At 36.9% G+C, this 144,179-nt stretch overlaps 4 protein-coding genes across 14 annotated transcripts in view; all 4 read right to left on the reverse strand.

Annotated features, from left to right (window-relative positions):
* Window positions 1–4,557: 4,557 nt before the first annotated feature.
* Window positions 4,558–39,193, reverse strand: atp1b3b (ATPase Na+/K+ transporting subunit beta 3b). Its single transcript, XM_051862177.1, has 7 exons — window positions 38,861–39,193; window positions 20,504–20,632; window positions 15,916–16,014; window positions 12,422–12,609; window positions 12,054–12,104; window positions 7,042–7,128; window positions 4,558–5,583 (listed from the first exon to the last, which is right to left on the reverse strand). The coding sequence occupies exons 1-7, from the start codon at window positions 38,964–38,966 to the stop codon at window positions 5,416–5,418; spliced, it is 828 nt and encodes a 275-aa protein (XP_051718137.1). The 5' UTR covers window positions 38,967–39,193; the 3' UTR covers window positions 4,558–5,415.
* A 2,097-nt stretch (window positions 39,194–41,290) lies between these two features.
* tfdp2 (transcription factor Dp-2) lies at window positions 41,291–96,556 on the reverse strand. 6 transcript variants are annotated; one of them, XM_051862143.1, is made up of 15 exons: window positions 96,330–96,449; window positions 90,291–90,348; window positions 77,668–77,742; window positions 75,946–76,006; window positions 67,966–68,054; window positions 62,547–62,677; window positions 61,076–61,123; window positions 60,929–60,961; window positions 53,413–53,575; window positions 52,422–52,568; window positions 51,003–51,071; window positions 48,901–49,052; window positions 44,814–44,980; window positions 42,283–42,322; window positions 41,291–42,202 (listed from the first exon to the last, which is right to left on the reverse strand). In XM_051862143.1, the coding sequence occupies exons 3-15, from the start codon at window positions 77,680–77,682 to the stop codon at window positions 42,085–42,087; spliced, it is 1,233 nt and encodes a 410-aa protein (XP_051718103.1). In that variant the 5' UTR covers window positions 77,683–77,742; window positions 90,291–90,348; window positions 96,330–96,449; the 3' UTR covers window positions 41,291–42,084. The 6 variants fall into 6 exon arrangements, 5 of the variants coding, with proteins under 5 accessions (XP_051718103.1, XP_051718102.1, XP_051718104.1 ...); XR_007925108.1 differs by lacking the exon at window positions 90,291–90,348 and adding an exon at window positions 43,505–43,602 and having other exon boundaries at window positions 42,108–42,202; window positions 96,330–96,556; XM_051862142.1 differs by lacking the exon at window positions 90,291–90,348 and having other exon boundaries at window positions 96,330–96,556.
* A 15,245-nt stretch (window positions 96,557–111,801) lies between these two features.
* Window positions 111,802–139,129, reverse strand: rffl (ring finger and FYVE-like domain containing E3 ubiquitin protein ligase). Of its 5 annotated transcripts, none has more exons than XM_051862159.1 (8): window positions 138,886–139,115; window positions 138,251–138,316; window positions 128,246–128,431; window positions 123,204–123,587; window positions 122,289–122,354; window positions 118,408–118,618; window positions 118,199–118,222; window positions 111,802–115,774 (listed from the first exon to the last, which is right to left on the reverse strand). In XM_051862159.1, exons 3-8 carry the CDS (start codon window positions 128,420–128,422, stop codon window positions 115,593–115,595), a joined length of 1,044 nt encoding a protein of 347 aa, XP_051718119.1. In that variant the 5' UTR covers window positions 128,423–128,431; window positions 138,251–138,316; window positions 138,886–139,115; the 3' UTR covers window positions 111,802–115,592. The 5 variants fall into 5 exon arrangements, with proteins under 5 accessions (XP_051718119.1, XP_051718118.1, XP_051718116.1 ...); XM_051862158.1 differs by having other exon boundaries at window positions 128,246–128,434; XM_051862156.1 differs by lacking the exon at window positions 138,251–138,316 and having other exon boundaries at window positions 128,246–128,434; window positions 138,886–139,129.
* A 3,453-nt stretch (window positions 139,130–142,582) lies between these two features.
* Window positions 142,583–144,179, reverse strand: part of eif4h (eukaryotic translation initiation factor 4h) — a 15,973-nt gene continuing 14,376 nt past the window's right edge. For both annotated transcript variants that reach the window (XM_051862176.1, XM_051862175.1), the window contains one exon: window positions 142,583–143,066. In XM_051862176.1, the coding sequence (XP_051718136.1) occupies window positions 143,061–143,066 (6 nt within the window). In that variant the 3' untranslated portion in view covers window positions 142,583–143,060. The remainder of the gene's footprint in view (window positions 143,067–144,179) is intronic.

Consider the following 144,179-nt stretch of genomic DNA (forward strand, 5'->3'; position numbering starts at 1 on the left):
GTATATTGAATTATCAACTAAGATGTTATGATAGTATTTGGTTCAATGTATATTCAAACTAATGAATCCTTAACTTTGAAATCAGTATGATAAACTTTATGCCTTTTACAAAGAAATACTGGATTCAAAATACAACAAATCTCATAAATTACACTTGAAATATTGTTAAAATTGTAATTTTTATTGATTTACCTGTGAAAACTTAAAAAAAAAAAAAATAGCAGAAAATATATTTACAAGGTAGATGTAAACAAAATCTTAATAGGTCACCCTCTTAGTAACCCTTCTTATTAAATTATTTATCGTTGTGTTTCGGTAGTGACACATTTGGGGAGAGGAAAAATATTCCAAAACTTTTTGAAAATACAATAAGAGAATTAACTGCACAATTACTAGAAATGTGTACCTTGGATATTATACAATTTACAAACACACAAAATTTGTGGAAAAAGGACTTTTTTTCAAGACGTTTCCAACTCTGACTTTGAACCAATTCTGTAGAATGGCCCTCACACTTCCACGTATATGTATGAAACTCGGCACACATATAGATCTCATCAAGCCGAACAACTTCTGCACTCATAGTCATAAGCTCCGCCCAACGGGAAGTCGGCTATTATGGCTTGTTTGAAAAAGGCATGCTCTGGATTTTGATACACTCCTCCTATAGGGAACTCATCCAATCGCCACAAATTCAGTCAACATGAAGCCAAGACATCTAAATTGCGGATGGATTTTAGATATCTTGAATGGTTTGGCCGTGGCGAGGCAATGAATTCATGGCGAAAAAAGGGAAATATGAAGTGTGTTATAACTTCTTCATACATTGACTGATTCTGATGAAATATTCAAATATTTCTATAGTTCTGACGAGTTATATAGAATAATCAATTGATATCATCATTCTGTATAACTATTATTTACATTATATACTATGATTAGTCTCTAGTTATCAAACTCTTCATTAAGATTAGTTTGTGAATCAGTTCAGATGATCCCTGCCACTGCAAACAACTGTTTGTTCAGATGTTTTTCTAATGGTCTGTAAAGGTGTAAAGCTCTGTTCCATCTGATCACACTGACTCCATTGTGCTGTGTGTGCTTCTTATCTGGCTACAACCTTCTTAACCAGAGTTTGCTGATGCTTTAATATCAGTCATAAAGCTTTCTGAGTCATGATGAATGTTTGTCACATCATATGCGGTCCAGAACTCGAAGAATTCACATGATGGTCCTACATCCGTGATGAGCAGCACCAGCTTTCTCATACCAGTACAATCTGTGAGTGGCTCCAGATCAGAGACAGGTCAGAGGTCACCTGCAGTGGAAAAGCTGGTTTATCAACACACTCTCCAGACACTTGGTCATGCTGCCGCTTTTTCTCTCAAGCCCTGATTTCTGCTCTTGACCCTGAATGTTAATGCTTCTGTTATCCAGAGCTGTGCAGATTATAGGCCTGAAAGCAAATGAAGAGGCACAAGGAATTCAGAAATTAACTCTGAATGAGACAAGATGTTTTCTTGTGCTCCTTGAGTGTCGACAAGTTTGTACCATGTAGATAGTGACATAAGTGTCGGGTCAGGTCACAAAGTGAGGTCAGGAAAAACAATTGCAGCATGAAGCTTTTGTTGTGGTGCGTAGCCTAGCCTTTTCTCATGACTTTTCTCATGATGTTACCAGCAGTAAAATCTTGCTTATGTCACTATGGTTTTTAATTCTTTTATAGTTATATTCATTCAATATTTCATGCATTTTTGCCTGTGTGTGAAGCTTTGATCTAAATATTGTACAGATCTTTGTCTTGGGACCAAGTGGTGTTGGTGTTTCCACTAATGGTCTCAGACAAGACCACAGTCTACTTTCAGCATATGTTCAAAGTGAGCTTATAAGGGGGTAGGATAGTCTTCAATGTATTTAGAAATCCAGAGAAATCCCGATTCCCGCTTTGTATTGAGAAAAACCTTCTCTCAGGCATTGTTTCCACCTGGTATTAAGATGCGTTTTGGTCGATCGGATCACAAGTGGATGACGCTAAATACAGGTGTAAATGGGGTGTGAAACGTTTTGAGCTTGTCCACTTTCGACCACTTCCAGAGGTAGTTGGAAACGCATTCGACCGGATTGCTTTCGTAGCTTTCGATGCTCATGTGTTCAAACAGCCACAAAAGACGCCTACTCTCAGTCTACTGACCTAATGCGTAAATATTAAAGCGCGCTAGCCAGATGAGATTTAAACTTTGTCAGCTGAAGACCCAAATTTGGTTTGATGAAAGAGATGAAAAACGTACCAAGCACAATGATCCGATCGACCAAAACTTAATACCAGGTGGAAACAGGGCCTAAGATGCATTTTGATCAATAGCAATAGGTGTAAACGGGGTTTAAAACATTTCGAGCTTGTCCACTTTCGACCACTTCCTGAGGTAGCTGAAAACGTATTCAACCAGATTGCTTTTGTAGTGGAAACGATAATGTGGTTGAATGTGTTCAAACGGTGCAAAAGACCGCCTGCTCTCCGCCCACTGAACACCTAAACATTAGCCTATGGGAAGCGCGCTAGCCAAACAGGATTTAAACTTTGTCAGCTGAAGACCCAAGTTTGATTTGAAGATGAAAAACTTGCCAAGCACAATGTTTTCTCACTATTCCTGATTTCTAACACATACACACAGTGTTCGGTGTGGTCTTGTGGCTGAAATGAAAGCTGATGCTCTCCGTGTTTTCCCGTCATCTCTGGGCGTTCATATGTAAATTGTGTAAACTTATTTTGTCCATTAGATTGAAAGATCGGGAAAAAAACCCATACATTTACCCACTCATAGACCCCCTCCTCGAAGAAATCAGGACAGAATTGGATGAAAGTAAACAAAAGAGACGGATTTATATACCAGGTGTAAACGAGTATGTGTCTGCCTTGTCAACTTTTGATCCGATCGACCAAAACGCATCTTATGGAAACAGGGCCTCACAGAATCATGTAATGCGTCTAACAGCCGCTAGAGGGCAGAATCGGAACATGTTTCTGTCACTATCATTTTTAAGCAGGTGACAGGAAGAATTTTCGTAACTGTTTCACGTTTTGGAAGGCAATTCGTATGATTTTAAGCAGGACAGGCAGACAGACAGGGCTTAGATTAAGCCAGGATTAGGCCTTAGTTCAATTAGGTCATTTAAGTAGCTTTTTATAAACGTGCCTTAGAAAAAGAAAAACATTACTGGTGTGAATCTTGAGACAAAACAATGACACTCACATATTTTAAGATACATACATTTCAGTGTGGGACTATGCTTAAGCCTTGTCTGTGAAACCGGGGGTCAGTGTGATAAACGGCACAGTAATAAAACTCTTCATTGAATATCATATGATGCACACATCAGACTATACATATATATGACAATTTTAAACAATTAAACTAAGGGTGTAACAATATCCTCACGTCACAATTCAATACATATCATGATACAATATTATTGCTATATTTCAAGACATATGGTGAAAGGATAACAAAAAATGTACTGTTGATTAAAATGCTAAATTTGGTATTACATTGGGGGTGGAAATGAATTTGCTTGGACTTGGTGCTGGTAACCCAATGCACAGGACAATGGTGACCCCAGAATAAAAATATTATGATTCTGAAGCTGAAAATACAGATTTATTTTAGATGAATATGTTTTCACTCGGTCACTGACTAGAATAATGTAGGCCACTTTTTACTGGTAACATAAGACATTTGGCATTATCAGGACCCACAAATATTCCTGCATTGCATTATTATACATTATATTCAACATTATATATAGTAGTTTAATGTAGTACTGACACCAGAACTCTGTTAATTTGGATTTTTTTCTCAGTAATTTTCATTTTGGGTGAACTATGCACGAATACATATTGTCACTATCCATCATATGATATTGTTGTATTTTTGTATTGCGATATTTTGTGACACGATATACTGTTACACCCCTAATTTATACAGTAAATATTTTTTCTATTTATTTTTAAGAGTAGGCTACGTATTGACAAACTGTAATCTTATTGGTAGCAGGATTATTTTCAAAAGTTTGACATCTCATGTTGCATTTTGACATTTCATTCATGAATTATAAGCTGTTATACACTACCGGTCAAAAGTTTAGGGTCAGTAATATTTTTTTTAAAGAAATTAATACTTATTCAGCAAGGATGCATTAACTTGATCAAAAGTGACAGTAAAGATTTGTTACAAAAAAAAAAAAAAAAAAAAAAAAAAAAAAATGTATATATATATATATATATAATTTTTTTTTTTTTTTTTTTTTACTTTCTATTTAATCAAAGAATCCTAAAAAGTCAAAAATTGCTATTTTTTATTGCCAGGCATTCACAAAGCAATTATGTATTTTTTCACTCAACGATAGCAGGATTTTACAACTTCTACCATATTGACTTAAATAATTTGAAACAACTTGAAATATTAAAATGCAAGTTAATACACTTAAGTATTTCAATAACTTCCGCACATATTCAGCAGCTCTATGATGAAAACACACTCTACACGCCCAAAGCAAACCTTTGTTTAAAATCACTTTTATTTCAAGATTTTTAAACTCATACAGATCGTAAGGCATCTGCACAAAGAAGAGTTTCTGCAGAGGTTAAAAAAAAAAAAAAAAAATCACTTCCCTCAGATGGTGGACGGGTTTGATATAGATGGGTTTTTTTTGGTGTTTTCCCTTTCCCTCCCCTCCTTATTTTTTCATTTCTCAATAATCTTAAATTACAGCTATTATATAATTTCATACTCTTGATTTCTTACAGCAGTCAGACGAAGTGAGAGCAATGACAGAGAAAAGAGTGTTTAAAATCCATTAAATATGTACATATAGGCTTCACATCACACACACACACACAGCAGGCTAAACAGTACTATGGGGGAGCAGAGCACATCCACGTCATGTGTCGATGCATCTATTTACAGGTCCCTAAACTTACTACACGACGACACTAGGTTCTCTCTTACGGGGAGACATCGGAGGAGAATCGATGTGTCTTGTTTTTAACCTTTGAATTTCATTTTCAGTGGGGTGTTTTTGGATAAAAGGGAGGTAATCAATGAATTATGATAAGAAATAATTCCTAAAACCTTAATTAACCGTCACGCATACGCACACTTTTCCAACCCTGACCCATCCATAGCGCAGGGCCAGTGAAGGTCTGCATGCATCAAACTACACTGTAATCCAGGACGAGTTTTAAACTTGACCCTAGATGAGCATTCATACTGTGCTTGATACGTAACGGCCCTGATTAAACTCACAGGACGCCACACAGGGGACGAGGTGTACGTGATATGGACGTGATAAACGTGAGAAGGGACGGGGTTTGAGTGAGAGGAACTGACATCGTGCGTCTCCGGTAAATGATCCAGGCTACTTCAACACTTTCACCCGGAAGGTGACACGGCCCAAGAACTTGTCGCGTTCATCGTTGTTGAGCAGGTCCGTTCCCTCCACCTTACACTCGATGACGAGCTCAGAATTGTAGTCGTCCTCAGCCAGCAGCAGCTTCACGGCTACAACGGGCTGGACGTAGTTCGCCTGAAGGAGAGAAGAGGGAATGGCAAGTGTGAATGGCAAAAATGATAAACTCAGTAATAATTAAATATGGACACAGCAATATAAGAATTTTGTCTGATACCTGTGGGAAAACTGGTTTCTTTTTTTATTTTTGGGTTTAATACTTAAAAATGAGCCCTGGTTTTATCACAATCAGACAATACCAATCATTAAAAAAAATATTGTATTTTAATTTTTTATTTTATATATTTTTTACACATTGAATATGTATATTAAATATTACAATTTAAATACTTTTAAATATGCATTTCCTATTATAGATTATACATTTTCTACATATATCAAATATATAAAGAATGAATTTTTAATGTAATAATAAAATAAATGTTTGTGTGTATATATATATATATATGCATATATGCACATGCATGCACACACACATTTCTATACATAAAATATACATATAATACTTATTTTAAAATTATTGTGTTTAATACTTAAAAATTTACGTCTCCCATTAATGCCGCCATCAGACTAATACCAGTCATTTAAAAAATATATTTTAATTATTTGATTTATATTACACATTTTCTATACATATATTTTACACTTTAAAATACATTTTAAATATTTATTTTATAATAAAGATTTATTATATATTTTCTATACATCAAATAATTCATTTTTATTCATAATAAAATTCATAATAAAAATTAATTTGGAACATAATATTTATATTTTATATAAATATTAAATATATTTTATATAATATATTTTATTTAAAATATTTTTAAATATTTAGATATGTAAAATATTTATACTTTATACATATAATATTTATATTAAAATATAATTTATATATTATACATTTATATACTATTAAAATAGTGTATACACAGTACTGTGCAAAAGTCTTAGGCCACCACCAGCTTTGTTTTATAAATGTTTTAATAACCATCCATATTTATTTTTCGGTCTCAAACAAACAGAAAATACAGGATTTTTTTTTTTTTTTTTTCTTCTCCAGAACAAAATTGCTGCTTTAAGCAAAAATCAGTTTTAGTGTGACCTCCTGGACTTCTTCCAATTTCATAAAGAAGAAACTCTCAGAAACTCAGATTTTGAAATATTTTGATTTTCTCCTTTTCTGTTCCATTTAATTTTAAGAGAGCCGGTTCCTGCTATTGCTCAAGTGTAAGGGGAGGTCAATAAATACTTGCCACTTTAGCCTATAGAAGCCGTTTTTTCTTTTTCTTTTTTCTGTGTTTTTAAAACTGCATACAAATTTCCTGTATTTTCTGGTTATTTCCTAATAAACAGACTGAGAAATAATTATACCGTATATGGTCATTATACCATTGCTAAAACAACAACATCTAATGGTGGAATACATACATAATTTATTTTTTTTTTTTTTTCACACAAATTATTCTGACAGTGGTGACTAATATATTGTGAATCTCAACAGTTTGTACTCACATGCAATTTCTTGCCATAATAGGGAAAGTAACTCTTGTCGAGTTTGCCCTCAGTGGGGAAATACTGCATCTGCAGGGGAGTTTCTCTCTGTATCAGGAGAGACGACGACAAGGGATGAGATCACACTGGTGCACTTTATGGACAACATGTGTCATGTGACTCATGTGCAGTTGCCAGTAGCAACAGACTGCCCTCACATCACTCAAACTGATGACACAAAGAAAAATAAGACCCCCTTCAAATGCACACAGACATCAGCTATTTCAATAAAGCATGTTACAAAAAAAAAAAAAAAAAAAAAAAAAGATCTGATCATCATATAATAACAGACAGGATTTTGCATCATGTACTGTATATGAGCGAATGAATCCATAACTCTCTGCTCGCAGTCCATCACAGTCTATATCCAGCAGCAGCAGGAAGCAACAAACTGTTTCCACAATTCAGGAACAGTTACAAGGTTCTAATCCTAATGTGCATTCAATAACTGGTTCATCTTTCATTAAGTGAACCCAATGAGATGATCTGCCAGAAGCTTTTGAAATGGCTGTGTGTCTTGGGAAAGGTCAAAGTGATGCATGCTTGCAGACAGTGTAGTCCAATGAAAAAGAAGATCATAAAAATAATAAGAGAAAGTATTTTAGTCAGTCATTTTAAAGCATCAATATGTCAAATGATTCATCATTTAATAATCAAATTCAAATAAAGAATGTAATTATTAAGAATCAGCACAGAAGCTCAAAAAGTGCAGTGTTTCATTAGCTGCTTTCACACAAACTGATTTTGCTGTAAATATACAGCATTCAGTCATTACAATTTTGTAATTAAACGCGAACTAGCAATATGCTCAGGTTCAATTCAACGCAATAATTTACACAAGCATGGTTTTGCGTAAAATTTACACAAATGTGTTTTGCTAGTGTACGCAACAATTCGCACAAGAATGGTTTTATGAATGATTTACGCAAAAATGACTGTCACCGAAATTCTCTTTGCTGCTGTTCAATACAACAATTTACATAAGAATAATCTGTTTACAATTTACGAATGAGCACTACTGAGCATTCATTATACTTTCATCATAGCTGTTAAAATGCAATTTCTGGCAAACAAAATCAGTTTTATGCCATTTTGATGTTGGGGTGGTATCAAAATGTGTAAACACCAAACGCTGTTGCTTATGTCAATAACAGATGTGGTAATATCACTGGAAGAGTTCATATGACATCTGAATCGGTTTCATGTGTGAAAGTCCCACTGAAACATTGCAAGGACTCTATTAGTGCAAAGTTTTAGTAAGAAACAGCAAGATTAAAACAGCAGGATCCATCAGCATAATTTGCAAAAGCATTAAAGTTCAGAGGACACAGAGTTCCTAAGGAGCAGAGAGCACTTCCTTGTGTCCGCTGTATACCTTCAAGGGTCACACGGGTGAAAGTTCTCAGAGAAGTCACGAAGTGCAAAAATGATTAAATGATAAGGGCAGTAAAGAAGTTCTCATGGGACAAGTGAAAAACAACGCAGGTCTGATAGGAACGTCTCACATCTGCAGCACTAAACTACTTGAAGGAAGCAAACAAGTGTTTGAAACGGGTCCAACATTGCATAACTTGCGCCTGATATCGGTTAGATGGTTGTGGACATGTTCGTAAGAATTCATAAGAGTTTCTGAGGTCAAAAGGCAATGTTTTGCAAGAAAAAAAATATTTTTACTGTCAATAAAATCAATTGGAATACCTGAAAAACCATGAATTTGACCCAAACACGTTTCACTTATGTGTGGCAGATTCCCAACAGCAATGGGCCCTGTTTACACCCTATATAGTGATCCAAAAATAAGTGCTAAACAAGCACTTGTAGCGTAAACATTAATGTGACCTGAACAACCCTAAAGAGCTGTCATGTTTACAAGGTACACGGCTGCTACAATGAGTATTGATGAGCTAAATCACAGGATTTTGCCAGGTTCGTGGCATCAAATCTTAAGATATTTTGAGTTTGTGTGAGCACTTGGTAGCAAGTAAACAGGATATTGTAGATGTAAAACAAACTGTTCATTTACATGTCGTTGGTTGGTCTCGTCTTATATAAGTGGGCTCTTTTTGATCAGAATACGATGTGAAGTGGAACAAGTGTGAAGTGTGATCTTATGCTCATTGCGTAGCCATACCTTTGTTCCAGGCGTATATTAATTCTACTCCTGGAGGACCTTTCAGTAGAGTAGGGCTGCTCGATTATGGCAAAAATCATAATCATGATTATTTTGGTCAATACTGAAATCAAAATTGTTGGTGGCCAATATGATCAAAGTCTTATTTCGTGATATGAGAAATGTTAAATAGTGAAATTTCAGTTTCAGTTCAAAGTAATAGCCTACAACACAAATGGAATAAATGTAAAATAACTTTTTTTTTTTTTTACTGTGTAATTGAATATTGATTAAGTCTTACTGAAGCTTCTTAGGCCCGGTTTCACAGATAGGGCTTAACCTAAGCCAGGATTAGGCCTTAGTTCAATTAGGGCATTTAAATAGCTTTTATAAACTTTCACTAGAAAAAAAAACATTACTGGTCTGCATCTTGAGACAAAACAATGACACTGACATATTTTAAGGTATGTCAGTACAAGTTACTTTCAGTTAGAACTGCTCAAACATGCATTTTAATCTAGGACTAGTTTAAGCCTTGTCTGTGAAACCGGGGGTTAATTTATTTAGTTAAGATTAGTGAATGATTTTCCTTTGTCTTTTGTTGTTTGATTATCTGCAGTTTTTTTAGGCTGCTGTCACTTTAAGACCAAATGTCTTAAATACAGTTACACATGTGTTTTGTTTCCTAACTGTGTGTTTACTTAAGAAAAAAACAACTGTGTTTATGAGAATACTTCACAAAACGACGTTTTGAGCATTGAGGCGTGTATCACAGAAAGCCGCCTGGTGAACAGTGTCTCTTTTGTGCCTTAATGTGCTTTTAATAACACGGTTAGGGTCTAATATCAAGCACGTCTTCAGGTTTAGCGACAGTAGATTGCATTTTAAAACACTCTCTTATTTGGCTGATTTGGATGTTTGAAAAGTTCAGGCTTTTAGGGAGGAACAAAAGCGCACCGCTGTGAAGGAAATAAAGGTGCGTGAAGGAAATAAAGGTGTGTTTTACCTCGATCATCTTGTTTTCATAATCTTTGGAAGCCATAATTGGGAAAAAAAAAAGAAAAAAAAAAAAAAAAAAAAAAAAAAAAAAATCGATTACAATTAAAGGATTAGTTCACTTCAGAATTCAAATCTGAAGGTCCAAATTGCGGTTTCAGTGCAGCTTCAAAGGGCTCTACACGATCCCAGACGAGGTATAAGGGTCTTATCTAGAGAAACGATCTGTCATTTTCTGAAAATAAATAAAAATGTATATACTTTTTAACCACAAAGGCTTGTCTTGCACTGCTCTGTGATGCGCATCCACAACTTTACGCATTGTGTAGTCACGTTGGAAAGGTCATGGTTGACGTAGGCAGAAGTACCGATCAAGTGTCTACAAAGAGAACATGCAAACGGCCTCTGCAAAAAAAGGGAAAACAACGATGTTGGACGATTTGGAAGTTAGGGTTATAAAATGAGATTGAGTTTTTCGCCGTACTGCGATAAATCTGCCTACGTCACGCGTGACCTTTCCAACGTGATTACATAATGCGTGGCGCATCGCAGTGCAAGATGAGCATTTGTAGTTAAGTATATAAATTATTTTTTTTTTTTAGAAAATGACCGATCATTTCGCTAGATAAGACCCTTATTCTTTGGTTGGGATCATGTAGAGCCCTTTGAAGCTGCACTGAAACTGAAATTTGGACCTTCAACCCATTGGTAACTGTTGAACTCTACTATATGGAGAAAAATCCTGGAATGTTTTCCTCAAAAACCTTAATTTCTTTTCGACTGAAGAAAGAAAGACAAATCTTGGATGACATGGGGGTGAGAAAATTATCAAGAAAATTGAATTCTGAAGTGAACTAATCCTTTAATTGCACAGCCCTACAGTAGAGTTGATCTCTAGCTCAAATAAACATTTGAACCATCTAATCAAGGGCTTCAGGATCTGTGCTGGAGCTGAACTCTGCAGGAAAGCGGCCCTCCAGGAGCACGACTGGACACCCCTGGTTCAAAGTATGGCTACGCAAGACCAGCTAACATGCTACCCTTCCACCAAAAAATGGTTATAAAATGGATGTATATGGGAATCTTGTGACTGAATTATTCGAATCAGATGTTAATATCAGGAGCAAACAGGCCTTAGGGGTGCCTATGGTGTGGAAGGACCCACTGCTATGGTTGTTTTACCAAGACGCTATGCGTTACATTCTCAATGGCTGGGGATCTGAAGGTATACATCATTTCTAGAGTGAGGGCAGTTAAAAGCACCATAGACAAAGCAGTACAGGAGAGAGGCAGCAAAGAGATGGAAAAGGCCCAGGGCAAAGATCCTGGGGAAACAATGGGGTAGGGGGGCTGGGGCCCGACATCTTACCCACCATTAATACTGCTGGCCCTATAGGCAGCGTGGAGAGAGACCAGATACAAACAGATGTGTGAAAACGCAAGATGGAAACATGCACATTAATTCAGACTTGCACCATCATGTCGCACTAATCGTGGTCACCGTGATTTTGCCAAGTAAGACATGTTCCTGGATCAACTTATTTTGTGGATCATGGAACAACATTCCTCTCTGAAAAATTAAGCCTTATCCATATCCCTACACCTAAACCTAACCCTACCCACAACTTATCCCTAAAATCAAAGGGAAATGATAGGTGAATAACACTGATGCAGAAGCACCTAACCCTGGTTGTAAGCCTAAACTTGACAAACTGTAAACTTGTCCCCAAATCTGATTGGTTGATTGGAATGTTGTTCAAGGATCAACAACGATGTTGATCCAGAAGCATGTTGCACTTGGTGAAATCAGGTTCACCTAACATCGTACACACTTAAGTTTGTATACAATGTGTGATGTGGGAATTACCTTAGCTACACAGTTGATATGTGGGTCTCCTCGTGGCCTAAGTCCAATAACCTGCAAAGGATAAGAACAAATACACTGAACAAACATCCCTTAGACAATGATCCAACTAATTCTACAACAGCATAACATTTCAGTTGATGAAAAAGTAAAACGCAGAAATTTATAAATAAGCCTGATATAAACATCCTTCAAATGTGAAGTGTTGAATTTCTGAGATGCAATTACAACACAGTGAAGGCCGATTTGGAAGTTTTTGTCCTTGCATGAGCACCATGTCTCAATTTGTCTGGAGAACATATGCTAACAGCTAGCCTGCAGTTTCAACAGTAGGTGCCTTTCACTGGAGAGAGCGTAAAAACGTGACTCACTCGATTCATCTTGACTAGGATGCATGGCTGGCCCTCTGAATAACCAAAAGTGCTATCAGCCAGTCCAGAGCACTGTCGTAGCACACTTCTCTTGAACTGGCACACCTCCTTCTCCTCAGCTTTATCTTGCTCAAAGTACTCCCCCTCAACACAGAGCTTGTTTGAGTCCTGCAGGGAGTCATTGTACTCTGAAGTAACAAAAGAGAGAGAACAGATAGTGAAATAAAGGTGCTGAGCTGAAAATCACCAGCAGTAGTTTGTGACAGTTGGGAGATGTTTTTCTTGTCTACAAGTGTGGCCATTTTGGAAGTCCTGCGTTGGAATTTTCCTATTGAAAATCTTCTGTTTGATATGTCCAGTTGAGGCAGGACATATGAAAAGTTTGTACTGCTCTTTAAATAGCTGTTTTAGTTTAAAATCACGGTCAGAATTGGGACATTTCTACTTGAGATCGACTCCAACAGGAGGGAAAAAGAAAAGAATCGCACTTGTCTGTTCTTCCGTATTTGATGAGGAAAGAACTTTACGACTGTTAAAGTCCCCCTGTGGTGAAAATTAAGTTTTTAAATGTTGTTTATATGTCTATGTGGTATTTTTAATATGCTTTAAGACAAACCATGTGCAAAATTATGTCAGCACCATTGCTGAGTATTTTCTTCTTAAAACTGCAGTGAAAAAAAGACAGTCTCAAACCCGTGGTTTTAAATCGCTGGTGTTTGTGACGTCAGAAACTACCTTGTAACCAATCACGTCAACGTGCCGGTGGGCTTTAGCATATCATTAACAGCAAACTAGCAGGGGAGTCTCGGGAGAAGCTAGGTTATCCCGGTATATTTTTCTGTTGATATGAAAAATTGGGTAGATTTAGCAATATAGTGGGTGTATGATGTTTATTAAAATGTTATGATGAACTTTATGCCTTTCTCCACTGACTGTTCTGAGTTGTTCAAAGCATTTCTAAGGATGCTGATTGTTAGAAGGCAGCTGTCTGACTCTGAGATGGCGACCAGGAACATGGTTTTTGTAACATTAGCAACACATTATTAGCTGTTTGATAATGTAGTCAAGCAAAAGGCTAATCACATTAATTACCGTTATGTGTCTGATGTCGTAAAGAGCGATACCATTGTGCAGCGTTTACATCAGTAAGTTGACCAAGTGGATCTCTGAGCTGGCGTGAGCGAGTGGAGAGGGGGCTAATTTGCATATTTATTGATCCGCATATATTAAATGAGGCAAGAGTGTAGAGTTATATTCAAGCTATTTTAAGGCATGAAGAACGTTTTTTTTTTTTTTTTACACAGGAAAAAACGTTTAAATGTGTCATTTTGGTGATCAAAGATGAGTTTTAAGGGATAAAATTATTGACTACAGGGGGACTTTAAAAGTACATTCTATATGGTAATAAAATCTAGACATACTACATCTGCCATGTTGGCTTCGTCATATGACCTACACTGTCAGTTTCGCTGCACTTCACAACTCCTCTCTTGTAGCCTCATGGGATAGTAAAGTGTCCATCAGATGCACTTTACGGAAGTAGGAGGTCGTCCGGGTAATTTTACCAACAGTTTTATGAATACTACAAACTTTTATGAATACTTGAAATACTCATTTCATATACTGTTTATCACCTACTATATAGTATGGAAGTAGGCATATTCGAAACAGGTTTTAACATCATGTAATGGAGGAACTTGACTTTTGACTTTTAGTAAATAAAATTAATATCATGTTTATCATTAACCACGTACCTGATTGCTAGATCTCTAAAATTAAAGTTTTGGATTTCCAAAAGAGTATACAAGTCAGAGTTGTGACTTCAAGAGGTGATCTTTGCACTTTTCCAAGCTGCAAGCAAGTGAATTGAACGCAGCATCAGACAAACCACTGGACTATGATTTGCTATTGCTAATCAGTGGTAGGTGTAATTAGGGATGGACAAGTGTTTTATTAGACAAGAATGTATATATGCCTCTGAGCAGCAGATGATGTCATTTATATTTCTGGTCCATTTTCTCAGAGAAGAAACACTTTAAATGTGTGTATCTGCTAAAACTAACCTATAGATGACCTTAAAACCAACAGACAAGGACTAAAAGCCACAAGACTCCAATTTCGATTGTATGGGGTCCTTAAATGAGTCACTCATGACTGCTGTATCTGATCTTTAGTGATCTAGTCAAGAAAGTCTTTGGCTGCATCTGAAAGCTGAAAAATGCATTCACATTCCAAGGTAGGACGGCGTCAAGGCACGTCCAAATCCAATGTTAGTTCACTTCATGTCTCCTGAGATACCTTCATCTGATCGATTTTTGAAGGCAACACAGATGTATCCTTCACTTCCTTTGATATCCCACAATCCTGTGCTTTCCATTCTGTGACATTTAAGCTAAAAAATAAAGATGGCATCTGAAAGTTGCGATTGGTGGTAAGTTTGTGTGTAAAGTTTTTTACCAACGCTTTTCACTTTTAATGTCATTTCTAGCTAGAAATGACTATTTTAGTAATTAAATATTTGCCTAGTTATCATCAAAACTTACGAAAATCAGTTTTGTAAGGTACTTTTGTGTGCAAACGCTGCCTGCAAAGTCACTGCCCGATAAGGCAGCGAGGCAACAAGTCACAGGCGCAGCATTTAAGTTCTACATTCTCAGGTGAGATGGTGATACCATACAGCTGAGAACAATTTGTGTGGCTAAAAAAAAAAAACAAGCAAACTAGAGTACATTCAACCATCAGCAGTGGGAGATATAAATACGGAGATCACATTCAAAGCATCCAACCAGAGGATACACAAGGGGGACATTAGTTGAGATGAAAACATTTTACCATTTAGGCCACTACCTAATATATAATTTTGATAATGGTGGATTTTAAGTCCTCTTATTGTTTTGCAAAATATCTGACTACACCACCTCCTCCAGACTAAAGTGTAGTGGTTGCTTGCCCCAAATATGACCTTGATGAGCAATAGAGTTACAAAAACACCCATGTTAGCAAAGATATGTCATTATTTTATCTAAAATCTTACTGTATTAAGAATATTCGCCAAATATGATTTGTTTCAATCACTTATTTTATCTACCCATTGTCTGCCATATATGGATAATGTTTGCTGGTTCTGAACAGAGTTGGAGTCTTGATCTTGTGCCCTCTTTTCAACTTCACAAGAGTTCTGGCTCTCTATGTCAAAACCATTACAATGGACAACCTGGTTCTTGGACCATCAGCTCATGGTCTGGATCTGGGCCTCAAAAGGTCTAGGTATTGGGGAGGCCTGATATTGGTCACTGTCTTGGAAAGTCTGGTACTGGTTTGGGTTTTAGGCAGTCTGGTACTGATCTGATTCTCAGAGGATCTGGTCTTGACTCCAATTCTGGTTCTGGTTGTATTATCTGGTTAGGTTCAGGTAGTGCTATATTTATTATGACTTTATACTTTTACAAGTCAAATATATAGAGAGGAAAGATACTTAAAGCGTTGAGACTCACGCTGCAGGAACGACTCCAGGTGCTGCACATACTTGTTGTATTGCTGGGGAATGGATCGGTTAAATCCAATGTCCAAGTACTTCGGCCTGATCATCAGCCCTGAGGACAAAATATACCATGCAGATATACATGATACAATACATTGATTCAATGTGTGCATTTTATGTCAATTTTAGAATGTTCAAAATGATCCTTAAGGGGAGAATCCCTCCCCTTTTCACCTCCAAGACTTTTCAAATACATTTTCCAATTAATTCCAATTTCTAGCCAACAATTACAAATAATGATATATTCACCAAGAAGTTTTAGAAGGGAATTTAAAGCCTTTGGTTTTATTAATTTCCACTACTCCTTGAAATATCATTTTTAAAATTCCATGTGGGAATTTAAGACATTTATCAGATGTCTTAAAAACATGCCCTGATGATGCACTCCTTCAACAGACATCTGACTGTATGTGTGTTCATTGGGAACATATTATGGTATCAGAACACTTTCGGGTCGTAATCAATGTGCATTTGTGCACATTAACACTTGCCTCAAAAATCTTGCTTGGAACATTCAATGCGCTGATAATTGGAAACACTAAACTGCAACTTGTCTGAAATGATGTCCAACTGTGTCTGTACTGAGAACATTCTGTTACTAAAAGATCTCGAGAAAGGTGGGGCGAGCTGAGGGAAGAAAAAAAAAAAGATCAGTGGGAGGAATAAATTGACACTTGGGGAAGGATGAATGATAGCGAGAGAGAGAGAGAGAGAGAGAGAGAGAGAGCTGTGTCTCACTTGCCGGGTTTAACAGCACTCATAATCGAGCAAGAGGATGGAATTGAAGCGCTCTCATCGCAACGACTGTACATAAGTGTGTGGGAGCTGCATAGTGTACGACTGTATGTGTGTGAGAGAGAGTGTGGGAGGCTAATGGATGATGTGTAACACTGCTGAGACTAGTGTTATGTGTTCTGATTGCAATGGAGGTAATGGTAAAAATAGCACTGAATAAATCACACCAGCTGAACGGCGCCTCTACCACAAATTCTGTCTGTTCTGTTACTCTCAATGTCAAAAACTGTGTATATAGAAGGATTTATAAATCACAAAAGACATTTCAGAACCAATAACTACGTGAGCAGATCAGTACGTCTTATCCATTCTGAAACATTTCAAGTATGATCATGCTTATTAGCATGCATATTACTAGGATACTGGCTTTTTATTAGTACTTATAAAGCACATACTTATTAATGCCTTATTCTGCATGACCATATTCTACATCCCTTAATCCTACCCAATACCTACCTTATTAACTATTAATAAGCAGTAATTAGGAGGAATTTACACATGCATAATAGTAAATCTTAGTGTACACACACGCAGAAACCATAAAGACAAAAGGAAACAAGGAAGTGTTGGAAAAAAAAAAAAAAAAAAAAAAAAAAAAAAAAAAAGGAATTTGAGGACTTTTTTTAAACCAACAGTGGTTTCACAGAGATCAGCTTTGCTAAATTATCAAATATGGTGTGACTGGGCGTTTCACATGTGGGGCTTGCTGTGAAAAAACAAAAGGCCACCAAGTCATTTTTCTGTGCATGGTGATGTTCAGAAAAGCAACTACAGTACTGCTTTTATTTCTGCAGTATATAGTATGTGCAGTAGGGCTGGGTATTGACACAAATTTCACAATTTGCTTTTGATTCACAAGCTTGCGATTCAATTCTGAAGTTGATTCGATTCAATATCGATTATTTTGGATAAATACATGTACAGTACACAGCAAATGTAGCAGCTAAAGCTCAAGGCTAAAACTAAAGCTGTAAACTATAGGACTACAGGGAGTCAGTTGGTACTACATTACTATAATATTGGAGGTTAAAATTAACTGATTTGTATACAAACACTTAAATTACACACAAGGAAGTTTTATAATAATATTATTTATAATACTAACTTTATAATTACGTCATTATTTCTACTCCAATTCATTTTTTGAAACATAAACATGTAAATGGCGGCTGTCATAAAAAAAAGAAAAGAAAAAAAAAAAAAAGACAGATTTATTCAAACATACAGTCTCTCACAAAAGTGAGTACACCCCTCACATTTCAGCAACCATTTTATTATATGTTCTCAAGGGACAATACTATAGAAATGAAAATTGTATATACTTTAGAGTAGTCAATGTGCAGCTTGTATAGCAGTACAGATTTACTGTTCTCTGAAAATAACTCAACATACAGCCATTATTGTCTAAATAACTGGCAACAAAAGTGAGTACACCCTAAGTGAACATGTCAAAACTGTGTCCAAAGCGTCAATATTTTGTGTGAGCACCATTGTTATTTAGCACTGCTTTAATCCTCCTGGGCATTCAGAATGTCACAGTACATGTTGGAATCCATGTTTCCCCTCAATGAAGCGCAGCTCCCCAGTACCAGCAGCAATCATGCAGCCCCAGACCATGATGCTACCACCACCATGCTTGACGGTAGGCAAGACACAATTTTCTTGGTACTCCTCACCAGGGCGTCGCCTCACATGCTGGACACCATCTGAGCCAAACAAGTTTATCTTAGTCTCATCAGACCACAGGACATGGTTCCAGTAATTCATGCTCTTGGACAGGTTGCCTTCAGCAAACTGTTTGCGGGCTTTCTTGTGAACCAGCTTCAGAAGAGGCTTCCTTCTGGGACGACAGTCTTGTTGCTGTGTGTGGCGTATGGTCTGAGCGCTGACAAGCTGACCTTCCGCTTCTGTAACCTCTGAAGCAATGCTGGCAGCACTCATGCATCTGTTTTTTGAAGCCAGCTTCTGCACCTGACGCACAGCACAAGGTCTCAACTTCTTTGATTCAACTTCTTTGACCTGTTCCGAGTGGAACCCATCTTGGAAAACCTCTCTCTATGACCCTGGCCACTGTGCTGTAACTCAGTTTCATGGTGTTACCGATCTTCTTATAGCCTAGGCCATCTTTGTGGAGAGCAACAATTCTAATTCTCAAATCCAAAGAGTTCTTTGCCATGAGGTGCCATGTTGAACATCATGTTGAACAGTAGTCAGTATGAGAGAATTGTACTCACAGCACCAAATTTTAACTGCTCTAATACAAGATCCACACATTTGTGTGGTACTGTCATGCAGACAAAAACCTGAACATGATGAATAGGACATGTGGCTTTGCATGGTTAAACAACATACAACTGTTATCACTTAGGGTGTACTCACTTTTGTTGCCATTTTGACAATAATGGCTATATGTTAAGTTATTTTCAGAGGACAGTAAATCTATACTGCTATACAAGCAGCACATGAACTACTCTAAAATATATACAAGTTTCATTTCTATAGTATTGTCCCTTGAGAAGATATACTAAAACGGTTGCTGAAATGTGAGGGGTGTACTCACTTTTTTATGAGATATTGTACATTAAATATTGAAGAACAGTAAAATAGTGAATATATATAGCCTAATATAGTGCATAGTATATTTAGCAAAATGCTCCTCTCAGGAGAATTTTCTAGCAGACTAACGAGTTTTGTCACTGAATGGCTTTTCTGAGGTAAATGCAATGTTACATGACAAGCAATTTCTGCTATCTTTCTGCAGTTGTTCTGTATCTTTCAACATACCTTATGATGTTCATTTATGTTTACTTCGCGCTGAAACTAGTAGTAAAGTGGAAGAGATGACCAGTTCACTTGCCGCTTGAACTGACGTGATACAGCGATCTGTCATGCCACATTAAAGAGCCAAAACGGTATTTATTGTTTGAATTTTGTAATAAAATAGACAGAATTTGAAATCTGAGACTTTGTTTAAAGGGATAGTTCACCCAAAAATGAAAACTATCCCATGATTTACTCACCTTCAAGCCATCCTAGGTGTATATAACTATCTTCTTTCAGACGAGCACAATCTGATATATATTTAAGCATTCTGCGTACGGTCGTCTGCCGGAAGCTAGTTATTTTAATTTATAAAGTTTTAAATATGGATATTTTTCTTACAAAAATGCATTGCTTAGCTTCAGAAGGCCTTTATTAACCCCCTGGAGTCGTATGGATTACTTTTTTTATGGATGGGTGGAGCAAGGATATTTTTAAATGCATCTCAGATTGTGTTCGTCTGAAAGAAGAGGATGCATTGAGGGTGAAGCATTAGGTGAACTATCCCTTTAATATCAAAAGTAACAAAGAAAAAAGCTTATTGTTTAAATGAAAACAGCACAGACTAAAAGATTGATTCTTGGTGTTTAAGAATCAATATTGGTTCATCAAAATGAGAATCGATTAAAATCGAGAAATCAATATACAGCCCTAATGTGCGTTATGTGGATTTTCTGTATGTAAAACATCTAAATGACTCAATTCACTGGACAGCCAAGAAACAAAATTAAATGTACAAAGTGTAAATTAAACATAAAACATTCAATGTGGCATACTACTGTTTGAAAAATGTATTGTTGCATCATGTAGCATTTTGTTAAATTTTAGTTTACAATTTCAATGTATTCATTTACCGCTTTTCATAATACATATTGTTCCAAAGGGGCTTAACAAGGAATAGTACCTTAATATTCTGGGATTGTTACCTGGATTGGCCACTCGGTCCCTGTATCTGGGAGTGTGATCATCCAGAGTCTGTAGCATCACCCACATGGTGAGACTGAACATTCCAGCCAGGAATCCATAGAAGACCAGGTAAAAGAGGAATATAAGAGCTGCAGAGAGAAGATAGACACACTCAGTCATGGCAGAATGGTCACATTTGTTTTTTAAAAAACCTACAAAGTATTGGCAATTTGTTTCCATAACGTTGAAATGTAACGCTACAGAAAAAGCCCATGTGGATCAACTGATGGTTAGTACAAATATAGAACATTTAAGAGTGCATCATCTGGAAAGCATCACGTTTTATTTATGAACGTCTGATAAACGACGTAAAAACAGTGGGTTCACAAACATTCTGAATCATAAACTGCACAAAACATCAGTTACTCTAGCATCCAACCGGAGCTGAGGTATAAGCAGGAAAGAGCCTGTGTGTTTCAGAAGTTCAGAGGTTCACACGTTCATATGGTGGCTTGGGGGTCTGAAACTAGTAGTACAACAGTGTGGATTAAACTAGTTCTGGCGGTTTGCACTTCCATGCAGTGTGACAAGTCAGAACAGAAGGGAGGATGGGGGGGGGAGGTGTAATTGTAAAATGAGGAATGTAACAGCTGAATGCCTTGGAGAAAGGCCAAACATATCTGCTCATTCCCAACAGGTGGAAATGTAAAAAATAATGAATCTGAGAGAATCATGTAAAGGGTGATTGACACCAAGAAATGGTCAGGTCATATTTGACCTCAAAAAAGCATAATTTTTGCACAATTATGGATTTTGCCAGTATGGCTTTTTTCACGACAATAGACTGGAGTGGCTGTCTGGACCAGATGTTGGCTCAGCCACTGGTGTGGCTTTGGGGTGGAAATATTTGCTAAATATGCATTATAAATATTATACAATACATAAAATGTAATGAATTATGATTTATTTACAATTTAAAAAGAGATTACTGGACACTAAAAACAATTCACAATTCAAGTGATATAGCTGCAAGCAGCAATTATCGGGGTCCAAGCACATGCATAAAAAGGTATAATGTTTTAATTAGTAAGCCTGTAACCATCTCAATCATAGATGGAAAAGACCATTTACAGCCAATAGAGGCAATTTACCATATAAAATACGTATGGTTTATAAAGCTTTATACCAGTTAGAGGTAGGACTAGTTTGCCAAAGTTGCCAAAAAGTTTGAAATGATCTCCAATATTTAACAAACGATTCGATGGACAGCAGTGGTCCTAGAGGCAAAGTTGCTCAGAATGAGGAATTCTACCATGTGGTATAATGTTGTGAGCATGTGCGGAAAAAAACAAAAACAAAAACAAACAAAAAAAAAAAAAAAAGTGCATGATACACGATCCTTTACGCACGTGAAAAAAGCAAAGGCACCCCCCAGTGGCCAATATCTTTTGAATTTCTCACAGGCCTCTAGGGCCGTGAGTCAAACATGCCCGGCGAGTTTTGTTCCGATCGGCCTCCATTAACCTTGTCTGATAGCTGCTCAAAAGTCATTGGCCGCTGCTGGCCATGTTTTTCAAGATAGGCGGATGCCCACAAAGGCAGTCTTGGCACCATGGACAAAGACACCATGTCAATTTTCAAGTCAATCAGACTTTGGGTTGCGTAGTTATAGCCATTTTATTTATTTTAAGTTTTTATTATTTATATTAAGTTTTTCCAACGAGATAAGACATTTGAGCCTAATGGTTTAGGAGTTATGAGCAATTTCGTACTTTTGACTGCTGTAGCGCCCCCCTCAGGCCGATCGGGGTGAGCCTTGGTGACGTTGTAGACTGTGTGAGTACTACCAGCTCTCAAAGTTTCAAGTCTCTACGACTTACGGTTTGGTATGCCCGATCACTTTTAGGGGAGAATGCTGATACTTGGAAATTTTAACAATTACAACAGAGATTCAGCGCTATATACTTGAACCAATCTCGATTCAAACACCCACACAATCTTATTCCTAAATGACAACAATTCGGCTCTGTCTATTAAGCCTTTGACAAGTACGATCACAGCGGACATTCAGATTTGTGTTGGTGCTGCCGCTGATCCAAAGATAGCAGTTTCAGCAGATAACATCTTTCACAAACAGTCTTTTCAACCAGTATCATTATTTCTGTATTACAATATTTCAAACTATCACAGAAGTACTTGGATAAATGTTTATAGTTCAGATATGAACACTGATTCTATGTTATTGATCAAAATAAGGTAAAATCACCTTTTGAAAGTAACTTGACGCTTCAAATAAAAACTGTATCAATTACATCGTTACACCAGTAGCTGGTGACAAGTGACTGTTAAAAATTTATTTGTCATTGAATCATTCATTTAACAGATTTGTTCAAAAAATTAATTCATGCAGTTATGATACAAGTAAAGTCTTTGAATAAGTCATTGGAACCATTTTTTTTTCAATTCAATTTAAATATATTTTTAGATAGACTGCAATTAACATTGTCAGAACCAAGCAAATTATATGTTATATCAGTGTTTCAACCGCTGAAAGACAATGAAACAGTTTGTAAACACTGCGTCATGTAGCATTTACCTCAGAAATGCTATTCAGTGTCCACAGCTTGTTAGTTTGCTTGAGAAATAAACTCTCTTGCTACATTTAAGCACTATATTAGCCTATATATTGATTATATTTTACTTAACCTGTCTTTATTATTTAATGTATATGTTTAATGTATGTTTAAATAAATCTGTCATTAAAACAAGTTATGACGGCCAATGAGTAAATGAATATATTTTAACATCAAATTGGAGTAGAAACAGATTTAGAAGCTAATGCAAAAACTGCCTTATATGCAATTTACATGTTCGCATAAAATTATGTGAGTGTTGATTATTATATCTAAATAAAACAAATAACAATTAAATATTAAATTAAGTTGCTAATTGTAATCTTTAATATTATAGTAATGTGCAAAAAAGTGCTCCCTGTAGTTTACAGCATTAGCAGAGAAAGATTTTTATCCTTAAGAAAATTTATTATAATTGAATTTATTTATAGACAGACACAATGTTCAGTAAACCACTGATTAATAAAAAAAAACAAAACAAAAAAAAACCAATTTTGTTTAGTTTTCTCCCACCTGCTGTACTGAATCTGTACTGAACCGTGACTTCAATACCGTCATTTTTGTGTACCGTTACACCCCTACAATCTCTATTTAAAAAAAAAAAAAAAAAAAAAACACGATTCTCAATTTATCCAGAATTGTGCAGCACTTATGAGTTCAAGAAGTGAATTGTTGCACACCTACTAATTGCTTTGATGCAAAAAAGTCTGTATAATTATTTTAATGAGAACCATGATGTGCAGAAACAAGTAGAAGCAGTAAAATTTGAAAGAGCTACAATAAATATAATTAAAATTACATTTTATTTTGCATTAAAATAGTCTAATATCTCTGAAAACATGGGAGTGATATTAAAGAATGTCATGAAACGTTGCTCTTTTAAATCTGGGATGACATTTAATTTTTGTGAAATTCGCCAAGATATTAAAACAGATTTGACTGAATGGATTGTTGAATTATTGAAAAAGTATTTTTTTTTTTTTTTTTTGGCCAGCACTCCATTTGTGACAAATTAAACAACAACTGTAGGGACCTGATGACTCCATCTCTCCCACGTTCAGAGAGAAACATAGAAATGACTAAACTACAGCCTTGAGGGACACAGCAGAGAGACTTCAGAGGCCACTGAAACAAGGATTAAAGACTTAAGAGAAATCAACATGTTCACCTAGATGTTAATGCTAAAAAAGAAGAAAAGAAAAACAGTACACAATTTATATAGACAGGCCAAGACAAAATTATGACTTTTTGTTGCATTTTCTGGGCTGATTTTTTCAAGGAAAATCTGCATAATCCTGCTAAATGGATTTAAACATGTTCAAATTTGTTTAATAGAGCTAAACACTTGCTGATAGCATTATTAAATTTGCCAAAATCTATAATAAAATGTACACAACGAGTCAGAGGATCCGTAGTGTTCTAATCCTGTGGAAATATTTGCAAACTTTTTGCCACATTTTGTGGCTTCAGATTCCATGTGGACATGCATATAGAATTACATAAAAGAAAGAGTTGAAAATGGAAGACAAAAATAAATCACTTGAGAAACATTAAAAAGTGGGACAGACCAGTGTTGTTTTAGTATTACTGAGATACTATTATAATTTATTAATATTCTGAATTAATATTTTTATATTTTCCATTTTCCTTTTAAATAAATTTTTTCCCGTTTTCTGCATTTTTTTGTGCATTTTTGTAAATTTGATTAGTTTTGTTTACCATTTTTAATCATTTTATTTAAATTTTCCTTTAGTTAGTTTAGCACATCAAAAAAAAAAAAAAAAAAAAAAAAAAAAACCCCGAGATGTTTCTTGGCAACTAGTTGAAATAAAATAAATACATTATATTATTCCAATTATTGTTTATTTTACTTGTACTAAATACTATCCTTACAAAAGAGTACTGTGGTGATAGTATGGTACAATATCAATGGTATTTTAATATAAACAACAGTACCGTTTAAATACCATATTTATACACTGTGGTATTTCAAATGTACTCAAAGGCACTTAAAGGAATGCCATGCTTTTACCATGTGAAATGCCCAAAATTCCATAGTGGTGCCCTGTCCAAACGACCCCATGGAAACACTATGGTATTTGTAGGTGTATGTATCGGGGAGGGGCATGGACAGAGAATAACACAATGTCTTAGGTAAGGGAACATAAATACCATTTGAAGGAAAGGAAAGCAATATAAATAGCAAGAGAAAAATGATAAAAGAGGGGAAGAAAAGGACAGTGTGTATAAGAGCATGAGAGAGAGGCTCAGTTTAATTATAGATGCATTTCTTCTTTGCCGATGTCTCTGAGGTAGACTCTTACTATAAATAGCATCTGGGGGAGGACAGTTTAGTGATGGCACAGCACTGGCCTAAGGAGATGAACACACACACACAGCTTCTGCTGCCTGTCATAATATACACGCCAGACATGCAAATGAACAACCTTTTTTATAATTATATATATATATATATATATATATATATATATATATATATATATAAAATATTTATAGACAGGGAAAAAAAAAAAAAAAAAATGCTTCTCTGCTTATTCATATCTGAAAAAATTCTCTCTGCCAAATCAAACCATCAAGCAGAAACATTTCTAAGTCTCTTAAAATATCAGATAATTTGACAGTTTTATGACAGGAAAGGTTAGTTTCCTGTCACACACACACGCACGCACGCACGCGCGCGCGCGCGCGTTTAAACTAGATTTAAAAAAAAAACGATTTTTCTCTTTATTATGGACACTTGTGTCATTAATAAAAAAAAATATAGGATGCTTCAAATACTTGTCAATGAATAGTTCATCCAAAAATGAAAAGTGTGAAATCATTCAATCATTCAAAATATAACAAAAGATCATGAATAAGACCCACCGCAATAAAAACAGCCACTCAGAGATTTTTCAAAATCATTTTAGGCTCCATGAAAGAAAGAAATCAGACAGATTTGGAATGGAATAAGAGGTAAAGGGAAATAAAGACAGAACTGTCATTTTCATTACTCTTATAACAAGCCAACTATAAATGTGCATGAATCCAAACAGAATGCAGAATCTCAAACAGGCTGTTTATTTTGGAAAAGGTGCCAAACAAAACAATACACAATGCAAATTTTGGAACAATGCAAAAAACTGTTTGTCACCTAAACAGACTTCCTCTGTGATAAAACACCTGTACACTGTTACTATATTTTGGCTAGTTTAAGGAATGGGCGTTATAACAGATATTAATTGGCCTTGGCTCTAATTAGATTTCTATTCGCCAGACATCTCACCAACAGACGGCTGGGAAGCTGTATGCTTCTTAACTTCGACGCAATGGCTGAGGAGGAGAAATAAGCACTCGCACTAAAGACAAAGAGAGACGACTCCTCAGTCAGTCAGATGGGATATCAATACGGGAGCAGGAAGACTGAACAGTAGCCGGTCATTGCTGTCAGGAAGCCATTCAGCTCCTCACCACCTCTCAATCTCACTCTTCAATCGAACTTGCTGCATCTCTGTCTATGCTCTCGCTAATGCTCACTGGGTCGATACTGGCACAACCTTCAACAACATATCCACTACTTGTGTGTCTATGAGATTCTGTGGGCAGGATCTAAAATAAACCCAGAAATTCTGAGTTTAAAATCTATACTTTCAGCTAACTAAATAACAAAAATTGATGAAAATGTTTGCATTTTGACTGAATGATCAGCCACAACATTAAAACCACCTGCCTAATATCATGTAGGTCCCCCTCATGCTGCCAAAACAGCTCTGATGCGTCGTGGCATGGACTCCACAAGACCTCTGAACATGTCATGTGGTTTCAGGCACCAAGATATTAGCAGAAGATCCTTTAAATCCTGCAAGTTGTAATGTAGGGCCTCCATGGATTGGACTTGTTTGTTCAGCATATCCCACAGATGCTCAATTAGACTGAGATCTGGGGAATTTGGAGGCCAAGGCAACACCTTGAACTCTTTGTCATGTTCCTCAAACCATTCCTGAACAATTTCTGCAGTGGTAGGGTGCATTATCTTGCTGAAAGAAGCCAATGCCATCAAGAAACACCATTGCCATGAAGGGGTGTACGTTATCTGCCACAATCTTTAGCTAGGCCAGGGGTGTCCAATCCTGGTCCTGGGGGGCCGCTGTTAAGAGTTCAGCTCCAACCCCAATTACACACACCTGAAGCAGCTAATCAAGGTCTTACGAGGGCTGCATCCAAAAACTTGTTGACTCACTGCTTTAAAGGCAATGACTCTGCAGGCAGCGTTTGCGCATGAGGGTACCTCACAAACTGATTTCGGACAGATTTCTGAGGCAGTTAATGATCTACAGCAAAATAGAGTGAGATTCAGTGATAACTAAAATATTTAATTACTACAGTAGTAATTTCTAGCTAGAAACAACATCAGAAGTGGAAAATGTTGGTCAGAAACTTACATTTACACACAAACTGACAAGCAACCGCAACCTTCAGACGCCATCTTTCTTTTTTTTAGCTCAACTGTCACAGAATGGAAAGCACAGGATTGTGTGAGATCAAGGACTGCGAAGGATACATCTATGCTGATGACTTCAAAAATCGATCAGATGAAGGTACTAACTCAGGAAACAGGAAGTGAAGCTAACATTGGATTTGGATGTGCCTTGATGCCTTCCTACCTTGAAATGCGTCCTCCGAAGGCAGAATGTTTAGGTTTTCGGATGCAGCCGAGGCATACTAAAAACTTTGGGGCAGGTGTGTTGAGGCGCGTTGGAAGTAAACTGCAGGACAATGGCCCTTTGGACACCCCGAGGTAGGCAATACATGTCAAAGTAACATCAACATGAATGCCAGTACTCATGGTTTTCCAGCAGAACATTATCCAGAGCCTAACACCTCTGCCAGCCTGCCTTCTTCCCATAATGCATCCTGCTGCCATCTCTTCCCCAGGTAAACAACACACATACACCCAGCCATCCACCTGATCTAAAAGAAAACTTGATTAATTACACCAGGCAACCTTCTTCTATTGCTCCATGGTACAGTTCTGATGTTCACGCTCCCAATTGTTGATGGAGGACGTGGTCATCATGGGCACTCTGACCGGTCTGCGGCTACACAGTGTTCTGACACCTTTCTATCATGGGCAGCATTACGTTTTTCAGCTACAGTAGCTCCTCTGCATGATCAGACCAGACAAGTAACTCTTTTCTTCCAACGTACATCAATGAGCCTTGGGCACACATGACCCTGACGCCGGTTCACTGGTTGTCCTTCCTTGCACCACTTTGGTTGGGACTAACCACTGCACACCAGAATCACCCCAAAAGACCTGTCATTTTGGAGAAGCTCTAACCTAGTCATCTAGTCATCACTATTTGGCCTTTGTCTATTCTAGATCAGTTCAGTGCTTTTGTGGCTGATCAGCATTACCACTAGGGGTGCGAGGAGATCTTGTGCCACAAGATCTCGCAAGATTAAATTGTGATTACATTTTAATTTTGAATTGAGATTTCTCGTCGAGGTGAAAAGCTGATGGAGTGTGAGGGTGAAATTAGCATGCCAACGCTATGTTTACATTACGCCTCCACTGTTTTGCTTTTTATAGAAATAAAAACCATTTAATTCAGTTGGATAACAGTCGCTTCAATCCCATCCAGCTCATCCAACGTGAGCTGCAGCACTGTATGTAGTGCAGCAGGAGTTTACGGATCACATGATGAGAGTAAGTGACGAGATGACTGACAAGACCATGGCGGAGGATACGATGCACAACAGAGCCTATGAGTGTGAAAAATTATTAACTTGTAGAATTCGTGCTCAGCACTGCCGCTCCCCATTCACAGAGTACGTGCGATCACGAAAGTAAACGCGAGCGCGCATTCAAACGCAATTTCAATACCCCGCATTTTGAAAGTGGCTCCCTGATGCATTCAAATATCTCCCAATATGAAAGCCATTTTAGGCTGGGCTGTGTAGTTGTAACCATCTCTTAGCTCTGTATCATGCTTGAAGAAAAATTTGGTCTCTATTTGCACTTTGAATACTGAGAGAGTACTCTGATTATGGTTGCATTGTTTGCACTTAAAAAAAAATATATATATATATATATTTTTATTTATACTGTTTTTATTTCTATGATCAATTTGTGGAAATAAGTTCAGTTAGAAGGTCAAAAGTTCTCATATGAAATCATACAGGAGAGAAGCAAGTTTGTGGCAAAACCTTTTACAATGCAAGAGTATTGTTGTCTTTTACTGCATATGATAATTCATACTCAGAAAGTAGAACTGAAATGACATTCAATACATGATGATTAGTTTACTTTACAAAATGCACCTGCAGACTATTTTACTAGTCATGTACTTCGTCATTGAGGATTTATTAAAAATACTGTGTGAAAATCTTTTTCGTTCTCATGAACTCAATCTCGTGTCTCATCTCGTGAGCTACCCGTCTTGTCACACCCCTAATTACCACTGAAAAAAAAGTCAACCATTTTGTTATTGTCATACAAGTGTTCACAAGAGACACTTATGGCCAACATAAATATACAACATAAATTACAAGTATTTCCATTGTATTGTAGATGTTCTATCGGTGACATAATTTTCCTCTGATGAATTGGAATGATACTGGATAACATTTTTCAATTGTTATAAAATTCCTTGATCAGCAAGCTAAATATATCTTTAAAACTAACTACACAAATATCTAAAAATGTAGGCAAAATTGCCACAAAATCTAGTCAATAGTAATCAACTGTCTGTAATTTGGGGTGGGACTGAAACAGCTTGTCACAGGAAATAAAAGAAAGAGATGGAGGTACGGAGAGAAGAGAAGAGAAGTACAGAATGAATGAATGAATGAATAAGACACAGTTAGACCCACAATGAAATACAGGAGACAATAAAAACCCACAGGACAAGTCTTTATCAGCGGCTCCTCTCAGCTGTTGAGAAACTCAAGCCTCTGAAGAACCAGATACTTGTCCTCCTCCTGTGCCCAGGAATGCTGGGATAAAAATACTTCTTTGCAGCCGGTCAGGGGGGTGAGGGTGTGTGCCGTCACAGCAGGGTGCAGACCGGTGGTGTCGTGGGGGTAATTTAGGGTACCGTACTGAGACTGTGGCTCACAAAGTGAGCACCACCCATAAGCGTCTGTTTTTCTGTAAGTGGATATGCTTGAGCTGCATATTACACCATTAACTATGGCACGGGCCAACGATCAAATAAACCAGCACTGTAAGGAAAAGACAACCTGTGCCCAGATTTAAAAACATTACAGGACAGAAGAGCCTAGTTGAGCTGTGGGATTATATCATGAACTTTTTAGCACTTTTTAGCAAAGATCCATTCACACCTCAGATTTGAAAAAGATTCAAGAAATAGGAGTGTAAATGCTAAGATATATTCATGGAGAAGTAGTCTATTTTTTTGTTTTTCACTTAGGGGTAAAAAGAAGTGTTAGGGTGCGTTCACACTTGTCATGTTTGGTTCGATTAAAACGAACCCTGGTGCGATTGCTCTGTTAGTGCGGTTCATTTGAACATATGTGAACGCTGCCATCCAAACCCTGCTGCACACCAAACAAGCGGACCGAGACCGCTGAAAAGATGGGTCTCGGTCTGCTTCCAAATGAACTCTGGTGCGGTTCGAATGATATATGAACGCAATATGGACCAAAGACATGTAAACAAACCAAAAACAGGAAGATGAGACCCTAAAAAGGACAGAATCATCACTCATCGCTTTTTTCGTCATAGTCGCAGGTTTGCCCATCACAGGCGGAGGGATTCCCGCCCCTGTTTTGAATCCTTTACACATTTTATAAGTGCTTCACGAGTTCCCAGCTGGCCAAAAATATCATCATATGCAGGCTACACACACACACACACACACACACACACACACACACACAAAGCGCATTTATCTCAGCACACAGCATTGTTTTGGATATTCGGTAAGTCCCGTCTCAAAATAGGCAATACATCATAAAATCAGACCAATCAGGTTGTGAACATATCCCTATGCCTTTAGGTTCGGTAATAAAATTGCCAATCTGAACGCTAATCAGACCAGGACTAAATGGTTTTTTTTTTTTCCCTTCTTTGGTCCGGACCAAACGAACCAAACAAAGTGTGAACGCACCCTTAAAAATCCTGATATAAAACAGCAGTGAATAAAGCATGTGGATATGTTTGCACAAGCTCTAAAATTGAGTACTCCAGTCAAGTCACATCACGTTTATTTTTTATTGCATTTTATACAATAGATTTTTGGAAATTTCACTTTAGCAAAAAGTTTTGAACTCCTGAAACAAACTCCAAACTAACTTAATTTTGGCCTGATTTTGTTTGAAATTATGTGCCACCAGTTCTTTGATTTCGCTTGAAGTATATCAGAGCCTTGTGGAAAAGTGGTAATGCAGAGTGTGGGAAAAGCAGTGTTTATATACACTGAACAAAATTATAAACGCAACACTTTTGTTTTTGCCCCCATTTTTCATGAGATGAACTCAAAGATCTAAGACTTTTTCTATGTACACAAAAGGCCTATTTCTCTCAAATATTGTTCACAAATCTGTCTAAATCTGTGTTAGTGAGCACTTCTCCTTTGCCGAGATAATCCATGCACCACACAGGTGTGGCATATCAGGATGCTGATTAGACAGCATGATTATTGCACAGGTGTGCCTTAGGCTGGCCACAATAAAAGGCCACTCTAAAATGTGCAGTTTTATCACACAGCACAATGCCACAGATGTCGCAAGTTTTGAGGGAGCGTGCAATTGACATAGAAAAAGTCTTAGATCTTTGAGTTCAGCTCATGAAAAATGGGGTCAAAAACAAAAGTGTTGCGTTTATCGTTTTGTTCAGTGTATGTATAGGGGTTACCAACTCAGTCACACTGTCAGAATATTTTAATTTAACCCAATAAAAATCTGTTACATACTTCATAGATTTTACTGTTGTTAATATCAGTACATTTTACTGCTGAATATGCATTTGATTAGAATTTCTCATTTTATAGGCCTCCAGAAAGCGATCGGGACAACCCTCCACCCCCTTGGCCCACCTCAAATTTTCATTCTACAATTTATTTTGATAATCCGGCCCTCAAATGAAGCTAATTGATAGCCCTGCAATAGGAAATACATCAACACAAGACATTAAACTGTGCTCAAACCATTTCATAGAAATTTCTCGCACTACCCACCCATCGTCAACCGCATTTCGCCATAAAGCACATTTTACTCCAGCGTACGATCAACAGGGGTAAACGTAGCACAGAGTGGACAGCTTGGCTCTAGAGAAGAGTGGCAGAACACCCAGTGATGGTGAGAGGAAGAGGCGCTGGAGAACAGCTGAGACTCCCAGTGTGACTTTCCTCACTGCCAGAATCCCTCCTCCGGGCGAAACCCAGACAGCTCCATTCCCTCAGGCTAGTGCTAATTCATTCACATGATTATGGTAGTGCCATCAGCTACACTTCTCATTAGTAAAACTGAAAAAAAAAATTTCACATAAAATAATCTGGCCATGAAAGATGAGAGTTCACATTTTCTGAAGTAAACTTAATTAATACTTATATTAGGGATGTCAACAAACCCCTAACCTCTAAAGTGATTAATGACATCAATAACATGATGTCTAAACTTACTGCATTTGAAATGAACCATTTTTTTATTGATGACTCAAGTTCTTCTAAAATGGTACAGTGTAGTAAATGATAAGAAATTGTTGAATACAGTCATTTTTTTTGCACACAAAAACTATTCTCGTCACTTCATAACATTAAGGTTTAACTACTGTAGTCACATGGAGTATTTTAACGATGTCTTTACAACCTTACTGGGCCTTGAAAGTGGTTACGTCTATTTGGGGTTAGAAAGCTCTTGGATTTCATCTTCATTTGTGCTCCGAAGAAGGTCTGAATGAAGGTCTTACGGGTTTGGAACAACATGAGGGTGTGTAATTAATGACTTAATTGAATGATCAACCAACCAATAAAACACAGACCTGCAACACATTCATTATACAGACACATGAATATTACAGCTGCAGTCTGTAAGTTTTGACTCTTTGTCACCATCTCTGTTTGAAACCTGCAATTGCAGCTATTTGCAGAATTATCATCTTTACGTGGGTTGTGCATCGGCATGACTCCTCAGCGCGGATGAATCTAATGTTTTCTGTCAGTCACCACATCGGTGTGGATACTGTACTTCAGAATCACAGATTCTACATCTTGGAAGTATGACCAAAATAAGAATTTTCACCGGAAAATGTCATCTGAACAAGTAAGTAACATGTCTGCCATTTTTGTTCTGACCAACTGAAAACAAAAAAAAAAAAAAAAGTATTAGGCCTACAGTAAATCGCGCTGCCAATGGTGATTAAATCTAACGATCGCTTAGCTCGGATCACGTCAAACCGTGCAAATTATTATTATTGTTATACTTTGCTCTCAAATTGTTAATGTTAACAACATCAGCATTGTGTGACTGTGTATTTAGTGTGTATTAGCATTACCTGCAGATTTCAATTTCTGTAGCCACTCCACAGTCCGAAGTCTTTTGCTTTTGACTACGGGTTAATCTCCAGTTGTCACTGATGATTGTCATTTGGACCTTTCTGGATTACAATCCAGCTCCAATAATTAGCCTGCATCTGTGCAGCGTCTCTCTACTAGCAATGAAGCTGTGAGTTTCATTACTTCGAAAACAGCGACGTCACCACCTCCTTGCAAAGTAATATAATGTAGCGAATTCAGTATTTAGCGATTTTATCAATTTTTATATACATTTTTTATATTGTTAAATCATTTTTGATCAGATTTTTGGTGCATCACTAATAAAAATTCTTCAAAAATGGTCCTTTCTTGTTCCATGTACAAAATAAGACAATAAAGTACATTTGAGTGGTTTTCATTTTTAGCGAACTACTCCTTTAACTTGGCTCATGAAGGGTGAAATGGCTCATGAAATGGCCATTTTCCCAATTTAAAATGTGAATGAAAAGCCACTGTTGTGCAGTTCCTCAATTACTACGTTGTGAACCAAACATGCTTGAACACACATACTCAAATTGCATTTCAAGGCCGCGTTAATGGGGCGGACAGGACCAGGAAGTTTCGTTGATGACATGCAGAAAATAGGTCATTGTTGCATATGAAAGCATCACTGCCACATGGTTGGTCTCCTAATGGAGAACAACGTTCTCTTTCATCAGTTTAACCGCATGCGGTAAACATATCCTGAGATCCTACCAGCTCGAGGCTCATCATACCACATCGCCACAAAACCAAGAAGCTGTGAATAGATTAGCGTGATAGCTAACCCAAGCAAGGTCAACAGTAGATTGGGAAGCGTTAATCTGGGCTAATCCAAACGGACATTCATCAGGGTGCAGATGTCTCGCTGAGCCGGACCTGTCCATTAACTCCAGCCTGATCCTTTTATCTCTTCACTACCCATCCTTCTCTCCATCACTCTATCTCCTTTCCATCCCCTTGGGAAAAGTAAAAGCAGCCCGGGAACCAAAATGATTTCGCGTGTGTACATTTTTTTCAGTTACTTAGTTGTGGACAGGTCGCTTAGGGACCCAAACAGTGCGGACACACTGCAACCGTTGGAAAAGTTTAAAAATAAAATGGTAGACTCATCATTTAATTTGGCCTTAGAGAATCTTTTTGGGATGCTCCCTCTCTCATGGACTCAGTTAATAGACTATGGAAAATTATGGAATATGGAACTATAGAATAAACTTATGGAATTTTTTCTTTTGTCAAATCAACTTAGATAATTAATGTAGTTCAGATAACATAATATTCTGAGTTTCTTTTGATTAAACCAATCGCCTTTATTGTATTAATTTTTAATTTCAGTGAACTCAAAATTAAGGCAACCAGGTAACTTACTTTTTTTTAAGTTAAACCAACAATTCATATACACACATACACATATATACATATATGAAGACTTCAGATGAAAAAGCCTCTAAGTGCCATCTGATTTTTTTTTATAAAATGAGCATTTTTATCAAGCTCGTATGTTTATGCTCAATTATTTCACTTTAATGGCAATGAAAATGACCTATTAATTGCCATTAAAGTGAAATTACTGAACCTAAACATACGAGCTTGATAAAAATGCTCATTTTAGAAGAAAATTTCAGATGGCACTTAGAGGCTTTTGCATCTGAAGTCTTCATATATACATATACATATTGTGAAATATTATTACACTTTAAAATTATGGTTTTCTATTTTAATATACTTTAAAATATAATTTATTTCTGTGATGCAAAGCTGAATTTTCAGCATCATTACTCCAGTCTTCAGTGTCACATGATCCTTCAGAAATCATTCTAATATGCTGATTTGATACTCAGTTATTATCAATGTTGAAAACAGTTGCTTAATATTTTTTTGGAACCTGTGATACTTTTTTCAGGATTCATTGATGAATAAAAGGTTAAAAAGAACAGCATTTATTCAAAATATAAATCTTTTCTAACAATATAAATCTTTACTATCACTTTTTATCAATTTAACACATCCTTGCTGAATAAAAGTATTAATTTCTTTCAAAAAAAAAAAAAAAAAAAAAAAAAAAAAAATATTGACCCCAAACTTTTGAACCCCAAACTTTTTATTACAAAATAAATGCTGATATTTTTTTTAAACTTTTTATTCATCAAAGAATCCTGAAAAAGTATCACAGGTTATAAAATAATATTAAGCAGCACAACTGTTTCCAACATTGATAATAAATCAGCATATTACAATGATTTCTGAAGGATCATGTGACACTGAAGACTGGAGTAATGATGCTGACAATTCAGCTTTGCAGCACAGAAATAAAATATATTTTAAAGTATATTAAAATAGAAAACCATAATTTTGAATTGTAATAATATTTCACAATATTATTGTTTTTTCTGTATTTATTATGAAATAAATGCAGCCTTAATGAGCATAAGAGACTTCGTTCAAAAACATTAAAAATAGTAATGTATATATTATTATATATATATATATATATATATATATATATATATATATATATATATATATATATATATATATATATATATATATATATATATATACATACACACACACACACACACACACACATTATATATATATATATATATATATATATATTTTTTTTATAAAAAAAGTATAATAAATATTATTAAATAGAAAATATTCTATTATTTTAAAATAAATATTAAATAACTGTTAGTGTTAATATTTAATATAAAAACTAAAATTTATTGAATATTTAAATATAATAATATTAAGATATATATATATATATATATATATATATATATATATATATATATATATATATATATATATATTATATTATATTATATTATATAAGTATAATATATAAAGTATAATAATATTATGCATTTATATTTAGATGTATAATTTAAAATGATTATTGTTACACTTATGTTTTAATGTTTTAAAACAATAAAGTAGTATTAAACATTTCACATATAAATTTGATTTTTTTTTTTCTCCATCAAATGCTACGATTTAATTGCAAAGCAGGAAATTATATAGTAATTTCAATTAGACAGGAGCTCCATAAATTCACAAAAAAAGTTCTGAAAAATAATGGCATGCATGAAAAATATTACTAGTTGGTTTGTAATTTAAGTCAGTTTTGCAATTTTGACAAAACTATGTTAGCCATTTCAACCTAGCAGACAATTTCAAAAAGTTAACAAGCAGAATTCACATCCAAATTTCAGAGAAAAACAAACGATTAAATGTGCAAGGCATACAAATGCATGTAAATGATAAAAAAGTAATATATGATCCAATATGTGAACTACAGGCCATCCGTAACCCATCAACCACTCTAGAAACTGACACCAGCATCGGTCGACCGCTAATACAGGCGATTCTTGTGAAAACATGAACACAGGCCTAGAAGAAAAAGCCTAGATAAGCAGAATGACTCAAAGCAATCCCAAGCTCCATTAAAGCAGTGATGAACGGGCCTTTGCACCATGAACAAAGATCTGTCTAACACGTCATATTCCTCACGGCTGGAGATCGTTGTCATTTGAATTAAATTGATTTCTTTCAAGAGGCCTATTGGTACAGGAGCTTGCAGGAGAACCGGTTTGACCTTGAGAGGAAAGGGAGGAAGACGGGGAGGAGGGGCCGAATGCGAGCTCATGCATCACATCAAGGAACACCCATCCCAGTGAAGAAGAGGTACTGCAGAGTTTAGCATTACGTTCGATTGACCGAGGCGCATAACTACAAGGAAATAGTTTCATGCAAATCCGGTTACTAAGCAACTGGGTATTTAAAAAATTGCTCCCCACTCCCCACCAATAATTATGGACACTTTGCAGCTTTAAGGAGAATATACATTCAAACTGCATTGCAAAACAAGCCCAGATAGACTTTCTGTATGAAATACAAGACAGTCCAAATATCTAAATGCTCTCAAACAAGAGAACAGAAAGCATCTTCTCCTCAACCTCCCTCAGTGAACCAATTGTGTCAAGGGATGTGGAAATTTCCTCTCATCCTCTCAAGCCGGGCTGTGAACCACAGCAAAGGTAATTTGCATATCGAATGAATGCAGAGGCTACGTCACCACGGCCGTGAATGATTGACAGCCGAAACATTCCAAGAGAACGTCCGCACTGATACTTCGTCGCCGAATATCGCTGCGACTAATAGCAATATTCCGAATGAAATGTTAGGGTTTTTTTTTGCGATGGTATTCAATTCCCCGCTGTGTTTGTGTTTCTCAAATTTACTAAAATATAAAAGAGACTTTAAATAAACCCGTAGGAGAGGTTCAGCTGAGAGTTCGTTGCCGCCAATCATCAAGTTACGAATAACCGACGCGTATTATATTTAGCGTACAAATTATTATCTCAACGCATCATTTCACATCTAATGTGACAGGCCCGCTGTAGAGAGCACAGTGATGACATTCAGGAAAGCTATTCATAGACCTCGAGCCTCATGTGAAGCTGCAGGATACAAACGCGAAGGAATATGCCATGCTGTTAAATTAAAACCCGATTAATCACGGAAATCCGCGATGTTTGATGACCGCTTCAAGCGGATTCATCATAAATGCTTTGATTTAGCAAGTAATCATGGTAATATTCTTATACTGCAGTAAGTGGAGGGTAGTTTAGACTTAGATTTAAAAAAAATCACATATTTACTAAACGCCCCCTTTAAAGCTTTTTTTTTTTTTTTTTTTTTTTTTTTTAAACAGACTCCGTTTTAGCTGACTTAAGGATTCCTTCTCGTGGAAAATGCGATCGATTACCAGTGCTTTATAGAGCCATCTCGGTTTATGGCTTGTGGGTATGGTCTAAATGACCAGTTTTTAATGGTGGTGATATTATTATATGGCTTGACATTGATGGGTCTCAAGGAAACCCGCAGATCTAATGCTTGATGAATTGCACATGCTACCACATTGTAACGGACTGTAAGGTAAAGAGCCATAAAGCTCAGTTCACTGGGTTAGAAATGTGTTTGAGAAATCCTTATCAATGCAGCAGAGCTTTGCATTAGAAACAATTCAGTCAAGAACCGCAGATGTAGTTCATTTAATTGCAAATTTAGCGTGCCACAAAACCTAAACTACAGGTAGTTTCGTATTTTTGGTGTTTGAACATCAGTTTTAAGGGCGTGCAATTGACACTTGTCAAAAAAAACCAAAAAAAACAAAAACAAAACGATTACTTACCCCAACTGCTTGCGGTGCGCCCGATGAATTCCCCCGTCCGTGGGTTGTAGATAAAATCTTTCCAACTCGACTGTTTCTCGTCAGCTTTCTCCTCTTTGTTGGCCATGGTGTAAACGGGATGAATAAATCAGTTTGAGAACGATGGATGAGGACAAATCAAAAAAAAGCGTTGGTTCGGGCTTGCCTCCTTCGCGTTGTGAAGTAAATGAGGTGTGCAGTCTTTCCACGCGGCTCGAGACTGCAGCAGACCGTCGTTCGGACTCTCCACTAGCAGCGTTTGAAGCGCTGTGACGCATGCGCAGTAGAAGCACACCGCATTTCCAGGAGCCGCATCCAAATGAAGCATGTTCAACATAATTTATACAAGATTTACCGAAACGCCACGTAGTTTGAACAGAAATCTTTATAGGGAGTCCGGGGCTAATTATTACACTTATTTACCTCTGCGACTATTCACAGGTTGGGGTTGAGTCCATTTTTTGTAGGCATCTTGACTCGATATTTCCGCCGGTGTAAGTTGTCACAATAAGAAACTTTGACTTTTGACACAAAACCTTATTGCTACCCAGATGCTCTTGCAAGTGCTCATGATGTTAACCATAATTAAGATAATCGTTTATAATAATATTAATAATAATAAAACAATGTAGTGAGAGTGTCTTTTGAATGGTGTAGCTGCTGGATTGTCTATTTGGCTTCAGAATGTCATCTGATCTCAATTATCCTTTATGGTACACAGTGTTCAAACAGTGACACTGTTCTCATTATTTTGTTTTGAGTTAAATATGGCAACTTTGTACCACAACATAATTAAGTTTCATAAGTTTCAGGATAAAATTCATGAATTGACTCTTCGAACACAAACCTAATGAATGAATCATTATAATTTATCCCTTTATATATCAGTGTTTCTTAAATTTCTTTACTCCCACTCCAGAAATTAGGAGTGGCAATATTAAAATAATTCCAATAACTAACTTTTATTTATTTTTTTTTACTCACAAAAAGCAATTTCTACAGAATAAAATATAAATTTTATATACATTTTAATAATATTTAAATCATTTTAAGCCATCATGCGGCCCCTTAGTGGGTCCCCCCGTTTGAGAAACACTGCTTTATTTATTTTTAGTAAAATCTCTTAGATCACCCTCTTGCCCTACAACTGCTAATTTTGTCTGAACAGCAAAAGCAAACTCATAAAAATATTGATTTCATTTCCAGTTGAAAGGGGCTATATGTAGAATTCAGAAACCCTTGTTATCTGCTACACCAGTGGCCATTAAGTGAACTGTAGCCGGCAACTTGCTGTTCATGCTTGCATTAGTGCACACGAAACCTACAAGACAAGAAACTAAAGGAGATTCAAGACCCCAGTATACTCAAAGCGAAGTTCTTTTTCATTATTCGCTTAGAATAGGGTGACCATATGTGCCATTTTCCCAGGACGCGTCCTGTCCAGGATTTCTAAATTGCCTAAAATGGCTTGAGCCCTTTGCCTCTTTAATCGTGAAAGTGGTCATATCGATGGGTGAGGGGGTAATAAAGGCCTTCTGAAGTGAAGTGATGCGTTTGTGTAAAAAAAAAAAAAAAATCATATTTAACGAGTTATGGAGTAAAATATCTAACTTCCGCCAGACCACTTTCCGGATTCTACTTACAAGCGTAAAACTCTTGCAGTTCAAAAAGCTTACACTACGGCCTACACCTTCCCTATTTAACTTACGGAAAAAGCTTAACTGACGTGACGCCAGTTCCGTTTTTTCCGTAAGTTGAATACGGAAGCCGGTCTGGCGGAAGCTAGATATTTTACTTCATGACTTGTTAAATATGGATTTTTTTTTACACAAACACATCGCTTCACTTCAGAAGGCCTTTATTAACCCTCCGGAGCCGTGTGGAGTACACATTTATGATGGATGGATGTGGATGGAAACACTTTCTTCAGCTCATACTCATTGATCCCACTCACTGCCATTATAAAGCTCGGATGTGTCAGGATATTTATTAATATATCTCCAATTATGTTCATCAGAAAGAAGAAAGTCACCTAGGATGGCTTGAGGGCGAGTAAAGCTTGGCTAATTTTCATTTCAAAGTGAACTAATCCTTTGAGTTTTGTTACACACATTTGCAATAAAAAAAAGTGATTAATATGTGAACATTCGTACATATAGCCCATTTTAGGAGATGTCCGATGCAGATATACTACAGTATTTCAAAAATACTTAAAATCTGTTAAATTGCCATCATAGTACATATTTGTTTTTTTAACCCATAACATGACCCATCACTTAAAAGTTTTTAAATTACATTTGCTGCTGAAATGATTTACATTTATGAATAACAAGGTTTAATAACAACACATTATGGTTTTGTATTCAAGTATTCCATTTTTTTTTTCTAGACCACACCACACCACACCAGAGGTAACCAAAATTATATGTTTATATATGTATACATGTACATACAGTTACATTTGCAAACCAAAATTCATATCAGTTCTGTTGAGTTGGTTTAAAATGCCGACCTGAGTGGATCAGGGCTGTTTCCTTTACATCGGCCGCTCTCAATTCGAACAAAAATATGTTTTTAATCACTCACAACACGACTACATCTCCCAGCATGGAACATTCAAACAGCTTGAGGCAACCGGAACAACAACCATCCATATTTTAATTTCCTTCAACTATTGTGATGAATGACAAGGAATAAACTATACAACACAACAAAATGACACTGAATCAACCTATAAAAAAAAAGAACATTTCTCCATTTTTTTTAATGTAAGGATGTAAATTCCTTTCAATCGGTGAACAGATCAGGACGTTGTTTTCCGATCCCCACGGAGAAGAAAATAAAGTGGAACTAGCCCACTGGACTACGCAGATTCAGTCATATTCAGATATGACCCAAATAAATACATTTTTGGAAAGAATTTGAAAGTCCTCTGGATAGGAAGCAGAGAAAGGAAGTACACTGAGATGACGTGAGGCGTCTGTTAACCTTCACTTAATCGCTCTCCTCTATGACTTGACCTGTGGCTCTCTAGCCTGAAAAGCACCACTGAAGTACAATTAACCGTTTCCCCTGGAGCCAGAGACTCCTGGCGTTTTGTGCCAAACTGGATAAAGGGAAGAAAGAGATTAAAAATATGGTAATATAGAGAGGCAGCTTATTTCCTGTGTAGAGTTCCCCCCCGGCACTGCTCGGGAATCTGACGATCACTCCGGGGAAGAGGGGTTGTCATCATCTTCATCATCGTCGTCCTCTTCCTCGTTGAAGGAGCTGGGCGTCTGTCCGCGAGACTCTGAGGTGTGTGAGGGGGCAGTGCTGCTGTGACTGTGGACAGAGAGAGCTGATGTTATCCATGTGTAACGTAACCCAAGTGAAAGTGGCCTGGATGTGTGTGATCAACATACCTTGTGTGGCTGAGAGGGGTTCTGGAGTTTCTGGCCATGTCTGTTGGGACAGAACCACACGTTTATTTAAACATTAGAAGTCAAGAAGTCACCTGTATTATAAAGACAACACTTGGGCCGACACGTCGGTTTATTTGCACAGAAACAGGAAGGAAGTCTGTGGCTGAAGCATGAAGTGCTGACTGATATGCAAGAGGCAAAATTGATTTGCAAAAAAAAAACATTTAAAAAATAAATAAATAACATATATATATTATTTAGCTGCTTGCACATCATCTTGATTTTGTTCCATATACTTTCCATATCATTTTGGAATTTTATATTCAATATTGTTTTATATTTTTTTTAAAAGATGTTAACTTTTGCTTAGCTGACTGTCTCTGTTTTACACTAAAATGCAATTTCACTTATACAATGATTAGTGCTGTCAAAATGAACGCATGCTATTAATTTTTTTTTTCAGTTTAACAAATTAAAAATATTTAGCGCAATTAATGCATCATCCATTTTTTTTCCCATGGCATTCTTTGGCTAGCGTTACATTATATGATGGCACTACCATTCATTCATGCGCTATTAAACCATTCAAACACAAAAGAATTTAAATCTGTACTGGCGCGAGTCTTTGAACAAACACACAAAGTGCACGCGCAGATTTATTTGGCCAAATAGAACGATGAAATTCTGATGCTTGTAATGTAAGTCCATGAGATCTTTATGACAGTCTTTATTGGTGAGTGTTAATTTTGGACACAGATGGTGCATGTAGCTTCTAACACATCATGCTCTCGGCTCTTCTCTGATCTGAGTGTTTTGTTACTGTCCACATGTGAGATGAGGAAGGGGTGAAAACACAGTGCAGTACTACATTAATGCTTGATTTTGTTTGTCCCTCTATATTGCACTTGAGAGCTGAAGATAGTTGGGAGCAGAATAATCCTTTATACAAAGATGAATACAGTGAAATAAAGTCGCCATTTACAATCATGCAGTTGCACTTCTGCATCAATGAAATGAAAGCAAGAAGAGTTCTTTTAAGATCTACTATAATTTATTTATCTATTCGAACTATATGCTATTATCAAGAACCGTCATGATCAGTGATGGAAATAATGGCGTTATAAATAAACAGCATTACTTTTTTCAGTAAAGAGTAATCAAACAAATTACTTTTTCTCCTGTTACAACGCCGTTACTGACAAAAAAAAAAATGCCGCGTTACTATAATTGAGCACTGAAGAGGTTCATCCGAGTAGTCTCTCTCTCAGCCATATGCAGTTTTATCTCTGGTGTGTGTTGGGGTGGGACACATGTTCATACCTACAAAGCGTTTTGTTGTAAAGAAATAGTACAGGTTAGTCATAAACAAATATAATTTTAAACTGATAATAATGTATGATGCTATATAGCATTCAAGCGCACGCATTAAGCTTGCCGGCACAAGTAATGATTATGAATGTGACAAAAACAGCAAGGAGACATTTTAATTGTTTATTAATAAAGTAATGTTTTCTGAATCAGTGTCGGCTGCAAAGATGAAGTTGACATTGCTGACTCATCTCCGCATAATGGACGTGCCTAGAGAGAGAATGCACATTTCATTCGGATTACATAATCAGAGTAGCCTATTTCTTTTCGTTTTGAATTATTTCTATTAAAAGTAGACATTTCAAGCTTTCTATAGATATATTCCTCATGTCTATGAGGCAAGCAGCCGCTGAGTTTTGGTTCATTTAGCTATAAGACGCACCCCAGTTCACGTGCAAGTGATCGTGCCGACGCCTCCATGTCATGATTATATTGTCTGCTATATTTGCTTCTTATTTATTAAATCCAGGCAATTGGTTGATAAAACATTGATTAAAATTAAGATACATTTTTTACAAAATGAAATTCACTTTAAAGAAAGGCTTTCTACAAAACAAAACTTAATGAAGTGGTCAAAATCATGTCTGACCCACTCCATGTCTCCCGATATATTGCGCATCGTATGATATATTCTATCTTACTCATGCTGTTCACTTTTCATAATCAAATAGATTAATTTAAAACATAACATTGGCTTATTTAAACATAAATATGAAACTACGTTTTCTTTAGTGGCTAACAACACATAGTACAGTACAGAGAAATTTCATGTCGTGAGCAAGAGGGGATCATGAGTCACGAGTCGGATCAAGCATCATTTATTTTTAGACTTATATTTAATATAGGGGGCATCCAAGTTATTTGACATACTTGATTTTTTTTTTTTTAAGTAACGCAATAGTTACTTCCCTGGTAATTAGTTACTTTTATAATGATGTAACTCCATTACTAACTCAGTTACTATTTGTGAGAAGTAACTAGTAACTATAATTAATTACTTTTTTAAAGTAATGTGCCCAACACTGGTCATGATGACGATTTTAGGAGAGATCCTGTCAGGCACAAGCATTCACACAAGCAACAGAGAACAAAACGCAGAAAAAAATGATTGAAAAGGACGTTTAACAGAAACATTTAACAGAAGTATGATATGAGATACTTACTGGTGACATAAGCCTCCAGAGACTTGGGCACTAGAGATTTGGCCACACTGATGTTCTCTGGAGAGCATGTGCCGTTCTCAAGCCCCAAAGACATGCCCATCCTCTTCAGGATCTCAACGTCATCATGGATCTCAAATGTGTTGTCAAAGTTAAAGAGGTATTCACACCTGTTTGGAGGAATGAGTTTGTGTGTTAAGTAAAAGTGTTGATTAAGACTAATTTATTCACTTTATATGCTTGAGACATATAAAACATTCAAGTTTCACGTCATTATTGGGTTCTTTGATAATAGAATTGCGTATACTTAATGTCATTGCGTGATTACATAAACTAATAAATTGGTTCATTGAAACAAACTGTACGAAAGAACCAGTAAACGTTTGAGCTTCAGCAATAACCAATGAGGTTCATTCTCATGTTACGCAGCACGTTTGAGCTTTCAAAAGAACCAATGAGGTTCATTCTCGTGTGTTACGCAGCATATTTGAGCTTCCGCAAGAACCAATGAGGTTCATTCTCATGTTACGCAGCACATTTGAGCTTCCGCAAGAACCAATGAGGTTCATTCTCATGTTACGCAGCACGTTTGAGCTTTCAAAAGAACCAATGGAGGTTCATTCTCGTGTGTTACGCAGCACATTTGAGCTTCCGCAAGAACCGATGAGGTTCATTCTCGTGTTACGCAGCACATTTGAGCTTCCGCAAGAACCAATTAGGTTCATTCTCATGTTACGCAGCACGTTTGAGCTTCTGCAAGAACCAATGAGGTTCATTCTCATGTGTTACGCAGCACATTTGAGCTTCCGCAAGAACCAATGAGGTTCATTCTCATGTTACGCAGCACGTTTGAGCTTCTGCAAGAATATGGAGCTAGAAATATGATAATGATCTGAATTTGAATTGTGTAAATTTGAATTATTGACAAGTGTCATTTAACAGAATTGAATATTAAGTGCCATTTTATATAGATTTGAATTTGAATTTTTAAAACTTGAATCCTGGACATTTGATATTTAACAAAATTGAAATTTTTTATGGCATAATTTTCTACATATGTATTTTTAAACAGCATATTTTTTGTTCTGAATTCTTAGATTGCAAAGATTTAACATCATTTGTATCGTGGGATGACCACAGGCCCAGACTGGCCATCGGAAACTCCGGGAGAAATCCCGCTGGTCGGGAGACTGATTTGGTCCCTGCCCAGCTCACTTTCATTTATTTAGCCTATTTAGATTCTTTGTTATTAATTTTATTATTACTATTGTTATTACCTGCCCGATGTGCACAAGTGATTTCTGAATTTGGCATTCAATTTAGCCTACACGATCATCTCTGGCGGACGACTTCTGCACGCAAAAGAAAAACTGTACATGAAGACGCAGTGAATGGGTGGCGTTTCTTCTTCGCTCTAAAGATCTGCGTCTCTGTGTCAGATAAATTACATTTTATACAATTATGTTCCTTCTCCGTCCATGCGATGTATGCACATATTGAATGAGTAACGTTTTTCTAGCATACTGTCTTGAACTTAGCTATGATTTAACCTATTTCAGAGGCGGCAAAAATTAGAATTTAAAATGGACTGAGTAAAGCTCTCTTGATTGCAACCTCTATCATTGTGTAAACACATTATGGCCTATAACTTTTGGTATAATGTTAAAAAATGTTATTTGGGCTATTTTAGTTGCCATTTGCTATATAGGTAATAGGCCTACTATATAATAATAATAATAATAATAATTCCTTATATTTATATAGCGCTTTTCTGGGTACTCAAAGTGCTTTACATATGGAAGGGAGGATCTCCTCAACCACCACCAATGTGCAGCATCCACCTGGATGATGCGACGGCAGCCATATTGCGCCAGAACGCCCACCACACACCAGCTTATTGGTGGAGATGAAGCCAATCAGTATATGGGGATGATTAGGAGGCCATGATGGACAGAGGCCAATGGGCAAATGTGGCCAGGATGTCGGGGTTACACTCTTTTCGAAGGACATCCTGGGATGTTTAATGACCGCAGAGAGTCAGGACCTCTGTTTAACGTCTCATCCGAAGGACGGTGCTTTTTGACAGTATAGTGTCCCCATCACTATACTGGGGTGTTGGGACCCACACAGACCACAGGGTGAGCACCCCCTGGTGGCCTCACTAACACCTCTTCCAGCAGCAACCTAGTTTTCCCAGAAGGTCTTCCATCCAGGTACTAACCAGGCTCAGCCCTGCTTAGCTTCAGTGGGCAACCAGCCTTGGGCTACAGGGTGATAAGGCTGCTGTAGACTGCTGTATATATTATGTATAGCCTAAATATATAACGCGAGTAAATATAGAAAAAAAATAGGCCTATACAATTATAGTAATAAGCTATAAAAAGTGATATAGGCTAAAATTGTAAAATAAAGCACTAACTACAGCGGCATTCATTATAAACAACATACGGCCTAAATGCAAAGCATTTATTTAAAAGTGAAACAAAAGGTGTTGGGCTTTCTCTCATTCAGCACTAATCCAAATGTTTCCATATTATTCGAGATGTAGGCTAACATTTGGTTGCTAAACTTTTACTTAGTTTGTACTTCACTCTTGTTCAGTGTCCTCGTAAAATAGCATTCTTCACGTGAGCAAAAATGTGCTTGGAATAACACCACAGTGAGGTGGTGGTCACGTTGAACTCGAGCAGTGTCATTTTTATAGGCTATATTCGGTCGACTGCATTTTATTTTGATGAACAGGCTATGATGTCAATTTAACAATCCAACGGATAGCCTGTTGTGTGTACCGTACAGGCGTGAGGCGCCAGCGCGATCACTTGGAACGAAGGTCTTACAGGTTTGGAACGACATGAGGGTAAGTAATTAATGACAGAATTTTCGTTTTTGTGTGAACTAACCCTTTAAATGTAACAGCAATCCAAAAATAATGCTAAAAATGAACACAAATGCTAAAATGAAAAATTAGGGCTGTAACGATTCCTCGATTAAATTCGAATACTCAATTTTAAAAAATACTCGATTTCAATTTGCCTGTGTCGAGTAACTGGTAAAATACCGTAAGTGGCACTTTCCACGGACGAGAATCCATGAAACACATTATTAGACCGTTTTCTAAGGCTGCACAATATCAAACCCATAATAAAGCATAATGCTATTGTGAATTTACAAAGGCTGTGAATTAATTAAATAAATGTATGTGCTGCAGGTTTAATATATATGCGCTGTAATTATTTACATACGTGTATGTTATCTACGTGCGTCTCAGAGCGGCTCCGTTCACAGTAAATGCAGCTTCACGTGAACTAGTGGCGTGTCTCAAACTCCATCTCTGCATATGCTGTGAGTTTGGATTGCTTTTAACGTTCATCTGGAAACGCAATGTGCGACATTTAATCAGATTTGCAAGGTAAGTCATCTATAAACCTTAGCAAACGCAGGAGAATACATTATACAGTATGGTTCTACTTAGTGCAATGTGCTAACGGCTCGTCGCGATTTCAAAATTAATGTTTAAGCCCTCGTTTAAGTCCACGTTCTTGTTCAAGAAATTACAGTGGTTGTAGCATTTCTGTCGTAAAGAAATGGCTAAATATTAAAGATTAATTGGACGTTTGAAATAAATGTTGTAAGCCAATATTAAAGAAGGATTAGATCACGTTGTAAAGTGTAAAAACAATCGTCAGGCCACTGGCGACTTTATAACGATCGTCGTATTTGAGCTATATGTGCGATGAGCGCCGCAATGTTTGTTTACGCCGTGGTCAGGAGAATAGATCTGTCGGATTTACAACATGTGAATTCAACCACTTCTTTCGAAATACAAGGATGGATGTAAGTGTCCGGTGAATTGGGAGAAGAACAGGGTAAACTTTATAGTTGAACGATTACTCGATTACCAAAATAATCGTTAGCTACAGCCCTAAATAAAATACAGTAAAACAGTAATATTGTGAAATTAATCTTAATAATAAAAAAAAAAAAACATTAAATACTGTGAAATATTGTGATATGTATTTTTGAGCAAAAAGGTGCTCTTTCACTGTGTGGAGGATATTTCTACAGAAAGAAATGAAGAGAAATCTCATACTTATCACTAGAGATGGAGCAGTCGATGACGGTGCGGACGCCGGTGTTGAGAATGATGAAGGGAAGCTGAATGACAGATCCTGGAGGGGGAGTTGACTGGGATGACACTTCGTTGGCCTGGTTCCTCTGCACCAGATTCTTGAAGGCGATCTGCTGCTCACGGGAAGATATGCACAATTCACCACACATGTACACAGACCATTTCAGCCCTTAAGGGCCCACTAATTAACATTAAATCAGTCAGTATGTTAATAAATACAAAGCTTTGTGTAGCACTAACATGCGCACACAGACGCTAACTCATGTCAGTCTCGGGATGTGTGGGGGTTGGTCAAGGACTAGAACCAAGCCAAAGCATTTAATATAGCACTCCAGCAGCCCTCCCAGCTCCAACCCTGCTGGAGTGCAAGTCCTGATCGATATCCCAGCAGGATCAAGGCCTCATCTGTTCCATCCACACATCACTGACTTCATGATTGTGATCTGTTGCATTGCACGCCATATCACTTAAGATCATCTATATTACGGACTTTTGGTGTTAATGTCACACATCAACACAACCAGACCGCAGTGATTTCCTGAGATTCTGTGTGTGGGCTTTAATTTGACAGCAGGAGATGGACAATGGTCTCATCTCCCTTAAAAAAAAAAATGAATCAATAATAGGAGATTGCTGATTTTCAACAGCTGGCCACTGTTAATGTCTCCTTCCCCCTCTCATCTGCTGCTTTTACTCATTCTTTCTTCTCTTGTTCTCTTCGAAGCTGATTAGCATTGATGGCACTAACTGGACAAAGATTTTTTTCCAGCAGATTTTGAGTTTCATGTTGTTGATAGATGGGTTGGAGAACAAAAATATTCTCAGATGCATCACGATTCTCTGTTCAGTGTTGCTCTGTTCATCCGCTCTGTGTGAGCGGTTAAATGTGCTTGCATGCTTTTGTGATGTGAAATTAATGTAAACACAGCCAGTTTTGTCTCAAAACATCTGATAAATTCAAACAGATCTGCATTAGTGTGAATGCAGCCTATGAGACCTGCCACTGTCTGTGATGTCATCAGTAATAATCAAACAGCAGCAGCAGGGATTTTTAACAGCAATAAACGTTTACACTTTATTTTAATGTGTCTCTGTTACAGTGTAATTATACATTTAAGTACTGAGCAATATTAATTACATGTACTTATTATAGGGTTAGGGTAGGATTAGGGTTTGGTTTGGAGTTAGTTGCATGCAATTATGCATAATTTATAGTTATTACCATAGTAAATTCATGTAACGTGTAACAAAGATACATTAAAATAAAGTGTTACCCAATAAACTATGAATGTAATTATATCTGGAAAACTTTCAGACGCTGAAAGCACTTTTTGTTCATTGCTTGTAATGTCTTTCTTTGTTCCCTGTATTAATTTATATTTGTGTGTATGTTTTCAAGCTATATTTAGTTAATAATTTTTAATTATTAATTTCTTATTTTAAAAAGTATTTATTTTATACAAGCAACTGAATAAAATTCAACACATTCATTTGATATTTAAAGTCAGTAAACTCATTTATTAATAATAATAATAATAAAAAAAAAAAAAAAAAAAAAAATGTAGATCATGAATTGTTTTATAATCCGATTGTGATTCTCAAAATGGGAATTAGCTTGGATCGTGAGGTGCCTAAAGTTTCCCAGCCAAACTGTTCAGAATCGAGAATCAGTTCTTATTCATTTCTTTCAGTCAAAAAAGACTCAATCTCATGAATCAATGGTTTGAATTGTCAAATGACTGATTCATAAACTAAATCAGTTGGAGCACTTTTAGTCACTCAACAGAAAGTCATTACTTTCCTCATACCCAACTAGAAATGAACAGAATAACAGTACTTATATTGGTGGGCGCTTCCTCATCAGTACTAAAATGGATAGATAAATGAAGAGTTAAATGTTAAAGTACTGGAATCGCTAAGTGGAATCAGAGTGAGAATCGTTTAATTCCTCTTCTACAGATGATTCCCATGTGTAGAGCCGTTTGGAATTTTGGCTGCGAGGTCTGAGATCTTCCCTACCAAAACATCACACACATACAAACACAAACAGGTGTGGAACAAACCTGTAATATTAGCTCCTCTAGCTGGGCTCTTTTCTGTCGGATTCTTTCCAAACGCTTCTGTTTTTCCAGCTGAAAGATGACCACACACACACACACATAAATTTGTTATTATCTGTCATGTATATCTATATTTAGAGTACATAAACACACAGATAACATAAGGTGTAAACCTCTGACTCGAAACAAAAAATTTGTGATGCTTCATGAAGCAGTGTTTTGAAATCGCACATCACTAGATATTGTTGAATAAAGTCATTATTTTGGCGCATAAAAAGTATTCTCGTCACTTTACAATATTAAGGTTGAACCACTGTAGTCACATGAACTGTTTTAAATACATCTTTAGTAACTTTCTGGGCAATGTAAGTGTTAATTGTCTTGATGGCGATGTAGGCCTCACTGAGCCATCAGATTTTATCAAAAATATCTTAATTTGTGTTCCAAAGATAAACGAAAGTCTTACGGGAGTGGAACGACATGAAGGTGAGTAATTAATGACATAATTTTCATTTTTGGATGAACTAACCCTTTAAGTGAACGTTATCAGTTGGGAAAGTATGGTGCTCAAGATTTTGAAGCCCAAAAAGTGCATCCATCCATCATAAAAGTAATCCATACGGCTCCAGGGGGTTAATAAAGGCCTTCTGAAGCGAAGCAATGGGTTTTTGTAAGAAAAATATCCACATTTAAATCTTTATAAACTAAAATAACTGGCTTCCAGCAGATGGCATACGCAAATTGACTTACGCCAAAAGAGTAACTTCTGGCCCGACACATGACGCAATGACGAACGTGGAAGCACAGAGGATACCGGTCATGAATTAGAAGTCTAAAACGAGAATGTTTAAAGAGAAATATCGGAGGATTTCGATATAAGAGAAGAGGAACTTGAGTTTGTTGCACAGCCCTATTTGTTTGAACAGTGAGAGGCGTGTAAACTTACGATACTCCTACATCCTACGTCATACATCGCGTCAGTGAGTTGGCGCAAGTCGACTTGTGTAGACCGTCTGCCGGAAGCTAGTTATTTTAGTTCATAAAGTTTTAAATATGGATATTTTTCTTACAAAAACCAATCAATTTGCTTCAGATGGCCTTTATTAAACCCCTGGAGCCGTATGGATTATTTTTATGATGGATGGATGTGCTTTTTTGACTTCAAAATCAAGACTACCATTCACTACCATTATAAAGCTTGGAAGAGCCAGGATATTTTTTAATATAACTTTGATTGTGTTTGTCTGAACGAAGATAGTCATATACACCAAGGATGGCTTAAGGGTGAGTAAATCACGGAATAATTTTCATTTTTGGGTGAACTATCCCTTCAACCGGGAGATGAAGCACATGTACATATCTTTTTTAGAATAAATGAGAAGGTCATTTGTGATTGTGAATTTGTCTTTCACGCACACCCACCTCTAAGTTGCGGCACTCTTGGGCTGAGTTAGTGGGCAGGCCGATCCAGCGTATCTCCTTTTTCTCTTTAGAGATGATATTCATGGCCATCAACACGTTGAGCGCGTCATACACACGCCGGCGGATGTTCTTCTGGTCGTACGCTTGCTGCAAGTGCAAACACACACCCTCTATTAACATCACAAAGCGCATGGAGATGTGCGATCGTCCAGTCCAGTCGTACACCAAACCCTTTGTGTCTGCGCTAAAGTCTTTTTTAATTACACCTTTTAGCATTCCACTAGGGCAGAGAGCTTAAAACTTCAGTCCAGGAAACATCGGGTGGACTGTCAGAAATAATACTGGAAAATATTCACAACACGCCGCTCTCACTCCAGGTAGAAACGGTTCTTATGCAATGATCTAAGGCCAGCGGTCCAAACCCAAACCCAAACTCTCATTATAAAAGCGATATTATCTGAGATCAACCTTAAGTGTCTGTTCCTGCTTAGGGTTTTGGGATACAGCCAGACGAGAGGTGGACATTGTGCAGTACTACAGGAAGTGCTCAACGTTCTTCATAAACCACAGACCGATAAATCACAGCTCATATTAACATGAGAGGCCGCAGGAGGAACCTGTAGAACTTTAACATCTTTTATTGGTCCAGCTCTGTTTTATTCTGCTGTGTAAACAGACACTGAGTAAGTGATGGTCACTTAGGTGAGGCATAATGGTGACTATATGCATATTTCATATCTGAAAGAGCAGTCCAAGACAAGGTAAACATTCATAGATCAATATCAAATGGCACTGGAAGAAAGCATTATGTAAAAACCATTATGACTTGGGGGGAGTGTGGGAGCTATTTCCCAAATGTAATAGTTGTGGTAAGGTTTTTTTTTTTTTTTTTTTTTTTTTTTTTTTTTAAAACAAGCAGGATCAACAATAAATATTGACCATAATTATGAATCAAGCTTCAAAAGTCATATCACGATCTTGTGACACTCACCGAGTCGGCGGGCATCAGGCTGCTGGCATGGGTGAACTCGGCCACCAGCTCATCAGCCACCTCGTTGTAAGACGTAGTGCCTTTTTTTTGTACCTTCTCGCACACCTTCATGGAGAAGTGCCTCAGGCCTTTCCCGTTCTTATCGGCCCTCTTCATTCTCTTACTGCAGAGACGGAGAGAAATAGAGAGTTTGCACGCTTCATGTTTGGACACTAAATGTAAAGGGTGATTATTTTTCTTAATTTTTGTATAAATGAAGAAATTATATTTTGCAGAAAGAAAATAAAGATTGTTAATATTAGTAATATTAAGATGTTGCATTCATTTTTAATAGAAAGCAAATCAACATTCAACACACAATTGTTCAATGTTGGTTTGCTTTCAAATAAAAATGAATGCACTGTAGAAAAGCATACTATACTACAAAAAAAAAAGAAGATACTATGGGTGTGTTTACACATAATAAAAATGGAAAAGTTTTTCCTTTGCGTTTTTCGTGTACAGATGACAATGATGTCAAAACAATCCCATTAACACGGATCTGTGAAAAATAACTAAAAACTCTATTGCTGCTGCCAGGCCAGTAGTTGGCGATGTCACTTTGTAAAGAAACACTATGGTGACGTCACGCACATGCGCATTACGTGTTCAGTCTATAGGCGCATAGTGTTTCTTTATTATCTTTTATTGTAATATCATTTCAAAAACTTACACTTTCCTTTTTAAAAGTTTGCGCACATTTTCCATTTTTATTTAAAAACGGTGTAGTGTAAACGGCCCTTTAATAGGGCTCCATTTTTCTCGAAGCTATGTGTTTTTGTAAGAAAAATATCTATATTTAAAACTTTATAAACTATAATAACTAGCTTCCGACAGATTGCCGTATGCATTGATTTACGGCAGAAGAGTAACCTCTAACTCGACGCATGATGTAATGACAAACACATGAGCGCAGAGGAGAGAGCAAAACAAAACACCTGTCATGAATTAAAAGTCTAAAACAAGAATTTTTTAAAGAGAAATGTCGGAGGATTTGAATATAAGAGAAGAGAAGCTTGAGTTTGATTAGTTTGAGCCGTAAATCGATGCGTACGGCCGTCTGCCGGAAGCTAGTTATTATAGTTTATAAAATTTTAAATATGGATATTTTTCTAACAAAAACGCATAGCTTCATTTCAGAAGGCCTTTATTAACCCCCTGGAGCCGTATGGATTACTTTTATGATGGATGGATGCACTTTTTTGGGCTTCAAAATCTCACGCCCCATTCACTACCATTATAAAGCTTGGAAGAGCCAGAATGTTTTTTAATATAACTCCGATTGTGTTTCTCTGAAAGAAGATAGTCATACACACCTAGGATGGTTTGAGGGTGAGTAAATTAAGGGATAATTTTCAGTTTTGGGTGAACTAACCCTTTAATAAAGCTCTATTTTCTTTATGTAAAATATAATTGACTCTGTTCCAGTTTTGCAGTAAAAAAAATGACAAAATTTGCAACTGTAAATATATGTCCAAGAATTCCCAGCAGGCAAAATGTGTATTCCAAACACGTCTGGGAAAAAAGATTAATGGCCACACATACTCCATGTACCTTTGAGTTCTCATATACACACACACTCTTAGGAAGTCTTATGACAGGCTGTTGTTTAAAGTGATTTTGTGAACCAGCAAACTGAGCTCTGCTCTCTGTAACTGTAGACGGCACATTTGAGAGTAGTGTGCCTTTAGTATGAGCAGAGATACACTTCTTCCCTGCTACAAATAGCAGATATGTGTTGCAGTATCACTTTTCATCCTATATTTCATGTTTACACTCATCATATCTATTTGTCGTTTGTTGATTCCAGTGTGTGATTCTATATATACAATCTGGCAAAGAAACAGCATGTCCAGGGCTGTGACACCTCTTTGTGCTCCTGGCATGCATGTGTGTGCACATTTTCATGTGTGCTTCGTATTTCACTGGGTCTCTGGCCCTGAGTTGTGTCACTGTAGCTCACTGCAGGATGCGTCAAGCACACGATACGTGTGAGAGAGAGAGACTGACTGACTCAATGTGACGTCGGCGGCACCACTGCATGAATACAAACACACTCATTCACTCAATTTATTTATGAAGGCCAGAGAAAGGGAAGGTGTGTCACAAATAAAATGGACCACATGAGAATAAAGAACTATACTCAATTATAAACTAAATTTTAGTGGCACTTCTTAATGCAAAACTGGCAGCCATGATGCAAGGGCATTACAAGATGGTTTCTAGAGTGTTGTGGGTGTTTCTAGAGTGTTAAAGTTTTTGTTAGCCAAGTGTGCCTCAAATCCCCGGGTAGTAGGCAGGTCTAAGGCCTAATCAAACAAAAATGTATAATGCGCATAAAGATGTATAACTGAACATTTGAGTAGGGTAAGGCTAAGCTAGCAGGCTAATGGGCTAACAGAATACTAATCTAGTACATAGTACAGAGTGTTTTTTTTTTAACTTTGGGTAACCAAACAAACAAACAAAACAAAAAAACAAAAACTTTTTTTGGATATATACTATTATATATATATATATATATATATATATATATAACAATTTTAAAGTCACAATGAAACGGAAGTAGTGACAGACCTTTTCTTTTGTATTGCGACATGCATTAAAAGCAGACCAAATGTTTGGAGAAGTCTGGCATACATTTGTTACCAATAAGATCTATAACATGTATTTACAAAATAGACATGGTGAATTTTAATTTCATTCCGACTTTATCATACCGAAGTGCTTATGATGCCGGCAGGCGAAAACAGCTCCAACAATTCCCTAACAAAATCGAGAAGAAAAAAATAAGTAAAAGCAGCTTAAAGAGAATTTAAGCGTTAGCAGTTTCCTTAAAGGCACAATATGTAAGATTTTAGGATTAAAATATCCAAAAATCACTAGAACAATGTTATATATTTTGTTGACTTGTGTACTTACATTATCCCAGATGTTTCCAATAATGTTTAAATCTAGAGAAATAACTCTACCCTGTCAGACTCGTACGCAGTTGACAGAGTGTTTACATCAGAACGCCGGCTCAGTATTGGCCGAGGCTGTTCACGTGAGCAGCACGACACGTGTGTGATGCTGACGCAGAAGCCGGCCAATACCGAGCCGGCGTTCAGACGTAAACACAGAAGCACTGAACTGCGTTCACTCCGTCAACTGCGTACGAGTCTAACAGGGTAGAGAAAAATTTGCTGAATAAAGCCATTATTTTTGTTTTGTTTTTGCGTACAAAAAGTATTCTTGTCGCTTCATAATATTAAGGTTGAACCACTGTAGTCACTATTTTAACAATTTGACTATTTTAACAATGTCTTTAGTACTTTCTTGGACCTTGAATGATGGTAATTATGTTGATTTCTATTGGGCATTAAAAAAACCTCTTGGATTTCATCAAAAATATCTTAATTTGTGTTCCGAAGATGAACGAAGGTCTTACGGGTTTGGAACGACATGAGGGTGAGCAGTTAATGACAGAAATTTCTTTTTTGGGTGAACTAACCCTTTAAGTATACTTTGAAGGCCTTGCATTCTGCTATACGAATAGGCTAGCATTTACGTAAAATCTGAAGTATGCTCTGAGCTTTACAGGTACCAGCAGGTTACATAATCCATCTGTGATCAGTTAGGGAACATCAAACTTTCTGTGCTTCACTATTGTTACACATGCCGTGATGCACCATCTGATGTCGAATACATGCGCGCTGCAGGGGCTGTGGTGCGTGCAAGTGCTTGTGAGAGTTAAAACAAAGAGGTTCGATGGTGTGCCAAGTACTCAAGCGGGAATGGTCCGGAGGCAAATTAATTCATTCTCTTTTTCTCACACATGCTGTATAAAAAAAACACAACTGCACTGTGGGTGAATTACATAACTGTCGCTCAATGAAGGAGAGAGGTGCGGAGAAACGAGAGGAACACGGGGGAAGGGAGGGTACAGTAGTGGCTGATTGGGGTTTTAGTCGTCAGGACAAATTACTTCCAGACCCCCAGCTCACCAAAATTCACCCCTAATTGACTGGAAGTACTGCAATGCTGTAAAAGGGACTCTCACGCAGCGTATATGTGTGTGTGTGTATGTATGACTGTGAATATGACATACATTTACACGTGCGAGTGGCTCTCGCAGGTCCTCGTGTGTAACATACATGCACACACACAGATTTCTGCTTAGCAACAGTGCTGAGATGTGTTCCCCTCTGTGAATAATGTTTCAGCATCAGAGAAATGCAGTCTCAGGACAAAAAAGGGAGGGAGGGATGGAGGGAAAGATGGAGGGCTGAAAAAGAGGAAGTAGAAAGAGAAGAGAGGGGGAGGGAGATTCATCTGACCTTTCACAGGAGAAGACACATCTGCCAGAATGCAGCAAAAATGAGGAGAGTCACAGAAGGGTAACAATCTGTGACTGTGTTTGTACTGTGAGCAATTCAAAGAAATGCTATAAATAATTAATAGAGGCTTAAACAGGAAATAACTATATCAAATCAGAATATAAAATTGAAATAGTTAACCCTGGGTCATTCTAAACCCTGGATTAAACAGAATCCTAGGTTATCTTGCTTCTCATTTTACACTGTTTATGATTTAACTGGGGTTAACAATTAAAATGATAGTTCACCCAAAAATGAAAATTATCCCATGATTTACTCATCCTCAAACCATCCTAGGTGTATATGACTATCCTCTTTCAGACGAACACAACCGGAGATATATTAAAAAAAAATGTCCTTGCTCTTCCAAGCTATATAATGGTAGTGAATGGGGGGCCTGTTTTGGGGTTTTATTTTGGGCTTCAAAACATGCCCCCCGTTCACTACCAATATAAAGCTTGGAAGAGTCAGGATATTTTTAAATATATCTGAAAGAAGATATATACAGTCATATACACCTAGGATGGCTTGAGGGTGAGATAATGGGATAATTTTCATTTTTGGGTAAACTAACCCTTTAATATTTGGACAAACGCAACACGTGACCTTTTACAGGTGCATATCAATAAATTAGGATGTCGTGGAAAAGTTCATTTATTTCAATAATTCAACTCAAATTGTGGAACTCGTGTATTAAATAAATTCAGTGCACACAGACTGAAGTACTTTAAGTCTTTGGTTCTTTTAATTGTGATGCTTTTGGCTCACATTTAACAAAAACCCACCAATTCACTATCTCAATAAATTAGAATACTTCATAAGATCCAAACAACGCATGACGCTAAACCCGCTTCTAAAATACAAGTGTGAAACATTCCTTTACCCGGGGTTAAAAGCGGGGTTTAGAACGACGATAACCCAGGGTTAAGCACAGTGTGAAAGGCCCTAGATAGTGCCGCTCCAAACTCTCACCACTGGATGAGCTGATGTGTCGGTCTGGTCAGGATGTGCTCACACACAAGTTGTTATAATATATAAAGTCCATTACATGTTAAAAATTATGGCTTTCAATTACACTGTAATGTTGAGTGGCTATAATTACTAACTTATATTTGTAAAAGCAAATATTTAGATTACCACTTTAAAATATTGAGGATTATGTGCAGTAATATTGACAAGAACTCGATCAAGTGTCAACAATGTTAAACAAGTAAATAAAAGTGTCCAGTAACACTAACAGTAACTTTACAAGGTGGCAGTAGCAGAGACAAACTTTTGGAATACAAAATTTGGTAATTAAGAAGATTTTAAAACAGCTTTACCTCCTATTTATTATTAATCTCATTGGATAACCATCAGTCATCAACAAGATAACGTCCTTATTTGAAATCTCCAAAAACAGTCAAGTTTATTTTTTCATTTCTGCAATTTACAAGTACAAACTGCAACTGCCAGACTTATGATTACCTGTATTGTCTTTTGTGTCAAATACTTACATTTAACCAATTACAATCAATCAGAATACTATATAGACTGTTACCAATAAAATTGTATCATTAACAAAAGCCATCTTTACACTGCAAAGGTGGAACAGAAGCTGCATCTGAAATAGCATAAATGTTTATTTACACAGACTGTTTAATGTTGCTCAAATTATAAAATTAACAGGAACTCATGCTCTTGATATTGTAATAATGTCTATTAATACTGATTAACAGAATACATAAAAGTGTTTTGAGGAAACTGCATGTCATATTCTGGCTACACAGATAAATCAATCAAAGAACCATTTATGAATTATTTAATGCTTTTTAAGCATTAGAAACTCCACAACCTTATCAGCATGATGAATAAATTATATTAACTGGAATAAACTGTATACAGAAAGGGAGCAGAGAATGTGACTGATCGTGAAGCTGTCCATAACGTGGGTCTAGCGGGAGTTTAAGCACTCTCACAAACACTTAAAATCAGGAAAGATGACTACAGTGTGACATGAATCTCTTACATTTATGATGGGAGAATTTGCGAGTTTCAGTCAGAAAGCGTGCGCGCTGAACAAAACTCTTTGATTAATGACTAATCTGAATGCCTCTGATTGGCCATCACATTCATAAGCTCAACAGAAACACGTGTGATTGGTTATAATGCTCAATGCTGCAAAATGAAATCTGATGGAATGCCGCAGTCGGATGGATCAAATGAATGTTAAGTATTGTAGTTTGTTTAACCAATATTTTCACTTAAACATTATGAAACAAATTTCAGTGACTTTTCCAAAACTTTCTGGGTTTATTTATTTTTCCAAAACTTTTCCAAGCCTGGAATTTGCTACTTATAAAATACTTTTAGGAAAATTAGACATTTTCTTATGAACTTAAGTGATTTCTTTTGATAAAATATATCATGAAATATAATTGTATATGGGTAACAGAAAATTATAGCTACAATTAGCTTCAAGCTACATGACAATTAATGAGATTAATACAATACTTCTACTTAAAAGTCATCATCAATCACTGGGTGTTTGTAATTACTTCTGACTGTGATCCAATGTGGATTTTGGTCAAATGATGAGACAGAAATATGTTGTTAGTAACATTTTAGAAGAATTTTATGGGGAAGATACACAATTACAACTTCTGTGAGGCATAAAGGAAAAGTAATATAAGTATTAGTGCCATTAATTACTGTTGCCAGAAAATAATAGGCCTAAGTAAAGTAATAATATTACTTTTGAAAGGAGTTACTAGTAATGAGTAACAAATTACATTTTTGAATAACTAGCTCAATACTGCTAGTGACGGAGTTGAGCACAGATGTGTCCATGGCAATAAATAATGTTCAATTAAGACAGAAAAGCAGCTGAAGGAGGGCTTGTGCGTGTGTTTGTATGTTAACAGAGAAACTCATTAGGGACACAGGGGCTCTGAAACACAACTGGGTGTGCAGCTGTGATCCTCCACTGTCCTGCAGAACATCTGAGCCTCATAAATCCTAGTGAGACTACAGCTCTCTTTTTCTCTCTTACACACACATACACATTTGTCCCATGGGCACATCCATTTAAAGACAAGTGTGGCTATTGATCCCGGTGTCCCCCAACTCAACTCACTTACCTGGACGAGGAGTCACTCGAAAACAGCCCGTCCCTGCAAAACACATTTCAAGTGTCATCACCGTTTCTTCTAATCCTCTATGATATATTTTCAAACATCTTTTTAAACATGATTTTAAAAATGTAAAATGTAAAAACAGATGCCCACCTGTCTGAGTAATAGGAATCAATGTAGTCATGTGTCCTTTTTTTGTTCCTACAAAGAGAAGGCCACAAATACTCAACACAAGGTTGAGTTTTCAAAATATATTTGAATTTTAAGCTGTGAAATATCTACAGCTTATATGGGCCATCCTACAGAACTGGTGCAAACTGCTGTCCCACAACCAAAAAACACATTTAAAAAGCATTTAAGTATTCAAATATTAGATGTTCAAATCTGTGTGTAACTTTAAGGAACGTCACTACCAAACACCTTTTTTTCCTGCAATTAAGCAAACTTTTTTTTTTATTCCATAAAATTTAGTTTTTGTGTGTACACAACTCTTTAGAAGTGTGCTAGCTAGCAATGTGCTGATTATCATCTTTGAGCTATGCTCAAAAGTATCTAAAATTTGGCACTACCGAAACAGTCACGACCAAAATGTGGTGAAATTTCGGTTGTGACATCATTGTTTTTTTGAGTGTTATTGGATAAAATATTTTTTTTTTCTGTGTACAACTGTTCAGAAGTGTGCTAGCTAACCATGTACTGATTAGCATCTTTGAGCTAGGCTCAAAAGTATCTAAAATTGTCACTACCGAAACATGTCATCATTGTTTTGGTAGTGACAAAAGGAAACACAATCATTTATTTGGGGGAAATAAAATTTTAGTACAGTTATGCAAATTATATATGTTTTAGTAGTGTTTTAGTATGCGAGTCAAAATTCGTTAATGTGATCACTACCAACACATTACTCTCAATACCGAAAATGTGCAGTCATGACCAAAACATGGGATGTTTTGTCAAAAATAAAGTATATTGAATTATCAACTGAGATGTTATTATAATGTTTGGTTCAATGTATATTTAAACTAATGAATCCTTAACTTTGAAATCAGTATGATAAACTTTATGCCTTTCACAAAGAAAGATTGGATTCAAAATACAACAAATCTCATAAATTACACTTGAAATATTGTTAGAATTGTAATTATTATTGATTTACCTGTGAAAACTTAAAAAAAAAAAAAAGCAAAAAATATATTTACAAGGTAGATGTAAACAAAATCTTAATAGGTCTTAAAAAATCTTAATAACCCTTCTTATTAAATTATTTATTATTGTGTTTCAGTAGTGACAAATTTGGGGAGAGAAAAAATATTCCAAAACTTTCTGAAAATACAATATGAAAATTAACTGCACATTTACTAGAAATGTGTACCTTGGATATTATACAATTTGCATACATACAAAATTTGTGGAAAAAGACGTTTTTTCAAGACGTTTCCAACTCTGACTTTAAGCCAATTCTGTAGAATAGCTCATATAAGGTTTAAAGATTACCAATGTTCTCCCAAACTCAAGCAGAAAAACTTCCCATCACTTCATATGAGGACATTAGAGCTCCATCAGTAGGGGCGCTTTCAGACATTCACATTAAAATCAGTGCATGAGAAATGAGCATGTGGCTCACCCCGGGGTCCATTCGTTGCCCTCGGGAGGGTGTGCCTGAGCTACCATGGCAACTGGTGTTGTGTGCGTTGTAAACGGGCTGCCAATAAGGATACTTCCAGGGTGAGACACTCTCTGTGGTGTGCTTAAAATCTACAGAAAGAAAGAGAAGACAGTAAAAAGTTATGCAAATTATAACTTAAGATAATTTGGTGACAAGTTAAGACTGGTAGAGAGTATCACTTGGGAAGGTTCATGTTAGTTTTGGCAGTCAGCCCCTGCTGGTGGATGCTGTAACTACACCATTATTATGGGGGGGGACATATTTCTCTAACATAATAGAAGTCCTGTTATCATCCACATGTAAATGATCTACGATGGTGTATGAGGGCCTCCCTGAGTCCATTTATATCCAGCTGCCTCCCTCACTTCCTCTCTGCTAACCTGAATCTCTCCACATGCGAGCGTGTGCTGCAGCCTCTGGGGAGAGCAAAAACGCCTCCTGCAGCCCAACACAGCAAGGACATCCTCATCCATCACCGCTGCGTTACAAAAGATTTATCCTCCTCCTATCCCTCTGGATATATTCGGAAAGGCATGCTACCATGCTACTGGTACATTCTGTGCAGTATGCAGTGCGTACACGATGATTTGTGGTTGAACAAGTCACCAAATATTTTTGCTAAAATGTGCAGTACATAGCATATTGCATTGCATACTGTATACCAGTGGTGAAGCTACGAGTGGGCCAGTCATTCTCCATATAGATGTATGAATAATTTAATAAACAATAAAAATTATATCAAACATCTTATCACATAATAACTTTATTTATTTAGTTAGTTAAAACAATGATTAAATGGTAGTTTCCATGGTCAATTGCAGGTGATTTCCTACTTTTCCCTTATCCAATAGGTGCATATCATACGCTTATCAAATACAACATTATGATTTGTCAGTCTCTGTTAGTCCTGCCCACAATGTTATCTTTACGATGCAAGGTTGTAAAACTTGTAATAGTGATTTGCCCGTTTGTGGAGTTGAATTTGAAAATGATCGTCTCAGACTAATATTGCAGGAGGACATGCATGCTAGTCAAAAGTTAATATAATATTTAAATAATATAAAAGTTATAGTTAAAAATTTTTAAGTCCGTTTTAATATAATTTGAGTTGAAATGACTTGTACAGCCAATATGATTATACTTAATTTAAAACAGCAAAAGAACTTAAGTTTTTAAGTTGAAATAAGTGGAATTTTTTAACAGTGTAATTATTTATAGGTTGTTGCTTGCTGTTTTGAAACTTTGAACTTTATATATATATAATAGAGTGAAAGGTTATCATTTGCACGTGTTTTGTCTTGCTAGTTTACACATAAAATAGATATAAAACCATTCCAGCGCTAGAAGAGGCAAAAGAGGATTTAATTCGGTATCGCACGCCACGCTGTTATTGGTGCACACAGACGCACATACATACAAGGCTCGCGCGCACGCGCGCGCGTTTCAGATAGCTGGCAAATTCCAAATTGATTTCTCTTTCGCGTCCTCAATGCACTTGGATGGACACATGCACACATTATGTCAGTCAAAATACCCCTCTCGGCAAGTATTCTCGTAAACACATTCGGTTATGTCTTAATTGAACGAGGTGAGAATTCGGATGTGTATTTATCGGATGTGTGAGCGCTCGTTGTCTTTTGTCTTCCGGTTTGTATTTCCACAGCGAACTTACGTATTTATGAATGAACTGCTCGTTTTAAAATCTTCCCGGTCGACTGACATTTGTTAAGACATCTGCTTTAAACATTACAATGCTCACGTTAACTTTCATTAACTCTACAAGTAAATCCACTTCACCAGCTAATTATTCTATGACAGTGATGCCATAGAAATATACAGAGCTACCGCGAAAACGGAAGTTCAAAGACAATATTATAAAGATGGGGGCGCACTTGTTTCTCTGGTGCATAAGGTCTATAAATACCTGCTGTTGTCTGTCATGTAAATCAAACAACATAACACAGCTTTAACAAAGATGAATCTATATTAAATTTATACAGTGAACAGTTTTACATTTAATTATTACATTTCTGTACATGAAAATTAATACTACAGTTAGACCTAATACTTTATTTGTAACTTTATGTTGTATTTATCTATGCTTGTAATTGGTGTACAGTATTTGTTCTTTTTACAGTCTGTTCACTTGCCTTTAATAATGTATTAGTTAGGCTAGTAGTTTCTGCTGTGGTATCGGAGTAGTTAAAGTGGGCTACGTAATAAATGCAAAGTTAGCCCCCACCCCCCATTTTTTATTTTTTTTGTGCTGATCCGAAAAATGATCCGATCTGTGACCTAATAACCGTGATATGATCCGAACCGTGAGTTTTGTGATCCGTTGAACCACTAATGTCAAACCCAAATTTATTCAGATACCTTGAACATTTCACTCATTATTACAGTTTATTCACTTGTAATAAAAATGGTAATAAAATATGACAAGATATCAGAGTTAAACTGTGTCAGAAAAAAATTAATCTTAATTATGTCAGATAACACTTAAGCAAAACATGGTCAGGTCAGAGTGTCTGAATAATTTTTGGTTTCAAATTTTTATCAATTTTACTGGTAGTCCACTGTCTGAAGAATTTTTGGGTATAATATGTCACAGTTTACTTTATTTTGCTATCCTCACTTACATAAATGAACTATAATGTCCTGCACCCACTAGTAAAAATATATCAAATATAAAAAAAAAAATGTCTGAATAATTTTTGGTTTGACTGTATATATTATTCACTCGTTTTAGCAAATCATGGCCACGTTGAAATAATTTGCTCCCTCGTTTTGATTGAACTAAAACTAGGGAACGAATTATTACAACACGGCCACAATTTAGTAAATCAAGGGACCAATTTATTATATTGTGTGCACCCTTTACTTATAACGAGGGAATGAATTAGTAAGACATGCTGATGTATTAGTAAGTCACGGGAACGAATTGTTCATTTGTGGCCACAATATGCATGTATTTTACCACGTTTTTTTTTTTTTTTTTTTGAGGCTCTATACATGTCAGTGTTATTTTTGTATTATTTATATATGATTATATTTATTAATATATTGAATTAGCTTTTATTTTTATATATTTTCATTTAATTTTAAGTTTTAGTAAATGTGTCATGTGCTTTTATCATTTTTATTAATTTTTTAAACATATTTGTATACTTTTTTTAACAGTTTTAGTAAACAGTGGTCAACATTATGACAACACTGTAGCAAACTTTGAAATGTATATCATTTCATACTGTCTCACCTCCTACAGTATGCAGTATATGCTCTGCAGTTTGCAAGAAGTTTCACGTTTCTCAGTCTTGTTCTCTCGCACCGTGTTAAACGATATGCAGGTGACATTGAGTGCGGAGGATGTAACTGTGAGATTTATTCAGGTGGAAAGGAATCTGTATGTAAGCGTGTATCTAAACAACGAGTCAGACATCTCTCTAATGAGTGAGTGAAGGTCCTAACGAGGGTCTCTCATGCCATCCACTCGTTAATAAGCTCATTAGCAGAGGTGCCGGCACACAGCATGCTTCTCTTCCCCCTTTAAGCCGAATAGGGCCTCTGCTTTCATGCCGGCCTTCCGCTCTGCCGTCAACCACAAGGTCTGTCTATCACTGGACTCGTTGTTTGGTGAAGGGTGTCATTTCTGCACCACTAGTGGCACTGAATGCAACTGCAATAATAATGGCTGCTTCCAAACAGGTTTCCTATGCAGTCCTACTGCCATTGTTGAGACAAACAAGTGCCGAAAAGGTACAAAACTCTTACTATCACATGAGAAAGTAGTTGATATGATAGCACATGCAAACAACGCATGACAGAGTGTTTACATTCTTCAGGAAGTCAACCTAACAACTGCTTACTTGCAGTTTTCTATTAAGCTAGTATAGGATGAAATATTTAAAAAAAAAAAAAAATTCAGTCGTCAAACTTCAGTTCATCAAGTTCTCTCCATCGCCTCTGAACTACTCAAACTTCCTCCCCTTACAGCAGAGTCTTTCCTCCCTTTAAACTCCTTTGTGCGATTCCATCTTTTCAACATTCCTTTCTTTTGTTCAGCTCAGTGCAGCCATACTGACCCATAAACACCCTCCTCTTTCCACCCCCCTCAGCTATCTATTGTCTATGTACAGCAGACAAGCACATGCAGTGAAGTCAGTAAATCACTGTTCTCTAGGTTATCACTGCCCACTACTGGCAACAACATGTACTACAGCATAACAGTCCTATCTTCAAACAATTTTTTACACAGGGAGCTAGAATATGTGAATGGGATGGGTAAACACTTTTTATTTATCGGTAACACTTTAAAATAAGGACTCTTTAGTTAACATTAGTCAGTTTGTCAGTATTAGTCAGTATTTATTAATCTTTGTTAAAGTCAGTTAATAAAAATACAACTACTCATTTTTAGTTCATGTCAGCTCAGGTCCATTAAATAATATTAACAGATACAACTTTTGATTTTGTTAATGTATTAGTAAATGTTGAAATTAACACAAACTAAGACAAGTAACGTGTAATAAGGTCACTGTAAAATAAAATGTTACCGTGTTTGTCATTGTCAGTTCATGTTAACTAATGTAGTTAACCAATGTTAACAAATCGAACCTTATTGTAAAAATTATCTATTTATTTTTTTGTGCACAAGTTTGTTGTAGTTTTGTGTTGCAGTTATATCTTAAAAAAATACAAATATATATATATATATATATATATATATATATATATATTTTTTTTTTTTTTTGCCATTAAGTTTCCTAAAAACTATGCCAGTAAGCCAGTTTCATATCTGCTTCTTGTGTTGTGAGTATAGCATTAAGACAACAAAATCTTAATATAGTTTCTGATTAAAACATAAATAGCAAAGATGATGACAAAAGTTCGATTCATATTTGGTGAATTATTTCTTTGAAACGGTCTATTTCAATGAATCACCGATTAAACAAATTTAAAAATGTTTACTAAAGTATTTTATATACATTTATACATTTTCTACAGGTAGAAAAATATTGATATTTAAAACAAAGTTCATTTATATCATACCAGATTTAATGCATTTTACTTCTTGCATTTTAGATTCAACATTTCCAGTCTACTTTGGGCTGAATTATGGTTCCTCTGAACCATTTTAAATTGTTTCAAAACAAACATAAATGCTCAAAAACATGTGAACGCACACAAGTTTTCCCCACTGTTGCCAATGGCGAATACAACAAATTGCCATTTTTTGTCGCATTTGTGATCATTTAAGTCAGTCTAGAGCCCTGCAGCCTTAGTTTTAATCTGTGTGTTTGAGACATTATGAAGTGTCAATTGTTTACATGCACTTAAAGATGTGTGTGTTTGAATACTGGTGTGGCGTGACACTAACCATCTGGGCTCCCACATTTGAATTCACCGTTCCTAGTGTGATCTTGGCGGCTGGGCTGTAGCTGGACGGCGTTACCAGGGAAATGTTGCCTGCAAACACAAACACAGTCAAGATGATGTTCACAAATAAGAGCTGAGAGTTTCTGAAAGGAAAAAACATTTCACAGACAAGCAGAAGCTTGAATGGATCACAGCTTTGACTGAATGGAAATGGTGATTTGCTCACAAAATTTTAATCTTAAGCAGAGTTTTACAGCCTGTTAGCAAAGTATAGTTGCAATTCACATTACTTATATGTAGTGATGTGATGTTTTGCTTTCTCAATGTATGTAATAATTGCATATTCAACAGCATCTGTCCTGAAAAATGACTACTTTATGGTGAATCATGCTGGTCAATAATCAATTTAAAAATCACATTCTGTTAAAGTATGTAAAATGCATACAAACTCTCAGGATTGTGGCTTTTTATGATGTGGGGCATGTTTTTAAACCCTATGGGGCAAGTTGTCACAAGTGAAAACCTGTCTATTATAGGCTTTGCAATAAAAAGTAAAACAATTATGAAACATAACAAATTAAACTGATGAGTCGAAACATTTTTCCATGTATGAAATGAAACTGAATTATACATTATTATACATTAATCAAATAGATTTGTGGTCTACTCATATCTTGCTTTGTTTCTCAAGTCCATTTCCTCTGAGCTGTATTTCCCGCTGTCTTCAGTCATATTCAAAGATAAATGGGTGGATTGGACACTTAAGCCACTTAAAATGATGAATGCTGTTGCTTTAGATATTGACACTTTCAAACGAAGTTGCATTTAATTAAAAAAAAAAAAAAAAAAGTATATTGATACCTTTCTGGCCAAAAAACCTTTAGACAAAATGTGTATTTCTGAGAATCACATTTGATACATCAGGCTTTTATGGCTCATTTAGTATACCTCAGTTTTATTCAGAGGCCCAAACTGACCAAAAATATGCATTTTGGTGCAGCTGCTGATATTTATGACCAAGATGAAATTCAGAAAGCTTGTAATATAAATCAGTGTATAACAGTATAGTAGATACTTGTATAAAAAAAAAAAAATAAATAAATATCAGTCGTCGTGCTCCCAATATTGTTTTAGAAAGATGATATTTAAATGCTTAGTTTTATGATCAGAGCTCTGTAGTTTTAAAGTGGACCTATAATGCCCCTTTTACAAGATGTAATGTAAGTCTCTGGTGTCCCCAGAATGTGTCTGAAGTTTCAGCTCAAAATATCCCATAGATCATTTATTATAGCTTGTCAAATTTGCCCCTATTTGGGTGTGAGCAAAAACACGCCGTTTTTGTGTGTGTCTCTTTAAATGCAAATGAGCTGCTGCTCCCAGCCCCCTTTCCAGAAGAGGGCGGAGCTTTAACAGTTTGTGCTTTGGTTGCTCAACAACAACATAGCTGGAGAATCTCACGCAGCCAAAATGAGGATTGTCAGTAACAGTGTTCAGCCTTACATTGTTCAAACTGGAGTCGGACACTGATGGAGAGACTCAGGAAGAAGTTACAACTTTTAGAATGCATCTGGACGTTTCTGAATGGTTAGTGGATGAATGTATGTTGTTGCTGTGGAGTTGATTCAACTCATCGACTAGCATGTGTCATCATGTTAATCTTTTGTGCAAATCCAGTGTTGAATTGACCCTCGTTTTTGAAGCAGTCCGGCGTATAATGATGGCATGGCAACAACACTCTACTACAACAATTCTTCCTCTTCTCTAAAGCAGCGCAACATGGCCTCACAAATCTGCAAAGATTTCACAGCATAAAGACTCATGAACCACAACCAGAAGAGGGACATTTTTACAATTATACTAAAAGGCCTTGAACTACTCTGCTCTGACACATGTGTGTACTTAAGAAAGGACTTCATATCCACTAAAAAGCACTGCAATTTCAGCTGGTTAAAAGTCATTGAAAATGTCTATAAGAGGTGTAGTTAGTTTTGAGAAAAGCTCTAGCAAAATTTATTTGCAGATATCACTTCATTTTATCCAATGCAACAGCATCAAGACGTTTAAGTGTAGCTGAAGTGTCCAAATACTTTTTAAGGCCACTATGTAACAGTGCTTTTCAGTGATTTTCTGCCAAGAATGTCCCCTTTAAACCCAGGAAGGGACTGTTGCGTAGGTGGGATAAGGGAAGGTTACATTATGTTGATCAAGGGCAAGACAAAAAAAAAAAAAAAAAAAGATTCTGAAATGCTTTCTTCGAATTCTGTGGTGTCTTTTGAATAGAGATGCAAATCATGTAAAGGTTGTGGCATATCAGATGCAAAACCATGCAAATGGGCCTTGCAATCACGCACAAACACGCAATAGAGTGAACACACCCTGTACTGTGTGAATGAGACGACATGCCAACACACCCACTCCATGCATGCCTGCTTCCCACTCACACACCAAAACACTCATCCTGAACTTGGTCAAATCTTCCAAACGTCTGCATCACAGCAGCCTGTGACACTCACAGTGTGTCTTTGTCTATCTACAGCTGCAGTTGAGATGTAGTACCACGTTTACAATGTTCTATTGACATTATGCAGAAACTACCAATACAAAGCAGTTTTCTTACTTTTCATAAATTACAACAGCAGATGTGGTCATGACTCATTGAATGAAATGAAATGTAGTCATGATTGGCTCTCTGAGAACATGCTACTGAAAGTGAACAAACATAGTGTGTCTCATTCAGCTCCCTAAGTTGTGAATCAGTACATCATGTACATGAATTCAGGCAAAGGTAAGGACAGTAAGGACCCTTTCTCATAACAATGGGACACTGATGACTCTATTTCTGGTAACATGGCAACCTTCTCATTGTACGTCTCTAAAGACATTTATGAACAACGGCAGAACTAATAGCTTTCAGACAGTATTCGTTTATGTTATTTAAAAGTACATTATAATAAAATCAGGGCTGCCCCCCAATAGTCGACTAATCATTAGAAGAGGCTTAGTTGACCAACATTTTTATTAGCTGGTTAGTCACAAAAAAAGAAAAGAAAAAAAAAAAAAACAGCTTGTGTCCGTGAGGGACAGATCGTTAACGGCGGGTCCTTGTGGTAATTACAGTATGTTGGGCAGGAAATCCAAACGTTCGCCTATCATTCATCAACCTCAAATATGGCTTATCATTTGAAACATGTAGTAGCAACTTTACATGGCTGCTCACTCTAACGTTAACCTAAGTAAATGTGTGCTGTTATTAGGTGCATTTCCAAGTGTTTGTGTGAAGAGAGCGCGCTTACTGCATGACATACAGGCGGTGGCTCGATCACTTGCATTTTTTATCTAATAACACCGGAAACAACTTGAAACATTTTTGGTCATACAGATCATTTGAAACTGTAAAGGGTCTTCTTTTATATGTGTAACCTCACAATAACAACAAAACTAGTTTTTTTTTCGAGTATGGCCCTTCATCACGTAATAAAGGGCAATTCCTTGTATGGGCACTTCTCCCTGATAAGAGTGCACACACACACACACACACACACACACACACACACACACCACCTAGAGCAAGAGCACGCCCATCAACGCGCTTTGTTCGGGTTACGAAAGCCAAGAGTTTTTTCAAAAATGTCACCAAAGAAGTGTGTTTTTGGTTGTGAGGAAAAGATAACCTTTTTCAACTTCCTAAAGAACCCAGTGTTAAGGGAACACTGGATGCAGTTTGTTTTTCTGGGGCAGCAATGGAGTTATGCATGTATGTTTGTTTGTTTCCAGAATTTCGGTGATAAATGCTTTGTAAACAAGTCCCAGTTCAACGCTGGATTTGCAGACCGTGGGCGGTGAGTAAAACTGAATCAAATGTCTGTTTTGTTGGCAATCGGCGCGCAAGTGCATAAAATGTCAACAACACGAATGTTTTTGTTCCCTTTCTATTTATAATAATGACGCAGCTTGCAGACGATCTCTACGCAAAAGCTGCATGTGCTTGTGACTCTTTAGCTCGGCTTTTTTTGGAAAGACTCGGTACAGCATATATATCTTTTATAAATAAGATAAAACTAAAGACTTTTCGGAGATATGAAGGATGCAATACTACTCTATAGGTACTCAAGTTTAACATGAGATTGGTAGAAACTGTGTGTGTTACCTACCATTTAAGATTAATGTTTAGTTCCTGAATGAATCAGCTTTTTGAAATAATCGGTTGAATCTCAATGAATCACTAATTAACAGTGACTTGCTGCCACCTAGTGGCAGTTTTAATTTCACATTTAAAGTATCTTTTCATGCTTTAAATCATTTCAAATGTCAATATTCAACATTTTATGTTTAAAACATCAAAACATTATTTATGCATTTGTAACTGCAGGTTATTCATTTATGTCCCCTCTGAGCTGCATTAAACAGTCTGTGTAAATGCATCTAAATGCCACTTCAGATGCAGCTTCTGTGTTTCCTCTTCCTATTATTATAATTGAATTAAATAGGTTTAAAAAAAAAAAAAAAAGAATTTATAAAAGGTAAAAATGTCCATAAAAGGTAAAAAGCAATTGAAATATTGGAAATAATATTGGAAAAAATAATTTCCGTCATTGTTGTGAACTGACCTCCACACAGAATATGAAGAATATCAAAAACTTTAGGAGTCAGCGGTCGATGACAGTCCTAAACCTGCCAAGGTACCAGTACAGTAACTCACTCAGCAAAATATTGTCCAATTAACGTTATCGAGAAAATGCCAGAAAATATCGATATATATATTTTTGTCAATATCGCACACTCCTAGGTGGAAGTAAGTCATGGAGCTTTTAAATGACATGAGGGTGAGTAAATGTTTGTGAGATTTTCGGGTAACCTTCCAGTAAAATTTCAAAAACAGTTTCAGTATTTCATGTTGAAAGGCAAGAAAGTGTCAAAGTAGTTTGAATGAATCTTTACAATGTGCTCCAGATGGTTAGCGTACAGCAGCAGGACTGACTGGGGTTTTGTGCAAGGCCTCAGCGCAGGAATGCGTCAGAGCCACATGCTCTTTACAGCAACAATGAGCAAAGCCACATTAGAATACAGCTGAGCAGCAGCCCAGCACACACACACACAAATATTGAGCCGACTGTGTGTGTTGTATTATAAAGCACATGCACAAATTTCTCAGCGTTATACACATGCACAAATGTATGATACAATCTGAATACACAGACATATGCAAGCGCATAACGGAAGACATCAAAGAGAAAACATTTCTAAGCTCTATACATGTGCCAAGACAACAGGAGGAAAACACACAGTTACTTCCTGGGGCTGCCCAAACAAACTACATAACTCCAGCACACGCTCAACACGATTCAAAACCACATCAGTGCCTGAGCAACATCAGAGAGCTTCTCACCAAACACAACCAGCCAGTTCTGCTGCACTAAAAACACTCACATAAATGCATATTTGCTCTTTGGCAACCAGATTAGAAAGAGAAAAAAAATTCTTCTTTAGAAAGAGAAAAACTTCTTTCTTTAAAAAGAATAACAATTACAAAAAGTTATTATAAAATTATACAAAGTTTGTATAATAACCTTCACTTCAAATTCCTCAGTCATTTACCTGTTTGTTTATGAAGCGGCACGACAAGCACTTCCATACTTCACCTTTAACTATTCGTTTCCTAATAAAAGCTCAAGTTCTAGACCCACACACAGACTGGGACGCCCGCTTCACCCCTCCTCCCACTGAACACAGATCTGTGGAGGAACTTCCACAGTGACCCAAACAGAGAGAGAGAGAGAGAGAGAGAGAGAGAAAGTGTGTATGTTCCTCTCAGCGTGCCGTCCCGACACACGTGCAGCCTTCCCAGCTGCTCCGACACAATCCCTGAATGCACAAAGAGCCAGATGAAAGAAAAAAAAGTAGGGGCTGCAGGATTTACCTGAAGTGGAGTGGAGAGCATGTTTCGAAGGCAGGCTGGGACCTGGTGTTCCTCTCTCTCTCTTTCAGTGTCCCTTTTGTTACCATTCAGTGGAAACTTGAGAGGCTCGCCAGGCATTGCCGGGCGAGCGCAGAGGGAGTCCACCCACCCACACACGGACTTTCACCCATGCCGAGTGGGAAACGCGCTCACAGCGGCCGCATTCAATGAGAGCGTGTGTGCGCCTGCTGCAGAACTTCCTCCCTCCGTATGCACACAGACGGCAGCTTTCTCACAGCTCCTGCAGGCCACTTAAAGAGCAGGCGGTGATGGGCGCTCGCTTGCTCTGGCCTGAACTGATCTGAGAGCAGTGGGAAGAACTGAATAGATGTGTGGCTGCACGATGGATAGGCCTGTACACATGTTCTGAGAGACTGGCCTGAGCTGGTAGGTAGTTCAGGGCTCGCATGACTGCAGCTCTGGGGGAGAGCACATCTGGATGTGTGCAGGAGTTTTATTTGGCACCCGAGCGGCACTGGATGAGTGCCAATGGTAATTAAAAAGTATTCAATCACATGCTGACTTGAGAAGACTAGAGCAACATTAAAACAAATTGTTGTCTTCACCCGTTCCAACAAAAACAGTAGCGGTAACATCAGTTTTATTAATGGGCTGCTTAAGGCAATACTGTTGTTCATTCACACCATAGAAAGGACAAATGTAGGTACATAACTGTCAATGTTTTCTTGTTTGTTTTAATAAATATCTCAGATGCCGTCAATGGAGCTTTGCTCTTGATTCGAATTGATTCTGATTAAAAGGTGCATTCAGTAGTTAGGTGTTAATTAAAAAAAAATGTTTGACTGTGATTTCAGTACTTAAAATTCACAAACTCAACGATGCTAATGCAGGCTAGAGAACTAACATAATGCACCTTTTATTTTTATTCATTTGGGAATATTGATGTTATGTTTTTTTCAAAAAGCCAGTTTTCAAATATTTTTAGCCATAATAGGTCTTCCTTCATGATAAATGACAAAGTTTATGCAAATGAAGACTGACTTTTAGGAGCGACAACCATTAGGAGTAAAGATTGTGTCAGTGAAGCACAAACGTTTTGAACGTAGGCAAGACTGGACAGAATATTTTGAGCAATTTCACTATTCTATATGCTTTGTCTGTATAAAAAACATAATAAAATGATGCGTAGAAAAACTGCAGTTTCAATGAGTTTGATTCATACATTGATAATTCTTGATGATTATATGACACTGACACAGTTCATATTACAACAGTTTCCTCAGCAGAGTCGCGACAGTGTGAACAAGGCTTTACCAAATACATTATGCTAATACACAAACTAGAGAGCTGATTGAGACGCACTCTATGGCTTGAGAGACTGCCTTCAGGCCTATGAGAGTGACAACTGCTGGAGAGCCACATTTTCTATGCATTAGTTGAAAAGGGAGTGGTTAAAAGATGAATCTCAGGATTTTAAGAATTGATTTTGGATTGTTTTAGTGAATATTACAGTTTTTTTTTTTTTTTTAACGTTGTTAGTACTAAAGGGACAATTCTCAAAGTTTAATGATGATGCTTTATTATGGGAACTGGAGCTATCAAACATCACATATTTTAGGTAGCCACTGTTAATTTGCTGTCACATGACATAATGTAACCTACGACACCACAAAGGTTTCAAGCCTCAACCAGTCACTTATCTTAGACTCATCTGTCTAAGAACGCGTGCAATTAGACAAATAATTATTTTTTGAATGTTGATTGTTGTGTGCCCAAACCCCTCCTTTTCACTTTGAACACAACCATTTCAAGACAAAGGTAGTACATAAAAGTTTACTGCCTGCCAGTAATTGCCGGTAATTTCTTTTACTGCCAAATTAAAAAATGAAAATGCAAGGAAAGGGTTTACTGCACTCTGAATAAACCTGCGCTTGAAGAACCAACTTTTGTACAAGCTGATTCAATAATTTATTTTCTGAACTTGTATATTTATTTGCACAGATATGTATGTATGTATGTATGCATGTATGTGATCATATAAGAGAGTAACAGAGTCACTTTTACCTTTGGACAGGTTTTGGTTCAGAAAAGCCTTGAGATCTCCACACAGAGCTGCTGCGCCAACCTAAAAGGAGAAGAAATGATGGAAGAGTTAAAATGAACTGAAATATTAGCTTGCAATAAACAGTGCAAATGAATTTTGCAATTTTTGTTTAATGTTTTTGTTGATGTTATTTATTGCTGCCTTCATGGCCAGGTCACTCTTGTAAAACAGTTTTTTTTTTTTTTTATATCTCAATTTATCTCAAGAAGTCAGGAAGGAGAATCCATAAAAAACCCGGATAGTTAGTTCAAAGTTAAATATGTTTCAATGCCATTGGATGGCTGGAAGGAAGGAAGGAAGGAAAGTGGCTCCAAAACATGGTTGGTTAGTTCAAACTTAAATATGTTTGTCATTTAATAAGATTGCAAAATATCAAACAAAGTAATTATTTAGTTTATGCATTAAGCACAAACAAGAAATATTAGGATTATTCTAAATCATACATTGTAATTTCACAAATAATTTTCTTCTGATACTGAATCAATACTTTGGTCCTTGTATTTACTTTATTATCTATTATTACTATTCGCATCTGTGCGTATCATTTCCAAAAGTTAAATTAATTTTCAAAAGTTAAACAATCAAGCTTTTATTTTGACAGGTTGCCGGCAATCGATAAGCCATATTGTGTTATCCATTTTATTCTGACGTATCATGCAGCCTTAATTTACACTGACACAAATTATAAACTGATGTGCTTCAATAAACATTTTTAAATTACAAACTGACCAAGTATTAAAAATTAAAATAAAAAAATAAAAAAACATTTTTTTGTTGTTTTGAATAAAACACATCTATGTTTTCATGCCTTTTATAATATGCAGACTTGCTGTGAACGGTGAAGCATCAGATTACTATACGGAAAAGCAGGACAGAGGTCTGCGTCTGACGCGATAGCATAATCTCACTGCAGCAGAGAACCACCAGAGCCGGCTGCGTGTGTTATAGGTCATAACTTGAGAGGGGAAAAAAACCTCCAAGCATGAACTGACTAACAGTATAATCTAAAAGCGAATGTCATTTTAGCGAACCGATTTCCTTGTTAAATCACCATTTAAAACGCTCAGTCGGAGGGCTACATTAAGTCAGTAGTGTTAGCCACTGAAAGACTGTGAAAATTGATAGAATTTAAGGCTTTAAACGGACGAGCAAACAGATGTCGTTTGAGTTTATAGAGACATCTATTCACAGGGGTCAGAGGTCGTGGAGCATGATACCATGATATAATCAACATGACATCACAGAAGGACATTTAAACTAAATGAGAAAAGCTAGGCATAGGTTCTCAGCCTATTGTCACAAAAGTCATTATAGTTTTATATACTTCAAAATATCCAATTAAGATTTGGGAATATTTTGCCAAGAAAACTCAAAGACCTGATGAACTCCATGTCATTACATTTAGTTTAACAGTAGCAGTTTCTCTCATCACAGAATTATTAAGTTCACACAATGATATGTTAGTATTACATCCGCAACTTAAGAGCAGAATTGAGCACCAGATGACCTCAAAACACTTTCAAAAGCCCACCTTCAAAAGAACTCTTCTGCTTTTGTCTTGACAGCAGCGGAAACAAAGTGGTTTTAACATGTTGACACTGAAACCATGACAGACTTAAATGTCTCTTTAATTATATAACCTTATGATCACATATTACCAAAACACACACGTCAGGACCTACCGTGTTGGCCATCATGGTAAAGATGACAGGGCTCTTTCTGTTCAGATCCCCTCACGCTCAGAGCTGCACAGCCCCCTGTAGACACACATAAACACGATGATCAGGTATGACACACACATACATTCAGCCTGAGGGGGGGGGGGGTCCCTTTCTATTCTTCTACTTATCTATGAATCTATCTATCTACAGAACAATAATCACAGGGACAGAGTAAACAGAGGCAACTCTTTCCACTAAATATGCAGCTTTCGTAAACCATAATGATAGGTTGCCACCTAGTTAAATGTACACTATGTAGCTTTTGGCCCTTCAGCTCTGCGTGACTGTGCGAATGAATATTATTATTATTGTTCCATAATGACCAACGCAATCTACCAAGAGCAGCGCAAATTAGCGTCTGGTTTAAGACACACTTTTTTTATTGGGCGGTAAATGATGGCGCAAAAACTAGTAAATTGACTAGTGCAAACCTTAGTAAATCACCTTGATTATTTCATTTAAATACTCTCCCCCCACAGATCATATTTAGCAAAACCATATTTTTTAACGCCAATCTGGCCCTTCATATTTAAACAGTAGTCTTTTTGCACTTTAATATTCACAGACACTAGTCCATATTGTGATTTGATAGTGTATAACCCTACTTTTGATTTATTCATCCTAAAATTTGGCAAACTCCCTGACATTCCGCATTATACAGCAACCTCCATTTTTACGACTGGATTCTGCGACTCTGTCTGTGTTTTCCGCATTATGGAAATCTAAAGTAAGTACTACATTTGATGAGTAGCAGATCAGCAACTTCGCACAAATACATACTTGTACAAATACATACTTCGCACAAATACATACAAATATGCAAATGCAGAGATTAATGCAAGTATGCACTCCTTTTATATATATGATTATCATGCACTTCTGGATTACTATGGCGGTAACAAACCTCGATCCTCAAGGGGGTCCGTCAAATGTCTGTGCCATTAAACTGAATGTGTTATTACATGGACAGTTGGTTATTGATAAATTAACTTACTTTAAACTAGCTCAGGGAGATTCAGTCTACTTCTTGGGCTTGGCATAGAAGACAGGTAACATTAATGCCTGCTATAGAGCAGCAACACTGAGAATGCACTGCATACTTGCATGGGTGATGTGCTAGTATGAACTGTGCTCCGATATTTCAGAAAGCCATCGACTTTTCTGGGTTTTGGCCTACAAGAATATGTCATCCCTGCAGTATATTAATTATAATATACTATATATTATAAAATATTGCCAAAACTGCATAATATTTACGACTTGCATAGTTGCAACGAATAAACAACATGTGCAAGTACGTAAAGGTCACACCACAAATTGTAGGTCATCCACTTAGGCGGCACTGATGTTCTTGTCATGCTACATGTGCGCTCAAAACAAGCATGGTTCCGTAGGTCAGTACACTTAAATTCATTTGCAATATAGACTAGTGTCTGCGAATATTACACCACAAAAGACCATTTAAATATGAATCCTGCATGTTCTGTGTGTCTCTATGTGAATGAATGGTGCAGTTGTGCGGTTTCATTATTTGGATTTAGAAAAAAAACAACAACAAAAAAAAACAATCAGTATTTATTTTTTAAAAATCTTAATTTAACATGCCTAATGTTGTCCTACAAACAGTGTTCATATTGAATGCTATTAAAACAAATATAGTGAATGTAACCATAGTCTAGCACACTAGGCCTACATATGTGCAAAAAAGGGAAAATTACCTTCTACATTCTAACATTGTAACATTACAATCTTAAAAAAAAAAAAAAAAAAAAAAAAAAAAAAAGCTTTTTAAATTAAGTTAAATTCACTACACTGAAAATGAAAATAAAAACAAAAGCACAGGCTATTTTGATTATTCCAAATAGTCACTTTACAGTTACTGCTATCATAAAAAAAACACTTATTTGTAGGTTTAAAATTCTGCATATGGCACATTTATTGTATTGAGAATATAAAACTACTGTATATCGATATAAACGGTATTGCCTCATTCCGTATCGTATACAAAAAAATATATTGATATATATCGTACAAACTTGATATACCGCCCAGCCCTAAGCACGCGTGGTGCTTGCGCTGTTATTATCCTCTGCCACCACACTATACGAGGTCATGAATTAATGAACTTCATCTCCAGAGCCACTCTGAGATTCACTTCATAAGCATTTTACCGTTTCATTTGAGAAAAACTATCGTCATATCATAAACACAGAGAAACTCTAAGCTCTTCAAGGCAACCCATCAAAATAAAAGTTCAACTTAACTTGAAAAAAGAAATTGTGACAGAAATATATTACTGTTGTACAGTAGAATTTAGCTACATCTCAATGGAATAATACTAACACTAATAAGAATAATAATAATAAATTATTATTAAAAGTTGATTTAAGGAATAATCACAATATTTCCATGTTTTAATTTTCACAGTAAAGCTCTTTTGTGTAGCACTTTGTTTGACAAAAAAAAAAAAAGTTTGTTTAATGTCATATGATTAAAAGATAAATTTATGTTTTATGCCTTCACTTGATTGCCAGAAAAATTAAAATACATAACACAATTTCTGAAAAAAAAAAAAAAAAAAAAAACATTTCATAGAAATTTCATTTAAATTGTGTTGTTTTTATGAATTCAATTAATTAGACATGCTTTATGATTATCAAAATTTAATTAAACCATTAAAATGGAATTCAGACAATTTAAAACAAACAGAATTTGGTAAAAACAGAACGGAATTTAAGAAAAAAATAAAACGTATTTCATAAGCCCTAAAAAAATAAAAAATAAAAAAAAATTACTTTTTGTTAGTTTTAATAAATTGATGTTAAATTGTACAAGTTTCATGATTTCAAATAATTAGACATGATTTTTCATTACTAAAATTTAATTTAACAATTAAAATGGAGTATAGAAAATTTAAAACGGAAAAAAACGAAATCCAGAAAAATTAAAAATTAAACGGAATTTGGGAGAAAAAAAAACAAACAAAAAAAACGATTTCATAGGACCCTAGTTCCGTCTATACTTGTGGACATCAATATATTATTGTGCGTGTCTCCGTGAACTTCTTTTAAGCCTTGGGTCCAAAAAGTATGCTAATGCCTGCGCCCATATGATCTGCGTGTGTCTTTGTGGCCGGGGCTTTCGGAGGAGGCTGGGAGAGGTGTAGAGCAGACAGCTGGTAAGCCTGGCTGGGGTGGAGGGGGTGAGGCAGAATATACCGAGCAAATCAATAGACGGGGGGGGATCTAGCCCTGCCGCCCACCGCCCCAGTCCCACAATACCCCCCTACAGCCCCCTGCCTGAGCCACACATAAAGGCCTTTTGTCCCACGGGGGAGAAGCCCGACATAGGAACCAGAGAGAAGCTTCAAAGTGGCTGGAGGTCTCTCCTTCTATTCTTCCTCTCCTTTTCTATGTCACTTGCCCTCCCCCAATCTCTATTTCTCTTTTCCTGGGTGAGGGAGAGGCCACCCAGTAAATGTAAGGGAACTCAGGTCACCGTGGCTTGACACACTGCTCTGGTGACATGACACTAAAGAGACAACTTGTTGCTGAGTAAGAGTAGACAAGAATGGAGCAGGACAGCACAGCGACCGCACGATGACAAAAGACTTCATTTATGCACTGTAAATCAAGCCTGTTGTCGTGCTTTGTTACCTGTTTGCAGGACAGGCCTTTAAAAAGCCTCTTGAGATCATAGGCAACTTATTGAGGACCTTCCTCAATGGGCTTTATTGACCTCCATTTATTGAAACTTATGTGCTTGTTCTCAATCACAACAAAAGGTTTGTTCATCTAATGAGTGGTGCTTGCGAAGGAAAGCATCGCTATTTAGAAAACTCATACTTGAGTTTGTTCAAATTCCTAACCCTAAGTATTCAACTAAACTAAAGACAGAATGATGCCTCAAATCAAGTGTCTTGTTAAGAAAGAAGTGCTATTGTTTTTTTTTTTTTAACCAATCCAAATTACAATTTTTGCCTGGTGGACAAAAAAAAAAAAAAAAAAAAAACATCAAACAAAAATTGCACATAAGGCAGTTTTTGCATTAAAGGAACACTCCACTTTTTTTTGAAAATAGGCTCATTTTCCAACTCCCCTAGAGTTAAACAGTTGAGTTTTACAGTTTTTGAATCCATTCAGCCGATCTCCGGGTCTGGCGGTACCACTTTTAGCATAGCTTAGCATAGTTCATTGAATCTGATTAGACCAATAGCATCTCGCTCAAAAACAACCAAAGAGTTTCGATATTTTTCCTATTTAAAACTTGACTCTTCTGTAGTTACATCGTGTACTAAGACCGACGGAAAATGAAAAGAGATCATTCTGGCGTAATAATAATCAAGGAAGGTACTGAAATTTTAAAAAATGTGGTGCTTATTGGCCATTGTGTCCACGCACTCAACAGATATGTCTGTGATTGGCTACAATGATCAACACTTCAAAAACATGTTGTAAATAGTCATCAATGATGCTCTTCACCGAGCGCTTACACAGATACGCACAAGTTTTGAAAGCAGACCGGTCCACTGACAGATGCAAATTCCACTGACGCTTTCAAATTCAAACAAATTCAAACACTTTGAAACACTCCTGTGCGTTGATCATTGTAGCCAATCACAGACATATCCAGGGAAAGCACAGATGAGAAAGACGCAGAAACGATCCATCTAATATGGAAGCACATGCATATGAAAGACAATGTGATCATCAAAAATAACAGCATATAAATGAAAACTGCCTAATGTTACTGATGTAGAAATGTCAATCCAGGAAGTGGTGTAGGACTGTGCAAGCTTTGGGGGTGTTGATGGAAGTGATCTACTGCATCTATGCTTTGATCATCGTACTAAATATGATTCAGATGTAATGTTTGTAAAAACATGATTTTCTCAGCTTTTTGCTCAAAATGTTGCTTTTTTTAATGAAACTTACCAATATTCAAGTGTGGATAAAAAAAGGATGCTTGAAGTTAGAATAAAACTCTGCTCTGTTCTATATTTTGATGTATCGCATGTTCAGATATTTATACGACAAAATATTCTGGGGGCCATGAAAATTTAGTAAAAATTATCAAAAGGTGTATCCGAGCATGTGACTGCCTGAGTTTTGTCGACAGCCAGAGGTGGCATGAAATTTGACGGAGGTGGCCACCTTGTAATTCTCTATGCAGGAAAAACCCTGCATATCCGATGGTATTGAAGTCGGTACTTTTCACAACACTAGGCTAATATAGTGCATATATTTAGCAAAAGAGTTCATTTCTCTGGCGAACTAACAAGCTGTGGACACTGAATGGCTTGTCTGAGGTAAATGTAATACAACGTGAGATACTGTTTACAGGCTGTTTTATTGAAGTCTTTCTGCGGTTGAAACACTGAGCAATTACACGAAATATGATGCATTTCAGTTGTACAGTATCTTTCAACATTCCTTCAGATGTTCTTTCATGTTTATTCATTCAACTAGCATTAAAGAGGAAGAGATGATCGCGTTCATTCGCGCTCCGTGCTGCCGCTTGAACTGAGGCGCCTATAGAGCAATCTGTTACACCACATCAAAAAGCATCAAAACGGCATTTATTGTTTGAATTTTTTTTATGATAAAATTGACAGAATTTGAAAGATGACACTTTAGCCGCTTTTCAACCGTTGGGTTCTTAGAATGGTAAGGAACGGTTCCAGTTGTGTTTTCACTGGAGCCTGGTACGGCACGGCACGATTACAAACCGTTCTCGGCCTGGAATTCTCGGCACGGTTGTCCAACCGTGCTGAATTGTGCTGGTAGAATCCATGAAGTGATGTCGACACACACGATTGGTCACTTTGTCTGTTGCCTGGCTACCAGTTTCTCCGTTGCTGACTAAGCGCTCTATTTGAGCGACGTAAACACGAATTAATAATAAAATTAAAAGAAATATCTAATCATCCGCCATAACGCGGTCATTATTACATTTCATTTCATAAGTAAACCATTGCGTTACCAAGGCAACGACTGACGCTTTTATATTACATTCCAAAGAGTGGCCGTTATCAGCCCCACAGTGGAAAACAAAACCGTAACCGTACCAGCTGGTCTGGATTGGCACGGAATGGAACAGTTACGTTTTCAGTTTTGTTTCTTATCGAAAGTAACAAAACACAGAGCTTATTGCCATTATTGGTGGTTAACGCTCGTTAAAAGTGGTTAGGCTTCAATGCAATACCGAGCGTCCCCTTCTGGATTGGAGTGTGGATCGCCTGTGACTGACTGTATTTGTCGTCTGACTATACAACGAATTTACCGTACCGTTACCGTTACGAATTCATGTACCCCAGACCCATCTATTTCAGGTCTTGGAGACTCTACTAACAAGCTAATGAGTTTGATTAAGAAGAGTTTGAAAATGTGTAGTGTTGGTGTGCCTCCAGGAACAGGTTTGGGAAACACTGCCATTGACTACAATGAAGGATGGACCGGAGTCATATGGCACTTTTTCACTGCGTGGTACTACTCAGCTCAGCTCGCTTTACTTTCGGTATGCTTTTCCATTGCAGTTAGTACTGTTTCAAAGTGGGTGGGATTATAGACTGATTGTTATAGTTGCGACGCCTCTACTGCCTTGGATCCGCTACTCGGCTACCAACGAGTCTGCACCTCACCTACTGACCATGATATAGTTTTTCTTTTTTCAAGCTGCATGCGACAATCATTTAAAGCAAGTCCTTTCGCGAACAAATGATACTGCGGTGGCTGTTACTGACTATTTAAATCTAGCGGGTTTGTTGTCTCGTGTTTCAAATCCAATGATGCGGTAGTGATGATTCTCACTGACCAATCAGTGATCTGCAGTGTTTACACGTCACATTTAGTATCATTACAGCTCGCTTGGAACCTCAACCGAGGTGGTACTATTAAGTGAGCCGTACTGTTCCATACCGAGCCATCCTATGCAGTGGGAAAGCAGCAAAAACTGAGCCGCATTGAGCCGTACCATGCAGTGAAAAAGCGCCAATACAAAACCCCTTAAGCTAAGAAAACCTTTCATGATAATACACTGACAATTATAACATTGGGTTTTCTTAACATCTATTAAGCTGGGGACAGAATATTATGGAGGCAAACAAACTTTGTCAACCATTTAGCAATTCTTAAAAAAAATAAATAAATAAATAAAAAATACATAAAACATCTTAGCAACTGCACAACCACCAGTACCACCTGCATTTTCTTCATAAAATGTATGACAAGTTCACAATGCACCACAAGTCACTGAAACCCACAATCAGATGTATCACCATCTAAAATGTTTGAAAAATAACATAATAAATGGACTGATATTGATCTTTTACAAGCCTTGGTGTTTTAATGACAGATTATCTACTCTAACCATCAGTCAGATGAACCTAGTCTAATGTAAGGGAACTTTTTGCATTGTCGTGCTGATTTTAGCACAGTCATGTTGTGGTTTTCGCATGCTTGAACGTGCAGAAGCAAAACGGTTATGTGCAGGGCAGCATGATGCATTGAAAGCACAACACTAAACAAATGAGGCAGTGTTTTAAATGTAAACATACGCATCATTGCTCTGCAGTTTTGAGCCGTTCACAACTCACTGGTGGAATGCAAAATCCACAACAATAATACACACAAATGCCACACAGACCACATCCATTACATTCTGAGCGGAAAACTCTTACAGTCACTGTCAGGGTCCTTTTACTTACTAATAAACCTTGACCAGGCCAATTAATCAGACCAATTTGAGACCACATAGCAACACCTATAAAACCCTAACATCATGGCGGCAGTCTAGAGCATTTTATAGGCATTATACCATGGTTATCGCTCACCTTCTAGTTTTCTTTCCATTACATGTGAGTCTTATCCTTGCATGTGGCCTTAAGACACAGTCGCCCTGCCGTAACCCTCCCCTACTCCTCTCTATTGTCATTCTCTTCCGTCCTTCAGTTGGCCTGCCATAAATCCAAGATCTTCGTCTGTCAGCCTGACCTCTCATTCTCTCCCCATCCCTCTTTTCTCCCCTTTCTCTCTCTGCTCATCACTGTTCTCTCTTCCTTCCCTCAATCTCCATCATCGATAGACTGAAGAGCACTGACCTGGAAGAGGTGATTCTACTCCAGTCTGAGGCGGACACAGTAGTGGGGGGCTGAAGAAACAGGCCGGCTTTGATCATTTTAGGGTAGTTTAGGGGGATGGGGGTCATCAATTCAAAATTATGAGGTTCATGAAGTAGAGCAAACAACAGTGCTGTACTTTAGGTTTCATCCAAAACCAGGGTTTTCCCATCTGCTCTCTAGAGCCCAGTGGTACCAGATAAAAGAGGGTTTGAGTTTGTGAATTACTAATAAAAAATGTTTTAAGTTTCTTGCTATTTTAACCTAGATTCTACATTTTTTCCTAATTTGGTCAACTTGTTTGGAGACGAAATAAAATATGAATTTTTAATTTTTAATGCATACGGACTGTCTGCTGGAAGCTAGTTATTATAGTTTATAAAGTTTTCAATATGGATATTTTTCTTACAAAACCCACTGCTTCACTTCAGAAGGCTTTTATTAACCCCCTGGAGGATTACTTTTATGATGGATGGATGTACTTTTTTGGGCTTCAAAATACAACGCCCCATTCATTGCCATTATAAAGCTTGGAAGAGCCAGGATATATTTTAATATGATGGTGTTCATCTGAAAGAAGAAAGTCATATACACCTAGGATGGCTTGAGGGTGAGTAAATTATGAGATAATTCATTTTTGGGTAAACTATCCCTTTAAAATGTAACAATACTTGTCTGGGTATCTTTTACAGGGTGGGTTTGGGCCTCAAACTTCAAATGCCCATCCAGACCTGCAGTTCTGCTCAAGGCTGGACTTAAGAACTGGGAAAGTGCAAGTCACAATATGTTGTGCTGATGGTATTAAAAGTACTTTAATTAGATTAATTAGTAGTTTATCGTTCAAGTGAACTCAGTTATGAGATCTGCTGGCTGGTAGAAGCTGGTGAGCTATAATCCACCAGCCCAAGCTGCATGTTACAGGGATCCACTTCGCCGGACTTTCCAATGTGGTATGGTGGGGGTTTCACATCCTCGAAGACAGACCACTCCCTCGTCTTTCTGTAACCCCCTCCATCTGTCACTTGTGCGGCTCAGTCCATCTCCATGGCAACAGCTGGGTCATCTACCATTTATTGGGGGATAGGGACTGAGAGGTGCACAGCAGCTAAGCAAGATGATATTAACGTCCGAGGGATAAAATAAGTTTGACACTGCAGATCTGAGGCTTTAAAAGCCTTTGGAGCAGCATCCCCCATCACTCCTTCTGTCAAAGCTATAAGGAGCTACACTCTCCAGGAGGCCTCTGCTACTATAGCCAAACTGATTAGCGTGGGCTACACCGAGGACAAGAGAAGGAGGAGGGTGACATTTGGTCTTCTGAGGGAGCGTATCCGTGTGTGCGTGTCTGAAATACAAACAGCCCGGCTCATGCTGTCACTTAAGGTCACTGAAAAGAGGAAGCATACACAAACATGCTCAAGAAACAGCGTGACGCTATATTCAATGCTGAGAAGTTGCACAGGTTAACCTCCACGACACCTGGTCAATTGCCTTAAAGATAAAAAAGAAGGACGGGTGCTCTACAACTAGCTCAATTTCACACTGCTGTTTTACGAATTGTGTTAGAAAATTCAAAACAATACAAATACGTTTTTCTTTCTCAGTGTCGTTGCAATAGCCATGATAGCAGCAGTGCATTACTGTAAACCGTCTTCTTCTAGGGTCAGTTTTTGCATTCCAGGCCAACTACTGTAATGGCAGAGTTTCATACAGATGAAAGGGTTAGTTCACCCAAAGAAAATTCTGTCATTAATTACTCACCCTCATGTCATTCCAAACCTGTAAGACTTTCGTTCATATTCAGAATACAATGAAGATATTTTTGATGAAATCTGAGAGCTTTCTGTCCCTCCATTGACAGTCTACGGAACTGAAACTTTGACGCTTCAAAAAGAGATCCTAAAACTAATCCATGAGAATCAAGTGGTTTAGTCCAAATTTTCTGAACAAACTCAATCGCTTTATAAGAGATTTAATTTAGGCTTTTATTTACATATAAACATTGATCAGCGAACATAAACAGAAGCTCAACTGTTCTTGCTTTACACGCGAGAACAAACCTCTTCCGGAAGCTCAAACATGCTGCGTAACACTAGAATGAACCTCATTGGTTCTTGCTGAAGCTCAAACATGCTGCGTAACACTAGAATGAACCTCATTGGTTCTTGCTGAAGCTCAAACGTTCTGTGTAACACGAGAATGAACCTCACTGGTTCTTGCTGAAGCTCAAACATGCTGCGTAACACACGAGAATGAACCTCATTGGTTTTTGCAGAAGTTCAAACGTGCTGCGTAACACAAGCATGAACCTCACTGGTTCTTGCAGAAGTTCAAACGTCCTGCGTAACACTAGAATGAACCTCATTGGTTCTTGCTGAAGCTCAAACGTTCTGTGTAACACGAGAATGAACCTCACTGGTTCTTGCTGAAGCTCAAACATGCTGCGTAACACACGAGAATGAACCTCATTGGTTTTTGCAGAAGTTCAAACGTGCTGCGTAACACAAGCATGAACCTCACTGGTTCTTGCAGAAGTTCAAACGTCCTGCGTAACACTAGAATGAACCTCATTGGTTCTTGCTGAAGCTCAAACGTTCTGTGTAACACGAGAATGAACCTCACTGGTTCTTGCTGAAGCTCAAACATGCTGCGTAACACACGAGAATGAACCTCATTGGTTTTTGCAGAAGTTCAAACGTGCTGCGTAACACAAGCATGAACCTCACTGGTTCTTGCAGAAGTTCAAACGTCCTGCGTAACACGAGGATGAACCTCACTTGTTCTTGCGGAAGCTCAAACGTGCTGTTTAACACACAAGAATGAACATCATTGGTTCTTGCTGAAGCTCAAACATGCTGTGTAACACACAAGAATGAACATCATTGGTTGTTGCTCAAGCTCAAACGTGCTGCGTAACACACAAGAATGAACCTCACTGGTTCCTGCTGAAGCTCAAACGTGCTGCGTAACAGAAATGAACCTCATTGGTTTTTGCTGAAGCTCAAACGTGCTGCGTAACACGAGAATGAACCTCACTGGGTCCTGCGGAGGCTCAAACATACTGCGTAACACACAAGAATGAACCTCACTGGTTCTTGCTGAAGCTCAAACATGCTGCGTAACACAAGAATGAACCTCACTGGTTCCTGCTGAAGCTCAAATGTGCTGCGCGACACACGTGAATGAACCTCATTGGTTCTTGCTGAAGCTCAAATGTGCTGCGTGACACATGAGAATGAACCTCATTTGTTCTCACACATCAAGCGAACATGCTTGAGCTTCCGTTTACCATATCTGATGCGCTTATCAATGTTCATATGTGAATAAAAGCCAAAATTAAATCTGTTCATCATATAAAGCCATCAAGTTTCTTCAGAAAAATTGGACTAAACCGCTCAATTCATATGGATTAGTTTTACTATCTCTTTTCAAACTTTTAGAAGCATCAAAGTGTCAGTTGCGTAGACTGTCACTGGAAGGACAGAAATCTCTAAGATTTCCTTAAAATATCTCCAATTTGTGTTCTGAAGATAAACAAAAGTCTTACAGGTTTGGAATGACATTAGGGTGAGTAAATAATGACAGAATTTTAATTTTTGGGTGAACTAACCCTTTAAAGTTATAATGTCACATCGATTTCTACAAAAAACAAAAATAATTATAGGTCAAAATAAAACAAAATGGGACAATGGTATTTTTAACATCCACCCATGTTCAAATACAGTATATCTACTCTGTGGCTTTTAATGTCCAACATTCCATATTTGAGATGCCCAAGATTCCTACAACAGGAAATGCAGGAAGTTCTAATTAGTCTGTCCCTCATACAAACACAGTCTGTGTTCTCTTAAAGGGTTAGTTTACACAAAAATGTCATTGCAAACCCATAAGACTTTCATTCATCTTCAGAACACAAATGAAAATATTGTTATAGATATTGTCCCTCCACTGAAAGTCTGTTTACCCAAAACTCAGACGCTTCAAAACATCCATAAAGAGATCGTAAAATAAATCCATCTGAATCGAGTGGTTTAATTTTAGTCTTAACTAAGAGACCAGATCACTTTATATGATGAACAGATTTAATTTAGACTTTTATTCACATATAAATATTGATCAGCGCACATATAAAGAGCTCAACCATACTTGTGTAACACACAAGAATGAACCTCATTGTTTTTGGATGAACTAACCCTTTAACAAATAACAAATAAATTAGAATTTGGTCGTTATTTACTCATCCTCATTTTTTCACACCAAGAGATGTTCTGCAGAACATTGTTCATACTGCTCTTTTCCACACCACAAAATCAAAAAGTGACCATGCATAAGCTGTCAAGCTGCAAAGAAAAAAAAGACCATTAAAGTCCTCTAAAGCCATTTAATGAACAACATCTTATATTTTAGTCTGTTAAGCTAACGCATGGCTTCAGAGGAATTGGAATATAAGCTAGTGAATGTGTCTTACAGGTTTTTTATGGTGTTTTTATATCGTTGTCGTCCCTGTCCTGCATACAGGTGGTGTTCTACAGAAGAAAGAAAGTCACAGTGTGAGTATATACAGTACAGAATATTCAAATGTGGATGAACTATTCCTACACCTTGCTAAAATGCTCCTCAAGAAAAAATTTTAATATTATTATGAGATGCAACATGCTGATGTGAACTGACAATCTGATGAGGCGGATAATCAATTACAGTTTTAATGACGTTCTTACTCCAGTGGTTCTCAACCAGGTCTCCACAAATGCCCAAAGTAGCTGCACAATGACTTAAAATATTCCAATTAATAAATTATTATTAATATACTCAAATATCCTAACTATAATCTAAAATAAAATGCTAAAACATGACAAATATTGTCCCCTCTCAATAGCTATTGTTTTTATTGATGACCATACAGCTCTAGAAACTGCTGGAATCAAAATGAATTGTGGTTAATATAATTTATTTATTAATACTTAGAATAGTTTTCGTTAATAAAAAGTTTGAAAACAAACAGCTTTGTCATGATTACAGCAGAAATAATGAAAATATCTTAGCTTGTATGGGAGTGGTGGCTTTGAATATTGTGTTGGACAACAGGAGCCTTCAAATCAAAAGGACTGAGAGAACCACTGCCTTAGGGTAGAAACACACCAAACCGACACCAAAGAACTTGCAATGATGAAAGCCAACTGTGTTGTCCCCTCGCTCCTCTGCAGACTGCTCTACTGTCACGTCATATGACTAGAGTGTAATCGCAGCCTTTGCGGTTAAAAAAAATTGTGTTTTATCATATCACAATCAGTGTTGCCAGATTGAGTGGACTATTTTCAGCCTAAAAGCTCACCAAAACCCACCCAATCCAAAAAAAAAAAAACACCCAAAACTTTACCTGTCAAAATAATGTGATAGAATTTTATTGCCATGTCAATCAAGGACCATTATTAACTCCTAAAAAACAAAATAATGATGATAAAATAATACACAGATACATTTCCCAGGAAAAGCATCAAATCAGGGCAAATGCATTAAATAGAATTACCAAATATGACTAAAATGTCCAGGCAGACACTATGTCAAAACAGCAATCAAGAAATTAACCAATACAAAACACATGCATAATTTTCATTGTCAGCAACACTGATCTAGACCTATATAATAATAATATAATCTTTATATAGATCATTGGTCAACAGTCAAAATAAGCCAATTTAAATGCAAAAAGTGCCCAACACAAGTGATCTGAATAACCGACGTAATTAGCATATGTATTTCACACTCGTTCATGCACACACCATGACAGTCAAAACTGTCATTCATCGATACTGTACATACTGTATGATAACCAGACGAAAAAAATAACAATGAGCTTACCTTCGTGTTGCACTTAAACTTCAGACAAAACTACAGCAAGTTCATATTGCAGAACGTAATACAGAACTTTGCACAGTCAAAACTAAGTCCGGCAGCTCAAGGATACAAGTGTGGACAGTTTAAAAGATGCCCTGATGTATGACAGGATTGTGCAGTCCCATATTCAGTTTCAATTGTGATTAAATTATTAAACTGTGCTTTGATTTCAGAGTTACACTGATACGAGCCTGGCGTCATTTCCCTCCACAGGTGTAATTCACATTTTGAGAATTGAGTCACTCTCCCACTCTTTATCATGTAACTTGCTTTGTGTTTTATATGAAGTATTGCACTGTTTTACATGCGTGGAGTGCATCTCAGCAGCTCGGTTAACCAAACACAGGAGTATACATATGTTTCTCAATATGCAAACTGTTCATCGCAATTTCAAAATAAAAGCTCTGAGTTTGCATGTTTTGATGTCCACATGTTCTTGTTCAAGAAATTACAGTAGCTGTAGCATTTACTTTGTAAAGAAGTGGCCAAATATTAAAGATTAAGTAAACATTTGGCCAATATTTGATCTGCTGGTAACAACAACAATCACCAGGCCGTTGACGCCCTCTGCAGGCATTTGTTATAATACATAATGAATTTTCTATTTTTGCTACCACAAAAAAATCTGATTACTCGATTAATCGTCAAAATAAATCGATCAATTACTCAATTACCAAAATAATCATTAGTGACAGCCCTAAATGAGTGTACAACTGATGCACACTCAACGGCTAGAGAATACCCCTAATGCACTGTGATGGTCACGCCGAATGAATTCCTGCATCTCGCCAGAAGATCGCACCCGTGAATCATCCGTTTTCCAAACCGTAAATATCTAGCTTCCGCCTGACCGCCTTCCGTATTCAACTTAGGAAGAAAGTGTAACTGATGTCGCATCAGTGAAGCTTTTTTTGTATGTTGAATACATAAGGCATAGGACGTAGTGTAAGTGTTTTGAACTGTGAGAGGTGTTACACTTTCTTCGTAAGTTGAATACGGAAGGAGGTCTGGTGGAAGCTCGATATTTTACTTTATGACTTGTTAAATATGGATATTTTTCTTACACAAATGCATCGCTTCGCTCTAGAAGGCCTTTATTAACCCCCTGGAGCTGTGTGGAGTATGTTTATGATGGATGGATGCACTGTCTTGAGCTTTATACTCGCTGGACCCGTTCGCTGCCATTATAAATCTTGGATGCGTCAGGATATTTATTAATATAACTCCCATTGTGTTCATCAGAATGAAGAAAGTCATATACACCTAGCATGGCTTGAAGGTGAGTAAAGCTTGGGATAATTTTCATTTGAAAGTGAACTAATCTTTTAAGGTTTATACATGCTAGTTTCCGTGAAAGAGTTCAAGATAAATCTTTTCATTACTACTGGAGATGCCAGTTTGATAAATTTCAAATGATTATTAAACAGCAAGCACTAGCTCTTCCAGTGCACTCAGTGTCTGAATTCACTCACTCGTTTTCATTCAATCCCTCATAGTGTTGTCAAAAGTACCGACTTAGGTACCAAGTCTGTACTGAAATTTAAAAAATGTGACGCTTTGAGTGCTGTTGAGCAGATTCGTAAACACCTCTGATTGGCCACTGTGTTCAAGCGCTCAACAGATATCTCTTTGATTGGCTACAATGATCAATGCTTCAAAAACGTTGTAAACAGTCATCATTGATGCTCTTCACCGAACGCTTACATAGATACACACAAGAGCGTTCGAAAGCAGGAGTCTATAGCGGACTGGTCTACTGATAGATGCCTCCTTTCAAACGCTTCTGCTTTCAAAACACTTTCAACAGCACATTTCTGCTTACAGTCTCTATTAATGAGCCGATGAGCTGAATCAGGTTTGTTTGATTAGGGAGACATACAAAATGTGCAGTGCTGGGGGTCACCAGAAAAGGTCTGAGAAGCTCTGCTTTAAAGGGAAAATTCAGATATGAAAAAGTAACTAAATCCAAAGTGTAATTAACATGCTGTGAATAAACACATACTTTGAGCAATCCGGAAACCTGATGCTAGATCTCCTGCTGCCTAGAATGGAAAGTGCAGTGTTGCAACATGAATGGAGAAGGTTAAGTTTAGTCTCCCAGGAGGACTAGGCTTACATACACAGCATGATGCACAAACACACACCTACGTTCTGTTAGCACTCGCAGGCGGCAGAGCGCTAACTGTATATGAGCGTGTCCCATGGGGCATGTTACAGTGACACTGGAGTACACACCACTGAGCAAGACAGCTGGGAAATGGCGCCAAAAAGGATCTGTGGTGTGTGTTTTCTCTGTCCTTTCACTCTCTTTTGTGCGTGTGCAAATACAACCACACAAAGACAGGCCACAGCCTCTCACGTGACAGCTGCGTCACAACAATGCAGTATTAAGTCAACAGATCAATACATCTGAACTTTACGTTTAATAAGCGCGGCTATTAAACTAGCTGACGCGGAGCTTTTCTCTAATACACCAGCAAAGACGCAACCGCAGACAGAAAAATAAACAGACAAAGGCCTCAAAAGAGCCACCAAATTCGCAAGCGCACTCACACGCACGGGAAAAGTTGCTTGAGGTGCTGAATAGCAGGGGGACACCTGTCACAAAAGCTGTGAGCTCTGGGGTGGGGGTCTCATTTCCCTCCTCCTCCTCCTCTCCACTGGAAGGATTAAATATCCAGACCGTTTGTGCGGGACCAACAGATGTCTGCTTCAAATCTGACACAGCCTGGCCTGCAATCTCAGTACACTAAGCCAACAAAAACCCCATGACCTCACACTCCAGAGCTTTCTTTTCCAATTACCATACTAAACTACATCTCTGTCTAAAGTCACCATGAAAACAAAACTTTTTTTTTTTTTTTTTTATGGAATATCACAGTATTTATTAGAAATTATTTATATCATTTTTTTTAAATTCATGTGTCCTGGTAATCTTTAATAAAAAATAACTTCCCTCCCTCTTGCAGCTCATCTCTTCTCTTCTCTGATGACATGTTTACTGGCGTGAGGGCGGGGCAACCTGTCACTCACATGAGATCGACCAATAACAAACCACAACCATTCAATCAAGTCCTGATTGACAAAATCAAGTCCCGCCCTACAATTGTTCTTGTTCGAGAAGCTGTTTCATTTAGATATATGCATCACAATAGAGAAGAAAAGACAATCACAACTTGTTTCCTACTGACTTTAAACCTCTTCATATTTCTCTCTCTCTATATATTTTCTTGAATGTTTACTTCACAAGTGAACAAGCCTAAATAACAAGGCTCAGGTGTTTCTCCACAAAACGGTGCACAGTAACAAAAATAGACAGTCTCAAAGGGGGAAAGAACCCACAGATAATAATAATAATAATAATAATAATAATTCAAGAGAAACATACTTTGCAAATATTCTTAGAAATGGCAATATTAGTGAAAAAGATATCTAGTTTATGGACATACCATCATGACAATACCATAGTGTTTGTTTTTTACCTGGAGCATACCGCTTTTCTCAAAAAGGGTACCATGGCAAAATCGTTTTTTTACCATATCAATTACAATGATTTTTAGTACGGTACCATGGTAACAATAGTATATTGACCATTGTACAACTGTAAAATATGGTACAACGTGTAAATATGATACATGATTATGGCAATCACTCAGTACCATGGTATGTATCAAGGGACAACAGTATCCTCACCTGACACCATCAATTTACCATAGTAAATACCGCTGAAGTATTTTTCTATGTGTTCCAGCTGATTTCAAGATTACAAAATTCTGACAACGCTGTTGTTCTTTATGATTGTTATATATATATATAAACGCGTTAAAATCATAAAACTGACAGGAATATACTACATTATGCGCGCAAACTGAGGTAAAATCTGCTCAGAAGTTTAATGTGACATTATCGCCTCAAGGCCAAAGTTTTATGAGTAACCCGACAATAAACTACTTGACTATTCCTATAACTTTTAATTTGAAGTGATGTTAGACGAAAACGTGAGGGAAAAATGAGGTACTTCTCACCGAAACGCGACGGTAAACTCGTCAGAACCGAGTCCCCTGAGCAGCGGAAATGTGCAAAAGCTGCAGAACAAACTAACGAACCACCGCCCGGCGCTCGCGCAGCATATGAGCCGCTCCGCGCGCACTCACTGCCTGACAGCTCTACACTCACATTCAGCCGGCTGAGACGGCAAACGCGCGCTGTACATATTATTCTCCGCACTTTATAAGTGAATATAACAGCATTATTAGAATTTAAGTTAAATTTAAGAGGAAAAAAACATGGATATACCCAGAAATTGCCGTTAGACGTCATCCAAACTGGACGGCACTCTTAATTTGTTGAAATTACACTTGTTCACATAAAAAATTACAGCTAGCTGCAAGCTGTAATAAAAACATCAACGCTGTAAGGTTTGATAATTGTTAATGACACAAACCTAATTCTGAAAGTAAATTATAAACTTGTTTCATCGCCTGTAGTTGAACACATAAACAACAAACGCTGCTGTCAAAATATTAAACATTTGTGCATAATACACAACAGTATGACATTCTCCTAGTTCAGTGTTTATAGTTCAGTCTAAATACGTAAAGTCACACCTTACCTTGGATTTCGGGCTGAAGTGTGTTGAAATGGTCTGTCAAAGTGGAAAACAAACAACTTGTAAATGTATGAGAGTGAAAGCACAGTAACTGCTCGCACCGCGCTCACTTCCTGAGTGCTGCTGAACTCCGCACACAAGCTTGGCGGTGGCAGTCAGCCGGCGTCTCTGATTGGTTGCACCTGTCCGTGACGCCAAACGCCAGATGGAAGGTGATTGGCTATCCTGAGCGGAATGTAAAGCAGGCGTGGCGCTCCACATAAAGGCTGCATGCTACGCGGGGGTAATCAGACGAATAAAGTAATTTTAAAGGCTTTATGGTGATTTTAATTAGAGTATACAGACAAAAGAAAACAATGGGAGGTTGTGCGGTACTGCGCTATTCTGGCGTGGTGCGACTTTGGTGCGCCATCTGCTAGTAATCATATGTTGATGACGTATATTAATTTGACATTTAAATATTAAATATATTTGCTTCGTTAAAAACAATAAAGACGTTGTTTAAAAGCTCAGTGAGGCCATTTTCTGATTTGACTGCAAAATGCAACAACATTTTGAAAGTTACTCAATTATTGAAACTAGCGAAGGGCGATTTCCTGTGGAAAGTTTTGTTCCTAAACCGAAGACATCAAAAGCTCATTACCACATTATTGCACTTGTTACATCATAGAAGGTCCATAACAAATAAAGTGACTGGAAGGAAGGCGTTGTAGCAACAGCTTTATATCCATAACATGTTTCTAAAAGAGTTGATAGTTTCCTAACAGTCTTATCTTTAGATCAAATTAACACGAATTGTGTGCCTACATAGCTATAGGTCACACTAGTCTTCTATAAAATATATGAGTTCAAGGGAGACCAAGACTACAAGCGATACAGATTTGTGACTGTACACACACATATATATATATACACACACCATAAAACATATTTTGCATAGAACTATAAAACCTAGCAAATTTGAAGTCGAAGTAGCAGTTGCTAATTTGAATAAGCAAGAACTACAAAACAGAGTGCAGATTGGAATTGATAAGGAAAGATGCCAAGACAAGCCCGCAGCACCCAGGGGCCACACCTGCTCTTTGCACATCTGCACAAGCTGTTAGACAACCACTAATGCATGTCATGACAGAAATATTTATCAGGCATAACTTTATGACCACCTTCCTAATATTGCGTTGGTCCCCCTTTTGCTGCCAAAACAGCCCTGACCTGTTGAGGCGTGGACTCCACTAGACCCCTGAAGGTGTGCTGTGGTATCTGGCACCAAGATGTTAGCAGCAGATCCTTTAAGTCCTCCATGGATCGGACTTGTTTGTTCAGCACATCCCACAGATGCTCCATTGGATTGAGATTTGGGGAATTTGGAGGCCAAGTCAACACCCCAAACTCATTGCTGTGCTCCTCAAACCATTCCTGAACCATTTTTGCTTTGTGGCAGGGCGCATTATCCTGCTGAAAGAGGCCACAGCCACCAGGGAATACCGTTTCCATGAAAGGATGTACATGGTCTGCAACAATGCTTAGGTAGGTGGTACATGTCAAAGTAACATCCACATGGATAGCAGGCCCCAAGGTTTCCCAGCAGAACATTGCCCAAAGCATCACACTGCCTCCGCCGGCTTGCCTTCTTCCCATAGTGCATCCTGTTGTCATGTGTTCCCCAGGTAAGTGACACACACGCACTCGGCCATCCATGTGATGTAAAAGAAAACGTGATTCATCAGACCAGACCACCTTCTCCCATTGCTCTGTGGTCCAGTTCTGATGCTCACGTGCCCGCTGTTGGTGCTTTCGGCGGTGGACAGGGGCCCGCATGGGCACTCTGAATGGTCTACGGCTATATATATATATATATATATATATATGTATATATATCTATATATATATATATATTTGCAATAAACTTGAGGAAAAACACTTGGTAATTCACTCATTTTCACAGCTGATTTTATGAGATTCATTCAGATGAATTGTAAGGGCCCTCAGTAAGGTTTATTTGTGACTGACTTAAACAGAGAATGATTAGGCAAAACTTCACAGGACCAGCTAACAGCAGCACATCATCTCTCTAACAGGCTGGCCCATAATTCATTGTGGAGAGTATTTCCTGTGAAGACAATCATGTCGCCAAACGCTGATCTTCACAGGGTGTGGAACACTGATGCACTGAGTTTGCTCACAAGTAGCAGTGCTTGTACTTGCAGCAGCAAATTCTGAGACTGTCTTCATGTGACTGGTCAGTTTGTGACTTACTGCAAGGGAGTCGGTATGTTCTTTAGCTCTGTCAGTGATGCATATTGCACATAAATGTGTGCATAAATTGTTATATCCTGGTTGTGTTGTTGAATTTCTAATGCATTGCCTTCACTGCACATGGTGCAGAACACTTTCCCAGTATAACACTGCAGTGCATTGAGCTTGAGGTTTAAACATATACATTCTGCAGTCCGTGGCATAAAATTGGGGCGTAAACATGACCTGAAACCAAAGAGAAAAAAAAAAAAACTGCAAAGCCACAAAAAAGTCACACTAGTCATAATGCTAAATATAATAATCTTCTCAAGAGGAAATCATCAGGGTGGAAGTAGATTCAGACAGTGGAGAAAATAACCATATTTGCCAAATGAAAAATAATAGAATGTATGGATACTGTGGTTTTAGTGTAAAAATTCTGCTCAAGACACACAGTTGCACAGTTTTGAGTATTGTTTGTTATAGCGCCCTCTAACAGTGTAAACTGAAATTAACTATGGCATGAGTGTGTGTGTGTGTGTGTGTGTGTTTATTATTGACCTAAGTTATCAACTTAAAATCTCAGGGGGTAATTCAAGTAAAGGTTAAAGAAAAATGAAAAATTTGAGGAGTCCCTGGATTACACAAAAAATGAAATGATGTGAATTTGTACAATTTAATGTGTTTGAAAGACAAAAGCCTTCCAGAGACAGTGAGGCATCGTTAAATGATCAATAAAAAAAGAAAAATCAATAAAAAAGTAATTGTAGTATGATTATGAGTATTTTAAAATGTAATATAATCTAATTACAAGTACTTAGTTTTTGGAATCGGATTACATAATCCAGATTGCATGTAATCAGTTACGACCCAGTATTGACTAATGATTAGTGCTAAATGCTAACGGTAGTCTGCTTTTGTCATCACGGTGAGAAAAGCTATGGGATGAATTACTTCAGGGATTATTAGATAAAATCTGGATCCATCATATGGTAAAAGGTCTTCAGCACACCATGTATATGCAGCGCTGTATTTTAATAGAATCATGCTGCAAAACAGGCCAACTAAAGTGTAATGTTCAATAAAGATCTCAAAATGAATTTATTTATTATACATTTTTTAAACAGTCAAGAGAACAGTGGAATTGTACACCAAAAATGTGAATGTTAGTACAAATAAACATCAGAATAAAGCTTCAGAATCAAGACAGACCCAGTCAAAAAAGGTGAAAGCTGATTTTAAAAAGATTATAAGTTAATAAAAGTTTAACTATCAATTTACATGAGTTACATTTACAGTTTACACCTTATGTCAATTTACATGTGCCCCAGCTACATTTTTATTTTCATACTTCTGAATTACTTCTATATAAAGCAGTTTAAAATGACCCAAACATACAGGACCTTAATTATACAATGCTTAGACAAAATGGCGGATGACAACAGTTTCCAAGGTAGGATTGGCTAATAAAATGTTTATGGCGGGACTTAGCAAAGGTGTATTTACATGCACGTTTCAGATATCTATAAAGTAATTTTGACTAGTCAGAATGTTAATTCCAGAAATCTACATTGGAAACAGTCACAAAGCTAAATGCAGATATCTCCAAAGAAAGATATTCCTAGTCAAAAATCTGACTGAGATATCCATAATTAAATTGCAGTTATCTTTAAATGAGTTTTGCCTAGTCAAAAATCCAGTTCAAGATATCTACAATTGTGATTTGACTAGTAAGACATTACTCTCAAATATCTAAAAATGTATTTTGAATATCTGATGATGAATTAAAGATATCTTAAATTTGAATTATGACTATAGTCAAACACCAGTTATAGACATAATGCTACACAGGATTCTGGCAAAAGTTTAATAATATTTATAATTTGATTCTATGTAAAAAATTATAAGTTGATACATGCTACTAAACACAAGACAGAGAGACGTTCTTTGGCACATGTTCTTTGTGGAATATTCACTCTAAAAAATGCTGGATAAAAAACAACCCAAGTTGGTTGGGTTAAACGTTTGCCCAACGTGCCTGGCTGTTTTATTTAACCCAACTATTGTTTAAAAATGACTATATGGCTGGTTTAAAATGAACCCAAAATAGTATAAAAATCTATACGATGCTTAATAGGGAGCCAATGCAATGTTGACAGAACCGGGCTAATATTGTCATACTTCTGGTTCTAGTAAGAACTCTAGATGCTGCGTTTTGGACCAGCTGTAGTTTGTTTATCAAGCGAGCAGGGCAACCACCCAGTAGAGCGTTACAGTAATCTAGCCTTGAGGTCATGAACGCATGAACTAACTGTTCCGCATTTGTCATTGAGAGCATATGTCGTAGTTTAGATATATTTTTAAGATGGAAGAATGTGGTTTTAAAAATGCTAGAAATGTGGCTTTCAAATGAGAGACTGGTATCAAAGAGCACACCCAGGTTCCTAACTGACGACGAAAACTTAACAGAGCAGCCATCAAGTGTTAGACAGTATTCTAGGTCATTACGTACAGAGGTTTTTGGTCCAATAATTAGAATCTCTGTTTTTTTCTGAATTTAGTTGTAGGAAATTACTGGTCATCCATTTTTTTTTTTTTTATATCAGCTATGCATTACGGTAATTTTTTTGAATTGCAAAGTTTCGTCAGGGCACGAAGAAATATAGAGCAGAGTATCATCAGCGGAACAGTGAAAACTAACGCCATGCTTCCTAATGATATCTCCCAAGGGTAGCATGTACAGAGTGAACAGCAACGGTCCTAGTACTGAGACTTGCAGTACTCCATATTGAACTTGTGATCGATATGACATCTCTTCGTTTACTACTACAAACTGATAACGGTCAGATAAGTATGATTTGAACCATGCCAATGCAATTCCACTAATGCCAACATCATTTTCGAGTCTATTCAAAAGAATATTGTGGTCGATAGTGTCAAAAGCAGCACTGAAATCTACTAACACTAATAGAGAAATACAACCACGATCTGATGATAAGAGCAAATCATTTGTAACTCTAATGAGAGCAGTCTCAGTACTATGGTACGGTCTAAATCCTGACTGGAAATCCTCACAGATACCATTTCTTTCTAAAAAGGAACATAGTTGTGAGGATACTGCCTTTTCTAGTATCTTTGACAGAAAAGGTAGATTCGAGATTGGCCTGTAATTGACTAATTCTCTTTTTTAATAATTTTAAGGTTTAATAATAGCCTTAAAAGTTTTTAGTACGTATAGTGACAAAGATGAATGAATGATATTAAGAAGAGGATTTATGACCTCTGGAAGAATCTCTTTCAGTAGCTTAGTCAGTAAAGGGTCTAACTTTCAAGTTAGACAATTCTTTCTCTCCTATAGCAGCGAATGAATGGACTTGACTCAGACTTGACACTCCTGCCCAGCCAGTTAGAGCATAAACCTCCATCTTCCAACACATCAGCAAAAACAGTGAGTTAAAGGGATAGTTCACTCCGAAATGACAGTTTTGTCATCATTTATACACACCCTAATGTCAAAGATCAATTTTAAAGGTACAGTTTCAATGAATGGGCACTGAAGCATCAAGTTTCATAAGGACACAAAAAAACACCACAAATCTATCATAAAGGTGGTCTAAAAGTGCCCTAAACACTACCTGTGAGATTAAGTGTGGATTTGATGGTAAGTTTATGTAAGTGCGTTGCTGAAATTCAAGATAAGTAACCTCTGAACCTACATTAAACCAACTCTTAGACGACGTTATTGTGCAGGTGCAATAACTTTACAGTTCACGCTACTTTTACCCAGCTTTCTGCACCGGAGCAGCGATAAAGAGAGGAAGTGAGATGAGACAAGACACATCTGTACAACAGTGCAGAAACAAGGGTTTGTGTACTACATTACCAGTCCTAATCAAGTGCAACATACTGCCATATATGCAAATATAGAGGCATAACAAAGCCCACCTGTGAATGACTCTCCCAAGTCTGAGCTGAATTAAATACATCTAAATGCCACTTAAGATGCAGCTTCTGTGCCACATCTGCATTGCAAAGATGGATTTATCTGCAAACTAGTCTATTAAAACGACCATGTGGGGGTCATACCATCTGTTGCATATGGAAGATTGCTTCCGCCACAGAATAAAACTATTTAAAAGATAATTGTGACTTTATATCTCACAATTATGACTTTTTTTCCTCACAATTGCGAAGTTTACATCTTGCAATTCTGACCTTCTTTTCTCAGAATTCTAAGGTATAAACTTAGGAGCTAAAAAGTCTAATTATGAGAATAAAAAGATGGAAGCTTTTATAAACATGCCTTAGGAAAAAACATTACTGGTGTGCATCTTGAGACAAAACAATGACACTGATATATTTTAAGATATGTCAGTACAAGTTGCTATCAGTTAAAAAAGCTCAAACCTGCATTTTAGTCTGGGACTAGTCTTAAGCCTGGTCTGTATAGGCCTACATGTATTTAATCTTTATTTATCCTAACTTTATTATGCAATGTCTTTGCTGCTGGCCTTCTTTAATCCAATTCAATCATAGATAAACATCATATTTTTTTCTTTAAAGTTGAACTTTCTTTCCGTGTCCTATTCTTTTGTGATCCAGAATGGCAGCACAGCTGAAAGGTTTGTTTGAGCTGTGCCCTCTACTGTACAGGCGTGAATTTGCATTACGAGATGACCATGAGTGACGTTCTATTCGGAGCTGTTCGTGTCCTCGGACTGGGAATTAAGCACTTCTATGGCGACACTACCTAAATTAATCTGCAGGTCAGGTGGTAGAGCGGTCACATAAGTACATTAAGAGCTCTCAAAACAGTCCCATCTTACAAGCTGTAATTACGAGCTCTACAAGGATGTTGTACAACACTTTTTTGAAACCTTGAAATTACGGTAATTTCAAAATGGCATGAATGCACTTTCCTTCATTTCACTTTTGGTGTGAAAGGGCCTTTATATTTGCCAAAACTAGAACTTTAATTATTTTTCAAACAAGCAAGCCCAGCCCAGCTTTGAAAAAAAGTTACGCAAAAGTAATGTAACAGATTACTTTCCATAAAAAAAACATGCACTTTCCATGTTTAATTCATTGTACATCATAAACAGCAGGTTTCAGACCTTTTTGTTTGTATATTTTGTAGAGCTTTGTTTATCTCAAAGTTTCTCAACTGTTTCTCTTTCAGTTGGAGATCAAGTGGTTACTCAACAGTACAAACAATTTATACAAAAGCAACAGGAATGTCCATAAAATAATGTAATTAATTAGCTAGAGAGTAACACAATATTGTAGGCCTATTGCATTACTTTTAAAAGTAACGTTCCCCAAGCTCGTGGCATTGAGTCAACAGGCTATTGCACATGGGGAAATTGATCGGAAGAGAACACAGACAAAAGCAGACAGTCACTTCACCTCAGCACTTCACAAGTTGCAAATTGTGCAGTGATGTAGAAATTAAGGCAAGCACTGTGCCCAATAATTAGATATAATGCATTTTACAGTGATGAATGGAATCAACAGCATTTAAAAAGTCACAGATTACTAAACAAGAGTGAGACTACAGTACTTGTGGTGGGTATAAAGCTTCAGTGTTTACAGTTAAACGAAGACATTTGTCAGGGCTTGACTGTATGGTGGTATACTTTATCTTCCACGATCACATCAGTGAGTATTTACAGCAGACACACATACAAATACACTCGCCTGGAGTTTCTGAAGAACAGAAAGATCATGTTGTTCTCTGCTCTTCAACCAAACTCTGTCATGCCTGTTTTTTTCTTTTCTTATTCCATCGCAAGCTATTGATGCCTCTTCCTCTGACTCGTTTTAAAATGTGTCCGTTCTTGTTTTTAATTCTAAAGATGTTGATACACTGTAAAAAATTATTTTCATGATTTGTTATCACAACATTTTTTTCTTTTGTCAAATCAACTTCAATAATTAATGTAGTTCAGATAACATAATATTTTTAGTTTCTGTTGATTAAACCAATCGCCTTTATTGTATTAACTCAATTTTTTTTTTATTTCAATGAACTCAAAATTTTAAGGCAACCATGTAACTTACTTTTTTTTAAGTCAAACCAACAATTCTTTTTTACAGTGTACGCATTTAATTCCACACATTTAATCAACTGTTCCTGTATCTCAAAAACCAGGAGCAATATTCTTATAATAGATATTTCTGAGCACCTTAACCCCATATAGTACATCTGAAAAAGAGATAGTTCTGCTTGAAATAATAATAATAATAATAAAACAACATTATTTTACATTTAGTCAAACCCCTGTCATTACAAACCTGTACGACTTTCATTCTGTGAAACACAAAGGGAAAAAATAGATATCAATGTAGGCTAGACGCCCCCTACTGTTTTTCCCAAAATAACCAATAGAGAAAGTCAAGATACATTTTTGTTGCAACTATGGACTACGGTGACAAGAGTGATTTAGAAGTATTTACAGTGAAGATTACACTGGTGACGTACCTGAAAGAAAAGGGATTTCACTGTAAGTTATCTAATTTTCAGCAGTAAGAAAAAAGTGTTGTAAAGCTTGTTGTTTTGTAGAACACAGTTACATATAATATGAGAATAGTAAGTCCTGTAGATACGGAGTATGTGTCTTTTAAGGAAAATATAATTATATTTTCAGAATGACACATTTTTTTTTAAACATAGTCTGTGGGGTAAAACTGCCAAGGAAAACTGCCAAGAATTGTGTTCATTCACAATTACTGTAAACTCTGTTCTGAACATCAAATCTTTTGTTTTTTAGTCAAATGTACCACATACTGACAATAACATCTTAACGGAAAACACACAAATTCTCTCCTCCTTCTCTATGCTCTCTGAGGCAGATGTTTCCAAACTCATCCTTTCCAATCACCCTACTACCAGTCCGCTTGACCCTATCCCCACTCATCTTCTTCAGGCCATCTCCTCCTCAATTGTACCTGCACTCACTCACATTATCAATTCTTCTCTTCACATTTCCCACAGCTTTTAAGTAGGCTAGGATTACACCACTGCTTAAAAAACCCACTCTGAATCCAGCACTTTTAGAAAACTATAGACCAGTATCCCTTCTTTCATTCATTGCAAAGACACTTGAGAGAGTTGTGTTCAACCAACTGTCTACTTATCTCACACAGAACAACCTCCTTGACAACAACCAGTCTGGCTTCAAGAGTGGCCACTCAACTGAGACTGCTCTGCTCTCAGTTACTGAAGCCCTGAGACTGGCACGAGCAACTTCACAATCATCAGTACTCACCTTGCTGGATCTGTCCGCTGCTTTTGACACAGTTAACCACCAGAACCTTCTGTCAACCCTCATGTTGAAGGGCATCTCAGGAACCGCACTCCAGTGGTTCAAGTCTTACCTCTCAGGTAGGTCCTTCAGGGTATCTTGGAGAGGTGAGGTGTCCAAGTCGCATCATCTTGCTACTGGGGTACCTCAGGGCTCAGTGCTTGGACCACTTCTCTTCTCCATCTATATGTCATCACTAGGATCTGTCATTCAGAAACATGGTTTTTCCTATCACTGTTATGCTGATGACACACAACTCTACCTCTCATTCCAACCAGATTGATCCGACGGTTGCTGGTCGCATCGCAGCCTGCCTGACAGCCATTTCTGCATGGATGAAGGACCATCACCTTCAACTCAACCTTGAAAAAAACGGAACTGCTTGTGGTCGGTGCCAACCCAACACTTCATCACAACCTTTCCATTCAACTTGGGTCGTCAACCATAACTCCTTCCAGGACAGCCAGGAACCTTGGAGTGGTGATGGATGATTGTTTAAGCTTCACAGATCATAACGCTACAACGGCCCGGTCCTGCAGATTTGCCTTGTACAACATTAGGAAGATTAGACCCTTCCTATTGGAGCATTCCACACAAATTCTTGTCCAAGCTCTTGTTCTATCCAGACTGGACTATTGTAATGCTCTCTTGGCAGGCCTTTCAGCATGCACTGTCAAGCCTCTACAACTGATCCAGAATGCTGCAGCAAGACTGGTCTTTAACAAACCGAAGAGAGCGCATGTCACACCTCTCTTCATCAGTTTACAATGGCTGCCAATAGCTGCTCGCATCCAATTCAAGGCTCTAATGTTTGCCTACAGAACAACCACTGGCTCTGCACCATTATATCTAAAGTCACTACTTCAGACTTTAAAGGGGAACAAAATCACTCTCACGGACTTTCTCCTGGTCTGTTCCTGGCTGGTGGAATGACCTACCACGTTCTATCCGAGCAGCTGAGTCTTTTATGCTATTTTCAAAAAACTGCTAAAGATCTTTTTCGTCAACACTTGACCCAGTAATATTAGCACTTACTTTTTATTTATATTTTACTTTCCTTTTTTCGATATCTATTCACTTTCTCCATCTATTTGTGTATGTATATATATATATATATATATATATATATATATATGTATATATAAAACCTTGCTACGAGCACTTTACTGATGAAACTGTGACTTGACACGGCACTTACATACTGTTGTACTCATGGTGATTTGATTGCTTCTACTATTCTCATTTGTAAGTTGCTTTCGAGAAAAGCGTCTGCTAAATGAATAAATGAATAAATGAAATGTAATCTAACTGTCAGAGATCGGCCAGGCTCCATCACCACCCAGTCACAGAGATCACTGTCACCAGATTACTAATCACCCGCACCTGATCGTCATCTCCTCATCACCACAGCAGCATATAAGCACACACGCACTTTGTTTGGTCTTGTTCATGAGTAAGGACTCACTCACCTGCTCCACTTACCGCCATGTGTTTTTGTGCCATTGTCTTTCCTGATCATCTGTGTCTCCAGTGTCTTCATCCTTCCATGGTCCACTCTTGTCACCGAAGTGTGTGCTCGGCTGCTCTCGTCCATGACCTCTTCAATCACCTGCAATACAAAGAACTGTCAGTATTTCCATCCATTATTGCATTACTGCTTGAACTGCTTTACTCACCTGCTTGTTTACATTACCTGCGTCATCCAATAAACTCTCATATTCATTTCTACATCGTTGTGAGTCTGTGTTCCGTAACACTAACTAGGTGGTTGAATAAAAATATTTGGACTTTATATTTAAAAATGACCAAGTTAGCATCAGGTAGCTAGTTAGCTAGCCAGTTAGCATCAGCTAACAATATCTTTCAAATAAGATATTATAATTTTGTAAATCATAATTATTGATTTTTATGTGTATATATATATATATATATATATATATATATAAATATATGTGTGTGTGTGTATGTATGTATGTGTGTGTGTGTGTGTGTGTGTGTGTGTGTGTATATATATATATATAATATTATTATTATTATTATTATTTATTATTATTATTTTTTTTTTTTAATTAAGTTAAAACTACATGTACTCTGATTTTTCTGTAAATCTATAAAGCAACCTGCTTTGTCAGACTGGGGGCATTTTACCCCCAAAATTAAATTTGTGCTAAGGGGGCGTTTTGCCCCACAATTTCAAAACACAGTTCTCTTTTATCCACAAGGGGTCACTGTGCGCCATGATGAAACTTATACAATCTTTCTCATTCAGAATCTGACTTCTGCTCAGTCCATTATACTGTATGCTAATACACTGTATGTTAAAATAAAATGTTTAAAATAAAACTTGTGTTGAATCACAACAGCATTTGTGATGGTAAATAAATAATATATATATATATATATATATATATATATATATCTCCTCAACTGTGCACCATTATAGATCTTGACCAGTGTGTCTCAGATGTGGCTTCTCAAAATGTGGCAAGAATGGCAAGAAAAAGTTTGTGAACCACTTGCAGAATCTGTGAAAATGTGCAAAATTTTAACAAAATAAGAGAGATCATACAAAATGCATGTTATTTTTTTATTTAGTACTGTCCTGAGTAAGATATTTTACATAAAAGATGTTTACATATAATCCATAAGACAAAAAAATAGCTGAATTTATTAAAATGACCCAGTTCAAAAGTTTGCGAACCATTGATTCTTAATACTGCGTGTGGTTACCTGGATGATCTACGACTGTTTTTTTTTTTTTGTTGTGTGATGGTTGTTCATGAGTTCCTTGTTTATTCTGAGCAGTTAAACTGAGCTCTGTTCTTCAGAAAAAATCTCCAGGTCCCAAAAATTCTTCAGTTTTCCACCATCTTTTGCATATTTGAACCCTTTACAACAGTGACTGAATGATTTTGAGATCCATCTTTTCACACGGAGGACAACTGAGGGACTCAAACTCAACTATTAAAAAAAGTTCACCCACCTGTGTTTGACCCACCTCAGTCCCTAGTGTCAAAGTATACAGTTGAAATTGCTGTGTAAAGCATTTATGCCACCTCTGAGCAGCATTAAAAAGTCTGTGTAAAGACACCTAAATGCCACTTCAGAAGTGCTTCTGTGCCACATTTGCAATGTAAATTTGGCAATATAGACGCCCTATTGGCCGCTGGATCACACGTCAACGGCGCCGCCATATTTGTAGGGGCAACATGCCGTAACTCTCATAAGTGGACTGAAGAAAAGATGCCTGACTATTTTGAGGTTTTACAAACCGTTGCACAATCCAAACCACATATCAGGGAATTACCTTTCACATGTAAGTCTGGTTGTATTTGGTCATTATAACATTATTTTGACAGCTAGTTGACCACCAAAGTCAGACTATTAAAAGCTAATGACAACGCTAGTTAGCTATGAAAACTGAGATTTATAAGAAATAATATAAAGTTTACGTGATAAATCTGAGATTATATTACAGTTATATATACGTATATCATTAACTGATCAAAAAATGCAAGTGAGTCTTCCGCAATGAAGCCAGAGGGCTTTGACAGGACAGCTCAGGCTGTCAGAAGTACAGACAGACCTAAACCGACTCATCTCCAAAGAGCAGGTGATTTGATTGCCTGTCATCCAATCATGACTCATTTATATTTTTACAGTTTATCCAGTGGAACCAGGACAACACAAACCTCAAAGAAGGCTGAAGAAAGCCTGTCAGCGTTGACTGTTCTCTGCATTTCCAAGAGACCTCGTCTGCCTATTATTATTATATTATTATACGACTTATATTATTGTACTATACACTACTCACTATTTTATTTGCTATTTTTATTTTATTGACTATATTATTTTACAATTTATGATAGGCCTATACTATCTGCTATTTTATTCAGTTATTATATTACTACTACATTATATTTTACTGTTTTTATACTCAATTGTATTTTTAGGCTTTTTATAATAATAATATAGGCTAGTAATAATAATATGCTATATAATAAAACCACATACAATTTATATTGTACTGTAATTGTACTAAAAAATCTACCGCTGTATCTCAAATGTTTTACTGGATCTATTAAGGATTGTCTTATAATAATTAGTACAAGCTGTGCTATTAATGTTGTCCACTAGAGCGAGCCACAGGATAAAAAATCTTTTAAGCCCAATCCTTTTATATCTTCTTGCAATCCACTTGAATCGAAATAAATTCATTTAGTACATTAACTATGGTGTACTGACATTAAATCTGTGAAATGCTTAGGCATATAGATAATGAAATGTTTAACTTTCTTTGGACCCCAATAAAGTTGCCAGACACAGTTAAATATAATGCTGTTCATTTAAAATGGAGACAATTTTATGTCTTTTTTACTATAATATAAAATTTCTATAAAGACATTTGTTATGTTATGATTATGAATAATAAAACATACATTTGTGTGTTAAACTGCAAGTATAAGGTTAGGAGGCAACACGTGTAGAAATAAATTATAAAAAAAGAAAAGGGCCTTAAGATAAATTAATAAGGTTAATAAGGTTTTTAGATGCAAATGATCTTAATATTCATTTGAAATTGTCCTGTGATGTGATTCAAGTAGAAAAGCTGAAGGCACGAGGGAAAAATCTAAAATGCGTCGTTGAAGACAGAAAAAGCCATTTCCACAATTAAAATCGATGTGCACATTTCATGTACATTAAATTATATTACATTAGGAACGTCTTCCACAATTACTAACCTTGAAAAATAAACCAAATCTATGTTTGAGAAGCGTGAGTTTTCACAATTCCTTATGACAATGAATAATTTTCAAGTTCAAACTAGCGAGATTCTGAGTAATTGGAGACAAAACCTTTTTCGTAATTCACGCAGATCATAAACCGTTGAAATCGGTTGAGAAATGTAAACTTTATTGCTCTTTTTGTCCAGAAAAGCCGCAGCTCCCCATTTACTTGCATTTGTTTAATGAGGAGTCTTGCCCCGCACAATATGGCGGACTCGTTGACGTATCGCAGGAACAGTCCAATGCGGCCAGCTGCGCCACTGAGTGGGTATGTAACCACTCTTAGCAACGTAAACATATGTTTGTTCTCAATTGATTTTGTTCATTGAAGCTCACTTGCATTACAAGAGTACTGTGAGAGAGATATCGAGTGACCGAGTGTATTACCTGCATTCAGATTTAGCATTTTCCTTCAGGTCAGTCCTATGTTCATAATAAAAAATTAGCTTGTTTATCCGCTGCGATCTTGTCCTTTTAACATTTACGTTAATGGGTTTTCCGTGCCCTGCTGACACTGACAGCGCTAGTCAAAGCATTTGTCATTTTCGTCTTGTTCCGTGTTTACAACAAGTTTCAATATAAAAGTCTTTGAGACTCGCTCATAAAGACAATCTTTGCCGCCATCTAATGGCGTACTAAATGTAACTTCTGTTGCTGTTCACGGCCAGGGACTTTTTTCTTTTAATGGTTTTACTTCATGAAAGTTGCATTTATATTTTTTTGGCTTTAATATTTGTATTGTGTGGTAACCGTTTTATAAAAGCAATAAGCCCTGTGAAGCCGTGGTTTACCGTGAATTTATAACAGGTAAGGGGGTTTTAGGAACTCTGCTCCAAATAGCAATGTCATGCTTCTACATGAAATGTTTACTTGCTTTATTACGTCTGAACCCTCAGGAGGGACGGACAATCGTCTAAGGAAAGAGCTAACAATAACCTGTAACTCAATAACAATACTCCACCCTCGTGAGAATACTTTGTTCTCTGCAAATCCTATACGCTTACCTGGTGATAACAAGCACGACCTCAGTAGCGTGTCTGCGCACAGACCGGTTCAACCAGTTCAGCTGGGCTCGTTCTCGTGGCTGTTTTGCTTGACAATATCAATTAATGTTACAGTACTTGAAAAACAAAACCACCAGACAAAACGTGTTGGAAATAGATTTTAATACAAAAAATTCGTCAACGACCAAACACACAAAATCTACTGGTGGCTTAGTACGTTTTTAAAATATATTTTATCAGTTCTTATTAAGAAATTATCTGCTTCACACCATTATCATTCAAACAACACATCTGAATTGAAAATGAAAGCGTTCCCTCTTTATATTTACAGATCATACTCATGACAACATTACTGATCCAAACCTAAACCTTAAAATGACTATTCTCTAATAACTTCACAGTGATAGGAAATCAAGTTTTAAGTAATCCAAAGTATGATTTTTCTTATTAGCTAGTCTTGCACTTGAGATTTGAATGCAGATGCTTTCACTAGAGCCACATTTTATTTATTATTACTTTATATATTTATACATTTTTTCTCTTTGGGACAGTGATTCCTGTCGAAGGAAACCTCTTAAGGCAACCCTGGAAATAAAACATAACAGTTGCCAAGCCTTACATTCAGAAAAATCAAATTTGCATCCAGATGTGCCTTTCTATTTAAAGGAATAGTTCTCTAAGAAAAGTAAAGTGGTGTTATTTATTTACCCTAATGCTGTTCCAACCCTGTATTATTATTATTTTTTTTTTCTTCAGCTGAAACACAAAAGGAGATGTTTGGAAGAATGTTCAATCTGCCTGTTTCCATACAATTAAAGTGGAGGGTGATTTATACTGCCAAGCTCCACAAAAGAACAAAAACACCATACATTTATTATAAGAGTCCATATGACTTGATATAAGTCTTCTGAAACCATATGATTTTCCCCTCTGGTAGCTCTCAAATCCCATTTGCAGTCATATACATCAAAACGTCCAATGGTATTGGTCACAAAATATGCAACAAACAGCCACATTGAAACTTGTGATTGGACACAAAGTGTGCACTAAATACATTTGATGAAGATGTCAGACCTGGCGCGAGACATCTAACGGCACCCTTTCTGTAATTTAAATGTTAGTGTGAATAAAATTTGTGACCTCCAAAAGAGAAGTATGGCCCCTTGTGTTTTTTTGTGGACACTACAGGCGATTTATAACGATAAAGATATATTTAAAATGATTTTTAGAAGTATAAAAGAATAGCACTGTCCACACCACAGCTATAACGATAAAGAGAAACGATATCGTTTGGATCACTTTCAGAATTACTTTTTTTCCAGCTGTTGAACGATAAAACACTTACAGCCAATTCAAAATGGCGCATTCAAAATGGCAGACGACACTGCGGAAAAGTTAATCGGCGAGGTCTAGAAAAATCCACCAATGTTTGACAAGTCAACCACCCTTTTCAAGGATACTTTAAAGAAAATGGATATATGGAAAACAATCGATCACACTCTCAGAATAAATGGTGAGAAGTATTAACGATGAGATCATTATGCCAGGCTAGCAATCAGTGTAATAAAATGACCTCAGATATCCAGCGTTAGTTTTGACAACACTGTCTTTCTTCCTTTGAAGTTGCAGTGAAAAAGACTAGGTGTTGTTTTTATTCCACTATATTGACTTCATCATCTAAATTCACTGTTAGATTAGATCGATTACACTAGCTATTCACTTGAAACATAGCATGCTGAGGACATCTGCTGGTGTAAATGCAACAAGAACAGCAAAAACATGTACACACTTTGAAACTGCAGCGCGTGAGCTTAGAATAAACAGAGTTATCGTTCGTTGGTGTGGATGCAAATATAGTTATCGTTCTTGGTGTGAATGGGCCTTAATAGTATATAAAACAGAAAATAAGGGGTTGGAATGACATTAGGGTGAATAAATGACAAATTTCTGAGTGAATTCTGAAGAAGCTGAAGCAGTTAGTGTCAATGAACACTAGCATTCCTTTACATCGTTGTATGCTCATCACACGGCTTCCCAAGAATAGCACTAGTCGATGGTAATTGAATGTGAAACGGGAAGGGAGGTGCTGCGGCATATTAGCAGGCCTTTACTTGTCCTGTGACCTGTAAGGCACCATAGAAGCCCGCAGCAGGAATGTTGAGACATGTTCACCTGATATTTCCTCCGCTGATGGCTGTCGAAGGCTAAAGTGCTGCTAATCAAATTCCTGCAAGAGATCTACCTCAAACAACACCTTCAGACTGCTCATTGATGGCACTGTGAGAGTCCCGAATGCTAAATCGAGCACTGCGTTGTAACAAGCGCTGCTGTTTGAGGCAGTTTGACTCTTCCTCTGCCTAAACTAAGTTCAGATGGGATATTTGTTCCATAATCAAAACCATCCATCAGGAAGGGGTTGGTTCAGAATCAAACCTTCAGTGTAAGGGGTCTGAAAGGAAGGAAATCCTCTTTCACACCAAAACCAAAGAGGAAAAAATTAAATATTTTGCATAAAGAACATGAAACGGTGTGTATGGAAGCTTGTTTCCACCACTAACTAAAAAATAAAAAAGATAATTGCAACTTTTTATGTCACAATTCTGACTTTTTTTCCCACATCACAATTGCAAGTTTATATCTCGCAATTCTGACGTTATAACTTGCAATTCTGAGAAAAAAGTCAGTCTTTTCTTCCTCAGAATTGCAAGATATAAACACAATTACGAGAAATAGGCAGAAGATATAATTCTGACTTTATTTCTCATAATTGTAAGTTTATATCTCACAATTCTGACTTTATTTCTCGTAATTGTGAGTTTATATCTCGCAATTCTGACGTAACTCGCAATTCTGACTTTATTTCTTGCAATTCTGAGAAAAGAAGTCAGAATTGTGAGATAAAAAGGCGCAATTACCTTTTTTTATGTTTTATTTAGTGATGGACACAAGCTTCCATAGGTATGTGCCCAAGTTTAGAGCAGGTGCATGACCAAACTAACATCCAAGAAGGACTTTAAAAAGCACAACACACTCCCACAATGCTCTATTTTAATAGTAGACAAACAGTGCTTCGACTACCTGATGAAGACTGCACAGGTTAAAGCTGTTTGTCTACTATTATAATAGAGCACTGTGGCAGTGTGCTGTCCTTTTGTTCCCTTTTTTAAGAAAATGAAGGCAATTAAGATTTTTCTGCATTAAAACTTGACAGTTTGATTTTGATGTGGGCAGTTTTCATGAGATTCATCGAGGCAAAGTCAGAATGAGAATCAGTTTCAACAAACAATGACTCTTTTTCTAGGTTCCACACCCATGTCTGTCTCACACATAGCTGTCAGCAATTTAAACTATTTTCCGTCGCTCATGTGAGATGAATCGACAGATCTCACAAGTCTTGTGTGACAAGTCTAATTCCTGTTAGTACATTTTTACAGTGTCAGCCTGGATGTTGGTGGCAGATTAAACCTGAGATCCAATATGTGGGTTCTAAAAGAAAAGATTAATTAAAAAGAAGAAGTACAAAAGCAACAGGTGTGTGAAAAGCAGCAGGGCAGTGACATACGAGGCACTTTCAGAAGACGCTCTCTCTGTGTTCACGATCATATGATCCTCTCAGAGTTTATTAATAGGAGCAGTTGCAGAAATGGGCATTTATGCTGCACTGATTTGTGTCATCTGCACATGTGAAACACAAACATGTGACAGGATTCCACAATCAAAAATAAAGCTTCCTCTTCAAAACATCCAGAAGGCACACTTTGAAAAAACTGAAACTGAAACCAGTACAGTTATGCTTAGAGATCTTATTCGCTATCATTTAAAGTGCCTCAAGACAACAGTTCAAGAATTAAAGGCCACCTGACGGTCTTATTCAATATCCGTTGTTTGAGGAAGGACTGGGGGACGCTGGTTGTCCCGGTGCTTTGTGAAAGTCATTCAGGATCTGAACACGTGCACTGCCCGCACCACATACTGTCGGCAGATGGGACATTCGCTCATGCGCTTGCCGCACTTTGTGCATGTGACCATGTGCCCGCACTCCAAAAGAACACAGTCGATGGGCGAGTCCATGCAGATCTTACACAGGTTCTCTTCCACGGCCATCCCAGATCCAGTGTCTGCATGAAAAAAAGGAAACAAGAAATCATGCAACGTGTAACAATAATCAGTATGAAGAGATATTAAAGATGCAAATGGCTCAGTGACGTGACATTTTTGTCAAGACATTAAAAATGCAATTCATACTAGGGATCGGTGTTGGTGGTAACACATTATAAGTATGTACAAGTTATGTAATCAGATTACTTTTTTAAAGTAGCTAGTAAAGTAATGAACTACTTTTCCGTTTACAGCAAAATATTACTTTTTTCAAATCAGCAACGCATGTATTGACTGACAGCTCTCCTATCCACATGTAAAGAGAAATCGTGAGTAAGTGCAGAGGCGTTGTGTGTGTGAACATGATGTGTATTGTAGTTCTAGGCTAAATGTGAGCATTTACTTATCTCACTTGCACAAAAACAGATTCAGTATTTCTCAAAATGAATAAAAAAAGTGAAATTCAAACTCAGAATATTACACAAACCTGCATTAATTAAATATGTTAAATTACACAAATATACTTTATGTATTTAATCTCACTTTATGAACCAATGTCTTTGCTGCTGACCTTTGATGATTGCTATTAGTTTACTTTTTTTTTGCACATTTATGTTTTGCGTTATACTTTTACAAAGGCTACATTCACATTACTGTGATGTTAATGTTACATTTTAAAAATAACATTATTTTGAAAAGTGTATATTTGGAGAGGAAAACAAAATCATTTAAATTTTACTTCAGACCTTTCATGTATTCGTTTTTTTTGTTGTTGTTGTTTTTTTCTCTGTGTGACGAAAGAGAAATGTCCACTCAGAAGACGAGCAAGGTGTACGAGTAAGGTATTTTGACTGAACTTACACAAAACTTTTCTTCTTTTTTTTTCCCCCTCTGTCAAACTGGCTTATAACTTAGCTTGTTATATTACAGGTTAAGAGGGGCAATACCGTTATGAAATTTTATACTGGTTTAAAAGAGACATTATGAATGAAACTTATTTAACAAACACAGATCCAATATTACTATCCTTAAGTAATCTATAATTGCTGGTAAACATCAAGCTTTTCTTGTGATTTTGCCTTGTGTCATGTACAGACACTTTTCATACACGAGAAGTGCGTTCAAACACATGCAAGCGGTGGTAATGAATAACAGTAGGCCATTTCAGATGGATCGCTTATATACTACTGATTATTTTTTGACTCTTCTGGGGGTTTGTTAGGCTAGTCAGTCACAAAATCCTTTTAAACATTAATGAAATCAGTTATGGTGCACTAGTTCATTCACTGATTTGATTTTAATTTTATTTTTAATTTAGATTTTTTTGGGGGGGTGGGTTACTCAGTCAAAATGTCAATGTGGAACAACTGTCCTGCTTTCACAATCAAGGAAAAAAAGAAACTTTGAAGAACGTTTATATGCTCAATGACATTTACCATTCACAAAATGTGATAAGTAAATTAGATAATATTCTTCACAAATCAACTTTGTTTAACATAGTTTTACTGTAAATTGAGAAAATATCAATGTTTTCATATGGCAACGCTGTACCACAGTGGACTAGCAGTATGTATTTCCCCATTGGGATTTTTTATAGAGTAGCATCAACAATATGATTGCAGTTATTTATTTATTTGAAGTGTTTATTGTAGTATAGTTGTATTTATGTATAAATAAAATTGTCAAACCAAAATTTATTCAGACACCCTGAACATTTCATTCATTAATACAGTTTATTCACTATAGTTTAAAAAAATGGTAATAAAATATGACAAGATCTTAAAGTGTGTCAGAAAAAAATAATCTTAATTATGTCAGATAACACTTAAGCAAAACATGGTCAGGTCAAAGTGTCTGAATTTTTGGTTCTAAATTTATCATCAATTTTACTGGTAGTCCACTGTATGAATAATTTTTGGGTATAATATGTCACTAGTTTACTTTAGTTTGCTATCCTCACTTACATAAATGAACTATAGTGTCCCACTAGTAAAAATATATCAAAAATGTCTGAATGATTTTTGGTTTGACTATTTCTTCTTTTCAGAAAATGGATACAGCAATATTTTACAGAAAAAACAATAGGAAAAGTGCAGCTCTTTCATGTGATGAGAGTGAGGATGAGTTAGCCAAATTATAGGGAATGACAGGGATTAAATGATAGGGATCTACTTGTTTTTGGTTTGCAAGTATATAAATCTGTCAATTTCTAAAAGAAATGTGCATTTAAATAGAATAGAAAAGAAAATCATAATCTTATAGAAAAAAAAATACTTTTTTAACCATTTTCCATTGTGGTACTGAAACAATTTCATGTAATAAAAACTTCTTTGAAAAAATATTTCATGGTTAGAACATAATGCATACCATGGAGGGTTAAATGGACACTTAAAATATTAACAAAAACTATTCATAACTTTTGAAGTCATAAGAAATGAACCCACCTGTGCCTTCTATGGCGATGGACACTGTAAAAAATGAAATACAGCCCACGTTAATGTAATCAACAGAAATAATACATTCAACTTTTACATTTACTTCAGAAAATTAGGTCATGTTTGCCCAGTGTACCAACTAAAATACCACTAAGGAGAAAAAAAAATATGAGCCCTCATCCTCTTGTTTATCCATCAAATCACATCAAATTCTTTACCCATGTTCTGCAGGTCTTTCTGGTCGTGGTAGAGACGCGTGACTCTCTCCATCAGTTCCCATTTCTCACAGCAGCCCTTGTAGTCCACAAAGTTCCTGGCCAGAATCTCCTTCAACTGCCGGACACTCAAAGCCTCAATATCATCCACCGATCTGAGGTCTGAGAGGGACGCCCGTCGCCCAGGAGCCAACACTTCTTCAGAGTCTGAAGACTGATAGAGCAAGAGACAGAGTGAGTGAGAGTATGCAAACAACTGTTCTTCTTGGGCTGCTTACATAAATGATCTCTTGGCAAACCAAATTCATGCAAACCTCATTCCACTGAGAGTCAAAGACAACTTTAGAGAAAGAGAACCTGCCAAATCAAGGGCAAATGCTAGAAAATGAAAGTGTGTCAGAAAACGTTTTACTTTCACTTTACTGATTTGGAAACGTTTAACGGGTTGTCACATATAGCCCCAACCACAACACAATCTAGAGATGTGCAAAATAGCTGCGGTCTAGGATCAGGTTAGCCAGAAAAGCTTGGCCCACATAAACAGGAACAGACACAACACAAACAGAACATGTGTCATGCCAAGAGAGATGATAAAAACACACAAAAGGACTACTGATTACTGCAAGACAGTGTGAGGGCAGTTTGTTTGACTTACATCCTGTTATTATGCAAACACTATATGCTAATGCTGGGGTAGAGATAACATGCTGAGTGCTTCATTAACGTCTACGGTTTAAAGGTCTTATGTAGATGACTTCTAATCTTTAGCCTTTTTATTATGCTAAGGAGTGGTACCATGTGTCAATGTTGGCCTTGCACCACATGGTAAACATTGCACTTATTTTGCTAAATATAGCACAGAAGGGCAAATGACCATCCATGTTTGACCAACAGACAGACTATATGTATAAAGAGACTATATGTAAAGGAAAAAGGGGAGCCACATGCACAACAATTACAATGGAAAAGTCAAAACATAGTATTGCAGTATTGACAGACTTTTTTCTTTTAAAGACAGAGTAATAGGGATTGCACAGAATAATCGACTTTAACGCTCTGTCATGATGCTTTGAGCATGACGTCAACTAGTCGCTGATCATGGCCTACAAAGGGCGCAGCAGAATAAGAAGTCTTTGAAGTTCACATTTACGCTCCATATCCTACAGTTAATGACAGATAAATGCATTCTCCAAGAGCTCTCCACAAGATATGTTTGATTATACCATCTGGATGCTCAATATTGATCGGGTGAATGCATGTTTAAAGAGCTTATTGTACAGGTTATTTAATCGCTGTTTTAAACTGCACTGCACACGATCACATCATGTGCAGATGGATCGAGCACATACAGAATCATTATTGTCAACACGTTTTTTTTATTTTTTAAAATTGAACTGATTTAAACTTGAGCGCCGCGTTTCATGCGCGAGATGCTACAAAAGACACAAGATGCGAGCGCAACGGTCATATACACGTCCGTCTAGCGCTTACTTACATAGAAAAATAATGGACGTGTGAACGGTCCCATATTTGTTCATTAATGACGTCGTCATTGACTAGTCGATGTCGACTCGACATTAATCACATAAATGTCGACTTTAAAAAAAAATCTGAAGTTGTTCAACCCCTACAGAGTAAAGGCCAGCAATCTTCAGAAAACTCCTTACTGTGGGTGCTTGAGAACACTTCGGCAGTGCAGCGGGTTTGTCATTTGAGTCACTATATAAAAAATATCCATAGAAGTGTCACAAGTATCTGATTTCCTAGATTGTTTGTGAATATAAAATGTCAATACAATGTAAAGTATTTGCTTTGGCTCTTATTTTCAATGATTTTGTTCCGTTATGCTTGTTGTCGTCTGTTGCCGTTGTCTCAGCAGGATGTGGCAGGTTGGTCTGTGTTGTATTTGTCCCGCCCCTCGTCCACTGTGATTGGACGACTGGGTAAAAAGTGACAGTGATGAGCACTGTGTTTTAACTAAAGTTGAACATCCTTCAACTCTCAGCGACTGGTAAAAAACGCAGAGTGCTCAGCATGAAATAGACACTCGTCAAATAGGCACCTCATCACGCTACTGCTGTTTTAAAAAACAGTGGTAAAAAACACTTTGGTGGACGCACGGCCTAATAGTTTGTTCGGTAAACTACTGTATAATAAAAGAGGGAAAAAAAAAGAACCAATTGTATGTTTTGTTTTTCCCCCTGCTGTACCGTTAACATACCGAACTATGACTTCAAAACCAAGGTTCATACCGAACCATCTTTTTTGTGTATAGTTACAGCCCTAGCAAGTAAGAGATTCATTATGCATTGTAACAAAGTCCCTTTAAGACAAGTCATTTCACTCGGTGGCCATCTTTGAAACGCCTCTCGGGCATTCAAATGTAGCTCCCATCTCTTTGAATGGGGAAACAAATTCTCCAAAGCTGTTTGCCAAGCTTTTGATTAAATTTAATATTTGAAATCACCAATGAAATCTAACAACAACTTGCCTCATAAATTTTGTTTCTAAACGCTCGAATCATGACAAGAAACTGTATTTTTCAGGATGGATCAAGCTAATGTGCATGCGCAATCGTAAATGCGCGTCTCATTTCGGAGGCGCGCGTCTGAATGTTTCTATAGGAACCAGAGCTTCTAATGGCCACTGCAGTGACGCAATGACTTTACCAATCTGCGATTGGCTTTTATTTAGAAGGCGGGACTTATTCCACCATATTGCGCGTTGCACTTTCTCTCATTTAAAACAATACGAGTGAAGCGTCTTGTGTTATTCTATAGTCTTTGATTGTAAACATCTTCACTGATTATAATGAGAGTTTACTATACAAATTTCCCTTAAAAAGGTAAAAAAAAACAAAAAACAAAAAACACTGTAAATCAATTAGAGAGGACAGATAGAGTTAATTTCTGACCCTGATGTGCATCAGGGTTCGTTTGACATCAAGAGTTCAGTTTGTCTGAATGATGTGAACAAACCAAGTAATCAAACCAAGTGTGAAAGCACCATAAGTAACCAACGCAAGGACACCTAATGATGTGAAAATGAAACTTGAATTTCAATCTTTTAGACCATACACACATCTTTATATCTCACACACACTGGCACGCAAATACAATACAAATAGAAAAAAAAGTGAAGGCACATCCTTTATTAAACTGCAATTAATATTAATATTAATTGTTTTTAATTTTTTTTTTTTTTTGGTTGGTTGTATTATTTTTCATGTCCATTTTCCACTTTCTCTCTGGTCTTTAGTTACACAGTCCATTTTTGGCTACTGCACCTTTAAGAAACACCCCTTTCACATGTGAAAGGAACAACAGTACTCATGCCAGCATGAGGGTCTGTTTCTGTGTCTGATGTAGTTCCTTAAGTTCAGATTGGAATGACCAGGAAAAGAATTGTTTTTTTGAGTCAGATCTTTCAAATGAATTGATCGATCTGGTTCACAAAACTGGTCTGAATGCTTTGTTCATGGAAATGGACTAATCCGGATCTTGCGTTCAACAGGTCACAACATGAGGGTGAGTAAAAGACAGAATCTTCATTTATGCATGAACTATCCCTTTAAGATGGATTGGCGTGAAAAGAGTAGACTTGAAAATAGACTTTCAAAGTAGCAGTGATTCATCCCAGCCTGTAGCCAAGCACAAGGACACGTTTTCCCACGCACAAGGCACCCACATGGAAGAAGACATTCTTTAAACGGACTCTACTGAGGACGGCATAAATCATGAAGAGGCCAAACGTTTTCATTGCAAAAGAATGACAGAAAGATTCCCAGGCATTCCCAGGTCACTGATCTATCCTCTGCCCCATTTAACGGCCCAGACGGCGCAGCAGGAAGAAGAAGAGGAGAGGTAAGGAGTTTCAGGAGGTACCTGCATCTCCTGCTCCACCTGCAGCTCATCGTCCATCTCGCTTTCAGCTGTCGCCTCAGCCAAGCTCTAAGGGTCAAAGGTCGCAGCCAACACAGTTTAACACAGCTGTGCTCTCTAACTCGCTTTAAGTTACAACAAATATTTCACACACTCCTTAGTGTGCATAAGACACGGTCCATGTCTAAACTGAGTCACTTCATTCCAAAGCTGTGCTTTACAGCGCTGTGTGAACCACACCAAGAAGTGAAGCACATGCCAGGGACTGTGAGCAGAGATTAATTTTAAATTTTTTCCAGTGGTAAAATAATTTCTCCTAACCCAGTCACAAAGTTTGTGCTCAAGGCTGAATTTAATTGCTCAAAAATTGTAAAATATTGTTACATTTTAAATATATTTTAAAATGTAATGTATTTCTGTGATCAAAGCTGAATTTTCAGCATCATTACTCCAGTCTTCAGTGTCACATGATCCTTCAGAAATCATTCTAATATGCTGATTTGATGCTCAAGAAACATTTTTTTTTTTTATCATTATTTATGTTGAAAACCATTTTGCTGTTTAATATTTTTGTAGAAACTGTGATACACTACCAATCCCCAAAAAAAAAAAAAAAAAAAAAAAATATATATATATATATATATATATATATATATTAATTTTATTCATCAAGGACACATTAAATTTATCAGTAGTGACAGTAAAGACATTTAAAATGTTGATCAAAAGATTTATTATTTCAAATAAATGCTGTTCTTTTGATCTTTCTATTAATCAAATCATGAATCATGAAAAAAATGTATCACAGTTTCCACAAAAACTTGAATATTGATAATAATAAGAACCAATTATTAATAACTGAGCATCAAATCACTTGATTTTATATATATTATATATTTATTTAGTTTTTTTTTTTACCTGTCCATCTTCTGTTGTTTGAATTGGAGGTCCCAGTTCCGTTGTGCCGTTGTTCCCCGACGGGCTTGCTGTAATGACTGGAGTGTTAGGGGCTTCCTGCGGGTCTAAGCGTGTGGTTACTGGGGGTGGAATGTGCGTGTCAGATGTAGGTGTCTGTTGGCCAAGAACCAGCTCGACCAGCTCCTCCTTCTCACGGCACATCTGTGTGGGGACCCCGTGCAGGTGGAGGTACTCCCTCAGATCCTTCACCTTGAGTCTCATCAGCTCGGCTCGCTCGAACAAGATGCCACGGAAACGCTGGCAAGTGTGGCACAGCCATGGCTGGAGGTCCTGCTGAGTGGAACACCGGCTGCAGTAGTTTTTCTTGCAGTCCATGCACATGTGCTGCAATGATAAATGGGAGTGTGCATTTTAAAGCCAGGTTAAGACTAGAATGTAACACCATTAAGAACACTAAATTTTGCAGTTGGCAAAGGCATTAAAGAGTGTAAGAACTGGGTCAAAAGCTACACTCTAAGCACATCTACTGTTTTGTGTCATTACATCTGATAAACACTGAGCTGTACTGGATAATACCAAAGCAGTCTGGGAAGTTTCTTCAGGAAATATAAACACGTGACTAACATAACTGGACCGTAGTGTTCTGGAAGTCACAATGCCATTCAGTCAGAGCTGTAGATCAATGCACACGCAAGAGCTGTTGGCTCATGTCCCGATGTCATTCCTCTCCTCTCGCTCCTACTTTCCTGTCTACAATCAACATTATATAATAACAATAAAATAAGTCAGTCTGCAAAACCTCAAAACTGACCCCCATTTACTTTGTTAGTGCACATTAGTAGTCTTACAGTGAACAATTAATCTGCAAACAAGTCTGTCTAGTCAAAATCTAAAAACTTTTTTAAGGCCAAATTTAAGGCTTTTATGGAGGAAGCATTATGAATGAAGCTTAACTGATAACAACAGTTACTGTATCAGCATCAAAACGGCATTTTCTGTTTGAATTTAGTGATTTTGTGGACAAAATTTGAAGGACTGACACTTTGTTTCTTATCGAAAGTAACAAAATGCAGAGCTTATTGCGATTATTGGTGGTTAGGCTATGTTGCAATGTAATGCTTCGGTACACACATGCACCGTACCGAAAGCCCTGTACCAAAACGGTTCGGTACGAATACGTGTACCGTTACATTCCGACATTTTAATGATGCGAAAGATGTGCACACACCGCTCAAGCTGAAGAGGCGAATATGAAAGGCTGAGCCATTAGTCCACTTTCAAATAAAAATTTCCTGATAATTTACTCACCCCTATGTCATCCAAGATGTCCATGTCCTTCTTTCTTCAGTCGAAAAGAAATTAAGGTTTTTGATGAAAACATTACAGGTTTTTTCTAATTATAGTGGACTTCAATTGGCCCCAAAACGGTTTAAGGTCATAATTTCAGTTTCAGTGCAGCTTCAAAGGGATTTAAACGATACCAGACAAGGAATAAGGGTCTTATCTAGCGAAACGATTGGTCATTTTCTTAAAAAAAATGAAAATGTATATGCTAGATAAACACAAATGATCGCCTCGTAAGTGCTTCCACCAGACCGCGATTTCGTATTCTTCAAAAAGCTTACGCTGTATGTCCTACACCTTCCCTATTAAACTTACGTAAAAAAAAATGGAACTGGCGCCACGTTTGTTCCGTAAGGTGATCATTTGTGTCTAGAAAGCATATACATTTTCATTTTTTTTAAAGAAAATTACCGATCGTTTCGCTAGATAAGACCTTTATTTCTCGTCTGGTATCGTTTAAAGCCCTTTGAGGCTGCACCAAAACTGAAATTTTGACCTTCAACCATTTGGGGCCACTTGAAGTCCACTATAAGGAAAATAATCCTGGAATGTTTTCATCAAAAACCTTTATTTCTTTTCAACTGAAGAAAGAAGGACATGGACATCTTGGATGACATGGGGGTGAGTAAATTATCAGGAAGTTTTTATTTGAAAGTGTACTAATCCTTTAAGCCATATCTTGATTCCTGTTTTTTAATTTTTAATTTTTTTTAATTAAAAACCTCTTGAAATGATAATTAAGACTTTTTTTTCCCCTCTACCATTAGCGATATTTAAGACTTTTCAAGGACCCACAGGGACCCTGTCTTACCTGTACAATAGGGATGTGTGAAATTACGATTTGATGCGATCCGATTTCGATTCAACACAATGCGATACGATGCAATGAAAAAAAATATGATGCTATGCAATTCAATATGTAGGGCTCTATGAAATACTCAGTTTTTTTTTTTTTTTTTTTTAACCAAATTCTTTTTTCTGTTTTAATTTTTCTGGATTCCATTTTAATGGTTTAATCAAAAACATGTCTAATTAATTGAATTAATAAAAAGCAACTTTATTAATTCTTTTACAATAATAGGGCACTATGTTATCATATTATTTTAATTCATTATCATAATCAAATTGTTTCAACGTTTACTGCATTGACTTGACATTGACTTTTTGACTGTAGCCACTAATAAATTGAAAGTCACTCACATTGAAAGAAAATAGCTTAACATTTCTAAACAAGGTGGATACTGAAGTATGTCTAAGCTTTTGGTTTCACACAGACTTTAATGCCATGACACGAGTTGGCATAGTTTTTGCCGTTTGCTCCACACCGTTAGCACTGGTTGGACCTCTGTCAGCAGTTTGAGCATTGAGTATTCAGTCGATTGAGCATATTTAATCAGCAGCAAAACCCATCGGTAAGAGATATCACTCTGATTGGCTGTTCAGCTTAGTAAACCAGTGGATGACAAAAAAAAAATGGAAGACGAAAACAAGCAAAAAACAAAGTCAAGAGGACACATGAAAGGGCTCTTCTCTGTTGCAATTTATCAGACATATTCGAAGAAGATACATTACGAATTCATACGTGGTGAGTGAAATTGGTGTAAAAAAGTTAAGCAAGCACTGCTATGTTTATGGTTTGATTTATGAATACACACTACTGCCTACTGCTACTTGGCCGTTGACTGTAGTCTTTGTGGTGTGTTCAAGCACAACTTTTTGACCCAGACACCGGTGACGCGATGAAAGCCACTAGTTCTTTGATGTCGGTTCAGTGTGTCATGGCCTTTATATAGGCCATGTTTTTAGCACATCTGTGGCTGGTTCATGCTTCTACATAAGCAATACTTCAATGGAATTTCAGATTAATTCATAAGAAACTGTTTTTAAATCACCAAATTACTGGAGAAGCACTACACTACCCACAAATCTAAAATTAAACCCTACAATTAGAGAAGTCTCCATTACTGTGGAAATAGGAACCATTGTAATTTCCACAGTGGCAAGCTTTTGCAGGCTAGTGGAGGTGAGTTAGGTAATGTTACCCAACATTGGTTAATATGGGATGTTGAAAATACATCAACAACATTCTCAATGTGTCATGGGATGAGTCCTTCATTCATTTACTGATTTTCAAATACTTTTTGTCTTAAAATCAATTGTTGTAAAATGAATTAACCATGGTGCTAGTTGGTTTGGTTCAAGGCTTGAAAACATTTTTTTGAAATATGTATTGACAAAGATTAAGCTTCAGCTGAAAATACTGGGCGTTCACTATTGAGGTCTATTTGGAGAACAATACTGGATGTCCTATTAAGTGTATAAAACAGCTTGCTTTTTAACATCAAAAACTTCCAATTCAAAAATCAAAAAACAGCATTCCAAATCAGGAATCCTGATCCCAATGTTACTCTCTCTTGATACTCTTATGTAAGTTGAGTGTGCAGGAATTCCAGGAACGTGATGTGACAATAGCAGCACTACTGTAAGGAATTGGTACAATGGCCATGACATCGATATGCTCCATTGTACTGTCATTCGAGCCACAGTTTACAAAGTGCATTCCGGACAACTCTCCTCGTGAGGCGAGTTGCCGCTTTTCCACTGTCTGCCAGTGTGAGCTGGGGCTAACAACTTGCCGGACGGGGTCAATAGCCTCGGGCCTCAAGCACAGAGGAGTGCACATCAGTCATGCGGAATCAAACTGGTATTTACCATTTCACAAAAAATAAAACATACCTATTCAGATGCACCTGTTTCCAAGTCTAAAGGCTCACACATTTAGAAAATATATGACAAATACAATCATATACGATTTGTCTACGTTCTTCAAGCAGTCTCTGGTATTATCCATAAACATGTGTTTTTGTTATTGAAATGGTTAGCACAAGTAGCCTTTAGCATCACATATAAATATATTTCTAACTCATACGTTGATCAGAATCCCCATTGGACTGCAAAGTTGGAAGTTATTTCAAACACTCACTGGTGTCTGAAAGTGAGTTTTGAGCTGAAAATTGTATAAATGTCTTAACCCTTTCACACACAAGTTTAAATTCTAGCTAGCCCCCCAGAGTGGGTTTTTAAGGCGAACATTATTTTTAGAACATACTACCTTATTATTTCCAATGGCGACACGTCACACATTTTTCCATGCTTGTCACGTGACACACCGCAGCTACAATAAGGGGCCGTTCACACAGAACGCGTTAATCCATTGCACTGCACTACTTTTCCATTATTTTTCTATGTAAACACATGCTAGACAGACATGTTTGACTGTTGCGCTGGCGTCTTGGGTCTTTTGTAGTGTTTCGCGCATGACACAGCATTATAAAAATGTGGCACTCAAGTTAAATAACTTCAACTTTTAAAAGACGAGTCGAGACCTTGCAGTTTTTCCCCATTCCAATGCTTGCGTTTCAAAGCAAAAACGCGCTCTGTGTGAACCAGCCTTAACATTGTATGATAGATGTATCTCTTATTTCTTTTTTCTTTTTTTATTCAAAATATTCACAAACTCGCTAACCGTGCCATCAAATATGTACCCGTAAGAACCCGTACAAGAACTCCAAACTTAAAGCAAACTGCCATTTGCCAGTGCTTTACCAAATAATTTTTTACCACTGTTAAAGCTAAACATGACAAGATGGAACTGTATGTCAGTTGTGTGAAAAAAATCAGTCACGTCATTTAATTACCTTCCTGGCGAGGCTGTCAAAGCGACCTCCGCAGGCCTTGCACGTGTGTTCTGGAGCAGGGGGAGATGGGTAACTGCTGAAGCCAGAGTTTGTGAAGGCCTGATGTTGTGTGCTACTTCTGGTTTCCTCCACAGTGGAATCATCCAGACAGAGCCAGCCGCAGCAGCTGGCCCACATGCTCCACACCTACTGCAAGAGAAAGAGAGACGCTTAAATTACAAGTCATCACACCATAAATTGAATCTGCTCAGTCTTCAAATAGAATCAAACCACCTTAGTCCTAAAAGAAAAAGGATGTACTTTTTCAAAAAGTAGACTGGTCTTCTCGAATCAATACCCTTGGAAGTGAATTAGCAGCATGGAAAAGTTCTTCCAGCGTCAGTCAGGGTGGCTGATAAGCTCTCAGCTGGAGTCATTTGGCTGAAGAAGTAGGACTTCCATAATTTATTCAAAGGCTGTGTGCAGTCTAAACCACAGGAGCTGTGCAATACTCCTACTAGGATGACACTGTATCCCTCTCTCTCTCACACACACACACTCCCTATCTCACTCAAAGCCAAATAAAGGCTGTCTGATCCAGTATCACTACCATGGTTATGCCTCACACGGTTTGGGCACACCGTGTGCTGAATCAACTGATAAGATTAATCACTCAGAATAATAAAAAAAGGACTTGGGTAACTCCCTGCCAACACCATTGTTCAAGACATATTACCACGATAACCCTCAATAATTTTACTTCAGTAAGATATGCTGGTATAAGATTTTAGTTTTGACTAAAAGTCACATGCAAAAAAGTATTGAAATTAAAAACCTGTATGACACTACAAAGTAGTTACTGTCAACATTAAAACAAAGTGACACCACTTACTTTCCTGGTCTTATTGTGCAAGATTAATCAAAGGATATTCTTCCAAAAATAAATCTTTCATGAAAACTATAAATTGCTTGATCATGGAAATTACTGGATATTTTGCAACATTTTTTTAAACTGCTATTCTTTATTCATGCCTCAAATGGAAGTATAAAAGGTCACATTTTAAGATGTCGTACCAAATTATAAAATTCAAAAATGGGTCTCAAAAACAAGATCTCACGACTTTGTATTCCATTCAACTGTACTCAGTCTTTAAGGAACCAAAAATGGTCCAAATCCCAGAGTCAAAGTCACTGGGCCTCAATTACCAATCTAACGTAGACCCGAGTGCAGAAATCATCTTACGACAGGGTTCATGTGTAGGGTTGGGTATCGAGAGCCAGTTCCATTTTAGAACCGGTTCTAAATTTCTAAGAACCGTGTATTCGATACGATGCGCGCATTTCGATTCTGTTTATCGATTCCTGACTTTTTTTTTCAGTCATTCTCGCACAGTGAACAGCAGTGAGCATTTTACAGTTGTATCTATCTGCTAGGACCTGCGACAAGGACCTTATCTCATCACACACATACGCAGTTCATTACAATCGGCACTGACTTTTGCTTCAACACGGCATTAATCTGAAGGAATGCACCGTGTTTGGGGCCATTCACATGTCATGTCTAAAATCGCGTGGAAAGCGTGGCCACGCCACTTTCTCCTCCTTTCCAAAGCGCTTTCGCTCTTGCGGCGTCTGTCGTTGCTATGCAAACATGAACTGCGCTCTGCAAGATGACGAGGAAGTATCAGCAAAGGATTAATTGATTTCTAGCCCTTGCATTAGCTTTACTAGATATATTTATGGAGATGAGAAATAAAACCCGGCTGAGCTTTTGATGTTGTTACGGAAAGGCCGAAGCTGATCGGTTGGTTCTAGTCACATGACCTGCGCTTGAGGCATTCTGAAAAGCATATAGGCACGCCTGGAAACATTTGAAATAACGAACATTTGAAATAAAGCGCCTACATTTGAAATAATGAACTGTGAACTCTAATCTAGCCACGAGTCCTAAAGCACCAGATACAGCTTAGCAATAGCAGCGTCTCACACTCAGGTACAAAAACAGTTACAGCCTACTGGTTATAGCCTAAATGTGGCAAGAATAAAAGGTAAAAACATTATTCTTGAAGTATTTGCTCTTTTTTTTCTCTTCATAAAAAAAATATTGGAATCAGAATCGATAATCGATAAGAACCGGATTCGATAAGCAGAACCGGAATCGTTAAAATTAAAACAATACCCAACCCTATTCATGTGTGATTTATGAAATATTCGTATGCTGCCAATCCCATCATACGAATAATCAAACGTTTATAACGGTGGAGGCTCAAAACAATAGTCATTTAAATATCACGCCCCAAAAAATTCATGGTTTAGAGAAGCCTTGCCCCTAGAGTTTACGACACGGAGAAACATAACCTGGCCAAGAAGGGAAAGTAATGTCATGAAAGATAAATTGATCTTACTCCAAAAACACCCGTTAATCTCACAATTGCAAACAAGTACATTAATTTACATGTAAATACCGGTAAATATTTACAAACATTATAAACACTATAGCCTAGGCTTTTTTCCCCCTCACTCTACAACAAATCCTTTAAATTGAAATGAAAAATAAGTAGCTATAAATTATATATTTAACTATAAAATAAAGTGCAAATTAGCTACAACATACAAATGTCAAGACTAAATTTATTTAAAGTGAAACTAAAATGGCAATGGGCAAGAATCCAAATAGGTTTCCATATTTGCCATGTAACATTTGGTTGCTAAACTAGCCTATATTATGTATATATAAGGCTTTATACTGCTCCAATTTCCACGTAAACAGCATCCTTCAAATGCGCAAAAATGTGTTTGGTCAGGCGCTGGGCACTCTGATTTACAGCAGACCATTTAAACTGAGCAGTGTAACTTTTATGTTTGGTTGACTGCATTTTAGTTTGATGATGAATGGCTGAAATGTCAAGTTAGCAATGCTGGAACTGATATGTTGTGCATCAACGCGTGAGGCGCCTGCGCGACCAGTTTAATAAAATAAAGATACAAATTAACAAAAGAAAAAAATGTTTTTTGTGACACACTAAAGCATTAGTGTGTGTCACAAAAACTTTTTTTCTTTTGTTAATCTGTTAATTATTTAAGTGAAATATATTTTCATTTCTTTGGTTAATTTTATTCAGCTTTTCTCGGCTCACAGAAGCACTGCAGGTGCGTCATGTAACTATGTGTGAATCCTCATGTTCTCTTGTTTATGCTGCTATTCGTGCATGTAAAGCTAAACCTCCTGGGAAAAACAAACATTTGTGGTATTTTTAATTGGTCACAGACACCCATCTATTCTAATTTAATTTAATTTTAATTTGACATTCTAGCTGTTTAATGGTTAATGATCGATTAATGAGCTTAGGTTGTCGGACTCGGTCAAGAAAATAATCTAAATGACCAAAATGCACTGATTACAATTGTCCAGCAGATTTACTATGCTGCACGCAAATTCACGCCAACTCAAAAACTTGCGTACACGAGCTGAGACCTGACCTGAGATTTGATCGTAGCCACCGCTCACGTCCATATTGATGTCCACTGTTCACAAGTCAGTCACCATGGATATAATCTAACCATTCTTTGTCCTTGTTGAATGTTTCAATTATGAAAGTAAAATGGGTTGTGTATGCCATTTCATCTTTATGTGGGTTGACAGTTGTAAAGACAACTTGTTTTACTGAAGTCTTTGGTTTACAAAGAGCACTGAATTAAATATCTACAGACAAACGTCACACTGCAAAAGTCACAAAAGTCAAGAATCATGAAGTGACAAAAGAAAGCCAACTGAGATGTCAAATAACAAGGAAGTCAAGTACTGGCCGTTCTCCCCTGTGGTGCTCTGTTCATGGCCTACAGTGGTAACCTGTGCGATTACACACAGGCACTGTCATGGTGACTGACCAAGATTCTCCTGGCACTGAAAGAAAAAGCAATTAAGGTTCTGCCTCAAAAAGCAACAAAGACCAAAGAAAGAGACTAACTAACAGTAGGATCCTGTTACTTTGGCAAAACCTTGAAAAGCAATTCTGATCAGTCTGACTATGGTGACAGAATCTCCACACTGATGACAGGAAAACTCTTCGGTCAAGTGGCGTAATAAACCAAGTTAAAATAACAACATTTTGCTTAACCTCAAATACATGCTCGTGAGACTTCCTTGTTACTGGAAACAAAATCACGCGGGTCTACAAGACATGATATGAGGGTTTTATGATTTAATTGTCACAACAGCAAATTGGCTTCATGCATGTTGGTTAGACCACAATGACTTTACAGATTTTAGTTAGGCAGACAAAGGTTTTTGTAATAATAATTAGGAATGAACCGAGAGAAAAAATTCTGGCCGAAACCGAATTCAGAATGTACTCGGCTGAAATCTCAAAATAAATAATAAATTGATAATCAATTAATTAATCAAACTTATTTAATAATCAACACTCAAATAGTTGTACAAACATTTAAATTGCACATAATGCAGTTTTATATCAACTTTTTAATAACAGAATTGTTTTTACTCCAGTTTGTTGGTGAAATATAAACATTTAAATGACATGAAACTGTAATAACTTGTTTTCATGACAGATTTACTCGAACAATCAGTAGTCAACATTTGAAGTGGATCAAAAAAAGTTCATAAAAGTTGTCATAAGAAAAAGCCTTTAGGACAACTTTGATGAAAGGTTTTGATCCACTTCAAATAGAATACCACTACATTAAATAGCGAAGACATCACTAACAGGTTAAGTAAAAATTAGTGCTGTCAAAATTAGCACTGTCAAAATTAGCGCGTTAACGCATGCGATTATTTTTTTTTCAGTTTAATGCGTTAAAAAATGTTTAACCAGGGCTCCAGACTGCGCCTAAAACGGTCGCATTTGCAACTAAAAATATTAATTTGCGAGTGATATTTTTGCTGAGGTCGCCACTGGCGACCATACAAATTCACACGTTATGACTGTAAAATGTATTTGTTATTTTCGTGTTCTGTGCCCAGTAGCGTATCACATCATTTGTTGTGTTGACATAATTAAATGAGATGCTGCATGTGAAAGTTTCACTGAGTTAGAGCGCCAAAATATGAACGGGTAGGGAAAATATCAAACACCAAACCGATGCCAAAGATGAAAGCCGACTGTGTTGTCGCCTGCGTCGGTGCAAAAAAAGCTGCATTTGAACACACCGTTCTGCTCCTTCATAAAGAAGACAACTGCCTATTTCTTCATATAAATTTGTCTATATTTGTCATTCAAATGGGAAAACCGGCTCTACAGACTGCGGATACACACACAATGCAGCGCATGCTTACCGTTTTGAATATCAATCATGCTGATCACTTTCATTATTCCACTCCGCTCATGCTCATCAGATAAATTTAAGGTCATTAAAAGTCTTCAGTACCTTAAATGGTATAACAAGAGTATAAACTAACATTTTAAGGCATCTTATATTTTATGGATGGAAAAACAAATCTCGGTACTCCCTAATGCGATTATTAACTTTAATTATATTAAATAAATGTGCATGTTGCGCGTTCTTTAGGCTCTCGCAACAGTGCTTCAGAGCAGCTCGCAATCAATGATTAGTGCACATTTGTCAACCGATTGCTTATGAACTAATGCGGATCAATTATGACAAAGTTTACTTTACATTATTTATTTTGTAATGCGTTGTAAAACGGTTGTAACAACGTCATTTTTTTATCTTCCTCATCTGAACTTGAATGAGCAGCAAAGGTAACCACAGACATTTCAAAATAAGTGTCCCGCTGTATTTCAGCCTGTTCATTAATCAAAGTCAAGTAGTATGTATATCAGTTTCCCCTGTTTGTTATTTGGTTACACAAACCAAATTATATATATTAATATATTTATTTCCATATATTTATATTTATTTTCATTTGATTCAAAGTAAACCGTTATAGTTTCAGGAAGGAAAGACTAAGAACATTATTTGACACATATTATTCAATATAAAGATTTTACTAGCATCAGGGTTATTATAGTTAACTAAAACCATTAAAACAATTTTTTTTCTTTGCTTGAAAAATGTTAATACTGAAATAAAAATGTATACAAACTAAACAGACAAAGCAAAAAGAAAAAAAAAATTAAAACTTAAATGAAAGCAGAAAATATAAAAATCTAATCGGATTTAAAATATTAACAAAAACTATAATAGTATTAAATGAAAATAGTGACATTCATTTCCCAGAAAAGTCACAAGATGCTGAAAATGCTGAAACTATACAGGGGAGATGACTAAAAGTAGCCTAATTGCTTTAAAAAATTTAGTTTTTGATTTAAGTAATTTAAGTCCTCATAGGAGCGGTCTTAAATTAGTTTAATAACATCTTAAATGAACTTAAAGAGTTGTGAGAAAATGAGATGCGCGTCAGATTCGTGTCATGTACGGCAGCGGCAGCTCGAAGTGACAGCAGCCTAATAAACCAGTTGCTGTGATGTCTGTCATTAATGTTCATCAAAGAACAAAGGGAACAGAGAAAATTGTAGCTTTAATAAAGATTAATCTATATTCTATAATTTACGCAGTGAAGACTGTAAAGTGTTTATTATTCAATTTCTGTATTATATTTCCTACCTGTTAGACAGGTAAACATGACATTTATTATAATGGGTTTATGTGAAGATTGTTTTAAGTTCACTAAAAAAGTTAATGAATGTTGAAACTGACAGCTTTTAGTTATACTGTAATGTTGAATGTCTATAATTAATGTTTAAATAAATAAATTTCATAGAGACATCAGTAGCATTGTTAGTGTCAGTGAAACTGGCATTCATTCATAAAAAGACGCCATTAAACAAATATTTATAATATACTGTCTTTAAGTTGTTTCTACATTAATGTGGAGAGTAACTGTGAAATTATTATTCTCTAGAGTTATTTTTTCTAGTTGACAGTCAAATTTTGGTCATTGAATCCTGAGGTAGACTAAATGTTATGTGATGTGACACTGTTTACAAGCTGTTTTATTGACAGATACATGCGATTACATGAAACATGATACATTTTCATTAAGTAACATTCTTTCTGATGTTAATTCATGTTTATTTTGTGACATAACTAGTAAAGTGGAAGAGAAGATCAGTTCATGTGCGCTCCCTAGCTGCTGCTCGAATGGTATTTGCTGTTTGAGTTTTTTTTAATAAAACTGAAATAATTTGAAAGCTGAGATTGTTTCATATCAAAAGAAACAAAGCAAAAAGTTTATTGCAATTAAAATATTAAAATAGATTAGTCTATATTGTCAAACCACAATAAAACCATATCTACACATGCAATAATTAATTCTAAAACACAGGCTATGAGTTTAAATACCTTATGCATTTCTTCCACTTTTAAAAAGGAAACCAAAACTTACATCCATGTTGAAAAAGAAAAAAATCCCCAAAATCAAACAAACAAACAATTCACATTACTTGGTGTCAGCAAACATGGCAGCATGTGCAAAGTTCAAAACAACAAATGCTCTCACAGTCCCCACTGACCAGCTGACTGGACATTGTTGCTGCTGGGCTGTCATAAAATACCCCAGCCCCCCTTCAACCCCTCAGCCTGTAGTGTCAGTACACCCAAACGCTCCCTAGTAACAGACAAACAATAGCTGCACTGTGGCGAGACAACACACACACTGAGACACATCGCTCAGAGGCAGGAGGATACTTGTAATGCCTGGAGTTACTGGTGACGGGTCATATGGTTTGAGGGAATTGTGGTCAGAGTGGAATTATAAATGACCCATTAGGGTTGACCAGCACAGGGAAAGAATTTGAAGTATGGAAAGGAGATGAATATTCTGAACAGTTTTAAAGGTAAAATTATTGGTGCATGTCTACAAACTGGTGTATAGAATCTGAGTGGGAATTGTGTTAATGCATCATTTTTGTTTGCCTTTAAATTGAAAGCTTAAAGGGTTAGTTCACCCAAAAATGAAAATAATATAATTTATTACTCACTCTCATGTTGTTTGACCTTCATTCATCTTCGGAACACAAATTAAGATTCTTGAATGTAAGAGCTTTCTGTCCCTCCATAGACAGCTACACAACTACCACTCTGACACTTCAAAAAGTTCATAAAGAGATCGTAAAACTAATCCATATGAATTGCGCAGTTTAGTCAAAATTTTCTGAAGAGACTCGATCACTTTATATGAGAAGATTAAATTTAGGCTTTTATAAACATTCATCAACTTACACATCATGACATGTGAGAACCAGTGTGGTTCATTCTCGTGTGTTACACACACAAGAGGTTTGTTCTCGCGCGTCATTCAGGTTCGGTTGGGCTTCTGTTTATGTTCGCTGATCAATGTTTATATGCGAAATGAATAAAAGCCTAAACTAAATCTGTTCATCATATAAAGCAATCGAGTCTTTTCGGAAAAGTTGGACTAAATTTGGATTAGTTTTACGAACTCTTTATGAGTTGCATACACTGTAATCCCTAATGTTTAAAATACTTAATTGGTTTGAGTAGGACAAACTTAAATTGAACAAATTAGTTCAGTTAAATTAACTGTTATGAGTATTAGGACTTTCTTTTTCTTTTGAGTTCACAACACTGACATATTTAAAGTAAAGTGAACTGTTTTATTGTTTTGAGTTGTATGAACTCATTTCTTTTAATTTAGACTAACTTAAGTTTAACTGAAACTAGACTGGGATTTCTATTCCCCAGCATGCTTTGCCCATGGCACTCGAAAGGGAGAGTAAATGCTAAAATTAAGTGTTATATCATGTTTTTTTTTTGAGTAAGATTAATGTTAAGTGGGAGATTTAGTAGTGATTAATGTTTTGTTATGCTAATTTAGAAGAGTTTCTGTTAATGTAAGTTTTTAAAGAGTTACCATCATGGTGACAAGTGGTGTATGCTGCTTGGTTTGAGAGCAGGTAAGTTACATGTTTTAAGTTGCTGTACACATTCAGTAGGTGCTATACCATGCTATTGTTAACATGTTAGCAAAATTTGCAAGTTGGCATTTTCTGAATTTTCTTATTAGGGTTTACAGTGAAGTAAATAACTCATTTGATTTGCAAGAACTGAAATAAGAAAATTAACCACATCTTTTATGTTTAGTTAGCTAAATCGGTGCTTTGGGTTAGGAGCAATTAACATGCATGAGTACTACAAACTCAAAACTTGGTAGTTCGGCTTACTTAAAATTGGAAACATAATAACTCAAAAACTTTTATGTAACTGATCACCTCAATTTTTTTGAGTTAGCCCAACTTATTCAGGTTTACAGTGTAGCTGTCTATGGAGGGACAAAAATCTCTCAGGTTTCATTAAAAATATTTTCATTTTTGATCTGAAGATGAACAGAAGTCTTACAGGTTTGGAACAGCGTTGTCAAAAATATTGATATTTTGATCGATACTAAAATATCTGAAACGACTCTAATACTCCTTTCTGCAGTGAGATACACGGATAGTAACGGAATCGGCCATGAAAAATCACATGTATATGTACACAACACATCTTCTCTCACTATTTTCAAAAAGATTTGTAAATCCATCAAGATAAAAGTATTTTTACAAATATCATAAATTATTAATTCATAAAAGCCATTATGTTTTTGAGGAGTCAAGCCATTTTGCAACTTGAACTAAACTTGCCTTGTCATAAAAACATCAAATTATCTGATATTTTAAAAGTTATTGCGTCATGAGTGGCTGCAGGGGTCTTCTCTATAATGACATTTCCAATTTTATTTATTTCATTTTTTGGTTTGCATGTTGGATGCACCACACTCAAATATTAATAAGCAGAGCAGCAGTAATGTTCAAATATTGTTTTATAATAAATTTCATTCGTTTTATGAGGCTTGTATTCTTCATTATGATTTCATGATCTTTTACTTTATGCTCTTGGAAAAATATCTGAATGAATTTAATTCATCAATTAAAAGAATTGCCTTTTAAATGAAAAAGTGCATTCATGTAATTGCATGCATGGATAGCACTTTTAATGTCCTTTGAGGATAATGCTGCGTCAGTTAAGTTTAATTACTGTTCGTACCTTGAAAATGAGTCAGTGACTTGTAAACTGTGACGTTCAGGGATATATAATCCAAGCCATTGACATCTATAAAGAGAAAATGAACACATTTATGACGACCATTTACGGGAATTGCTGGGACTCCTCCTTTTACGCAAGGAGCAAAGTGTTGAACGTGAGGATCTGGATTACACCTTCCACTCGGTCTGCAAATTAACCTCGCAACTCAATGACTTGGCAACCTCAAACATCCGTGTGTCAGATCACTCTAAAGCTTCCTCTTTAAAACAGGAAAACTTTTGTTCACCAGGACCAAATCGTGCAGCAGAAAAGTATATGATAAAGTATGTATGATAAGGATTATAATCCCTTAAAGTGTAGTATCAGGATTGTAGCTCACACTATAGTCACTATAACAAACTTTCATTAGTATATAGTATGAGAACTCAGTCACACTTTAATAACATGCGACACGTTTACAAGCGGTCACGAGCGCAGAAAACAAGACTAAAGTATCGAAAAGTACAATGAAGGTGATATTAAAGCGTTTAAACCATTCACGAGATATATTAGGGGAGTAAAAGTAAAAGAGAACAGCGTTTCTTTCATACCTACTCTCTTTATTCAGTCGAGAGGACGTTATAAACTTAACTTACCTCAAATGTAACGAAGGCGCTCGAAAACCGCAGCCGCAGATGTTGAAAACTCTGAACTGATCAATAATCCTTACTAAACAAATTAAGACATTGGGAAAAGACTTTCAGCTTTTCATTTTTTATGGCTGATTTTGGTGGAGCTCACGTTTCGAATATCGAGAAGTTTGTCGTTAGTGACGCTCCTGTGTGAGGTAGAGTCGTTTACTGTACGCGAGCACGTCTTCTTTCAAAACACGAGAACGCGCACGTCGATCATCAACGCGTTTGACGCACCCATTTCTAAGTTATCAGCCACTGATCTTTAAATGAAGTGGGTATAATATGATTTTTTTTAGTGAATTCTCAATAAAAAGGTGTTGTTGTTGTTCTTTTTTTATTCTTTTTTTTTCTTGGGGGGACCTGACGGTTCAAAAACCGAATTCAAATATTTTTTTTCTTCCTTATTGGAGATTCGAACACTAAAACTAATGTAATATAAATATATATTATATATATTTATATATATAAATTATATATATTTTATTTACTAATGTAATACTAATATATATACTAATATATAATTGTACTACCTACCTCTGAAGTACCGGTTAACCACAAATGACTGTGATTGTTCCATCCAGGCCAGCGTGGAGAAAAATAACATGTATCACATGACCACGCTTCTGCAGGAGCCTTCTGTACCTGCCAACCTGAACAATCATTTATACCTGGAAAACCATACTGAAAAACTTCAATAACAGATTAATTTTAAAATTGTCCCCAACCAATTGGCTCCATCTTAAATGTCTTAATATTAAATGCATATTAAAAAAGGACGTCATAATAGGTTTAATTTCAATTTATAATTTTAATTGGTAATCATAGATTTTCTAATTACTTTCCACCTTGATTAGTCCCATATGATTAGTCGTTAACAGTTCTTTAAAGACATCTTCTAGGAAGTGATATAAAAGCATATCAAGTATTGACTTTGAACTTTAGTCCTTTTTTGAAATAACCAACTTATAATTATGAACGCTGAATTGTATTTGAGAATGACCAGAGTATATTTCTGAAAGTCTATCCTTTCATAGAAATGACTGCTTAATACAACACCAAACTCGTAGAGATTGATCATTTTCTACGATCTGAGCCATTTAATTGCGATAAAATATAGGGTAAATTAGGTAGAAAACAGCGACCTCTGCTGAAATAAAATAGTATGTTCAACGGATTGTGAATAAAAGGGAAAACCCCAGGACTGAATGGAAGCTTGACTGGAAAACCATTGTTTTCTCGTTCACTGTAACCTGAAGCCTATAGGTGACTCAATGAACTCACTACACATAAAAAGTAATTTGCATTTTTTTCAGTCCAAATTTTATAATCTGGACTAAGAATTTACAATAGAACAAGCATGTATATTTTCTCAAGGGCTGTGTAATCCAGACACAGGCATGTTGTTCAGGTGTCAAAATTTATCTATTAGAAGCAATATCTTCACTCACTGTACAGGTAAAGAAATGCACATCCAACAATGAAGCTTGCAAAACCGGTCCAGTCATATTTAATCCCAAAATCTATGATAAAATTGTACTTTTGCAGACCTCAATTTGACACTATTTTCATGACTATCATTGTGGGGAAAAAAAAAAATGCAAAATCCTGATATTATTTCAAATACAATTATTTACACATCTAGGCAGCATCTGTTATATAGAATTTAAGTTATAGTTATGTAAGTGTATTATTCACAATACTGCAAGACAAGTCAGGGCAGACGCCATATTGGATTGTACTCAGCTGTGGTGTTACGCGAACTGTACTAGATCACGACATTTTCAAATCTCACAACTTTCAACAGCTGAAAACACAAACAAAACTGTTTTATGGTGTTTTTGTCTACTGAGAGTAGTTTTGGAAATATGTTTTGTCAGCTGAAGAATTAGCATGTACAGTAAGATCCACTGAACATCTACGCCTCATGGCGTTGTTTTCATTCCTGTCAAACATTAAGTATGGCAATACCCTGACTAATACAATTTCCAAATAAAAATAAATAAATAAATAAATAAATAAAAATACTAGTGAACAGGAAACAACGAGCATAAAGTGCATCCGTCCATCATAAACGTACTCCACACGGCTCTGGAGGATTAATAAAGGCCTTCTGAAGCAAAGCGATGTGTTTGTGTAAGAAAAATATCCATATTTAACATGTATCCCTGTTGAAAAAAAAACAGCATATGCTGGTAAGGTGCCATGGCATAGCGTGGACCAGCACTTGACCAGCATAAACCAGCTCAAACCAGCATCAAAACCTACCTTACCAGAATATGCTAGTTTTTTCAACAGGGTAATAAAGTAAAAAAAAATCTAGCTTCCACCAGACAGAAAGTGTAAAACACTTACACTACGTCCTACGCCTTCCGTATTCAACTTGCGAAAAAAATGATTTTATTTTATAACTTGTTAAATATGGATATTTTTCTTACACAAACATCACTTCAGAAGGCCTTTATTAACCCCCTGGAGCTGTGTGGATTATGTTTATGATGAATGGATGCACTTTCTTGAGCTTCAAACTCGTTTCCCACTCACTTCCATTATAAACCTTGGACACATCAGGATATTTAATATAACTCTGTGTTCATCAGAAAGAAGAAAGTCATACACCTAGGATGGCTTGAGGGTGAGTAAATCATGGGGTAATTTTCATTTTAAAGTGAACTAATCCTTTAACTTTAAGGATTTTATTTTTCTAAGTTTTTTTTTACATTTCTAAGTGAGAATAAACAAGAGCATTGTTTCCCCATATATCATCTTTGTATTTAGATCATTTGACACCTCAAAACCCAGAGTCTCCTCTTCAAATCTTTTATTCTTCACATATGCAAAACAATCACTCATCACGTGTCTCCTATGTTAAAAATAAAGACTTCCTGTGTTTGATTCAGTGTAGACCATTGTTGACCCAACGAAGATAAGACTGTGTCTTGCATTGACAAGTTACCTTGTTCGTGAAGCATATGACACAACTCCCGAAACGCGAAGCTGCTGCAATAAACCAACTGCCAGGTTGAAATTTGGTAAAATAACTTTTTTCCTTTAAACGACTCAAACACCACATAGCTTCACAGGACACAGAATAAATTCTTCCCATTATCCTATGTCAACACATTCATTTCAAACACTGTAAGATGATACAATTTATTGCCATAAACAGTGTAGGAAAATGAAAACAAAAGAATAAAAACAGCCAAACTCTATAGTACAGTAAGAAAACAATTTTGAACTTCCTCATAATCCAGTAAAATGCGAAGAGAAGGGTTGCGACATGGATTTCCCATGAGGACTCTACACTCGATCCACTAGGAGATGAAAGTACAGCGGCCGGCGTTGCCGGCGTGTCTGGAAATGTGCGAGCAGTTCATTTTTGTTCAATAAGCTTCATATGGAAAGGCAGTACTGATGGTGTTATGATCATAGTTTCTAATTTTTCCTGGAAAGAAATACATTGCCGTCAAGCTGTGGATGACGCTGTAGACTGTAGACCCATGTGTCACCAACCAAACCTATCATGCATGCATGTTGCTCTTCTAAATCAATGAAATTTGTGGCACATTGTTCCTGAAAGCTCTGGATGAGCCAGATTTGGTCAGGTTCGGAAAATCTTTCGCAAAGACAACGCAAGAACTCAAACAGATTCAAAAAGCTCTTCACTGTGAAATGGTTTAATTAAGAATCAAGCTCAACGTTTTAATTTTCAAATACAGTAAAGAAATTTAAAGAGCAAAATATAAAAAGCACACGGCAGCAATTACGTCCGCGTGTCTACAAATTCGAAACACAAAGATGCTTTGGAAAGGGAAAGAGATTTTGAAGTCCTTAAACAACAATGGAATCAACCTGGAGATGTTGTCCTCCAAGTTTGGGTTCTTTGAGGCGTGTGGGAGGAGTCAGCGAGGACAGGCAGAGGCGGAGTTAAGACTGCCCCACCCCCTTTCTAGAGCCCCCACCTCCACGTGCTTTTTAAGCCAATCGGATGAGGGCTCGTTTGGATTCGAGAGGAAACCAGCACCTCGTGCCTCTGCCTGCGTGTCACTGGGAGAAGTCTTTGAAAGATTTTATGGTGATCAAAGCCAGTAGAATCCAGTATAGCCTTCCGGAATAATGCAGCCACACTGACACAGATATTAATTCTTAAGAGAACGGAAACATAAAACAAAACAAGAACAGAATGGTTACACAGGGTCCCTTTGTAGGAGATGGTGAAAAGTTGACATTTGCACATGAACATTTTGACAAAGCAATATTAGAATCAATTCAACACTAAACAGGAAGATTGCGGGGAGTCCAACTCGAACGGATCTACTGATTAACGTCGTGAGATGCACGGCTCCGAAACCGAACACTGACTGTACAACTGGACTACGTTGTGCTTTAACACGCCAATTTACAGACACCATGAGAACTAGGAAGAGGACAAGCACCACATGTACAATCCAGTGTGCGTTCGAAGGTTTGCGCGAGTGTTCGATTGGGAAAAATCGTGAAGGAGCTCGTGTCGTTTTTTTAAAACAAACAAACAAAAAAAAAAAAAAAAAAAAAAACTTCAAAAGGTGCAGTCCATCAAAAATCCAAAGAACAAAAAGCAAAACAATGGTAGTTCAATCCAATAAACCTAATACTGCTTTTCGCGAACGCTAATATGAATTGAATGTCAACCACGGAAACATTAGCTAGCTGCCTCGCAAATAAAAGCGCACAAACCAAAACGGCCTTGTTTTTCGCACGATAAAAAGGACTCGGTGTTTGTAGTTTAGTCTACGTCTATAAAACAAGCCAAAAAAACATTTAAAATCAGTTTCCATTCCATTTAAGAGAGCAGCTCAAAAAAAAAAAAAAAACCCTTTCGGATCTCACCAAGGATGTGAAAGAACTTTCCCCCGACGAAAACTACAGTACAGAGCAGGCACTAATTACAGGGAAGCAAAGGTGGACATAAAACCATTGTTCAACAGTTTTGCCATGCATTCACGAGCTGCTCGTTGGTGTGTGCAGGTGTCAGGACGATCGATCGATGTGGGCGTGGTCTTGTGTATTTTTCCCGTTGAATAAATATATAGCCGCGCGATCTGAATTCAGAAGTAGGGACTCCGTTCATCTCTAACAGGTAGGAATGATAGAGGCCTTATCGCATTCCCGTTGGCATCACACGTTTTTTTTGTTGTCGTTGTCCCTGTACCTCGCCCTTCCCTCCCCGTATATCCCTCCCCTTCTTTCTCTCTCCCTCCCTTCCCTTCCTTCAGGAG

Source organism: Ctenopharyngodon idella, chromosome 15 (genome assembly GCF_019924925.1).
Source record: "Ctenopharyngodon idella isolate HZGC_01 chromosome 15, HZGC01, whole genome shotgun sequence".
NCBI classification, from domain to species: domain Eukaryota; kingdom Metazoa; phylum Chordata; class Actinopteri; order Cypriniformes; family Xenocyprididae; genus Ctenopharyngodon; species Ctenopharyngodon idella.

Excerpts from the sequence above, each read along its gene's own strand:
- atp1b3b (XM_051862177.1), bottom strand. The coding sequence starts at position 38,966 with ATGGCCAACAAAGAGGAGAAAGCTGACGAGAAACAGTCGAGTTGGAAA. Across the intron at positions 20,633-38,860 it reads GCGCACCGCAAGCAGTTGGG|CTCTTATATTCCTCTTTTAC; the intron begins GTAAGTAATCGT and ends TTCTCTCTGCAG. Across the intron at positions 5,584-7,041 it reads ATTATGGCAAGAAATTGCAT|GCGAACTACGTCCAGCCCGT; the intron begins GTGAGTACAAAC and ends TCTCTCCTTCAG.
- tfdp2 (XM_051862142.1), bottom strand. Across the intron at positions 68,055-75,945 it reads GAACCAAAACCTGTCCAAAG|GCAACATTTCCCTGGTAACG; the intron begins GTAAAAGTGACT and ends TTGTGTTTGCAG. Across the intron at positions 42,323-44,813 it reads TCTGGAGGCTTATGTCACCA|ACATGGCCAGAAACTCCAGA; the intron begins GTAAGTATCTCA and ends CTGTCCCAACAG.
- rffl (XM_051862156.1), bottom strand. The coding sequence starts at position 128,422 with ATGTGGGCCAGCTGCTGCGGCTGGCTCTGTCTGGATGATTCCACTGTG. Across the intron at positions 123,588-128,245 it reads TTGACAGCCTCGCCAGGAAG|CACATGTGCATGGACTGCAA; the intron begins GTAATTAAATGA and ends TTATCATTGCAG. Across the intron at positions 115,775-118,198 it reads CATCGCCATAGAAGGCACAG|ACACTGGATCTGGGATGGCC; the intron begins GTGGGTTCATTT and ends TTTTTCATGCAG.